Raw genomic sequence first — 144,179 nt, 5'->3', positions numbered from 1 at the left:
TCTTATGGTCCAGCTGAGCAATTGTCAGAGACTAGCAATAACTCTCTAAGGTATAGGGGAGTTTGGTAATGATGTGTATATTTTAATAGAAAAGTGAGTTCATTAAAAATAAAGCAGAAAGCTGCCTTTGTGAAAGATATTGAAGCCAGGAGAAATTGTCAATGGAGAATCCAACTCCAAAGTGTTATTCCGAGCAAGGAGCTCACTTCCCTACCCGACCTACCCCAACATTCCTCCTCCTCCTTATTATCTACCTGGGAGTGTATCCTCATCATGAGAAATTCTGCTTTACATGTGCCCACACAACACTAATTCCTTGCTGGGATTTTTATCTTCTGATGGCTTAGTGTAATTTCCAAAGCATCATAAAGGAATATATTGATGCAATACTAGCTTTGTGGTCCCACAAAAGGTTTTGGATGACTGTCATTTATTATGGAATGTGGAAGCATCTATATTGCTCTGGGGCATGAAGATGAAAAAGAGAAACTTATATTTCTTCAGTCCTGAGATGCCTCTCTAAATTATATACTGCACTGTATAAAAGAAAATTTAGTTAAGAATAAGCTTTTAAAAACCATTATAATTCAGAAGCAATCAATTCCCACCCACGGTTAGAAAAGGAAAATATATGTTCTGAGTCCTTGAAGGGAGACCTTCATCTTAGTTGATAAGGAACACTTTATACAAATAAAATTATCATGTTCCTTAAAAGATGTCAATACCACAATAATGAGCTTTCTCTCATTCCCTGGGCAATGTTTTCTCACTGTTCTGAGCACAATGCACTTGATCTGTATCTATGGTGTTACAATTCTTATTAGCAGCATCACAGATATTGCTAACTTCCTGCCATGAAGTTTTCCCCTAGCATTGCAATCCTGATCACACATACCCTGTTGGAACAAACGTAATTTAATTTTCAGGACTTCCCTCTGCTTATGCCATTAAAATGTGCAACAGAAGGAATAAACTACTTCCCATTCCCATACCTAACAAAAATCCAACAAGTAAAGTCTCATTACTAAGTACCAAGGAAAAGTCTATAGGTAGGTAGACAGGTCTGTGTATTGATAAGAAATGTATTTCTTAGGGGAGAGGCTATACAAAGCAGTTATTCAATAGTCTAGCTCAGAAATCAGGCTGCCTTGATACAGAGAGATGCTTCATTATTCACTAGTTGGGGCAAGTTATACAATTGCTCTGAGTATTTGTTTCCTTGGCTGAAAACCAGTGATAAATGAGTACTCATGTCATATTGCTGTTCTAAGAATTAAACAACTTAGTAACTTATAAAACATTGAAAACTGCTTGGCACAAAATATGCAAACAATAAATATTATCCACTTATAACTTATTTTCCATGAAATTGAAAACTGCACAGGATTTTCATATTCTTTCCACTGTTAAGTCACCAGAACATAGCGTGTCTTCCTTGTATCAAATGTTCAGTAAACACTTAAGGAACAAATGAAAAGAACAGGGACTTATATTTTCACATATGCAAAACTTTGTTCTGAATAGTTTGAGGATTCAAATATATTGTGTTTTTGATTTCTGCCTTCAGAAACTTTAAGGATTTATAGGATATTATCAACATAATCCTTTCCTATAAATCCAGACTCATTAAATGTAACTTTATTGGGGTATTTTCCAAGTGCATGTAAGAGAAAAATTAATTAACAGCTTCATAGTGACATTTATGAATAAAAACTGCATCGTGCAAAATCGCACAAAGTAATACATCTCCTAGATGTTGTCCTTGAAAGTTGGAATGTCTCATGTTTTTAAGAAGTTAGTAGGAAAAAATGGTTCTAACAAGGATAAAAATCTTCTACATGGGATGATTATTCTATCCAGACCAAGACTAAATAAGGCTCTGTCAACATACCACCAAGATCTTTTTTTAAAAAAAAAAATATTTTTTAGTTGTAGTTGGACACAATGCCTTTATTTTATTTATTTATTTATTTGCATGTGATGCTGAGGATTAAACCCAGGGCCTTGCACATGCTAGGTGAGTGCTCTACCACTGAACCACAACCCCAACGCCCCCACCAAGAACTTAAAAACAGAAAGATCAAAGAAGGATGTCAAAGAATAAGGATTTAATCATTCTCAGGGTGGAGGTAAGGGATATTTATCTGAACAAGGCCAAAAATCTTTTTAAATTTTTAATCTTTCTTTTCCCATCTTTTTTACTGGTGCATTTTAGTTATACATAATAGAATTCATTGTTACACATCCATATGCAAGACATAATGATATAATTTGGTCAGTATTATTCTCCAGTATTTCCCCTCCCCCTACCCTCCCTACCCTGGTACTTCTCTTCTATTCCAACAGATCCTCGTTTTCATGAGATTCTCCCCACCACCTTTCTTTTCCCTTTTTCTCTCTGGTGTTCACATGAGAGAAAGGATATGACCCTTGACTTTGAGTTTGGCATATTTTGCTTAACATGATGCTATCAAGTTCCATCCATTTTCCTAAAAATGGCATAATTTTATTCTTTATGGATGAAAAGACTTCATTGTGTATATGTACCACATTTTCTTTGTTCATTCATTGATGAAAATCTAGACTGGTTCCATAATTTGGCTGTTGAGAATTGTGCTGCTATAACCATGCCTATTCATGTATTACTATACTACAATGACTTTAATTCTTCAGGATAGATACCACAGAATGGTATAGGTAGCCCATATGGTAGATCTATTTCTGGTTCGTTGAGTAACCTCCATACTGATTTACATAGTGGTTGTCTTAATTTACAATCAGACCACCAGTGTAAAATAGTTCCTTTTATCTCACATTCTCCTCAGCATTTATTATTGTTTATATTTTTAATGACTGCCATTCTAACTGGAGTAAGATGCAATCTCAGTGTGGTTTTGATTTGCATTTCCCTGATTGCTAAAGATGTTGAACATTTTTTTCCTATAGTTGTTTGCCATTTCTATTTATGGATCAGTGTTGTTATTTTGAGAAGTTTCTATCTAGTTCATTTCCCCATTTATTGATTGGGATGTTTGGTTTTATGGTGGTAATTTTTTTGAGTTCTTTATGTACTCCGGATATTAATCTTCTGTCAGAGGAGTTCCTAGTAAAAATTTTCTCCCATTCTTCACACTTTTACCTTATTTATTTTGCTGTTGAGAAGCTCCTCAATCTGATATCATTCCATTTATTAATTCTTGGTATTATTTGCTGAACTTTAGGAGTCCCATAACAAGTCCTTGCCTGTAACTATATATTGAAATGTTAACCCTATGTTTTCTTCAAGAAGTTACAAACTTTCTGGTCTAAATTTTAGGACAATGATCCATTTTGAGTGACTTTTGTGAAAAGTGAGCTAGAGATTTAGTCTTCTTCTTCTATATAAAGATAATTAGTTTTCCCAACAACATTGTTAAACAGGCTGTCTTTTCCAATGCAGGTTTTTGACAGGTTTATTAAGGATCAGAGGACTACATCTGTGTGTGTTTGTCTATGTGTTTTCTATTCTGTTCCATTGGTCTATGTGTCTATGCCTATACTATATATATATAAGTTTTTCCCACTATCTTTCTGTAGTATAATTTGAAGTCAGGTGTTGTGATGCCTCCAACATTCTTTTGTTCTGTTTTTGTTTGGCTTATAATTGCTTTGGCTATTGTGAATTTTTATTCTTCCAAATGTATGTTAGGACTGTTTTTTTTTTTCTAGTTCTATGAAGAAAGTCATTGGTATTTTGATGGAGATAGCATCGAATCTCCAGATTGCTTTTGGTAATATGGCCATTTCAACAATATTGGTTTTGCCTGTTAATGAACATGGAAGGTCTTTCCATCTTCTAGTGACTTTTTGATTTCTTTTTCAGGGTTGTCTAGTATTCACTGTAAAAGTCTTTCACCTCCTAGGTTAGATATATTCCTAAGTAATTTCTTGTTTTATTTTATTTTTTGAGGAGATTGTGAATGGGAATATTTTCTTGATTTCTTTCTCTGCAGACTCATTATTGGTGTATAAGAAAGCTATTGATTTTTAGATGTTGTTTTTATATCCAGCTACTTTGCTGAATTTATTAGCTCTAGCATTGTCTGTTGGTGCTTTTTGGATTTGTAAGTATATACTCATACCATCTGCAAACAATGACAATTTGACTTCTTCCTTTCCGATTTTTATCCATTTCATTTCCTTCTCTTACCTAATTGCTCTGGCTAAAATTACTATTACTATATTGTAAAGGGGTAAAAATGGAAAACCTTGACTTGTTCTGCACTTTAGAGGATGTGCTTTTAGTTTTTCTCTGTTCACTGTTGTTGTATTTAGGTTTTTCATAAATAGCCTTTGTGATGTTGAGGTAAGTTCCTTCTATCTCTAGTCTCTTCAGTGCTGAATTTCAACAGTCTTTTTTTCTATTAAGCTGGCTATGTGATTTTTGTCCTTAATTCTGTTTATGTAATGAAGTATATTTTTGCTAAATAATCCTTACAACCCCAGAGTCAAATCAGCTTGATTGTGTATACAGTCTTCTTAATATGTTGTTTAAAATGATTTACTAATATTTTGTTAAGAACTTTTATATCCATGTGAATCATGATACTCGTCTTCAGTATCTTTCTTTGACATGTACTTATCTCGTTTTGGTATTAGGGTAGTACTGGCTTCATAGACTGAATTTGGAAATGTTCCACCCCTTTTTATTTCATAGAATAGTTTGAGACATGTTGGTATTATTTATTTTTTAAAGTTATGATCAAATTTAGCTGAGAATCCATCTGGTCCTGGGCTTTTCTTGGTGGGAAGGCATTTTATTACTGCTTCTATCTCACTGCTAGTTATCCGTTGATTTAGGTTTACTGTATTCTTTTGGTCCAATTTTGGAATGCTATATGTGTCTAGAAATATGTCCATTACTCCTAGCTTTTCAGTTTATAGGAGTATAAGTTTTCAAAGTAGACCCTGGTGACCTTCTGGATTTCTATGATGTCTGTGTTGATGTCTCCTTTTCCATGTCTGTTTTGTGGATATTCTCTCCTTTTCTTTTGGTTAGTTTGGCTAAGGGTTTATCATTCTCATCTATCTTTTCAAAGAATCAACTCTGTATTTATGGATCCTTTGTATTTTTTTCCCTTCATAGCTTTTGACTCTGATCTTAATTATTTCCCTCCTTCTATTGGCTTTGGAATTGATTTGTTCTTGCTTGTTCAGAGCAGCATTTTCTAGGTGTGTGATTAGGCTGTTTACTTGGGATCTTTCTAATGTTCTTATGTAGTCACTCATAGCTACAATTTTTCCTCTTAGAACTGCCTTAATACTGTTCTAGGTGTTCTGGTATGTTCTATCACTACTTGTGCTTAAGTCATTTGCTGGTGAATTATGAACTCTAGAAGTGTCATGTTACCTGGATTTTCCATATTTCTTATATTGCTGTGTTGTGTTTGTGCATCTGTAGGGATGGATTTCTCTTGTACTTTTAGGTTTGTGACTTCTTAGACCACAGCCTTCTCTTGGAAGAGTGTTCTTGGATAAGAGGTTATTGTGAATTTTTTCAACATGTTTTCAAATGGGTCTGGTAGTGTAGTTTACCTGCTAGTTCTTTGGTGATAGTATATTTTGATGCAGTGCAAATTGTGAAGGAGCTTGAAGATCCCACTTTTCCTATAGGTCTCACAAAAGTGGGAAACTTCTAGTGTATCTTGTAGATTTGTGTTGTGTATTGCACAATATGTGGGGTATAGACCTGTGATTTCTCTTTTTCACAAAACAACTCTGCATATTCCAAAGGGGTACAGGAGCAATCTGGATTGAGACCTGTTGTAGGTATGGTGTCCCAAGCCTTTGTGTTAATTCAGTTTTTGTAGGAGAGGATGTCCATGAGTGGGACCTGAGGACACCCCACCCCCAGACAAGGCTAAAGTTCTTGAAGGTTTGTACATCAAGGCACTCACTATGATTTCCTTGAAACTACAAAGGGTACTTAAGAAAACTGGAATGCAAGACAGCAGATACACACCCTTTCTAAACTTCATGGTTGGAATCAAGGCAAAGAACAAAATGCTACCCCAAAGAGTAAGTTTTCCATAAAGCTGCAATTTTTATTTTGAATGCATGGAACATATTAGGTATGAATTTCCTAATAAACTTTTAAAACTATTCTTTTACTTGTGTGTCAGTAAGTGGTTTTGGTTGACTCCTTGAATTATATTCCCTGTATCTCAGGGACGAAGATGAAGGCTTCATGTCAATAAAGCTTATACCTCTTAGTCAATCACCTTAGATAGTTCCAAGAATAATTTCTTTGAATATAAACTTTGTTACTCTTTCAATGTTTTATTTTTAAGTCAGTTTTATTTTATCATATATCTGAGTTTATCTCCTTTCTCTGCAAGCTATGTGATTGTTGGTTACTTTGTGGTCGATCTGTTCAAGCATGGTGTTAGATGTCCTGCTATTGTTAACCTCAAATTGATCATCACCATAAACCAGAGCTTATAAGCAGTCCTTTGAGATATGGGTTATTTCCTGATTCACTAATAGAGAAGACAATTATATAGCTCCCTAAATGCAATAGGGAATATTCCAGATGTTATTATGAAGATATTTCTGAAATTATTTTATTTATTTACAAACGTCAAATGTCAATAAATTTGCTTTGAGCATGAAAAGAAAATTTTACTCTATAGTAAAGAAAAAGACATTGTTACACAGGGGGCATAAGTTATTATTCCACATTTTTAGTCATTGGAATAGTGTATTAGAATAACTAATAACAGGTCAGATCTTCTACTATCCACAAACAATTAATGGTTGGCAGTGGTAATTTCTGGTTACCTTGGAAATACAGTTAGTTGTCTGAAATAATGTATGGAGTCATTGTGAAATATGTTGTAAGATATGGCCTTCAATATCCAAGAGGGTTAACTGCATTTTTCTTAAAATGCAATGTACTGTTTTGTATGTCAGGAGTTCTTGGTCTCAGTGTACTTCTTTTAGAAGTGCTTTTCTGTGTTAAGGATTTGGTAAGTGATTAAATACTTCAAAAATGACATTTTTTAAATATAGGTAAAGGCATTACTATAGGTGGAAGTATACAAAGGAGAAGACCAGAGTAAAGATAATATTTGGAGATTCGTATTGGGGCTAATATAACTGGAGATAATATAACTAGTCATCAGTGATTAGATTATTGCCAATAACAGACTCAATAAACTGACTTGGATTAATATGGCAAACTGTGTCTTTTTAATAGTCTTTTAGGAAGCGCTGCTTATCTGCAGATAAGATCTTCAGAGTGTGACAAAATACATGATTTATGAGTTACCATTAGAAAGTGGTTTGACTGGCAGACCTTGGAATTTCCAAATGCTTCCCAGGTACAGTCTGGAGTTATAAACCAGGAATGGCTTAATGTCTTAATTGATGAGTCTTCTAGTCAATTAACAGGGTAATGAGGTAAAACTTCTTTATGTGCAAAGAGTTTCAGAGGCACTGTATTATAAACTATAAATACCAACTAATGAGAATTATAAACATGAGCACATTGGCACACATACCCAATGGTGTGATGTTTCCTTCAAGAGAATTGTTCCATGAAGTAAAAGATTAAGAACTGTGGGTGGTCTAGAGGCCCTTAACAGGGATTCCCCATAACAGCTAGGCCACTGGACTTTGTGCTTTTGCACCCAGAGTTCAGCAGTGCCATGCAGAAAGAGAGTTCAGCCGTGAGTGATCTGTACATTGCCCCATCATGGAGGGTGTGCACTGGACAAGTCCACAGTTGAAGAGGCTCTCAGGGACATATGAAGCATAGACTAGCATATGTCTGGATGATGAGTAATCTTGGTCCACTGCAGCTGTGTGGGGAAAGGACTGGACCTAGAGGGAAAATATATGATGCCTAAAAGGACATTGTCATCCATAATCATGCTCCTCCTGGCAAAGTGTTTTCATTTGTTTGGAAAGATGTTACAAATATTTTTTTTTTTCCCTCTCCACTCCAGATTGTAGTTTTCTTAAGCACAAGAGTTTTGATTAATTCACACAGGAGTTGTCTGAGTCACATTTTATTCCAACAACCAAAATAAGGGCTGGCAGAAAGATATTGTATTATCAGAATAATGATATTCAACTAATTTTTTAAAATTCCATGTTTGAAATATCTGTGTTCTTGCCCTCACTATTTTTACCCCAATCAACGAAAGACAGATAACATGAATGTTGTGATCAAGAATTCCTTCTTCAATTCTATATTTGTTAAGATGAGTTTTTTAAACTTATGGGGAGGGAGTCCAGTGGTAGAAAACACCCAGGCCTAATCTCAACTCAGGCTTCCAGCCTTCAGAAGTGTGGAGAATTAATTTCTGTTGTTTAAGTCACCGAGCCTGCAGTCAGTATTTACTTCTTCCTTCTTTTCTTCCTCCCTTTCTTCCTCTCCTTCTCTTTCTCTATCTCTCTAGTAACACACATATACACACAGACACCCAGAGATTTTTAAAAGAATTGAATTATGTAATAGAAAATTTAGCACAGAACATAGAATCATAATATATATTTTTGGAATGATCTCATAGAAAGCACTTATATTACCCATTGAATCAGATACGTATGTATATTCCATGGCACTCTCCAGATTTTTAGTCCTTTAGGAAATTTGGTACTTTGGAAAAAAAAAAAGACTATCAATGAAAACAAAGACTAACAAAAAATTCAGATGAGCATATAAAACTATAAATCTATAAAAGAATAAAGACCTAACATTTAAAAAATCAGTTGGCTAATTGTGAAGGCTAGCAGACTTTGGATTACCTACTCAAACTGGCTCTGGAGCTTAGAGTCCACTCTCTATTGTGACTACTCCTCTGATGCTTTGCCTGTGTCTCTCAGAAAATCATGGCCTCCACCACCTTCCTCTCAGGCTTCCAGCCTCCAGAATGTGGAGAATTAATTTCTGTTGTTTAAGTCACTCATCCTGCAGTCAGTATTTACTTCTTCCCTTCCTTCCTCTTCTTTTTCTCTCTCTTCTTTCATGCCATACCTAGCCAACCAATACAAGTTTCCAACACAGTCTTCTTTGAAAACATGCACTGTGTCACTAAAACAAGAAATTCAAAATAACAGAAAGACAAAATTGAGTAAAACTAAGGATCAAGTAAGTCACAACATGCTTTATCTTCTTGTAGTCCTAACTGTCACATCACTCACGAAGTTGTCTATCCTTCTGTCAGTACACTGAAAAGCCTTCTCTGTCATAAATCAGATTTCTAGACAAACATGAAGCTGTATCAGAGCTTCTTACTCTCTTTCCATGGTCCATTTGCCTCTTCCTGTAATGATTCCAACTTTCAAATATATAATGTATACTGTGATTAACACATATGAAGGTAAATTTATCCAAATTTATTTATTTATTTCTAAGAAAATTTCATTTACTATCCTCTCACTGCTTCAAACTCCTTCAATTTCTATATGTCTTTGGGCAGGAAATCTGATAAGTTAGATATTAAGTTACTGTTTTCTGCTTTACGTATTTTAGTTCCTTCTTTATCAAGTGCTACATTCTGGGTATTTTTTTTTTTTTGTAACCTATAAGATCTAATTTCTTGTCCTTTGATGTTTCTCTTCCAATATGTTGCTTAACATATTTATTAAAAATGCTATATCAATTTGCACATCTTTTTCTGTTTGTTTGTTTAGATATTTTTTTAGTTGTAGTTGGACACAATATCTTTATTTTTATGTGGTGCTGAGGATCAAACCCAGTTCCTCACATGAGCGAGGCGGGTATTCTACCACTGAGCTACAGACCCAGCTCAATTTGCACATTTCTATTACTATACATATCATCAAGTTATTATTTAATTCTTCCTGGACATGTTTTCATTTTTTTATTCATAGACGTGTGCCAAGTGTTTTGTGGTTGTTGTTCTTTTATCTCATAATTCAAAAGTATCTGGTCAGAAAACCAGATTTTTTGTTTGTGCTGATCCTCACTATCTTTATATTTTTGTGCTGAATGATGAATTCATTTACTGCATTATATAAGAATGGTTTGAGGAATCTGGTAAATGTATGAATTTTTAGAGAAATTTAAGCATTTTCTTCTCTTAACATATTTGGAAAATATGAATTTGAAATTATTTTACATGTTATTTATTCTGTTTCTCTGGTTTTTATTTGCCTGCTTATAAAGAAAGCATTGTGAATCCAGGCTCTCAACGCACACAAACAATGATTTGGATGGGGATTTCTAGTGGAGATTGTTTACCCTCCATTATCCAGAGCCACAGTCGGAATATGGAAGTTTCTTTGATGCTTCTCTTTATGGGATTATTATTATTTTTTATTATTACTATTATCATTATTGTTATTATTTGTAGTTCCATTGTCATCTAGGGCCTGGCTTACTGCAAAGTGACAGCTTTATTCGGGATCCCAGATAGAACATCTGCTCATAGTCCTTAAACCTAGAGTGACTTTACATCATGGTTCACCTTTGTTGTTCTGGATTCCATCAGATTTATATTTGTTCTGGATTTTTAATTTTTAAATACGAAATAATATTATTTTTTGTCAGATTCAAGAATGTTACTGTAGTCTTGGTAGAATTTCCCTTCACATTCACAGCTTCTGCTATGATCTGGTTGAGTAGTATGTGGGGTAATGTTTGAGACCAGGAAAACAGTTCTTTTAGTACAAGGTTAAATCAGAGAAATGACCTGCTCACCTGTATAAGTTCTTCTAGACCCAACATAGCACACATGTTGTTTTAAGAACAGAATGCTGGGATCTTTCTGATAATATAAAATGCACTTGGCCATAAGAAAAGAAAAACAGGATGTGTTATTGTGAGGGCTTCACTACTAGAAAAACATTTTTTCTTTCAAAGAGTGAAATAACTGTTTTGTATCATGTCATCAGTTGCTAAAATAGAAAATCAATTAATTCTAAGAAAGTTTTGATTTTTTTTCCAGGACATTCAAGAAAGCTTTTGGATGTTTATTCTACCCAAGGTGAAATAGTATTATTGTGAATGTTTTTATAAATTCAAATGAAAAGCTCAATAATGTGTTTTACAGTAGCACATCAGATTCAAATACAGGTTTGGGTGATCCAAAGCATCAAGGAAAAGAGTATTGTTACATTAGGAAGCTTTTGGAGCAGAAATGCACTTGAATTGGTTGTTCTGAGGTATAATTCAAGCTGTTTCCAAAACAGCTGTACTATTCTACCAATGAAAATAAAATCTATGATTGTTTAAAATATTTAATACACACAAACACACCGCTCTTGTATACCAACTACATATCCAACAAATGTCTACAAAAACTAATGCTAAATCACATACAAGAATAGATACATGGGCTGGGTATGTGGCTCAAGCGGTAGCGCGCTCGCCTGGCATACGTTCGGCCTGGGTTCTATCCTCAGCACCACATACAAACAAAGATGTTGTGTCCACCGAAAACTAAAAAAATAAATAAATAAATAAATATTGAAATTCTCTCTCTCTCTCTTTCTAAAAAAAAAAGAATAGACACATACCAGATCATATAGATAGATCATATCTATCTGTATATTTACTTAAACATGTACATCGATATGGAAGAACACGCTTACTTTTTTGCTAACTATCAATAAATTATTATTAAGGTATATCATCTCTAAAAACTTTCAAAAGTCAGCCTCAGTGTCTATAGTGGCATTGAACTATATTTAGTAAGAGTCCTCTAAAGTCAGTTCGTATAGTATTTAAATTCTCATTCAGTAACTGAAAACATATGTTTTCAGATTTAGAAAAGTATACTTTTAAAAAAAAGCATTTATTTTTTAGTTTTAGGTGGACACAATATCTATTTTTATGTGGTGCTGAGGATCGGACACACAACTCAAAGTCAATGTGTGTTCAGCTAAGAAATGGATGAAATGCATACTTGCTCAAGTTAATTAGAGAGCCCTAACTGTGGCAAGTTATTTGTTCTGCCTCTGTCTGAAAGAACAAACCCATGATGCTCTGGCCACCTCCTAGCTGCTCAGCCAAGTTTCTCACCCTCACTCTGTCTCTTGTAGCTAGATCAGCAGCAGGGATGGCCATTATGGCGGCAAGAACAATAATGCATATGACAATATGTATGCATTCAGGTGGTTTGAACTTTACATTCTTTTGTTACTCTTATGATAAGATCATGTGTGAAACTCCTAGAAATCATTAGCCAGCAAGGAAAAAAGAAAGGAATCAAGGAAAACTGGCTGTTTATGTAAAGGAGACAAAGTTAGGGTCTGGGAGTGTAGCTAAGTGGTAGGGCTTTTATCTAGCACATGTGAGGCTCAGGTGTCCTCTCCAGCATTGGGTGGGAAGAAAAAAGGGAACAAATTAATTTGGACAAGATAAAGATTTAATATGGAAATGACTAAATTCTCTTGAAAAAAATTGGCCAGTTTCACTGTTAAGAAGTTATAGGAGCTCATAAGAAAATTGAACATAATTCAAATTATATTGAATTTCTTTACGTTGAGGTTATTCTGTTTGAAATTCCAATCCTACTCTGTATGTTTGTGTGTGTGTTTGTGTGTGTGTATGTGTGTGTGTGTGTGTGTGTGTGTGTGAGCGAGAGAGAGAGAGAGGGAGAGAATATGAGTGATGGAGAGAGACAGAGAATGCCAAAATTATTAAGAGATTCTACATGTGATGAAATTTCAGGAAAATTTGATCTTGTATTTGATACATTCACCCATAAATAATTTATCTACAATGTAAATACATGGAAGTTGTAGTACAAAGAAAAGTAAATGCTATTCTTTTTTAATTTTTAAATTTGTTTCAATGAGTTATACATGACAGTAGAAAGCATTTATACACTTTAAAAATAAAAAGGTATGACTTTGGAGGCTGAGGCAGGATGATCTCAAGTTGTAGGTCAGCCTTAGCAACTTAGTGAGCCTCTCAAAAACAGACCTTGTTTCAAAATAAAAAATAAAATAAAAAGGGATAAGCATATAGCTCAGTGGTAAAGAACCCCTAGGATCAATTCCCAATACCAAAATAATTAATAATAATACAAAAATCTTGGTCCAGTTTGGCATATTAAGCCCAATAGAAGCAGCACATATGGTAAATTTCACAGGAACAGGAGTGTCTGAATCAAAATCTGCTAAATCATGATTTGATTCATTTCTGGATGATTTCTATCCTTGCTTTCTTGCATTTTTTTTTTTTACTTGCTTGTTCTTTCATTTTGGTGACCCTTTGATTGACAGTCCTATAGGAAAACTGATTGGAAAATCTCTGTAATATATAGGATTTGGATGGTAGCTGCCAGGGAGTGCAACCAAATACACAAATAAGCCAGCATCAGAAATTGTCAGTTAAACACAGACACGCTGAGGTATTGGTCATTCCTGCCATGCCTAGACTTCCTGTAGTGCTTCTGGTTAGTCAACTGGCAGTATAAAAACTATTCCATTCCCCCACCCATTGAGATCTTCATCATGAAAAGAAATTGTTTAACTTTTGTGTTAATGAGAATTCCTTTCATGGTTATACTTCCCCGGCTTCAATGACACTGATCTCGGATCTATTCTGTGTAATTGAGTGGGAAATCACAGTCCAGCAATTTGTCAGTGGCTTTTGTGCCTTTCATGTTTGTACCATAACATTTGCTGGATTCAGATTAATAGATGGCTTTGGTCCTCTCAAAAGAAATAACAATGTCAACTTCACACTCATTTTATGATGGAAAATCTTTGCCATCATAGTTTTCACATGAAAGATATATTTGCCGCTCCTCAACTGTCAAGTCTAATAGAAAGGGGATATAAATGATGTATTTCTTTTTAGTCATCAACCCTTTAAGGTTATGACATGATGTGACATACCTATTTGTCATGATAAAGTAAGCACTTTTATTGATGTCTTGAATTTTTAATGTTTTCCAGTATTGGACATATTCTGAGTTTATTCTGAGGTGTACAAACTTTTACAGCATGCTTCATGTGAAGGCTTGTTTGGAGTTAATTACACTGTTACTAGTGATATATCAAATAGTAAAAAATTCACTCTAATTATTGTTAATATCTTGCATTAAATATTTCACTACAAAGCAATATTTATCTGAGCTTATGGTTTTTAAGTAAAAATAAGAATAAACTTTCAAAAATGACAAAAGAAATGAGATGTAATCTAATAGACACAACACAATTGGAACATTAGCTTTTTTTTCTAAAATATAGTTATTCAAATCTTTTATTTCTTTCTAAAAAACATACATAGAACATGGCACTGATTTTTTTTTTTTTTTTTTGTACCAAGGATTGAAGTCAGGGGCACTAAACCACTGAGACACATCCCAAGCCCTTTTTTGTGTTTTATTTAGAGACAGGGTCTGAGTTACTTAGTGACTCGCTAAATTGCTGAGGTTGGCTTTGAACTTGCCATCCTCCTTTCTCAGCCTCTACAGCCACTGGGATTACAGGCATGCACCACTGTGCCCGGGTCATGGCACCAATTTTTTAAATCAAATCTAGATCAAGTGAACATTAAAAATTCCCAAATTGAAATAGTTAATATTTTTGTCATGAGAGCATCAATGGTTGTCAAGAAATATTATTCTAAAAATTTCAAATCATGAGATACTTTTTTATTTTTTCTATTTTATACTTTATTTTACTTTTCCCTTCATAATACATATATACATTTTCATTAGTCACCATTGCATTACTTCTTGGTTTTCCAAATAATTCTATTGTCACAGTCCTGTCTTTTGATGAAGTTGTACCAGAAGTTTGAAAATATTTATATTTTAATTTTTCTGTGCTTTTGACCTCTAAATGAATTTGTTTTGCCAACTGTTCCAAATATGTGTTAGCGAAGCAGACATTTTCTTTTGGACATCACTTTACCAGTATTTCAAATATATCTTTACTTAAAATATATTTTAGGAAGTGTCTTGTTTTGTCTACTAGTCCTCTCACCTAGCATTGTTGCTACCATCTCCCACCAGGTCCTGCCCAACTGCTAATGCTAATAGCACGTGGAACCTATTTTTCATGAAAAACACTACAACGCATATAGTGGTGTCCTCCTTATACAATTGAATCTACATGAAGGTGTGAATAACCACTGAGCTCTAGTGAATACTTCTTATTTAACTACTATCTAAGAGCACCATTTCCCTACCAGCAGAAAGTCCTTGTCCCTTGTTCTTTCCCCTTCTGACTGACCAGCTGAGACCTGTGTTGAATGGAGTAAGTATCATTTTGATGTTCAGAGTACTAAGCCAGTGGGTATTTTGGTTGAACAGATTAGTCTGAGAATCATACATCTGCATTTTACACACATGTACACACACATATTTATATATAATTATGCATATAATAAATGTAATTTATTTACAAATGAGGTTCAACCCAAATAAATTATATTGTTGTGCATATTGAAAATATAAAACTTTGAAACCTTGCCTGGTTGGAATATGGTATCTGAGTTGTCTTCCATCCTGCAATCCCTTGTTCTTTCTTTTGTGCATTTGCTTCTATCCATAAGATTGAGGAGTCAGAGTAAACTGCCTTTTTTGAATCATGATCACTTGGATGAATTCTTGTATTGGATCTGTTTCCTTTCTACTCTCAATCTTACAATGTGTCTTGTTTGTGATAAGTTTTGTGTTGTGGCCAGCAGTGTGTCCCCGCAAACTAGCGAGTGTTCTCAGTGAATATCAACAAAGAAAGGAAAGAGCCATTCAGTAATAACAAGAACAACCAAACCAGAATAAATTAATGATTACATTTTTCAAGTCCAAAGTCTTAAGTTGCTTGAGGCATTTTATGTTAATTGCAAGTAAAAAGCATTGCATTTCTACACAAATAATAATCATAGTGTCATTGGCGTTTCTTTATCAGAAGCCAGGGATTATGAAAATTATTTACCAATAACACTTTCCTTATTCAGTATCCACCCCAACCTTTGATGAAGGGGATTATTAGCCTGTACATAAATGTGGGCTGCATGAGTTGCTCAAGGTTGGAAACTAGTAAGCATCAGAGCCAAGGTTTGCACAAGCAATGGAGGCCCCAGCATAGTATCTGAACTCTTAGATCGTATCACCCCTTCATATCACTGTATGCCCAATATCATGGTATTTTGTGATTACTAGAGATGGGCAGCAAATTGGCCATTATAAAGCTTACTAGCTGGAGACTTTCTTTAGCTTTTTAAATTGATTTTATTTTCTTCTCTACTTCAGAGGAATTTCTTACTTTTGTTCTGGTAAAATTTGTCTTATTCTCCCATGTAAATTTCACTTGTGGGTTGCACTATCTTTGAATGAAGTATTTAATTTGTGTTTTAGTTGTTCCAATGTTTATGTTTTAAAAAACAAAGATAAGATTTTAAATAAACTGTAACATTCAATTATTTTCAGATTTATTTTTTTCATATACGTAACTCAATGGGATAATAAATATGATCACTATGTATTCTACCTCTCAGGCACACAGTAACAGAATAAGGTGAGATTCATATTATAGACTGCTTCCTCCAGGGACTATCCAAGATTCAATTATTATGCAAGATAAACAAAGCATAGTTTGAAGATTTTGTCTGGGTAAATGGACATAGCTACTTTTAAATTGTGGATGTTAATCCAGGATTTATATGTTTTAATTCAGTCTCTGGCAGTAGTTCGCAACCCTGGAATCCTTATGCTCTTCTGCTATATGCAAATATCCTTTGGCAATATCAACCTTTATATTATAATTTCCATAGCAAGTGTTGCAAGCAGATGTTAGAAAACATTTTTTTTCACTTTGAATTTTCATGTTGTGTGTCTACACAGTTATACCATACTCTACATAAAAATTTTGATCCTGGAAATCAGATGTTAATTTAAACATAGAAACCTAATAAATATTTGAAATTCACAGCTCTACTTAAAGTCACCTGTCATGAATATTTTAGAACTCAAATGATGACTTCCTCATATATATAATTAAAATTGATACTGTCTCTACACAAGTCATTAAAATGACTTCTTTTTTTAAACAAAAAGTAATTTTCTCTCACAAATGTTCCTTCCATTCTTCAACATCTCCTGTTTGACAACCCATATATGTGTGTGTGCTTACATATGTATAAATTATATATTATGTACATTTTTGAGTTCTGAAAAACACAAAAGCTTGTTATCAGTAACCCAAATTCTGAGGCATTCTAGGATAATTAGAAGCAGATACAATTTCACTGATGAGAAAAGCCAACCAGTTGAAAGGATTTGAGATTTAACACAGAGAAACTATGAACTATGTGCTTGCCTTGAAAATAAATGCCCAGATTTTCTGACTTCCATAGGAACACAGGAAAATGAATAGGACTTGGGGATAAATAGAGTCCCCATAAGCATAAAGAAGAGAGCAGCCTCTGCACACTAGCTCCTCAAGCTCCTTAGTACTAGATGCTTTCATGATCTTCCATCAGAAGACAGAGAAGCCAAGAAAGTGGAGCTGTATGTCAGTTAATTTCAGGTGACTGCTGCAAACAGGTATACTGGATAGAGGACATATTCTGACCATAAATGCCACCAAGGATGAAGGATCCTATTGAAATAGCCACTTAGAGGTCTATTCTGGTTTCACTCGGTTATTTATTTTTCTGACATAATGACTAAAAGGTGTTTTGTTATACTGAACTCTTTGCAGTAATTTAGATTTAAAAGCATAGTCCTGGAGGTGAGAGCTCAGTTTTACTGCATAATGAAAGATTAAGAATTTAGTATGGGAGAGGTGGGTATAGAGAAGGAACAACTCAGAAACTAGAGAAGCAGGCAAAAGAAGCCAGCAACTGACAAGACTGAGGTGGGGCTGCACCTTGGCTGGCACAATGGTGAGGGAGCCTGGGGCTTAGGAGGTTGAAAGGGCAGTAAAGGAAAAGGTCTTCTGATATTTAAGTTTTTTTTTTTTTCCTACTGGTATATAAATTCACTCCATGTCCTGAAACATTCAGCAAAATCTTCTACTTTCTTGAGTGCTTGATTTGTCTGTGTTTATTGTTGTGTTGCTTGTTTATTTATTTTTGTCATATGAAATCAAGGAAAGGGCTCCAGTGCTCCACTTAGGATCTGGTCACATGAAGTAAGAATAAACATACTGGACACCAAGATGATCCAAAATGCAATAGAAGCCGGAGCTCAGAAAATGGGAGATCTTTGAGGCTTACTATGTCATAAAATGAAGATCAAGTCAATATTTTTGGATATGAATTGGCATGGCATCTTCTGTTTGTGTTAGCCAGAACAGGTAAAATGTGACTCTGCACAGATATAATCTACCTTTGCAGGAAATCTTTTCTTACATCCCTTGAGCAGCTACTCATGTAGAAAGAAGTTGACAAATCTCAAAGTCCTTAGGAAATCACAGGTTCAGCCCAGGGTGTTTGTGGTACAGGCTGGAGGCTGTGTGTGGAGGAATTCTTGTCACAAATTTCTACACAAAGGCCTTGCTTGAGTGGACCCTGATCTGTGACCCTCTGTTGGCTCCCTATTCATGGGCTGTGTTGAGAGGTTTTTCTGGGAGCTCTGCTTACCTTCTCATGGCACCTGGAATACCTGAGTGAAGGCCATTCCTTTTACAGTAGGTATACAGTCAACTTAATTGTTTGTTTATTTAAATACCAAATGGTTCTTTTATAACCTTATTCACATTTTTCTGTTGCTGGCTCCTATAGGATCCTACAACGGGGAAAAATGTGTATAATAACCTTAGAATATAAAGAAAATAATATATATTTATATTTTGTTTGCCTCTTCCTTTCTTTTCCCTCTGTTTCCATCCTGAGATATTCTGGAGTGAAATTGCTTCACACGTAATGAAATGGTAGAAATTTGTGCATTGATTAATAGAAAACCACCAATTAAATTATAAAATATCAGTTATAGAAGGAGATATGAGAATACATGTATCAGAGAAAACAACTTTGAAATCACCTATCCAGTATTGTACTTATGTCCAAATATACACAGTTCTCTTGAATCTCAAGAGTAAGAAAAAAAAAATAGTGTTATTACAACATGAGCAAAAGTACATGTATATTTATATAAGAACATAAAATAATGCTAAATACAAAAAAAAAATTAAAAAATCCAGTTCACATCTACTAGAATGCCTAAAATAGGAGGGGTGAGGAACCTCTGAAAAACCAATTTCTAGCTGGACTGTGAAGCAATGAGAACTCCCATTCATTACTGACCTGAGTGCAAAGTGGTACAGCTACTTTGAAAGAAAATTTGGTAGTTTCTTAGAAAACTAAATATGATCTTGTAATACAATAGGTAATGGTATTCCTAGGTATTCTTTCTAGAATTTCTTCTGATTTGAAGATATGTGTTTCCACAATAACCTGTGAGTGTTTACAGAAGCTTTAATTGTATTCTCCCCTAACTGGAAGCAACTAAGATGGATGTATAATCCAAATGTTGTCCTTTGATATGGTGAGATACCACTTAGCAACAAAACAGAATAAGCTATTTAAGTAGAAAAATGTGTGGATGAATTGTAAAATACATTACTAAGTGAAAAAAATCATTGTGGAAAAAAGTCAGTTATTATTCCATTTATATGTTATTCCTGAAAAAGCATAATAGAGAAACAGTGAACAACTCAAAAATTGTCAGGAGACCAGAGCAGGGAATGGGTTCAGTAGATGAAACATACATGAATTTTTATGGAGGAGAAATTATTCCATATCATACTATAAGGGCGATGATATATGTATATATGTAATATATATAATATATGATACTACGAATTTATCAAGACCTATTTAACTTTTGTATCTGAATATATATGTAAATTAAAAAAAAAAACATGATGATGTTTTCCAGACTGTTATGCAAAATGTGACTAAATAATTTTAACTGGATTGCAAATTCATTATACAACCTCACTAAATGGGGTGGGTATACAGGTGTCAATCTACTTAATTTTGGAAGTCAGGGGAGTCTGAAAGACTAAAGACAAAAGGAATGACCCCAAACCAACCTACTCTAGCAAGTAAAATTTTTTCCCATAAATATACACATTAAAAATTCTGAAACCTCTAATTAAACAAATAAGTAGCTTGCAGATTATAAGAGTCAGATTTCTCACTTTTAAGGTATAAAGTTTCAGACAAGTCACAGTAAGTTAGAATAATCTATATATTAATGGTTTAAAATAAAACATATCAATATAACTCAAGTTTAGCTTAAGGAAGACTGGTCGGGTATCCTGTAGGACATCCTTCTATTAGAATTTGTCTGGTATTTTTTTAATGACAAGAGAAAATGCTTATGCATTTGGGTGACACTGACCAATAAATTACCATTCCATTTTCATCACATTATAACCGATGTGTATACTGTCACTCAGTGGTTGCTGCTTTCGTCATCTTCCCTTCCCTGTGACAAAAGAATTGAGATAGATAACTTATAAGAGAAAAAGTGTACTTTGGTTCATGGTTTGCAGAGTTTCAGTCTACTGTCACTTGGCCCTGCCCCTCTGGGCCTGTGGTGAGTTGGAACATCATGGTAGAGCAAAGCTGCTCACCTTAGGGTGAAAAGGAAGAAATTTTGAAAAATGAATGAATAAAAGGTGGCAGTGGGGCTCTGATGCTGATATTTCCTTCAAGGCCATACCCCCAGTGACATGAGCTCTTCCCACTAGGCCTACCACCATCCAAAAGAAACACAACCAACATTTAGCATATGGGTCTTTGGGGGACACTTAAGACTCAAACTTTAACAGGTATGAGCTGTGACTAATGATTTCTTTTCAAAGAGTACAGACTGGAAAGGGAGGAAAATAGAGCAATTTTGTAGTGGAGGAACTTGATGAACTTCAGGAAGATGATCAACATTGAAATCAATAGTCATGAGTCAGGTTGAGAGTATATGAACTTGATATAATGTCAGGAAAATGGCATTTTACCTCATTGGTCTCTTCTTTGCCAAAATCCATAACCATTTTCTCTTATCTTGTGAAAACTATCAGACAAATTTTGATTGAGTGTTGTCCTATGGAATACCTGACTAGTTTTCATAAAAATGGTCAATATCATCAAAAACAAGGAAAAGTCTGAGAATTGCCACAGCCATGAGAAGCCTAAGGAGACAAGACATAACAATGAAATGTAATGTGGAATCCTGGATGGGAGCCTGCAACAAAATAAAATAAAATAAAAATATAAAAAATATATTAGAGGTTTAAAAAAAGGAATCTAAATAAGGCTGGACTTTAATTAATAACAATGAGTCAATATTTCTTCCTCATCTAGAGTTCATCTATTCCTCCCATGCTCCCCCTCCCTACCCCACTATGAGTCAGTCAGATAGGGCAGAGGGGTGGGAAGGGAAGGGAGGGGGCAGGGGGTTAGCAATGATGGTGGAATTTGATGGACATCATTATCCAAGCACATGTATGAAGACATGAATTGGTGTGAACATACTTTATATACAAACAGAGATATGAAAAATTGTGCTCTATATGTGTAATAAGAATTGTAATGCATTTAGCTGTCATGTATTTAAAAAATAAAATCAATTAATATGAAAAATGTTTCTTCCTCAATTGTAATAAAAAAAGTACATTACTAATGCAAGAGGTTAATCAGGCCAACTGAATGTGGGACAAATAAGAACTCTCTGGACCCCCTTTTAATTTTTCTGTAAGTCTTTAAGTATTCCAGAATAAAAGGTTTATTAAAATAAATGAAGTACATCATATTATTTGTCTTAAATATGACATTTTTACCACTTTATATCTCTGTTTTCCTACAAGCAACTGGTAATTTGACTTCAATTAAAAAACAATGCATAAAAAATCCCTAACAACAATAAAGCAAACCCATGAACAAATTGGCTTTTCATGTAAATATTCTCACAGCAGTCTTCTCTCAGACATCATTTCCTAAAGGCTCCCCACCTCTGGATTCATTTCCCTACCTCTGTATTCAATTATCATCTCAATCACTCATTTTACATTTTCACTTCATTGCTTGTGTTCTCCTGCCATGCTGAGGGGCCTTATATTCACTGGTGTCCATTGGGTGCCTAACTTGACAGCAGGCCAGTGGATACTGACTTGATTATGCAAATATTCCTTTGCAGTTCAAAGTTTTTCTTTTACATTTTTTTTTTTTTAATCTGCAAGTTTCTTCTCCAAGTGCTTGGTCATAAGGTGGCAGTAGCTGCTCCCTGTAGTGCACTCGAAAGTACATATTAAAGGGATGAGTGTTTGCACAGATTTGATAGATTTCCCTCCTGTCTGTTGGCCTTTACTTTAGAACACATGGGTAAAGTTATTTTATAATTACCTTTTTTTTTTCTTCAACCATCAAGCCAAAGCGATGAACTTCAAATTAGTGTTGTCCACTAGGGCACATCTCCTCCCTTATATGAAATGGAAATAACTTTCCTCTTTACTCCAGATGAAATAATGATTTCCAAATATAATTGTAATCTACCAAAAGTACTGAACCTTAGCATTTCTATGATTCATTGGAACCAAGCTGGCTTTCCTATTTGAGTGGCAGTGGCAGACAAGGCCAATCTTTGCAGCATGTCAATCCCTGCTCTTTGAGGGAGTTTTTTTGATGCATGATTTTCTTTATAATACTTGCAGCTTCTAGTATATTGTTCCTTATGAGTTTTCTGTCAGGATCTTAAAATATCTGTTATAGCTCCACACAAATATAAAAGTTTAAGCTCTAGATGCGTCCTGAAAATTCCTAAATATCAGAGTTCAGTTTATGTAAATAGAAAATAATTTTAAGTAATACTTATCTATCACTTTTAAATATTGTATTTACAGAGACATTTCATGACTCCAGTTAATCATGTGTTTGTTTTAGCTTGTACCAGACTAGTACAAAAAGACAATCTAAACTTTTGGAACATGTTTTCGTTACACTATTTATTACATAAAACATCTAAGGGCAAATTTCCAACATCTGACATATTATAAATTGGAGAGAAAAAAATAGGGAAGAATCGTGTTTGATTCCATGATTTAAGATGTGTTCATTAAATTTTTAGGAATAAAAAAATACTGAGAAACTCACTCTGGAGTTCAGGTCCTGGCCCAGGACCACCACTGATCATGCCTAGGACCACCCCCACCACCCATGAAGCAGCCCAGGCCCAGGTTACGCCCAGGTCTGCCCAGCTGACTGGCAGATCCATACTGAAGTTCAGGCCCAGACATGTCCAGCACACCCCCTGGGCTCACCTGGGAGCCCAGGTCTAACCCACCTCCATCTTAGGACACTGCAGCCTAGCATACTGTTTCATGCTGCACAAGTGCTCTACCACTGAGCTACAACCCTAGCCCTCATTCTAGTTTCTTGATGGCTCTTGATTACATAATCCTTTACAACAAACGTGGAAGAAATCCTTCCCCCAACTCTGACATAGCCCTCCCCACACAGTAGCCTCCATCCTGCAACAACAGACAGGGCCTAGAAGCAGCTGTGTCTTGAAACAGGCATCTCAAAGCCTTTGTAAGGCCCCTTCTTTTAGCCCAATCTATGAAAGTGGTTGCATCCATCTTGGCACATCCCCTTTAGTTGCAGTAGCATCCATTGTGGGACGCTGGCAGGGTCTGGAAGCCCAACACCAAGGTAGGATACAGATAATCTGCAGGGACACTATAAGATTATAGGGTAGAAACTGTAATACCTTATATACGCATTTCAAGAACAGAAGAAAACATATACAATATGGAAAAAAAAAAGGGAAGATAGTGCCCCCAACAAACCAAGATACTACAGTAATAGAATCCATGAAGAGTCAGTGGATGAAATGTCAGAGAAGGAGTTCAGAATGTACAAAATTAAAATGATCTGGGAATGAAAGAAAGACCTAAATGAGCACATACAGGCAAAAATTGGTCACTCCAACAAAGAGATAAGAGAGCAAATACAGGCAACAATTGATAATACCAACAAAGAGAAAAGGGAGCAAATACTGGTAGCAAAAGATTACTTCAAAAAAAAAAAAAAAAAAGCACATCACATCGAATTAGGCCCTGACTTCCTGTACAAGACTCCTAAAGTACAAGAAATAAAATCAAGAATTAAGAAATGGGATGGACTCAAACTAAAAAAGCTTCTTTTTAGCAAAAGAAAAGATCAATGAGGTGAACAGAAAGCCTACATTTTAGGAGCAAATTTTTGCCACACACATGTCAGATAAAGCATTAATTTCCAGAGTATACAATGAACTCAAAAAACTTAATAACAAAAAAACCAAAAACCCAATCAATAAATGGGCTAAGGAGCTGAACAGACACTTCTCAGAGGAAGATATACATTCAATCAATAAATATCTGCAAAAATATTCAATATCTCTAGTAATTAGAGAAATACAAATCAAAACTACTCTAAGATTTTATCTCACTGCAGTCAGAATGGCTGTTATCAAGAATACAGACAATAATAAATGTTGGAGAGGATGTGGGGAAATAGGAGCACTCATACATTGCTGGTACAAATTGGTGTAACAACTCTGGAAAGAAGTATGGAGATTCCTTAGAAAACTTGGAATGGAACCACCATTTGACCCAACTATCTCACACCTTGGTCTGTAGTCAAAGGACTTAATATCAGCATTCTATAGTAACACAACCATATCAATGTTTAGAGCAGCTCAATTCACAATAGCTAAACTGTGGAAGCAACCTAGAAGCCTTCAATAGATGAATGGATAAAGAAACTTCGGTATATATACACAATGGAATGTTATTCAACATTAAAAGAGAATAAAATTATGGCATTTGCAGGTAAATAGATGGAGTTGGAGAATGTCATGCTAAATGAAGTAAGCCAATGCCAAAAAACCAAAGGTTGAATGTTCTGATAAGTGGATACTGATCCACAATGGGGCAGAGACATTTGAAAAATGGTGAACTTTGATGAGGCAAAAGGGAGGGAGGGGTAGGGAGTGGGTATAGGGGCAGGAAAGATGGTGGAATGACATGGACTTTATTACCCTAGGTACATGTATGACTGCACATATGGTATGACACTACATTGTGAACAACCAGAGAACTGAAAAGTTGTGTTGCATTTGTGTATAATGAATCATTTTGTTGTCATATATAACTAATTAAAATAAATTAATCAATTAATAAAAAAAAAATTTAAAATGACTGGGGATGGTTCTCAGTGGTTAAGTACCCTTAGGTTCAATACCCAGTACCAAAAAAAAAAAAGAAAAAAGAAAAAAAAGAAAGAAAAAAAAGTCACCAACTTCTAGATCCTCATTGTATGCTTAGAAAGCCAATGTTCAGAAACAGCAGAAATAGCAAATAACTTTGCCATAGTTATTAAAATGTAACAATTTCTTTTAGCTCATGTTTTCATATCAGAACATTTTGGGGCTAAAGCAGGGATTCAAATGATCATACTACTGTGTTCATCTATGAGGGCTTTAGAAGACACAGAAAAATCTAACAAGTAAGTTCATTTACTTTGTAAAACTTTACATCCCTTCATAAAAGTCATAATAATTTTGGCTCAGGAGAGCACAGGCTAATTCTCTAAACCTCCCTTTTACCTCCACCACAGGAATAGAGGGAAAGAGGCCACATCATAATCTCAAAGCCCTGCCAAGATCAACAAACAATCTTATCACACTAAACATTCCCTTCCCTGCTTTACATATTTGTAAAGTAATCTTGTTAGTGTAAAAACCATGCACCACTGTGCTGCACTACAGACCAGGAAACTAAGACAAACTACTAGAGAACCTCACCTAGGACCTGGCAATCAGAATAATTTCAGGGACCCAACTGACCTCAAACTCTATTTTGTACCATGAATTCATATTACCCATTTAGTCCTGAACATATGGGACATAAGCCACTGCTTTTATTTAGGTGAAACATGTAGACTGAATTGTATTAGTTTCAAGTGTAATACTTGAAAATCTTCTCAATATGATTGTATATGTCTATGGTACTTAATGATGCTGTTTATGTAATAGCTTGAAATTTTCAGAAGATTTCACATGTACCCTCTAGCTATCTTCCTACAATGCCCCTATGGTTACTATTACTCCTATTTTGCAAATTAGAGCACATTTCCAGGCATTTAAATGAGCCAATTAACAAGTTAATTAATTAATTCATTGGAAAGCAAAGATACAGATTGCCTTCCACACTCTTGTATCATTGTACAAAAATCACATTTTATAACTGGAAAAGTCAACACAAAGGTTTAAAATTCTTTTCAATCTAGGTTAAATCACAAGCCTCAGGTTCCTGGAATATGAAACATGGACAACAGCCCTTTCTTCCCTTTCCCTTCCCCTCTCCATACTTCCTTCTTTATCTCCCTACAGGCCTTTCATTACTGACAATTTACAAATTTTCCTCTCACCATATTACAATTGGCTTTGCAATGCCTACAACATAAACTTGGTTGCAAGCCTGACTCTCCTGTCACTAGCAATTCACATACAAACTTTCCTCTCACCAGATTACAACCATACAAACTTTCCTCTCACCAGATTACAATTGGCTTTGCAAAGCCTACAACATAAACTTTGTTGCAAGCCTGACTCTGCTGTCACTAGCAATTCACATAGCAGGAATATTGTAAATCCACAGAAACTGCCATGCATTTTCACCTGCAATGGTAAGAAGCTGAGAAGCTAGCTATTGCACATCCCCAGGAGCTCTCCCTTCTGTAATCTCGTGGACCTGACTGTCTCTACCAGAAAAATAACAATCCATTATGTGCTGTCTTACACCATCTCTTGCACCATGACACGGTACTCTTAAACTTAAGTATGGGTATGTCCTAGATTCCTAGCCTACTTCTCATCTCTCCCTAGATAGAGGATGTGGAGCTGTTGTGTTAGTTGGACATGAAGCATATGCTGGCTTCCCAATTTATTTTAATTAATTTTGAGGATGAGTTATGTGTATTTCTGTTTTTAAAGTCAATATTTCAATCAGAGACCCAAGAGACTGAGAGTGACAGTTTTTCTTTGGAAGCTATGATCATTTATAGTCATATCTTAATTTTCCCCTTCATACTATTCCAATGTTTATATAAAATCAGTATAATACATTACACAGATGGCTTAAATACCATAGTAAATATGAGGTTTAATAAGATGATGTTTATAAATACTTTAGGAGCTCTCTGAAAGAAAGCAGCCATATTGACATATTTCATTATGAGAAATCTACATATATAAGCAGATACTTATATGCTGAAAATACTCTAAAATATTAGAAACTTTGAATTACTGACTTGTTCTATGATTTATAGTAATTTTAATTTCTGATTCAATAAGATTTTAAAGATCAGTTAAACATAAAAATTGGATTTGCTCTGTGGCTTATAAATTGTTTGTAATAAAGTAAAATCTAAATAAGAAAAAAAACATATTGAGATAGAGAGCGTGAGGAGTAAAAATTTGTTCCCATGATGTAGGCTCCCTATTTACCTCTTTTATTGTTTCTCTTGCTGAGAGAAAACTTTTCAGTTTAAGTAAGTCCCATTTGTTGATTTTTGTTATCAACTTTTGTGCTATGGTTGTCCTATTAAGGAATTTGGAGCCCGACCCTACAATATGTAGATCGGAGCCAACTTTTTCTTCTATCAGACGCAGAGTCTCTGATTTGATATCTAGCTCCTTGATCCACTTTGAGTTAACTTTTGTGCATGGCGAGAGGAGGGGATTCAGTTTCATTTTGTTGCATATGGATTTCCAGTTTTCCCAGCACCATTTGTTGAAGATGCTATCCTCCCTCCATTGCATGCTTTTAGCTCCTTTATCAAATATAAGATAGTTGTAGCTTTGTGGATTAGTCTCTGTGTCCTCTATTCTGTACCATTGGTACTCTTGTACATTGCTGGTGGGACTGCAAACTGGTGCGGCCAATCTGGAAAGCAGTATGGAGATTCCTAGGAAAGCTGGGAATGGAACCACCATTTGACCCAGCTATTGCCCTTCTTGGACTTTTCCCTGAAGACCTTAAAAGAGCGTACTACAGGGATACTGCTACATCGATGTTCATAGCAGCACAATTCACAATTGCTAGACTGTGGAACCAACCCAGATGCCCTTCAATAGATGAATGGATAAAAAAAATGTGGCATTTATACACCATGGAGTATTACGCAGCACTAAAAAATGACAAAATCATAGAATTTGCAGGGAAATGGATGGCACTAGAGCAGATTATGCTTAGTGAAGCTAGCCAATCCCTAAAAAACAAATACCAAATGTCTTCTTTGATATAATGAGAGCAACTAAGAACAGAGCAGGGAGGAAGAGCAGGAAGAAAAGATTAACATTAAACAGATACATGAGGTGGGATGGAAAGGGAGAGAAAAGGGAAATTGCATGGTAATGGAGGGAGACCCTCATTGTTATACAAAATTACATATAAGAGGTTGTGAGGGGAATGGGAAAATAAACAAGGAGAGAAATGAATTACAGTGGATGGGGTAGAGAGAGAAGATGGGAGGGGAGGGAGGGGGGATGGTAGAGGATAGGAAAGGTAGCAGAATACAACAGTTACTAATAGGGCATTATGTAAAAATGTGGATGTGTAACCGATGTGATTCTGCAATCTGTATTTGGGGTAAAATTGGGAGTTCATAACCAACTTGAATCTAATGTATGAAATATGATATGTCAAGAGCTTTATAATGTTTTGAACAACCAATAAAAAAAATTAAAAAAAAAGAGATAGAGAGCCTCAAAAAAATTATTACTTATACGAAAGAAAGAATTCCTTAGAAAAACAGCCAAATGTAGCTGCTATTGAGTAAAACAGAAATCGTATTAACAAGTACCCCAGGTAGCTTCATTAGGAATGAACTCCCTCAGATTATAGCATTTACATGGATTTTCCTGATGCCAAATTAAAAACAGAAATAATTAGAACTATAATAATAAAATACTAAAATTCTGAAGTTAATGTCCAACAAATGATCATTTATAGACAATGAACCCTGATAAAAAATAATTTTCATGTTTAGTATCTTCTTTCATTTAAATTCTGTAGATTGTGATTTAATTTCTTATGTTTTTCAGGAAGATAATGGCATTATCCTAATCTATTATTTTTTATTCTTTTATAATAATCATTTACCTTATGTTCATTTTATGTCTTATTCATTGACCATATATTCCAGCATTATTGAAAATAATGACAATATTAGCAGGCATTAGTGATGCTAAATTTCAAAAGTATTATCTTTACAATTTTGCCATAGAAAACAATGATTGGAAATATATCTTCCTTATTGTTAAAAGGAATTATCACTGTGTGCTATCTTTGAAAGATTTTGTATATTATTTTTTTTAAATTAGAGAGTACATTTAATTTCATTGAAAGGCTTCTGATATAATAAAATGTATCTGTTATTTTCATATGTTATAGAAATGGATTCCCAAATATATCATTAGAGTTTTTATTCTTGAATAAAATGATATTTAATAGCAGTAGATTATTTTTAATTTACCATTGAATTTAATTTTTTTTCTATTTTATTGAACTATTCTATTTTTTAGAACCATGATCCCTAATTGCAATTCATTCATCGGGGTTTAGAGTTAGGATTGTACTAGTCTAGCAAAAAAGACAATCTAAATTTCTTGAACATGTTTTAGTTACCCTATTTATTACTTGAATCATTTAAATGGCAAGATTTCAGCATTTTATTAGAATAGGAGATACTATATATAGGAGAGAGAAAAATAAGACAGATAGGGTATTTGATTTTGAGTTCAAGATGTGTTCATAAAATTTTTAGATATGAAGTGACATACTGAGATAGAGATTTTAGTAATGTAAAAGCAAAAGCCAACATCAAAATCCCAAATTACATTTTGACTCAAATAATGTCTGAAATTCCTTTTAACACTGCACAATTGAGAAGCGTATTCCTGCTATGACTCGTACTATACCTGCTTGATCCTTTAAATATACACATCACTAAATTTCCCATTATTTCTATTTTGAACAGTTATCAGAGTAGCCCTTCATACAGAAATACATAAATGAACTTATGATGAAAAGGAAAATTCCCAGCCTAACTTTGTCAAGTTCAAGTTGTTGCTATTTTCCAGGAGCAACATTTTTATTTATTTATTTATTTTAGGTCATATGTACACATGTACCTCTATTCCTCTAAAAATATATTTTCCCACTTTTACTGGATATATTTTAATTCATCTACATTGCCTAAGTTAACTTGGAGACATGCTCAACTCTTGGTGAATGTGATCCCTTGAGAGTTTGGGTCCTGCCATGCACAAATGAGCAGGCTGGACCAAATACCACAATGTCATGGAAGTATGATTGCAAAGGGGAGATTGATACATATGCAAATGATTTCAAATTAACTTCACTCCTCCTTTGGAGGAGCTAATGAAAGCAGAAGGATTGATACACTTTTGCTCTCAAAGAGTACAAGGACCACATCACTTGAGTTGTGCTAGATGAACATTGCGCACAACACAGAGGAAGTATAAGTTAGAAAGATTAGACCAGTTCCCTAATAACATTTGGTGAGCATTCAGGGCCACTTGGACATGAAGATAGAAATTATATATATTCATTTTGTTCAGTTAAAGGAGCCCAACATTCTTTATATAAGATAGTTTGTAATGGATTTCTCTTACTTACAACTGAAAAAAATCCTAGCTAAGCAGAAATTTGACTTTTACTGACTTTGTGAAAGGTAGAATATACACTTGGGAACTGACATAACTACAATCAGACACAAGGCAGTAGCAATTCTCTGAAAGGACTAAGTTGGTTAATCCATTATGTTTGGTGACTTGGATCTCCTGCCAGGGGACTGGCAAAGCTTAAGCATTGGGGATATAGTAGGAAAAGTAACCAGTTGTTGTAACGAGTTGGTTGTTTGCTATAGACTTGAAAAGCATCCTGTAAGACAGAGGCAGGATTTAAGGAAATATGAAATACCCTGACAGAGAAAGAAAACAACATTGATGGTCATATGGAATACATCTGCAGGTAGTCAGGAGTCTAAGGTAAGTTTTTTATTGTGATGGGAACTAAAATCTAGGCCTTCAGTTAAAATTACTATAATCAAATAAAGTGAGGTAAAGAGGTGGAAGAGGAGCATGGCTTTATGCCTGGAGTAATAAGTGAACACTTGCATTTTCCTCCAGGGAAATGGTCAAGTTAGAGCTGAGACCTTACCATGCTCTCCTTTATTCCAAGAGAATAAACTGAGAAGTTAATGATTCAACTGAGGGTTGGAAGAATCAATAGTGCCAGCATGTATTTTGCTCAATAGCTTAAGCCCAAATACTAAGCTTCAGATTCAATGGACCAAAATTTGACAATCTGTTTTAAACTTATTTTTTCATAAACTCCAAAGATAACAAAAACTGTTTTTAGAATACTATTTCCAGAAAAATCCTATCTATTCCTGGCTCAAATAGCTTATGCCTTGTTGGTTCCCCCAGATAATTTGTGGACCCCAGAGGTAAACAATGAGGTGTTGCCCATGAAATATGCCTCTGCTCCCTGAATTATCTGTGGGTTTCCACAATCCATCAACTATTGATTTGGTCTTTCTCTTTCACACTGCTAAATTTGTTCATGCGGTTGTTGGTCTGTTTTTATGTATTTATATTTCAAAGTGCAGGTAGCAGTTTGTGGTTCTTTTGCTGTAGGGTACATAAATGTATTTTCTTCTAGGTCTTTATATTGATTGAGAAAGCTCCCTGAGACCCTTGGCTTGTTTATGGATTTCATCACAACTTCCCCAAATAGCACAAGAAGGGTTTTTCTCTTGGGAGTCCACTTACCCTCTAGGAGTTTTATTTCTACCTGGATAGATCAATCCATTTCTTTGTCACAGGAACTTTAGGACTTTCTAAGTGCTATTGGATAGATGGCTCCCAGTTTCCTATACTATCATTCATGTGTACTGGCTGTGTTTGTTAGATTGTTTCTGGTTGGTATAGTCAGTCCTTTGTATCTGCAGCTTAAACATCCCCTAATTTATTCAATCATGGGTTAAAAGTATTGGGGAAAAATTTCATCTGTATTAAGCATGTTCAGACTTTTCTTCTTGTCATTACTCCCTAAATACTGGAGTTTAACAACTAATTGCATAGCAATTATACTGTATTAGTTAATAGAAGTAATCTAGAAGTGATTTAAAGTATATAGGAAGACATGCCTAGATTATATGTTTATACACACACACACACACACACACAGCAGGACAAGCATCCACAGATTTGGGTATCTGCAAAGGATACAAGAGCCAGTCCTCCACAGATACTGAGGGACAACTGTTACATTTCAACACATTGTAGTAGACTGGGAAAATCCTTGGGAAAAAGCATAATTGTAATACAGTCATGCCTAAGGAGAGAAGGGAATTCTCTAGGAATCACATGGACAATGGGTTTGGGTTCTGAGGTGGGACAATCATGAATCATGATGAGCCAGACAGGAGATAGTCACAAGATAATGCAGGGCCAATTGGTGTAATACGAGAGTATCTATCTTTACTATATGAATTGTGAAAAGATATTTTTCTTTATAAAAAAATAACTAACTACACTGTGGAGAATGATATTGTGAAAAGGAAAGAATTAGAGACCTACAATATAATTTATACTATTAATAATTCATAATGATTCAGGAGTGATTATAGGGCAAAATGAGAGTATTTTATATAGAAAATTTTAAAAATACACCATAAATTTTTGAATACTGAGGATTAAGTGGCTGATATCAATATGGAGCCCAGATATCTAGTTTTTTTAGCCTGCTGAAGGCTGTGAAATGAGATACAGCACCTAATTCAGTACTATTTAGGAATGGGAAAGGGAATATCCAGTATAGTGTGGCGTATGTTGAACATGAAATGGTTTGGGGATACCCAGTTGGACATGCTAAGTAGATTGGGTTTGCATGGGCTTGGATCTCAGAGGAGAGGTTTAGCCTGGGGAGAAGTGATATTGAGTCTGTAGTATTTAGATGAAAATCACATTAGGGCAGAGTGAAAAGACTACAGAGCGTGATGCACAGTAATAGTATTTCTGATGAGATTCAATTACTGCATATGGCCAAAAAATCAAAATAAAAATACTTAAGCAAAAGGTTTAATTCTTTCATGTCAAATATGTAATCAGCACAAATACATAGTGCTGGTATATCGATTAAAGTCCCCTTTCTTCTCACTACATGATTATGGCTCCAAATATGGGTTGATATATGACTCTATAAAGGAAAACAGGCACTTAAATCCCAATGTATTGCTATCTATAATGAGGGCGGCAAATATTTACCTTATGTTATGTTGATTCTGTCTTGACATATGCAGAGAAAGTATTTGGGGATTTAAAGGCTCAGGGAAAATGGAAGAGCTCCTATTGGATGACTAGGAAATTTTCACAGCAAAGAAAATAAACAATAAAAACCTTTAGTGAGTAATTACTCAGGGACATCTAGTCTCTCAAATATTTTCTTAAATGAATTGGTTTGATCTTGACCATAGGTACATGTACTAAGATCATCCTCATTCTAGAAGAGAATGGTCCAAAATTCAAGCAGCACTGAAATCTTGTACCAACTAAAATTCAGTCTTCAGAGCAAGAGCAGAACCTCTCAATATCTCACAAAAGTGACAAAATAGAAGGAGAAAAGCAGGCTTGGCCAGTTGTTACCAGATAAATGTGTTCTTTTCACATTTATGAATATATATGAAAAAAACAATCCGTAAATATGACTATTAACTGCTTATTACTCCATCTATGGACAAAGTACTGCAGAATCTAGGAGATTTCTTTTTAATGTAATGCCATTAAAACTTGTCATGTATGGGCACTTGGTAATAGGACAATCTGAAGGCAAGGGACAAAACTCTATATCTTTAAATTGTTGGTAAATGTCAACATAGATCTGTCTCTTCCTATTTCCTTTATATATATATATATATATATATATATATATATATATATTCATTTTACTGAGGAACTTCAAATCCCTGAAACCTGAAACCAAAAGTAGAAAGTAGAGATTCATGAAACAATGGCTAGGCACTGCATAGTGGGAGGTAAATTTGTTAGAAATGATGAAAGGAGAAAGAGGAGGCCTCCCATAGAAAGGCTTGTAGGTCTTTGTGAACTGCATCAATATAAAGTGTCAAAGAAAGAGACAGTAAAGATAGGAGAAATTGTCCCCACAGAGTTCCAATAAATGAAAGGCTATTAACCTGAAAAACAGATTCAGGATGAGCACATCAGACTTCCTGCAGACCTGTGTCTGGCCAGAGGAGTGTAACTTTTACATATGAACAATACAACATTTTTTTCTGTTGGAAATCAAATGGTGTGGATAGATTCTTTCTAGGGATGTAATGAAAGAGTATCCCAGTGGGAGCAGGGATGAAAACATGGTACAAGTAAAGAAAAGAACTTTATTCTAAAGACTCATGTCTTTATAACTCAGGTTGTAAAAACATCTTTGAACATACATTTTAGAGACACGAGAATGGAATTGTAAGAAGTTGCCATTCTCAATAAAATGCAAGATGACTTTCATTCTGTGAAATGAAAGCATGTTATAAGATGATATATTCCTGGTGAAACATGATTTCAGAAGTGCTAGGGTTATAAATTCACATTGGGACTGTCAATCAGCTTTTCCTCATTGTGACAAACATCCAAGATAAATAACTTAAAAGGAGGGAAAAAAGTTCATTTTGGTTTATGTTTTCAGAGGCTTGGTTCATTATTATTTAGTCATTTTGCTTTGCCTCTTGGAGGGGCAGAATATCATAGTGGGGAGTGCACTGTGGAGCAAAGCTGCATCTCATGGGAGAGAGACAGAGAGGGAGGGAGAGAAAGAGAGAGAGGGAAAGAGAAAGAGGAAGGAGCCAGGGTCCCCAAATCTCTGTCAAGGGCATGTCCCTGATGACCTATCTTCCCTACTAGGCCTCATCTCCTAAACGTTCTTCTTACCAGTAGTAACACAGACTATGAGTCAATCAATTGACACATGAAATTTTGGGGGGCATTTATGATCCCAACCACAATAGCCTGAGATGAAATGTCCATATCATCCTTGGAGAAATCCAACCTGGGATATGGAGGGCACATAGGACAATCAGCTATAAATAATGAGAGAGGATGAGAATATTGGGTAAAGGAAGGTGGTTAAACATAAGAATAAAAGTATTGCAAAAGACAGAGGAGGATGTTAACCTTTAAATAAAGGGGAGACTGTAAGAGAAAGAATTGGAGGAGTGAGTAAGACTGGATTGATTTCATAAATTGCAAAGTGATTTTATAGCACTAGGTTCACTTTAAAGAAGAAATCTGCCTATTTGGATTAGGAAGAAAAACCTGAAGATATAAATGAGAAAATCATGCTGAATTCAGAAGGGAACAAAGGACATCTATCAACTCCTTCTTCACCAAATAACATGTACACTAAAACAAAAACTTATACTAAAAGTGAAGATATTAAATGGAGATGCATATCCATATAATTATGATGCTTTTATGTAAGAAATTAAATAAAAATCCATTAATGTGCCAATATGCAGAATGTTTAAAATGTGTCATATATATGTGTGTTTGTGTGTGTATTTAAAAATGTTTTAAAATATCATAACTTACTTACAAAGAAAGGCCAGTATAGAAATAGGATATACCACATTTTATATTGCTTGAAAGATGTACTTGAAAATGTCTTCTTCATTTGCATCAGCAATGATCATTCAGACTCCACAAGTGAATAAGTTGAGAGTTGGACAAAAATTTGATATTAAAATTGTATTTAAAATTTGGCTTGCCAGGATAAAAAAATGTAAGTCTTTACTTTTATTTTTATCATATTACAATAAACATAGCTTATATTTATTCTTGAATCATACTTTATCATATGAAAATTATAAAAAGTTCTATGTATTTCTTTTCATGTACTACTAGATTATTTTGTGTTTTATTTCTTTTTATCCCAATTGATAGTATGTATATTTTCATTAATAATTAATTGATTACTTTTAAAATTAATTAAGGTAAGTTTGGGGTAGAAAATTAAAATGTTACAAAAGTCTATCCAGACAAGAGCAAAGTTACCTCTTTCTCATCTTCATATGTTTTTATTTTTTTAATTTTTGGAAATTATTAATTTCTTATTTAAACTCCACAGTAGAATACTTATAGGCACTATTTTAAAAGCAATTTATTATAAAAGTAAAGTGTTTTAAAAAATAAGAGTTTTTGTTTTCTTGAGCAAAAGAATATTATGCTGATAAAATTTTCAATATTTAATATAGTTTTTAACTTTAAATACTTTAAGAATGTTCCATGAAGTTGTTGTTGTTTCTTAATTTTCATGTAATTAATTTGTATAGTCTTGTTATTTACTAGCACAGTTACAAGTGTGAGATTGGTATATGAGTTCAATGAAAGTCTTCAAAATTTTCTGTTTACTCATATCTATATTAAATATAGTTATCTGCCTTTGGAGAGACTAATAAATTATTTAAATTGAACAGAAGCGTGGTGGCTTCTTCTTCCCCTCCTGGATGTACAGCAGGTGGCCCTACTGTCTTGGCATTACATGGAGTCAGAACCACACCTGGCCAATGAGATGTGAATGCTAATGGTATGAACTACTTCCAAGCTGATGGGTGAAAAGCTCTTGTCAAAATTTCCAACCTTTCTTCAGCTGGCATGATTATGGAAAAAGCCTCCCGATGAGGCTGAAAGGAAGTAAGATTCAATTTTCCTCCAGGGAGCAAAATTGCCCTGGAGAGTGATGCAGACTCTGTAGATTTAGCATGTACAATTTTTTCTTTTCTTTTTCTTTTCTTTCTTTCTTTCTTTTTTTTTTGTGTGTGTGTTGATGCCCTGAATTTTTGGTGCTCTTGGTTACTATAGAGAATTACTCCTACAGTTTCCCTTTTCAAACGGGAACTGATGTGTTGAATGTTGTGTTTGTGCAGACAGCCTTTTCATATTTAAACTAATATGTGCATATAATTCTCCCACACACTGTTCTATATCTTGCTTATTCATTTGCATAAATATCTTTGAGATTGTTTTGTGAGTTAACTTCTTCATTTTTCCTATGACTATATTTTGTCTGGATATACTGTAGTTTAACAAGGCTACTTAATGGATTTCTGGTATTTTTGAGTTTCACAGTAAAAAACAACTATATATAATTTTTAAATATGTCTTCTTAATTTGTTTGTATTTGTAGATAAATACTTAGAGGTAGAGTTAATGATGCGAGAGTGACTAAAAGATATGTGTGTTTGAAGCTGACTCTAATTTTTTTTTCCTGATATCCGTGTTCCAATTGATATATGCATTAGTTCATTTCATGCTGCTAGGAACACAAAACCACAGACTGGGTAAGTTTTAAAGAAAGTAGGTTTATTCTGCTTGTGATTTTGGAGATGAGAGTTTGAAGAACAACATCCAGGGGTTGCATTCTCACTGGCAGAATTCCAAGATGATTTAGGACATCATCTGGGAAGAGAAATGGCACACACATGTGTATCTGTGTTAATTAGGTTTTTGTCACTGTAGACAAAATACCCTACACAAACAACTAGAGGAGAAAAGGTTTCGTTGGCTCCCAGTTTCAAAGGTCCCAGTCTGTGGTATTCTGCTTCTATTGCTATGGGCCTGAGGCAAGGCAGAACACCCTGGCTAAAGGGCTTGGGAGAGGAAAGCTTCCCAGCTTATGGTAGCTGGGAATCCTGAAAGAGAGAGAAAAGGGGTATGGACAAGACATACCCTTCCAGGGCACACCCTCGTTGGCCTATTTCTGCCATTATTGGGTACAACGTTCATTCTGTGAATTGGGTTAAATTTTTTACTCATATTTTTCAAACCTTCCTGTTTTGTATGCTTCTTTGTCATTTAGTGAGGTATATGTGTTACAGTCTTTAACACTGAAATTGTGTACTTTCTTTGAACTATTTTTCTTTAGTTGTTTTCAAATTATTTTTTGTGAATTTTGGTAGAGTACCCATAGCATAAAACAAACCATTCAACCACTTCTAAGTGATTTACATACATTCACATTGTTTGGCAACTATTGCCATCATTTATTTGTTTGTTTGTTTTTTGTCCTGAGATATTGATTCCTTTTACTAATTAAAGATTAATTCCCCATACCTCTAGCTCTAAGCCCTAATAATCAACCTGTGTTTATCAATTTGAGCACTCTAAGTATCCTATATAAGTGAAAATGCATGTCCTTTTGAGATTGGCTTATTTCACTTAGTATAATATCTGTAAGTTTAAGCCAAGTTATAATATGTGTCAGATTTTTTTTCTTTTTTAAGGCTGACTACTCTTCTATTTACTTTTATTTTTTATTTAATTTATTTTTTTAAATACATGACAGCAGAATGCATTACAATTCTTATTACACGTATAGAGCACAATTTTTCATATATCTGTTTGTATATGAAGTAGGTTGACACCCAATTTGTGTCTTCATACATGTACTTTGGATAATGATGTCCATCACATTCCATCATTCTTGCTGATCCCCTGCCTCTTCCTTTTCCCTCCCTCCCCTCTTCCCTATCTAAGGCTGACTACTCTTCTATTGTATGTATATTTTAGGTTTTACTTATCCATTCATCCATTGACTAGTATTTGGGTCACTTCTATGTTTTAGCTGTTATAAATAATGCTACTATAAACATAAGTATACAAATATCTCTTTGAGAAAATGCTTTCAATTATTTTAGGCATATACCTAGAAGTGGAATTGCTGGACTGCATTTTTTAACTTTTTAAGAAATTACCATATTGCCCTCTGTCATGGCTATGCCATTTTATACCTCTACTAGTTATATACACGGGTCTAATTCCTCCACGTCCTTACCAACACTTACTATTTTCTGTTTATTTGTGTGACCATTGTGATAATAGCTATTCTAATGGCTGTGAAGAGGCTTCTTACTGTGGCTTTGATTTCCATTTTCCTAATGATTAGGGATGCTGCACACTTTTCACGCGTTTGAATGTTTTCTTTGGTAAGATATTTATTCAAGTCCTATCCACATTTAGGAAAGGGGTTGGTCAGGATTTTTGTTGAGGTTTAGGAATTCTCTCCATAAATGTTAATATCTTTTTAGTTATGTATTTTGCACATATTTCCTTTCATTCCATGTTATTTAAATTTTTTTTAAATCTAAAGCATATTTTCTGTGTTGAGTGTGTATTTTATTTTATTTGTGGTTAAGACAATTCATGTAAACCTTCATATAAATAAATCAAATGATTGTATGTTTGACCAGGTTAAACTGGTATCATTTTTCTTAGAGAAGTAAAAATTTAACAATTTGTGTTGTCAGGTTTTCATATAACAAATACAGTCTATCTTGTATATAATCTTGTAATTATAATAAAAATATTAAATACCCCATTAACTTTTATAGTCTCTGTATTTATTTCCTCATTGCCCATTGGTTTTCCTCAAATAGTTTAACATTAATTTTTAAATACATGACTATTTTTTAAAGCACCTACAGTGTCATTTGGAAAATCAGTGTTTTTCCATGTATTTGATGCCAGACTCTCATTTTCCCTTTAGTTAGAATATAAAGTGATAGAACTTATTCACTGAGTTTATATTAATAGATGATAAAAACGTAATGTAAGGCTCAATTATTTTTAACTTGACAAGTTCTTCAGCAGAAAAGAATATATAAGAAATTATAGTTCATAATAAAATCCATTGAGGAATTCATTAGAGTACTTTCCATTTTCTTCATGATATATACAATTTGGTACCATGATAATGTGGGAGAGCTAAGAATATTTAGCAAGTAAAAATGAATAAATGGGAAGATAATATTATTTATGATAGAATAAAATGCATCTTGTTATAAAAATTATTAACTACTTCAAGGTAGTTTTATAAAACTTAATTTGGAAACTTTATGCTTTGTGTCTGACATAGCATGCATTCATCTCCCTTTCCCATAAATGAACATTTCTCTTCATTTAAGATACTATTTTGCTAATTTGCTTAGCAGTTTCAAAGCAGAAATCTAAGAGTTTAATCAAATCAATGGGAGAAAAACAAAACTTCACTGACCCTGCCAAGAGCAAGAGTGGCCTGTTGAGTGGTGGAGGGACTGTATTTCTCCACATGGTGGCCATTTCACCCACTGGTGGAAATGTCTATGGTTCTACTCTCAGAGTGAAGGATTTCTTATTTTTAGAAATGCACTAATAAAATAAATTCACCTAAGCTCTGGAGCAGAGTTTAACTTCTGGTAGTACAAAATTAGAAATCTTTTTGACCCACTTCCCAGTGAATCTGAAAAAAAAAATTGAAAAAATTTAAAAGATCTAGAAATGGTCATTAAAGCAGAGAACAAATTAAAAAGGAAAAAAAAAAACCCTTTTCAAGGAAATTTATTAAAATATAAGAATCTCTGGTGTTTGAACGAAGACCCACTGCCCCGCCCTTATCAACTAATGAATTAGAAAATTCACTACAAATGCTGCATCAAAAAGCACAGGATTCCCTCTGCCACATGACAGTTTGAGGCCTTTCTTCCCTGGAGCAGAATTTCAGAGTTTCTCATCCTGCTCTAGGCTGCTGATTACTGAGGCTAACTCTTGGATGACTGCAGTTGACAGGTGAGGACTCACCTGTGGTGCCTAACACAGACAAATAGAATGAAGGCTTTACCTTGGCAGCAGTCTGAGGAAAATTCTGCTGTCCTGATAATCATTGTCCTGGTTCAAGAAGTGGTGATTCTTTGCCAGGAAAAGTAAGCTGAGAGCTGACTGCCAAGTGCTGACTCCTTGAGGTAGTCATTGACCCCACCCCTGATTCTGGAGCAGAGTTTAGTTAGGAAGGGAAGCCATTCATAAGGTAGATAGCTCCAAACCTATCCATAAAGAATGTGATTTCATTTGTAACAGAGAATTCTATTGTGCAAATGTTGTGAGAAACAGGGAAGTTGTAGTAAGAGGCAATTGAGAGAAAATGCAGACATCAAAGGAAAATACAGCATAGACTATAGGTTGGTTACTTTGCATGAAAGAACTGGGAAGCAAAGATTAAGACAACTGGGAGGATCCCTGCCAGGGTCAGAAAAAGAAAAAAAAAATCAAAGGAGCTAGAAATCCATTTCTTCTAAAGAGCTAAAATTAGATTGGATTTGTCAGTTGAGAAATTTAGACCCCCAAAGCATTGCTGAAAATACTAGAGTCATTGGCCTACAATTAATGGCATTTAACAGCTGCTTGTGGTCAGAGAAAGAATAGTAGGGAGGCTCATCATTGCTATTGTGATCACAAGAGGACTGTAGGAATACTCCAACCTGTATCTCTCTGAGCAGAGTATAGGTGGCTTAGCCCTGAGCAGGGGAAGCTAGACTTCTTCCAAAGAATCTAGCCAGGCACTAAAGAAATGAACAAAAAAACAGTAATAAGTCCTGAGGATGGGGCGTTTCACTACCTGAAGTTGCTACTGTTTATTACCCAAAATATTCAGCTTCCAACAAAAACCACAAGGTGTGCAAAACAACAAATACTATAAGGCATGTAAGAAAAATAAATTACACGGCTTGCGAATTTATATGCCCCACATTTATATTCATTATATTATGTTATATATTTTCCAGTTATATGTGTAACATTGAACATAAAAAGTAGCATTTATGGAATATTCAGACCCTTTCAGGCAATATTAAATTTTGAGCAATTTTCTTTTACTTTCACTTGAAGCAGGCTAATGAACTATGAAATTACTACCAAACAAGTGTCCAGATAAGTAAGACAAATATGAAAAATATGGCCAAAATACAGACATTTATATTTACTTCACTGAAATTGATACCTTTATTAGATGGCTGACATTTCCTTCCTCTTAGAGAAATATTTCAAAAGATGTTTATGGAACAATCTATTAAAATAACTATATCTTCAAAGATTAATTCCAAATAAATATAACAGAAAATATACTGGGAAATACCATAAACTTCTTAGGGTCACGCCAGCAGTAATATAAAGCAGTCACTGTATAGGTAAAATTTCATGACATTTTAGAAAGGTAAATTGCACCTGCCTTAATTTTTTAATTGAAGGGAATTTTGGTTGTTATTTTCTTATTTTTGTTACAGGGCTGGGGTCTTCCAGGAAACTAACACTGTGAAGGTTCTCCTTTAAACAAAAATTCTTGTGGATAAAGTCAGTAAAATTTCAGACATGTTGCTGAGACTTAGAGGCAGGAGTCTATTAGAAGGAATAGGGATGAGGAAACGAACACTGTCTCAAGGGAGAGCGTGGGTCCTCTCAGAGAAGAGAGGGGTGGTGTGTCTTTCCTGCTCTTCAGTTGTATTGGTGTTCATCTCTTGACATTTAAATAGATGACTTCAGACTTTCAAGTCCCTCCTTCCATGACCACTCTATGTTACTTTGACCCATATTACTGCCATGGCCAGACTCTATGTTACTTTGGCCCATATGGACTGGTTCTATGGTTCAGGGGAATTCTTATGTCCCTGAGTTCTGGGATCTGGTCTGTGTAAGGGTCACAAAGAGTCATCCTTACCTGCTCCCTGCCTCTTCAGAGCAACTTGTGTTCTTCTTATCATTGGCATTTCAGCATTTGGGGCCTACATTTTTCCTGCAGATAATAGGTAGCTTGCTGAGGAATGTAACATATCCTGTCCACTTATGCCAGGCAGGGCTGCAGGTAAATTGCGTCTCGGGGAAGAAAGCATGTGGGCGTCAGCACAGTGGACCCATTTTGTAGAATTATTCCCTTGACCTCATGTACCTGCCAATCACATCTGTCTGTCCCCTATCATTATGTAGTGGCAGTTTTGTAATAACAAATAAACGGTCAAGGTAAAGATAAGCAAAGAAGAAAGGTAAGCAACACAAGCTGAATATTTGGAAAAACTAATGCTAAATTTCTTTATATACTTTCTTTTATATAGCATTTTTTTTTAAACTGGACCTATTCAATGTTCTGCTTTACAATAACATCTTTGTTTATTTGTGAATTTCAGGATACATCAACAAATGTTATCAGAGATGTTATTTTTAAAAATTAAATACTATATCACAAAGCAGCAGCATTATTTATTTTCCAGTCTTGATCAGTGAACATTCAAGGTTTTCTAAATATTTGCTATTGTAAAATATTTAAACTGAGGACTTCCGTATGTAAAAGTTGCACATGTATTTAAGTATTTATTTGGCCTATAATTCTTAGGGGCATAATTGAATGATCAGTGGCAAATAATATTTAAACACTTTTAACACAAAATGATCTCTCTCCATTAATGAAGGTTTTGTGAATTTGTATTTTTTTCAACAACTTGTCCAGATTTTTTAAGCCTTTAATAACACTGTATGTTTTCATTTGTTTCTGGTTTGCTTTTTTCAGCTAAAATAGCAATTTTTTTATTATAATTTGTATTTTTAAATTTCCCATAGAATTTAAATATGTTGCATATTCTGCTTGTTCAATTAAGAAACTTCTTTTTTTGTGACTTATCAGTTAATTTTTTTACGTATTATTCTATGGGTGTATGTGCTAATTTTTTTTTACTATTCATAAGCTCTCTATATGAAGAATGAATATACTTTTCTATGCAAAATTCCATATTTTTATACTCAATAATTCAATATTTTTCTAGTTTTACCTTTTGTTATTAAAATTCTTCTATCCCCAGATTTAAATAAATATTTAAGTATACATATTATATATAATTATACCTTTGGATTTTTTATGTTTTGTTTTGTTTTTAGTACTGGGGTTTAACCCAGGGATATTTTACCACTGAGGCAAATTTCCAGCCTTTTTTACAAGGTAGGGCCTCACTAAGTTGCTGAGGCGATTGTAGCTAAGGTTGCCCTTGAACTTATTATTCTCCTGCCTCAGTCGCCTGAGTTGCTGTGATTAGAGGAATGTACCACCATGCCCAGCCTAGTTTTTTCAAATTGTAATAAAATAAGCATAGCAGAATTTTCCATCTTATCCATTTTAAAGTATACAGTTGAATAGTGCTATGTTGATGCATATTGGTATGCAAAAATTATATATCCATCTTCACAACTCTTTTCATCCTGTAAAACTGAAATTCTATACCCATTAAACACTGACTCCCAATTTTCCATTGCAGCAGACTCTGGAAACCATCATTCCACTTTCTGTCCCTAAAATTTTGGCTACTCTAGGAAACTCATGTAAGTGGAGTCATTCAATATTTATCTGTTTGCTATTGGCTTAGTTCACCTAGCACATTTCTCTGAAAATTCATCCATGGTGTAGAATATATTAAAATATATATGTTTTAAGACTGAATAAAATTTCTTTATATGTATATACCCAGTATAGCATGTTTTACTTATTTATCTGTCTGGAGCCTCTTAAATTGTTTCCATATTAGAGCCGTTATGAATAATGCTGATCTGAATGTAGGTGTATTAAAAAATATTTGTTTGAGATTCCCCTTGCAGTTCTTTTGAACACAGTATAGTTGATGGATCATCTGGTAATGTTTTTGAGGTAAAGTGACATTGTTTTCTCCATTGGCTATGCCATTTAATATATCTACCAACAGAGCACAGGGTTCTGATTACTTCGCAACCTCTCCAATGTGTGTTATTTTCTGTTTTTTTTTTTTTTTTTTTTTTTTTTTTGTAGCCATCATAATAGGTGTGAGGTGGTATGTTTTCCTGATTTTTATTTTAATTTCCCTAGTGATTAGTGATCTTGAGTATCTCTTCCTGTCCTTATTAGTGTTTGTATATCTTTGTTAGAGAAATGCGTATTTAAGATCTTTGCCAAGTTTTGAATTGTCTTGACTGGTCTTTAAATGGTTTTGTTTTATTGAATTTTAAGCATTTTCTATATGTCCTGGAAAACTGTGGTTTGGATCTGGAATGCCCCCCTCCCTCAAAGCTCATGTGTTGAAATCATGTTCAAAGTTCAGAAGAAGGGGATTTTAGGCAATGATTGGCTCACAAGGGCTCTGATCTCATCACATTGATAGATGAATGGCATTCTGAGGGATGGATGTAGGTGGTGAATTAGGTCCCTGAGGGCATGCTCTGGAAGGGTTTAACTTCTCCCTTGCTCCTTCCCCCCTTACTCTCTCTCTACTTCTAAGTTGCCATGAGCTGAGAAGTTTTCCTCTGCCATACCCTTCTGCCATCATGTTCTGCTTCTTATCAGTCCCAAAGGAATAAAACTGTAAAACCATGGACTGAATCCTCTGAAACAAAATCATCTGAGCCAAAACAGCTCTTTCTTCCTTTAAGTTGTTCTTGTCAGGTATTTTGGTTGCAGCAATGAAAAGCTGCCCAACAGGTATATTAATACTTTATCAGATAGATGATTTGCAAATATTTTCTCCTATTCAATAAGCTAAGTATTTTTGTCTATTAATAATCTTTTAATGCATAAAAGTTTTTCATTTTCATGAAGTCCAAATTGTCTGTTTTTCTTTTGTTGCCTATACATATAGTGTAATATCCAATAAATCACCGCCCATTGCAGTACAGGGAATCTCCCCACTATGTTTTCTCTTAAGAATTTTATAGTTTCAACTCTTTGATCTAGTTTGAGATAATTTTGTTGGAGTTAGTTAATTGTCCAACTTCATTATTTTATATGTGGATATCAGGTTTTCTGCTCCATTTGTTGAAGATATTGACCTTTGTTTCATAAAATGGTTTCAATATATCTGTTGAAAATTATTTTCTCATATACTTTGTAAAGCTTTATCTCTGGGGTCTAGTGTATTTCATTGGTCTACATGTGTACCAGTACTACAGTTTCCATTATTGTAGATTTTAGATCAGGAAATGTAAAGCATCCTTCAACTTTGTTTTCTTTTTCTTTTTTTTTAGCATTGTTTTGGCTGTTCAATTATCTCTGAAATCAGATTTCACATCACTTTAAGGATGGCTTTTTCTAAATTTTCAACAAACATTATTGGGATTTCTGTAGAAATTGTATTGAATCTATATATTACTTTTGGAAGCATTGTCTTTCCAGCAGTAATCAATCTTTCAAATCATAGGCATGAAATTTGTTTTCATTTACTCATATCTTCTTTGATTTCTTTTAACAATACTGTGTAGTTTTCATTGTGCAAGTGTACTTTCTTGATTAACTTAATTCTCAGTGTTTTATTCTTTGCAATGCTACGTGATTCTTCATTTTTTTTCAAATTTCTCATTGCTAATGCACAGACATGACAGCTAAATTTTACACATGACTTTTTATTCTGCTGAATTCATTTATCATTTATTATTTTGCTACAGTATAGACATAAGTAAATGTGAAATCTTTGGAATTCACTATATGTAATAATTATGTCATCTACAAACAGAGATAATATTAAAACTAACTTTTTAAATCTATTAAATTTGTGCCCTGACTTATTGTTGATCTTGGAAAATATCACATGGTAACTTGAGAAAAATGTGAATTTTGTTGTTCCTGGTTTTAAATTAAAAACATTCAATTAAGAAGTAAAAAAAAAAAAAAACATTTTGTGAGGATTTTAGGTAAAAATCTATTCTACAAAATTTTCCAGTTTCAACAGTAACATTTTTTTAAAAATTGACTTCCATGTGCTTGTAAAACTTATATTTGTCTATTTATTCTGAAGTCTTAAAAGTAAGTATATAAGTCTTTGATCCTATATATATATATAGGCATACTGGTGTATATCATTTTTCTCTCCATATTTCTTCTTTGCCGATTATAATACTATAGTTTTCATATGCTTTATATTTTTCATTTTAGACAAAAACACATTGGAAGTCTTAGAAAATATGCAGAACACATCTATGAGGATAACAATAAAACTCTGATGAAAGGGAAAAAAATCTAAATAAATGGAGGGACATTCCATGTCCATGAAGGCAGATTTAATAGTGTCAATCTACCTATTTTTCCAGAATTGACTTCTAGAGCCAGTGCAATTCCAAACAAAGTCCCAGTAAGTGGTTTGTGTATACTGACAAGCTTATTCTATAGTTTATATGGAAATGCAAAAGATCCATATTTGCCAACAAACCATTAACAGAGAAAAAAAAAATCAGAGGGCTGATAATACTAGGCACAAAAGTCTCTAAAGCCATAGAAGTCTAGACAGTGTAATATGTGGAAGGATGGAAGAAAGAGAATGAAAATAGACAAATGATCAATGCGAAAGAATAGAGAAGCCAGAAGTTCAAATAGATAAATAATCAGGATTGCACAGAAATAGAATCATACAATTACAGCCAATGGATATTTGGCCAAGGAGCAATAGCAATTCAGTGTGTACAGAAAATCTTTTGCAAAAAAATTGTGCTGCAACAATTGGACATCCACATTCAAAAAAGAAAAATATATCTAAACACAGACGATATTCCTTCAACAAAAATGAACTCATATTTGATTATAGAACTAAAAGCAAAATGCAGATCATAAAACTCATAGAGGATAACAGAGCAGAATGTCTAGATGATGCTTTTTGCTCACGCTGTATTTGACATAATTAATATTAGTAACACTGTCCACAAAAGAAAACATGAGTAAGTGGGACCCTATTATAAATCAAAACTGCTTTTCAAAAATGCTCCCTGAGATTTGCCACACATTGGGAGAAAATCCTTATTAAATACACATCTGAAAAGTATTAATGACAATTTTTACAAAAATAAACTAGGGAAATAAGCCTGGCCTTTTGCATTTTTGTAACAGCAAAAGAAAGAACAAATGGCAATAACTGATCATCTAATTTTCTTCAACTTTAACCTCTGGTCCCACTTTATAGATCTGTATTTGAACATTTTGTGTCCATTTATTCTAAAAGTGGTTGATATTACTTATACCACCTGAGCATGCTGGTCCCTCTCCACTCTTGGTTCCTAGATCTTTCGAAGAGGATAAATAACCTGTATTAAATTTGGGAACAAAACAAACTAACTAAAAAAAAAAAAAAAATGAATTCCTGCAGAATTTTCTGGACAGGGTTTTCTTGTCCTACTTCTACTGTGGTAGTAGGAGCAAATGTGACTCCATTTTGTTTTATGACTTCATCCTGTAAAACAACCATGCCAAGTAGAAGGGTCATGACTGGGGCAAAATGTTCTTTTCCTTTTGCTATAGAAACCTTTAAGAACACGGAACTACCTAATGGGGCATTGTTTCTGTAACTAGGGTAACGGGGCTCTGTTTCTGTAACTAGGGTAACAGGGCTCTGTTTCTGTAACTGGGGTGACTGGGCTAACTTTGATTGGTTAGGCTTCCCTCCGCTTGACTGCACTGTCCAGCTTCTGTAACCTGGCTTGCTTGCATTGGCTAGACACCCCCCCGCCCGCAACATCCCTTTTGTGGTTTTCAGGCTTATAAGGAGAGCCCTTGCAATAGTTCGGGGCTGATCAGGGGAACAGCTTTATGTTCTGGTCAGCCGCCACCGGTGCGCTTCAATAAAGGCTTGATTCGATTATACGTTTGTGGTCTGGAAGTCAGTTTATGAAACCCTGGGACAAAGCTTTAACTATAACACTACTATCTGAACCTCCCCACCCCCATTCATGGCTCTATCCCTCCCCAACACACACATCATGCTATTTATTAGAAGCAGCTCCATAGCTGATAGGTACACTTCTCTGAAAACTGTTATTAAAAAAAAGAAATGTGCTTTCTTTAGCTCTTTTCTAACTTGGGGAGAAAAGTGAGTACCCAGTCATTTTTATCTTCACTATTTTATCTTCATTAGATAGACTTTGACTAATACTTAAGATTAAGATATTTCTCTGATCAGGTCATGTGGCCAGTTCAAAGAAATGGCTTTTTAGTAATATTATAATGCCAAATATTCTCTATATAAGTGGAAGTTACTCTGTACAACTGCAGAGCCACTGAATTATCAATTTGTATATATATTATGGGCTTTGTTAAAGAAGTTTACTATTACCTGTTATACATAGATATAAATTTTTCCACATTACTCAGATCTTCTTTATATTTCCTTGAAGAAATATGTTATATTAAGATCTTTCATCACATCTTTTCCTTTCAACAATTCTGAAAAACATGCAATACCATTATGTTTTCCATTATTTCCTTTGTTTTCACTTTGAAACTTAAGCACCAACAACATGAAACAACCCTCTGGTCTATTTTTGTTGTTGTTTTGCCTCATTCAAATTACATTATTATAACTGTACTTCCTTATCTTCTTATAATGTGTAAGATACAGCTTTCATTATTGTATGTTTGAGAAATGAATGGCAAAGCTTTGTTTTAGATGAGAACTTCATAAATATTCTAGTTGAATTTTTATATTTTAATATTTTGTGTATTTTAAAAGGAATAATTTTTATGACTCATCTAATTCACTAATTATTTTTTAATTCCATTGTATTAAGCATTAATAATTGTTATATTTATTCACATTTTTCCCCAGAGTTGGAAAAAATACAGAAAATATTGTTTGAAGATTCTGGTGGTTGTATTCAATCATTTTAATGGTTTTCATTATTCTTATTGCATTATCATGTAGATTCTCTCTGATGAAAGAAAAGGCATTTCAATTTTATTCTCTTTTCCTCAACCCCAATTAAAATTTTAATTTTAAGCTTTACATGCATGTAATGTGCAATCAATGAGTCTCAAACAATTTTTAAAAAGTGAAAAACAGCAGTCTCTGGATAGTTTCTTCCATATTCTATTCTACAAACAAATATACTCAATCCTTTTGGCTTTTTAAAAAATAATTATTATTATTCCCATATTTTTAAACAGTATGATTAAACTGGTGCCAGTTTTTCCCTTAGGTTTTGACATTTTCTATTGTCCACCATATGGAAGAAGATGATTTGTTTCTTCTCTTCTCCATGACTGAAAGGAGTGACACAGAGAGGGAAGCATGGAGACAGGAAAAATATAATAAAGGATAGTTATTTCATGTTCTCCCAAAATCTTCACCACTATGAAATACTAATCACAGAAGAGCTAAATTTTAGAGAATGAGGTTTTTTTATTTTCCCCAGGGTCATTTATCATTTCTGAGAATTGGGTTGCTTATCATTTTAAATAACTTATCCCTTTCCCCATTGCTGGTGTCTCTAGATATTCTCCAGATCTTTTCCTTCTCCTCCCTTTGACAGCATTTCTTCCAGCGATTTCTTGAAGACCAGCTCCAATCATGACAAGACTTTCTTCAGACCTATACAAATGTGCTTTCTCATTTTGGTTGAATATGACTTTTACTAGCCTCCTATAATTAAAATTTTTTTGGAATTTTTATTCCTGAAAATATTTTTGTTTTTTTTTTCTAATCATCTTGTGATAGTTTACTTGAATATCTCTACTAGATTCTAATAATAATATCACATGGTAAAACATAACTTATCTAAAGTAGCAAACAGAACTGTTCCTTCTCAATCTTCAGATGAGTGGATTCTCTTATCTATGTTTATCATCAGGTACTTTCTACAATCTAGTCCTTTACATATGAAAATATTTTGTATATGTAGATTTAGTTTATATTTTTTATGAGTATATGCTAATGTTGACATATTGTCTAATTCAAAATAAACATAATATCCAAAATGAAAACAATAATGAGAAGTTTTATTTTTCATTGATTTCTTTGTTTTATATTAAAAATTTTTGTTAGAACATTATATTTATACATAATGTTAGGGATCATTTTGACATAATTCTCTATATATGTGGATTATAATTTGCTCCAATTTAGTCCCTAGTCCTTCCCCTTTCCCTTCTTTGTTCTCTCCCCCATTCCTCTTCTCTGCTCCATGGTCTTTTATTTATTCAAAGATTTTTTTTTTTCAAATTAGTACATTATAGAGACACATAAAGGTAAAATTCATTGTGGTATATTTATAAATATATACATATGATAGTGTGATCTTTGTTTTACTTTTCTTTGCCAATCTCTTTTATCTCTGGTTAAATATTAGAATTGGTTTTGCATACCTGTTTCTACATTCAATCGTATACAATATGTTGCTTTCACTGAGTACAAAAGAAAACTTGACTTAACTCAGATACTTAGCAAAGAAGAATAATATTTTATGTTTTTTAAAAAAATATTTGTAATACACTTTTTGAATATAAAAAACTCAACAAGTAGTAGAATTTTAATGGTTAGGAGCATTGCAGATTTTAAATGAATATCAAGTTTTTTTTTTTTTTTTTAAATTATCAGGTACAGTACAATCCATTCATTGGTTTAACTTAATTTTGAATAGAATATTTTACTTAGGTATTAGTTGGTGGTATGTGTTAGTGATTTGGATAATGTTGGTTTATTTATTTATACATCTTTTTGAAGTTTTGACCATTTCAAAATACAATATAAAAATATTGTATTCATTATTAGTATAGTTATCAATCTTATTAGAACATTCTTTTTTAAGTTTTGGGAAGCTAGCTGTTAAATTTATAGTGACCTATTCAAATTTTCAAAAATTATGATGTATTTTCCTTGTTAGGAAGAATTTTATCATTAGCAAAACTATACACACATCAACATGCCCATGTGTGTCTATCATTTATCTATCATTTTTCTATCTATACTTGAAGTTGTTTTCCTACAGGTGACAGGCTCGATTCTTTTATTTTCAAGAAAATTACCCCTAAATCTCCATGTCTAAATAAACTAAATCTGGCTGCCATTTGATGTTTCAATTTAAAATTATAATACATGAAAATCTGCTGGTTTAATTTACAACTCAATCTGCCAGTGCTTTTCATTGAGAAAAAAAAAAAATTGGGTTGTAGAAGTGTTTTACCTTTCATTCTGTTTTGTCCTACCACGTATTAAAAAATACAGGTACTCAGGTTGTTTTCAATCATTTTAATATCAGATATTAAGAAGTAATAATTCTTACTGATTCATTAAAATTAAAGACATTCTAAAGTGAAATTGGCATCATTTTTTTCTTTTTATAAAATGCCAAATAACTACTGCTAAGAAAATAATGACTATTTGAAGAGTTTATTGTTATCATTATGATTTGTGCCAAAGAGTTCAAATCACACATCATCATTTCAGTAACACCAGAGAAAGTGTAAACTCATGGAAAATAGCAAACAATATCTTTAGTATTGATACAGAAATAATTTTGAACCTCTGAAATCTCCAAAAGGGTCATGGTGCCCTCAGGCATCTGAGGGAACATTTTAAGAACTTTTAATATTGATCTCAAATCTTAAGATGAGAACATTCATAATGGATCATAGAAGTCATTTTTATGATTATCATGTTTTATGTAGAAGTATATATTTTACAAATCAAAACTGGAACAAAGTTTTTTTTTTCTTATTTCCATGTGCCTTAAGAATAATATTTATTCATCACAGATAGCTTCAGTCCAAATTTTCAAGTTTGTGGTCTTCTACACTTTTCCATATTTTTCTGGCTATTTTAATGAAAATCTATAGAAGTAGAATTGAAAGTAATAATCAGATGTCATTTTGAGCCAGAAATAATTGAGTTCTGAGGGATAACATTGGTTCTGTACTTCAGCAAATAGGAACATGGGGAAGCAAACTTGAAGCTCTTGGAGTCAAGTCTCAATTCTACTCAGTAGTCTTGAGTACATTTTGACTTACACATTTCTTCACAATCCTTTAGTCATGTATCCAATGTTGAACAGGAACATGTCCATGTTTGCAGAAGCAATACTGACATTTTATTATATCATATGTATTCCATAGCAGTTCTGTACCATAGTACAATAGGAGAGGGGCTGCAGGGATCAAGACAAAGGCAAATTTAGATATATGGGTAGTTTGAAGTTTGCATCAGTTGAGAAACTTGTAACTTAGTGTATTTCTCGTCTATTTTCTGGCCTTTTTCTCACACTTGAAATAATCCAAAACCTCAGTAAATACATTTTAATATGTAAACTATAATAAGCAGAAATGGGCTTTAAAAAGCTTAATGATACTTAAACTAATTATTTAGAAGTGCAAATTTCCACATTTATCCGAGATCATCAAGCCTCCAGGAATGACTGATTGGGCCACTCTGGGTGCAATGCCATTTAAATGCAATAACTTGAAAATATTCAATGAAATATGGCCTCTTTCCTTTGCAATCTATAATTAAAATGTCAATTTTATCTCAGCAATCTATGTAAATTTACATTTAGAATGAGCAAATTAAGTTTTTATTATAGCCTAAAGTATTTATTGTTCCTTTTTATGTTTGGGCATTTTTAAGGGAAAGAGAAAGAGTGTTAAATGGAAAAGCATTTGAAAAATAACCCTTGTAAGTGATAATAATGTAGCAAGTTCAGCTTTATCACATGACCCATAGGTGGTTATTCAAGTCCACTGCAATATCAGATGCAAGACAGCTTGTTTAAACAAGGGAAAGCCAATTGCACTATGAAGGAATATACTTACTCTACAATCATAATTTACATGCTATAAAGCCACCATCTCAGAAAATACGTTAGTATGCACTACAGATGACTAGTCAGAAGATAAAAATCAGCATAGGTTTTCAAAGTAACTCTATCTTCCTATTTAAGGATACTTTTCTAGTCACAGCAGCTGGGAAAACTCATTAAGTTACTGGAAATGAGCCTAGCTTTGCCTTTATTATCAGTACTGTGATAAAGCTTCCTGGACTGCATAAGAGAACTGTTAAAGAGAGAGTTTTGTAGTCTTCATTTTTTATATAGTTACATATTTTTGCAATAACAAATGTAGTTGTAAAACACAAGATGTTTTTCATTCCCAAACTGGTTGGGGGTGGGTCTTAGAAAGGGAGAATTCTATGTTTGATGCAATTTGAATATTGTAGGAGGATGCTTTACATAGGTTTTCCCTTCTATAGGCCTAGTTTCCAAACAGTGTTGCTGCCAAGTATCTTTTGCCCAGTAGGATTGAGTAGAAATGGAAGAGTGCAGATGGAGTGAGAGCAGGACTGCTAATCAAAGGTGAACCATTTTCCCCCATAATGCAAGAGTAAATTTATGGTGAGAGCATGGCTTTGGAAAGAAAACATTGATATGTACAAAGTGTTTCCAATTATTATTTGCATTTGACAAATAAAGAAATTGAACTGAAGGGTATAATAAAATGCTTACACAAAAGTACTTAAAAAAGAAGGAAGATGTTGTTAAGGTTTATATATTAGGGGTCCCACAAAAGCTCATGTGTGAGACAATGCAAGAAAGTTCAGAGGTGAAATGATTGGGTTATGAGACTCTTAAGCTAATCAGTGCATTAATCCACTGATAGAAGTTTACTGGGAGATAATTGTAGGCAGGTAAGGTATGACTGGGGAAGGTAAGTCATTGGGAGCAAGTTTTTGGGGTATATATTTTGTCTTTGTTGAGTGGAACTCTTCCTCTATTTCCCACTGTACTGTGCTGAGCTGCTTTCCTTGGACCCAGAGCAGTGGAGCTGGCCATCCATGGACTGAGACCTCTGAAACCATGAGCACCAAATTAAATTTTCCTACTCTAAAATTGTTCTTGTTGGGTTGTGACAGTGGCAGAAAAATATGACTAAAATAGATGGGTTCAAATCCATATCCATCTTATTCTGAAGTGCATGTACTCCCTGACCCATGGGAGTAGCCAGCAGTCCTCTGAGTTCTAACTCTAGTAATGTCAACAGAAATGCTGTTCATTTATCTTTACTCAGTGGAAATAAGTACTGCTTCAAATCTGGCAGAGTAGTATCAGAGGTACTGATCAGACAGCAATTCTTCTATCTCCTGTTTAATGGAACCAGGCAATATTTTGATTCACCTACTGAATCACAATCACCTTCTTGGGCTGAGAAGGAAGCTGAAATTCCATTTCCACTGGATAAAGCAAATATTGCTCTCACTCTTCCATCAGGACATTCTCAGCAGAGCCCAATGTCAACTTGAATCTCCACCCGCACCTAGAAGCTAGACTAACAAAGTCTTACAAGGCAAGGCATGTCACCACTAGGATAGCTACTCCAGTGTGATGAAGCTTAATGGGAGCTGAACCTACACATCCATGTAGCAGCAATGAGAGTAAACCCTGCAGCAACAAGGAGGAATGAGTCATCCCGCCATGACTCCCCTTCTTGGCATTATTGAGGTCTATCGGGAGATTCACATCCTGCCTCTCATCTGTGAAGAAGCTATATGAGTCTGTGTACCATTTTGCTTAGGTAATTTGGGCAGGACCATCAAAATGCTGCATATACACAATTATCTGGTGTCTCTCTCGCTCTCTCTCTCTCTCTCTCTCTCTCTCTCTCTTTCATCCTAACAGTGAAACTGTATTAAAAATAAAGATTAAAAAATATTCATATCTTAATTAACATCCAAAATGAAAAAATAAAATAAAAAGTGTCTTGATATACAAGAAGTGGGTGAACCATGATTTTAATTAGAAAAAAAAAATTCAGTACCAAGAAGGATCAGATGTTGGATTATTCTGTGAAGAATTTTAAAGCTTCCATCATTAAAAATGCCTTCATAAGCAACAATGAATTCTCTTAAAACAAGTGAAAAAATGTAAAATTTAATAAAAATTGCAAAAGATGTAGAGATGGAAACAGTGTATAATACAAGGGTGCTAATTATAAAATGGAGTAGCTTTTAAATTGATGAAGGTCTGAAATTTTTCAGGAACAATAGAATATTCCTAAAAGAGAACCCTTTAGACAGAACTGACCTTTTAATAGAAAGAATGGCTGTCTGAAGGCAATGGAATGATATTTTAAAGAGCTGAAAGAAAATGACTGCTACCTAGAATTCCATACCAAGTGAAAATATATCTCAAGAATAAAGGTTTAAAAGAGGACATTTTTTAAAAAAAGCAAAAATGAATGAAATTCATTACCTATAAAATTTATACTCAAGAATACTAAAAGGAAAATTTGAAGAAAGGAATATTTTGGATAATGTGGTGATGAATTTTATGTTCCAAATTGACTAGGAAATAGTGTGTCCAGATATTTAGCCATACATTCTGTATAGGTCAGTAATGGTGTTTTGGATGAGATAAACTTTTATTTTAATTAGTATACTGGATAAAGCAGCAGAGGGCCCTTCCTGATGTAGGTGGGAGACACTAAGCCACAGATCCAGAAATTCAGAGAATGTCAACTGGGAAAAATGTAAAAACTAAAAAACCAACTCCCCAAACAAAACCACAAGTGTATATATATATATATATATATATATATATATATATATATATATATATATATAATATTGAAACTTCTTCCATAATTCAAGAAAAGGGAAAAATATTGAAAGAAGTCAGGGGAAAAGAACATCTTATCTTTAGAGGAGTAATCTGATTTCAACAAAAATTCAAGAAATTAGGGAGTGGAGTGAAATTTTTAAAACAATGAATGTAAAAACAAACAAAAAATCAGCCTAGAATTCTTTGCCTTAAAAAAATTGCTTAAAAGTGAAGGGGAAAATTTTCTGAATCTAGCAAAAATGCTTAGATTTGTGGCCAGCCACCTACTATTATGGTTTGAATGTGAGGTATCCTTCAAACCCTCATGTGTGAGACAATGCAAGAAGTTCTAGAGAACAAATGATTGGGTTATGAGAGTCTAAACCCAATCAGTGAATTAATCCCTTCATGGGAATTAACTGAGTGGTAACTGAAGGAGAGTAGGGTGTGGCTGGAGGAGGTAGGTCATTGGGGTGTGGCTTTTGGGTATATATTTTGTATCTAGTGAGAGGAATCTCTCTCTCTGCTTTCTGATCATCATGGGAACTGCTTACTTCTACAACACTTCCATGATGTTCAGCTTCACCTCAAATGAGCCTGTGTCTATAGACTGAGAACTTGGAAACAGTGGGCACCCACACAAACTCTTCCTTCCTAAAATTGTTCCTGTTGAGTCTTTAAGTCACAGCAGTGAAAAAGTTGACTAAAACACCCCACCTTTCAAGGTATATTAAAAGAATTTACTCAGACAGGAGGAACATAAAAGAGGTCAGAAACTCAGATCTACATAAAAAATGATGAACATCAGACAGTGGCTAAATTAATGTCAGGTTATTTTTCTTATTAATTGATGACAGACCAATGTTTCATGATAAAGCTAATAATTTATTTGACTGTGTGAATGTTTTTATTTATGTTTAAAATTAATGTTATCAATGACACATGTGGAAGAAGGGATATATTAGGAAGTTAATTATAATAAGGTACTGACAGTAAAGTGCTACAGTATTATTTGTAAATAGCCTTGGGTAAGTTGTAAATGTACATTTCAAAGCCTGGGTCAATCACTAAAAAGGACAACAAATATAAATCCAGAACAAATAAAGTAAATAGAATTCCAGCTATATCAATAATTACTTTAAACATGAATAGTCCAAATTTATCAACTATGAGATAGAGATTGTCAGAGTGGATAAAAAAAAAAGATCTAATTGTATATTATCTGCAACAAATTTACTTAAAGCATAAAGATACTTCTAGATTAAGAGTGAATGTAGAAATGATGTAGCATGGTGACATTTATTAAAGGGAAATGGGAATACATGTATTAAATTTAGCTAGAGAATATTTCACAGCAAGAAGGTATTAGGTGTTGTAGAGGTGCATTATACAGCAATAATTGGGTAAACATTCTTTATAATCCTTAATGCATGTAGGCATAACAATAGAATATCAAAATATATTACACAGAAATTGATAGAAATGTAAGGAGAAATAGATGAGTCCACTATCATAGTTGTAAATTTTAGCACACATTTATCAAAAATTGACAGAACCAACAGGTGGAAAATAAGTTAAGGATATAGTTGAACTAAAGAGCATCATCTAGCAACTTAACATGATGGACATCTATAAACTATTTCACCCAACATTACCAGATTACATGTTCTTCTCAAGCTCATATAAAAAAATTCACCAACATAGAGTATATTTCAAATTATAAGACAGAGCTCAACAAACTTAAGAGAGCAGAAATCATAAAACACAAAACATTCCACAATAGTGGAATTAACCTAAAAATTAATAAGAAAAATATAGTTAGAAAATGGATATTGAGTAATACACAGGCTCTTGCACATGCTAGCGAAGCACTGTACCTCTAAGCTACACCCCCAGGCCCTCAAAACACCTTTAAAACTAAAATTTTAAAATAGATTTTTTCCAAAGCATAAACCACATCAAATATCCAAGAAAAGGCTTAACCTGAAAGTAGAATGTTTCTTCACGTAAAGTTACTAAAAGGTCCTTGAGAAAACTATAGACCTTTGCAAACTAAAAGAATATATCATTCTTACTGCTTGGAAAACTCAGTTCTTTGAATATGTCAGAATTTCAATTTTCAATGAATTGACAATAAAGATCTCAATTTGACCTGCTGATTTTTACACTGCTGTATTCATGGAAAGGTTAAATCCTACAATTGTGAAGATAAACTAGAAAAGGCAAATACAAGGCAAATATATTTACTATACTAAATTTCAAGAATTAGTAGAAGACCATATTAAATAATTCAACGTCAGATTACTGCATCATCAATTAACCTAAAGTAAAAGATGATACATGTATAGGAATTTTGATTAATGACAAGTTTCCATTTCAAAGCAGTAGATACAAGATGATCTTTTGAAGAAATAGTGTATTTTTTATTAAAAATCCATAGAGAACAAATAATAAAGTATGAACTCGATGATATACTATGTCATATTAATTCCAAGTAGATTATAGATCAAAATCCACAATAGAATAACAATTGTTCTAGAAGATATTGTAAGAGAAGATATTTATGATTTTGAACTACTAAATGAGTTTTATAAGAAGAGACAAAAATTAAGTTTTTGTAAAGGAAATTATCAATATATGAAATTGTATTAGAAATAGGGCCTAGTCATCAAGAGAAACCATTAGCAGAAGGAGAAAGGAATTCACTGTTTGGGAAACATAATAGTACTAATATTATGCTTATAATAAGACAAGGAGAGTTTGTAGTTTATTTTACTAATAATGACTAAAAATTTTATAAAGACAGGAAGCCCAAGTTATAATTGACCAAAAGCTTAAATAAGCAGGGACTTTAAAAAGAAAATCCTTTCTAAGGAAGAGGATAGAGGGAGGTCGAATAATAGGCACTAGAGAAATACTACGCACTAGCATGCTATAGCCAAGTGGGGGGCACAGTTTTCAATAACTTCTTGCATATTTTATGAATACTTAAAGAGGATCTTAAGTTGGGTGTGGTGGCACACACTTGTAATCCCAGGGTTTCAGGAAACTGAGACAGGAGAACCATCATTTCAAGGCTAGCCTCAGTAATTAAGCAAGATCCTATGGCAACTTGGTGAAACTCTGTCTCAAAATTAAAAAATAAAATAAAATTAAAAAAAAAATAAGCCTGGGGATGTGGCTCAGTGGCGAACTGCCCCTAGGTTCAATTCCCAGTACTACAAACAAACAAAGCAATAAAAATAAAATAAAGGAGCTCAAATATCCCAAACATCAAGTAAACATAAAGAGATAGAAATGTTAATTACCTTGAATTGGTCAATACACATTTATACATGTATTGAAATATTGTACTGTATCTCATAGTTTACAATTATTAAATATTTATAAAAAATTGAAAGAAATCTTTATGGCAATGGAAATATTAAATACCCTAGTTTGATCATCATATATACTTACAAGACATTATCGCACTGTATCCCATAAACATGCAAAATTAAAAATAATTGATAAAAGAAAATTTCTTACAAAAAATCACAAATAATAAACATATAAAGATGAATCAGAAATGAAAATCAAACCCCATAGAGATAAGCCATAGTAAAAGCAACAGCATGGCTAAAATGCAAAATAGACCATCTCGAGTCCTGGACCCAGTGCAGCACAACTTGATCTCTCTATGTCACTGATGGGAATATAAATTGGTCTAATTACTTTGGAAGAACTGGAAGTATCTGTTTAGTTGACTAATGCATACCCAATAAGTTAGCAATTCACATGCAAAGCATAGTCAATAGAATTGCATGAGCATGTAGCAAAGATAGGGGCATAAATGCTCACAGAAGCATCATAATAGCCCCAACCTGGAATTACTGAAAAATATTTCCCACATGGAATGCCATGTAGTTTTTGTAGTAATGATATGAATGTATATCATATAATTATAAAAATGAGAGGTATATCCAAGGATACAAATATTACAAATGTAATATCACATAAAAAAGCAAATTAAAATGATAATAATCTATTTTTCATTTATATAAAATGTAAAACCGGTATATCTGAGACTTTGTTTTTTAAACTCAGGACAGTGGTTGCCTTTGTGGCAGAGGATTGGTGCTGCTTTTGGAGGGGACCACAGTGGGAAGGGAGACAGAGACACTTGCCTTTTCTGTTGCCTTTGATGATGTTTCTGCAGACTGATTTGATTACATTACATTGGGCTGAAGTTTTCTTCATTCACTTTATATGGGTTGTTATAAAGAAGTTGGAATGTAAGTAGAATAGAGTACTTTGTATTAATTATGCTTAATTAAACTTAAAGTTGACATAAAACTAGGTCTTTTTTTAGGCATACAGAGTGAAGAAATGGAAGACTTCTTTTTAAACCTAATGACTTGAAGAAAACGAGATTGAGTGACTTGCGGGAAAGGAAACTTTTAAGATGTGGTCAGGTCTTCTTAATCACTCATGTGTACAAACCAACTATAATTAACAGAATGGAGGAAAGTGTTTTTAGTTTTCCATAGATTCAGGTCTTTTCAATAATTATTATGTGTTTTCCTATATGTTTAATAATTTATAGAATGCTTTAAGGTAAAAAGGTAAGTTGAAATTATTAAGACTGCCAAAAAGTGTCACCAAATATTTGTAATGGCTTTAACTAAAAACAAGCAAAATAAAACAAAAAAATACTAATTTTTAATAAAAAAATTTAACTCAAATTTAAAAATGTATAGTAGTTAAGAATTTAAAACATTATTTAGTGTGCTGACATTTCACTCCTCTTTTTAAGTATTATATTCAATTTTATTGCTATCTAAATAGGCTCATTTTATGTACCTATTGTTGTATTAAAGTTTAAAAAAATATGCCTTTTTTAGGATTACAATGTTATCTGCTTTTTAAAGTTCTTAATTCATTTTTTAATTAATTCTAATCAGTTATACATGACAGTACAAAGCTCTTCATTCATTGTGTACAAATGGAGAAGAAATTTTTGCTTCTCTGGTTGTACATGAAGTACAGTCACACCATTCGTGCAATCATACATGTACCTAGGGTAATGATGTCTGTCTCATTCCACCATCTTACCTACCCCTTTGCCCCCTCCCCCCTCCCCTTTGCCCTATCCAACATTCTTCCACTCATCCCATGCCACCCCCCATTATGGATTAACATCCACTTATCAGAGAAAACTTTGGGCCCCTGGTATTTTGGGATGGGTTTATTTTGTTTAACATGATATTTTCCAACTCCATCCATTTACCTGAAAATGCCATAATTTTATTCTCTTTTAATGCTGAGTTATAATCCATTGTGTATGTGTACCACAGTTTCTTTATCCATCTTTTGAAGGGCATCTAGGTTGGTTCCACAGTTTAGTAATTGTGAATCATGCTACTATAAACATTGAAGTGGAAACTGTAGTATGCTTTAAGTCTTTGGGTATAGACTGAGGAGAGGGGTAGCTGGGTCAAATGGTGGTGCCATTCCAAGTTTTCTAGGGAATGAATCTCCATACTGCTTTCAGGATTGGTTGCACCAATTTGCAGTCCCACCAGCAATGTATCTGTGCCTCTTCCCCCACGTCCTTGCCAACACTTACTGTTGCCTGTATTCTTGACAACTGTCCTTCTGACTGGAGTGAGATGAAATCTTTCAGTAGTTTCAATTTGCATTACTCTAATTACTAGAGATGTTGAATATTTTTTTCATATATTTGTTGATCAAATGTATATCTTCTGAGAAGTGTCTGTTCAGCTCCTTAGCCCATTTATTGATTGTTTTTTTTTTTTTTTGTGTGTGTGTGTGTGTGTTTTGAATTCTTTATATATTCTGGAGATTAATGCTCGATCTGATGTGCTAATCTCCACAATTCATTCTTATTTGGAGTAAGAGTTGTTGTGGATCATGCCTAAGTCTAGGTATCTTTTAAAGAAAAGCACAGCAGGAACAGTAGTTGTCACTTTGTCACTGACTTCCACACAGAGTTAACCTTGCCTCCTCCCACACAAGTGGAGCTATGGCTGTCAAGTCCTGAGGACTGGAGGACTTTGCTTTGGTCTTGGTTTTCTGTCTTCCCTGTTGTCTCTGTTAGCAATTAATTCTATGAACTGGATCTTATGCTGCTGCGAAACTGATAATTTGTAGATGAGGGTTTTGAAAAGTTGGGAGGCCTTTCATGAGTGTGGTAATAAAGTGACCAAAAGTAAAGGGATTAAAATTTGAGCAAGCATCTGTTATCAAACTAATATGTCTGCAGGGGGCAGAAGGACTGCCCTACTTAACGGCTGTGTGGACACGCCAGGCAGAGAACCTGCAGCTTTACATTTTATAAATAAAGCAGTAAAGAATTTGATCATTAAAGTTTTGATCAGGATTATGGAACTACCTTTTGATGTAGTTGCTTTTTAAAAGGAGCAAATAGGTCTGTTTTCTTCTCTGACAATTTATCTCCTATCTAGTATAGTGCTACATATAGATCAGAGATTTTAAAATTCTCCTAGATTTCAGTGGCTAATAGCATTTACTTGGGGGAATTGCTGCAATTTTGGAGGCAGTGTTGATGTACTCAACTGTTTACAATTTAATATTTTTCTGTTCAGAATTATAGGTAAACATGGAGGGGAGAAATAAGAAAGAGTTGATCTGTGCTTTATGTAACCCTATAATTTTTAAAAATGGTTTCATATATTTTTTAAAATAAAAAAACAGAAAGCAGGTATTCACAATGAAATAATATCAAGGCTTTAATTGTATCAGAAAGAATATGCCTTGTAGCCATAAAGATTTGAATCTCTGTTATTCAATTCTGCCACTTTCTACTTGTCAATTTTGGACAAATTATATAATATCTGTCTCTCTATCTCAGATAGAAAATGATAGATAGATAGATAGATAGATAGATAGATAGAGACATAATAGGTAAATCGTGATTATGGTATACTCTATTTACATATTTATATAGTTAGGTTAACTAGATATTATAGACATGCCTTAAAGTTATTATATCAGTAAAACTTAGATTATTATCCAGTTGAATATAAATGAAGTTGAGATAAGGTAGCTTAATCCTTTAGATTTTTATTTTTTCACACAGTTATAGAAGTCCTGATCTTGCTAGTCTAAGAAGAAGTTTGTAGCTCAGGCACACTCTCATTTACCCAGGGACTTCTATATTTCTTATCAAATATATAACAGGTCATTTTAATCTTCATGATCACACAATGATTATTCCATCTCTAGGGGAAAAAGCAATATGGAAAAAGCCAATAATTATTCAATAGCCTTATTAAACCTTTTTTATCAAAGTGACATTGGTGATTCTAAAACACTAGTTTTTATTATATTAGTAGGATATAAAAGCTTCTGTCTTTTTGTTGTTAACTAGGATATATCTCTGCATCTCAAATTGAAATATTGTTTAATAAGGAAAAAGAAAACAATATTTAGTCTTGAACCACTAGTTTTGTATAGAACACTTCACCATTGTGACTAACCACTGCCCACACCATTCCTCTTCTCATTAGTCAGTATAATTCCAAAGAAAACAGTTCTCAAGTCTCACCTGGAGATTGCACAGAGCTTGAAATGCACCATCTCTAGATGATATGAAAGCCCTTTCTTTGCATCATGATGAAAGTCAAACCATTAAAAATATTCATAATCATTATTATTTATTATTATTATTATACTATTATTATTATTTGACCAATGCGGTAAGATTGAACTTCCCCATTCAAAATTCATGTGACCCAATGATATGAGAGGAGATGTCACACATACTGCTTCTCTTCTGGGTTCAAGGTTTAAAAGCCAGCACATGCTACACCATGAACTTCTTAACTCTAAAACAAAAAGGGCCTTTCACCTTGTTGACTGTTCTATCTTGGAAGATGCCATGGAACAGGTTTCCTGATGGTTGTGCTGTGTGTACAATGATAAAAAAAAAAAAAAAAAAAAAGTTGTGTTGTTTTTAACCACAGACTTTGGGGACTTGTTTGATACCTGATTAATTTAGAAGTTGGCTCTTGATGATGTGTGTTTCTGTAATAGAATTCTAAAATGTGAGGCACTGGCTTAATGATCAGTTGGCAGGTGATAAGGAAAATTATATTAGAGGCTGGCATAATGTGGATCCTTTCTTGCAGTGGGAATCATTTATTAAAACTCTTGCCTGAAATATCTTGGTAGGGAGATATGTACCCAATTTATTTGTAACTTTAAAGTGAGAGGTTGAACAAACAGAACATACCTGGTGTGAGGTGATTACCATGCATTACAATTGAAAAGAATTTATAACAAACAAATTCAGAAAAGAGAGCTGATTTTAGAAAGGACTAGAAAGAAATAGAGCAAGTTCAACTTTCAGAAGTAAAGTTCCATATGCCAGTTATATCATCAACCTCTTATTTGTAAAAAACAAAACCAAGAACAGTGTTGAGTGGTGAAAACAATCTTTTTTAAAAATATAAAGTCTCTTTAGGCCAAGATAAAGTCATTCCATTCAATCCTAGTCTTTGTTCTTACCAATACAAGCAAACAAGAAAACAAACAAAAAAATCTGGACATAATACAAACCACCTCAGAAAAACTTGGAAAAATGGAAAGAGGAAACTGGGCTGCCTACATGTCTTGGGAATTAAAATAAGACATGGTAGTGAGTCCCTGTGTTTCCCTATGGCCTCCTGTAAATCCTACATGGGATGCTGCAAACACCTCCATATTTTAACACCCAACAGACTTCCAAGAAAATTTTCCAAGCCCGCTTCACTAGGGAAAGAATAGGGAAAATGGTGAACAAAAATTAAAAAAAAAAATTTGACAATATGTGATCAACACACAACAACCCCTAATAGAAATAGAAGATCCCCCTCTGAAGGCTTCCTGAGGCCAAGTAGAGAGCTGAGTTTTTACCCTAGGCAGGGGTGCTCTGATTTTCACAGTGCTGTCTGGAGAATGTGCTGATTTTTTCCAGCAGAAAGGTCAACATCAACTGAAATATTAAGGAAGAAATATACAAGTATATAATTGTTATTAGAAGCTTCTCAGCATTTGAAGGAACTACTAAACAGAAAATCAACAAGTATACAAAGCACTAAAGCAACACACTCAATCAATGTGATCTAAGACATAGAAAACAGTTCACAAAGCCACGAGTACATATTTTTTTTAAAGTCTATGGAGCATTTACCAATTAGATCATTTCCTAGCTCCCCATCACCTTCAAAAAATTAAAATAATTGAAATTACACAAAATATTTTCTGTGACCCTAAATCAATCAATCTAGAAATCAATAATAATAATAATGAATATAAGCAGATAAATTCAACCAACATATTTAAATAATCCATGGTTCAATAAGACAATCTCAAAGAAATTTTTAAAATACATAGAAACTTAACAAAAATGAAAATACTTTAAATAAAAATATGAGAAACAGTCAAAGCAGTCTTGAGAATGATCTGTGTGGTACTCAGTACTTAAATTAGAAAAATAAAAGTCTTTTTTTTTTTTTTTTGGTACCAGGGACTGAACTCAGGGGCACTCGACCACTGAGTCACATCCCCAGCCCTATTTTCCATTTTATTTAGACACAGGTTCTCGCTGAGTTGCTTAGCGCCTCACATTTGCTAAGGTTGGCTTTAAACTCATGATTCTCCTGTCTTAGCCTTCTGGGCTAACTGGGATTACAGGTGTGTGCCACCACATCTGGAAGTTGGAAGTATTAATTAATAAATTCTTAATAAACTTAAGTTACTGATTGAGGAAAGAGGAGAGACATTATAAATAAGTAAATATAAAAGAAAAGCAAAATAAATTAATGTAAAACAGAAGGGAGGAAATAAAGCAGAATCAACAAGATTGAAAAAGAAAACTAATTGAAAAAATACATACTTTAATCCATAAAATAGGAAAAAAAATATGGTAAAACTGAATATGCTGGGTGCTGTGGCAAAAGCCTGTAATCCCAGTGGCTGGAGAGGATAAGACAGGAAGATCACAAGTTCAAAGCCAGTCTCAGCTATGGCGGAGACGCTAAGCAACTCAGTGAGACCCTCCCTCGAAATAAAATACAAAATAGGTCTGAAGATGTGGCTCCGTGGTCAAGTGCCCCTGAGTTCAATCCCCTGTACCCCCCAAAATAAAAAAAGACAAATATAAAGATAGTGGAAAATAAATCACTATTATCATAAATTAAATATGAAACACTGCTACCAATTCTGTCATTAAAAAAATAAGAAATAAAAGGAAGGGGAATACTTTAAATACCTTTTGGTCACAAATTCAACAACTTGGTAGAAACAGATCAAATCTTTAAACCACAGAGACACCAAAACTAAGCCAAGATGAAATTGACAATCTGAATGGTCTTATTATAGGCTAAAGAAGAAAGAATACATGAACATATCTATTTACAGAGAAAAAATTTTTGACAAAATTTAAAATTCAACCCCGTTTTTAAAAAAAAACACTCAATAAACCATGAAAACAGGAATTTAGCATAACTTAGAACGTCTATAAATACTATAGATACTAAGATTTAGCAATTAAAATTTGAATGTTTTTATCCCAAAGATTGTGAATAAGAAATAGATGCTCTTACCATTATTTTTCATCATAGTGCTAGCATTCTAGTCAGCCTGTGAAACATGAAAAAGAAAAATATGCATATTGGAAAGAAGAAATAAAATTGTCTTCATTTATACAAGACATGATTGTCTACAGAATCAAATTCTAAGATTGCTAATAAAATTCCTAGAATTATGTCAGGCATGGTGGCAAATCCCAGCTCTTTGGAAGGCTGAGGTAGGAGGATCAAAAGTTCAAAGTCAACTTCAGCAAAAGCAAGGCACTAAGCAACTCCGTGAGACATTTTCTCTAAATAAAATACAAAATAAGGCTGGTGATGTAGCTCAGTGGTCAAGTGCCAGTTTGTTTAATCCCTGGCACACACACAAAAAAAAAATTCCTAGAACTAACAAGAGAATTTGGTAAATTTCTAAGACACAAACTTAACTCATGTAAATCAATCACTGTTGTGTAAATAAATAGCAAGCATGTGGCAACCGAAATAAAAGACAATGCTATTTGTAATTTCTTAAAAATTAAATACATAATTATAAATCTAATATGTCATTTACACTATCTATATACTAAGAACTGTAAATAACCAATGATACAACCCAGAAAAGACATAAAGAAAGATTGGATATTCTATTCTTATGCAAAAAAGTCAATATAACAAAGATAGCTTTTTTATCACTTTGTTCAGTAAATTTAATGCCATCACTATAAAAATCCAAGCAAAGTTTTTTATAGGTATACCTATCCTGAAATTGACATGAGAAGACACACAATCTAAGTAGCTAAAGCCACCTTTATAAACAAGAATGACTCAGGATAAAACACTCTATTATATACTCAGAGATGACATATAGCTGAAGTTATCAATGCATTTTTGCATTATTTATGTAGAAATAAACACATCGATGAATAGAACAAGATAGAGAACCTAGATAGACCCATGAAAATGTGCCAGACTGAGATTTTTTTCTTAAGACTTTTAATCATTTACTTAATTTTCTTTTCTCTCTTTTTAATTAATTAATTAATTTTAATTAGGTATATATGACAGCAGAATGCATTTTAATTCATTGTATACAATTCAGCACAACTTTTCATTTCTATGGTCACACCATATGTACAGTCATACATGTACCTAGGGTAATGACGTCCATCTTACTCCACCATCTTTCCTGCCCCCATGCACCCTTCCTTCCTTCTCTCCCCTTTACCCAAAGTTCCTCCATTTTTCTCATGCTTCCTTCCTCCCTGTTATGGATCAGCATCCACCTATCAGAGAGAACATTCAGCCTTGGGGTTTTGGGGATTGGCTTACTTCACTTAGGATGATATTCTTCAACTCCATCCATTTACCTGCAAATGCCGTAATTTTATTCTCTTTTAATGCTGAGTAATATTCCATTGTGTATTTATACCACAGTTTCTTTATCCATCTATTGAAAGGCATCTAGATTGCTTCCACAGTTTAGATATTGTGAATTGAGCTGCTATGAACATTGATGTGGCTGCATTACTATAGTATGCTGATTTTAAGTCCTTTGGGTATGGACCAAGGATTAGGGTAGCTGGGTCTAATAATTGTGGTTCCATTTCACATTTTTCAAGGAATCTCCATACTGCTTTCCAGATTGGTTGCACCAATTTGCTGTCCCACCAGCAATTCATGAGTGTGCCTTTCCCCCCACATCCTCTCCAACATTCATTGCTGACTTTTGAGGTACAAAAACACTCTTATTGGGAAAGGATAGCCCCTTCAACAAAAAGTGCTGGAGCTACTGGATATCCACAGGCAAAACATTGAACATCATGAAATCACACCACAAATAAAAATTAGCTTAAAATTTAGTTACCTCAAAATGGACTATGTGAAATAAAAATTAAATGTGAAAATAAAAAGCTAAAACTTTTAGAAGAAATTGGAGAAAAATCTTAGGATCTAGTTTCAGGTAAAAACTTTCTAACCTTGAGAGCAAAGGATAATCTATAAGAAGAAAAATTGATTGACTGGACTTCACACACACACACAAAAATTTGTTCTGCAAAAACATACGTGAAGAGAATAAAGACAAGCTACAGACTTGGAGAAAGTATTTGAAAATCAGAAATGACAAAGAAATAATATAGAGAGAAATAAAGAACACTCAAGTTTTTTTGAATTTATGATCTTTAAAAATTTTTTTTTGCATTACAATTCTTAATACACAATTATATCATAATTTATCATATCTCTGATTATATATAAGGTATATTGACACCAAATTCACATATTCATACATGTATTTTGTAGAGTGATGAGGGTCTCCTTTCACCATCCATGCTATTCGCCTTCTTCCTCCCTTTCCCTCTAACCCCTATTCCCTATCTAGAGGTAATCTTCCTCCCTTGTTTCAATAATAATGATTTAATTATGAAATGGGCAAAAGACATTTAACCAAAGAGGGCATTTGGATGGCAAATAATTCTATGGAAATATGTTTGTAACCATTAGTCATCAGAGAAGTGCAAATTCAGACGGTATTTACTTATATACCTATCAACATGATCAATAATGACAACAACACATGGTGGTTAGAATATGGAGAAGCTAGATTACTTGTGCATTGCTTGTAGAATAATACATAGTACAGTTGCTTTAGAAAAGATTTTGGCAGCCTTTTGCAAAACTAAATTTATCCTTGTCCCACTAACAATTCTACAGTGGAACATTTATCTCAGAAAAAAAAAAAGAAAAAAATCGTTTTCATGTAAGGAAAAACATGTAGGATTGTCCCTGGCAGCTTTATTTTTAAGAGCCATAGCTGGAAACAAAACAGCCCTTCATGGGATGAATAACTGAGGCACATACATGACACAGAATACTGCTCAGCAATAAGAAAGAATGGAATACTGATACACACAGAACAAAGGGTTATTTTGAATAATAGGAGGCAAAAATAACGAGTTTGTGCACTGTATTATTTCACTTACATTTTGCGTTGTTAAAATGAAAAACATACAATTGGAAAACCATTTAGTGACAAGTTTAGGAAAATAGAAAGGGATGTCTTTCAGTATAAAATCATAGCATGAGAAGTGTTTGAAGTGAAACTTCTTTTTCTTGATTACATTGATGGTTCATGAATCTATACCTGTAGTAATGAAATGCACACACAAACACACGTGCATACACACACAAGTAGTACTGAAGAAGATGAGTGGATTATGTCATGCTAATTTCTGATTGTGATATTTTACTATGGTAATGCAAGAGTTTACTCTCAGGGAAAATTGAGTAAAGAGTATGTGGAATCCCTGTTTATTATTTCTGGTAACTGCTTTTGAATCCACAATTATCGCCACAAATTATTTTTAGAATATTTCATGCCAAAATTAAATTTTGGGTTTGACTAACATCTATTGCTAGTCCCCAGAGGAAAAAAAATGAACAATCTAAAACAGAAAATTATACTACAGTTTTCATTAGCAACAGTTAACTTGGCCAATCGGCCTACTGCCTAGTTCATGAATAAAACATCAAAGCAAAATAATAAGAATCAGAAACTACTAAAGAATACAAAAACGTTCTGACTACACTGAGTTTTTAGTGACATGTTATACCAATAATGTATAGGTTTTAGTCACATAAAAACACAGTACTGTTCAAGTTATTTGATATGTCCATAAACAGTACATAGAATATATTTAAATCTTGAATAACAATCAATTGAAAGTATGGAGATAGGACTCTCTGATGATGAAGATTAATAGAGGAAATGTTCTTTGCATTTGATAGATTAGGTAAGTCTACTTTATAAAAATCTCACTCATAAGAACTTTAGAAGTTTGAAATTAAGTGAAATCTAAGAAAAAGACGGTGCAATCATGATCCTTTAGTGTTACCAAATGGTCAAGGATAAAAGGCTGCTTTTTATTTTTTTAATTTGAAAGTAAATTTAAAATATAAGCTGCAAATATCTTTATAATGGGAATGGTCATAAAAAAGTCATTCTGTAGGCAGAGTGTTTTCAAGTCATATGGAGACCCTTTCATTTGTTTGAGTAGCTAAGATCAGCAGGCCAAGGCTCATAACAAGTACTTATTAGTCCATGCATTTCTTTTTAGGGAAGGTACTGGGATTGAACTCAGAGGCAGTAAACCTGTGAGCCACATTCCTAGACCTATTTTGTATTTTATTTAGAAACAAGGTCTCACTGAATTTCTTAGTGCCTTTTGCTGAGGCTGGCTTTGAACTCGCAATTCTCCTGCCTCAGCCTCCAGAGCCACTGGGATTACAGGTGTGTGCCACTGCGCCCTGCTCATGCATTTCTTTTGTATGTATTATACTACTGCATCTGCAGCAACATTTCTTGAGGAAGTTCTGGATATAAATGTAGTCCCAGTTCTCAAAGACTCCAGCTAGTAGTATGACCAATTAGTATTAACTAAACAAGTCATGTTTAGTTAAAAGGGAACATAGAAATTTATCTAGTCAGAAATTAACTTGTTCACCTTTCTTTTACTCAAATCTTTCTGATGTTATAAGCTGAGATGGCAGGATCATTTTAAGAGATACATAGAAAATTGTGTAATGAACTGATTACTTACCAGTTTTCTGAACATTTGCCCCATACATATGCAAATAACAACCAATAAAAAAAATTGACATAGTGTAATTATTAACACTCTTTTGTTCAGTATTTGTGAGATTTGGTCCACTATTTATAACAAATTTAGCCTCAAAAATAGTATTTGTTCATTCAAAGTCATTATTTTTGCTCTTAAAAATTAGTATCACATTTTTTTATATAAAGAGGAATTTATACCATAAATTTACACAAAGATTTTAATATGAACAGTATTTGCCATTAATAAGACAAGGTCTATAAGGCTCACTCTTTACTTATTAACTATAGGAGACTTAATGAGCTTGAGTTAATAGAGGTAAGTTTGGAAATACCATTATGTACAAATTGTTATGCCCAGCACTTTATTTTTTTGTGACAGTGATGTTGACAGACACACTTTAAAGATGAATGAACTTATTGTGTATTTGATAGATATATACTTATTGGCACATAGTGAATAGTTGTCAGTAAAAAAACTCAAAAGATTGCTGCCTTCAACATTGTTTACAGTATACAACTGGAGTTCAGACCTCTCTGGAGGGGAATCAGATAAATTATATGTTTGCTATTCTTTCATCTCTATACATCTCCCTTAAACTGAATGAAAATTCTGTGGTAGACACTGCTTTAACAACTTTTCAGAACTCAGTACTTAAAAATGTTCAGAAACTTGTGATATCACACAAAAAATAATCTGGTGAAATGCAGCTTTAAACCAAGACTTGCTGAAACCCTCTTGAAACCTAAGGCATGAGAATGTTAAAGAACACTGATTGCCAACTGAGGAATGAAAAAATTGACATTTCCTGATCAATTTCTAGTCTGTACAGGCCTATTATGTGTTAGATTTAGGGATAAAATTGGGTAATAAGCAAGAATTGTTTAAGAACAAAAGTTTCAATAGTAGCATCAGGCTTCTGCAACAACAGAACAAAGACTACTTGACCATAATATTTTGTTACAATTTTTTTTTTTTTGCTGGGGAAGAAAAACATAAGTGAAAATAAAGATATACAATACTTAACAAAAATTAAAAAGGAAAAAATCATTATCATCTTTTCATAAATCTGAAACAATTCTTAAATATTATATATTTCTTTCTTCTTGCATGGTAATTAGCTACTTAACATTTCTCGAATTCTATTTTTTTTAATGCATTTCTTACTTTCTCAGTAAGCAAATATTTGTTGAATATGTACTCTAAGTATTCTGATACCCATCACTCAGAACTTATTTTGGTTTTTATCAGGTGGAGATTTGAATGTCTCATGGTTTATAACCCAATTGATATTGATATTAGCTTTCACTGAAATTATTCTTTTACCAGTTATAAGCAATAAAACAGCTGTGGACTCTCTAAGTGGAAGACATTGGAAAATCTCTCTCTCTCTCTCTCTCTCTCTCTCTCTCTCTCTCTATCTATATATATATATATATGTGTGTGTGTGTGTGTGTGTGTGTGTGAGAGAGAGAGAGAGAGAGAGAGAGTGTGTGTGTGTTTATTTATTTATTTCCAATCCATATCCTCAGGGAAAAAAAAAAACAAATATAAACTCCTTTTTAATTGGACTACACTGTGCCCAGAACCAGTGATTGATGCTCAATGGAGGTCGTGAGCCACTCTCTGCTAGAGTGAGATTCATTTCTTCTCATGCCTTTCAGTTTCTTTCTTTCTTTCTTTCTTTTTTGGCTGAAAATTGAATTTGACTTGCTTTCAGAAAGAATACCATAAAATTTTTAATAAATACTATCTTTATGGTAAGATCCTACAGCAGATTAGAGATGACCCTTATTTTAGAATCTGAGAAGCCTGATTTGGAAGGTAGGCATTTTAATATGTTAGAATTGTGGACTGTTTCTTATCTATATCTCAAGTTAAGTCACTCAACACCTAATGACTGCCTTCAGGTGGCTTGCAATGTAATAGGCTTCAGAGAATGAAACATCACCAAGTAGTCACTGTCCTGAAGGAGTTCAGATTTCAATATGAGAGGTTAGATTTTTCAAGCAATAACAGTACTGGGCATTGTAAACACTAGTAATACCTAGTTGTGTATAGATTCAGCAAAGACCAAAATGGACACATAACCCTCCAATGAGAAAATCTTTCAAAGAATTAAACTCATCAACTAAATTATGCAAATAAAAATGAAGTGGACTCTTGGGAGAGAAAACAGTGTGAGCCATGTTGAGGCATCTTTACACACATTCGTTTGGTTGGAATATAGTGTTATGCATGTGTAGGAGAAGGTGAAGAAGAAAGTGGGGTATGAAGTGGGGAGGGAAGAAATGTAAGAATGAGATAGATGGTGGAGGAGAACTTTGCTGCCAGATTAAAAAGGGCGGGGGAAGCTTTGTTCTATAAGGCTTTGGGAGCCAAAGAAGATATGAGTACAGTTAGTTGTACATGAAGGCTGTCTTGAGCCAGAAAAATAGGCATCCTGAGAATGACTGCAGCAATGAAACCATCCACATGTTTAGGGATATGAAGATGAGCTCAATTTATTTTGCAAAGGAGATAACATAATCATCCCTGTTATATATGTGTATTTGTGGTGTTGATCATCATTTTTGAGAGAAAGAAACAATGAGAATGACAGAGGACAAGAATTACATTCTGACTACCAAAAAGAGCAGCCCACAGGCCTGATAGAATACATACAGAGCAACTGTCAAAAGACAACACGGGGTCACCTGAGGTTCCTTAAAAATAATTGGGAATGGCAAAAATCAATACACTTTGTGATTTCCCATAGCAGCACTCAGATACCAAGCTTTAGGAAGGGAAGCAAATTTTCAAAGGATCCAAAGCTGCCTTGAATTGTCACAGTTCAGTCCACATAATCTTCGTCCTGTAAGAAAAGTTATTTCTGTTTGTAGGTCTGAAGGATTTTCTGTTTGCTTTAGATGGTTGATCACTAACCCATAATATTGATCATTGAATTGCTTTTTCGGAGAATAGATGGTTCTATTTTGATTTTTTGATTTAATTATTCCTTTAATTTAGGGATTAAATCTTTATTACATTTTAAAAAAACATTATTGTTAATTAATTGGCTTTTCACTTCAAAATTTAAACTTACATTTTATTGTTTTATCCTTGGTTTAAAATATTGGGTTTTTTTTCTTTTGTTTTATTTCTCTTACTCAGTAGGATTAATTCAAGTCACAAGAATAATTCAATTTTCAGCTTTGCCTATTCTGTTGCTTAACATTTCTAAGTTATTTCTAACTCTTGGTTAGCCATGGTCCTTAAGTTATTTTCTTTTATGAGATCCCTTTTGATCTCCCTTTTAATTTTCTTATGTGTTTTATCTTTGTTTGTATTTAATTCATGCATTTTTTCAGTCCTTCCAAATTAAAAAAGGACTTATTGAGAATTTTCTCCTTTTACTTTCAATACATGTTTTAAAGAATGGATTCTTGGATGGTTGTATGCCTGCTAAGCGGCTTTCCTTTGGCTGTAAAATATGTGCATAATTAGGATGCTGTTTCTTTTCATCTTGTTCATATTAATGTTGGCAGTTTCTTTTAGATATTTTATGTACATTAACATGTTCTCTTCTCATTTTGCTGAGGCCTATTCTTCTCTCAACCTCAGCTTGACTGTGAGGAACGATCTTCCATGGCCTGTTTTCTATCAAGAATAGATAAAAAGGTGAGCATTTACCTGTAGTTACCTTCAACTTTGTTAGCTAAGTAGGATGTGGGAAACTCTCTGATGACTTAGGCAAATTTTCTGCTTCAGTGTGACTCCAACTTCTTATGCTGTATCTTGTCATGGATTCTGGGTCATTTAATTAACACAATAGGAAGAGATCTTGGCTGTCTCTTGTTGAGACGGCCTGAGTATTTCTAAGGTTTTACTGTGAATTCTTTGTTAATTTTTCTCTGATCTCCACACCTTTCCCACAGTTTGCATTTCTTTCTCTTAAAGTATGTTAATGAGGATTCTCAAATATTAACTTCTCTAATATTGTCCCCAAACCAGTAAGTGGATAAGTGGGAACATGCCCTACCCGAAATGTTAGCTCAGAATTGTCAATTTTGGACTAGAGCTATGTATTAATTAATTAGCTTTCTGTTGTTGTGCAAAAATACCTGAGAAAATCAACTTAAAAGGAAGAAAGAGTTATTTAGACTCACAGTTTCTTAGATTTCAGTCTATGGCCCATTGGCCCTATTGCTTTTGGGCTTGTGATGAAGTGGAAGATCATGAAGGGAACACACAGAAGAGGTGGTCTGTTCATCCCAATGGCAGCCAGAAAGCAAAAGGAAAGAGAAAGAAAGGGGCATGGTTCCAATATTTCCTTCAAGGAAAAACCCCCAATGACCTTATATTCTTTCAGTAGGCCCTACTTTCCAAAGCTGATGCTTTCAATAACACCATCAACTGGGGACAAAGCCTCTAAAACTGAATTTTTGTAGGACATTTGTGGTTCAACCCCTAATAGGATGTCTTAGACTAGAGTTCCAAAGAATGTTAGAAATATCTGGTACTGTTGGTTTTGCCTGTGAATCATGAGTCCTGACTACTGTGAGTACCACTAGGGAATTCTCAAATAGGTTAAGGAAACTCCTGCTGAAAAGGGTTTTCATTGTGCACATTTGTGGATAACTTTCTCTTTTTGAAGTATTTATTTTAGGTTAATTTATGCCCCCCACCAAAAAAAGTGTCTTGAAATCCTGACCTCTTGTACATGTAATAATGTCCTTATTTGGAAATAGGTCTTTGATTATTTAAATAGGTTAGAATTAGGTCATACCGTATTACAGTGAACCCTAAATTCAGTGTCTGACATCTTTATATGCAGAGAGATTTGGAGAAACAGGAAGGAGACAGCTAAGCAAAGGTGGTGGCAGAGACTGGATGATACTGCCATAAACCAAGGATTTCTCAAAGCCATAAGAAGCTGACAGAAGAAAAAAAGGAAGAGTTATTCCCTTAAAGTATTCAGAGGGAGCATGGGCCTTCTGGTACTTTGATTTTGAATTTCTAGGCTCCACAACTGTTAGAGAATGCATTTCTCTGTGGTTTTAAGCCATTCAATTTATGGTAATTGGTTAAAGCATCATAGGAAATTACTGCAGGGTCCCAGGGGTTTGCTATGAATGGGAAGCACTATACTTCGTAGTTAAAAGCTTGGTACTGCTAATACCTGTTTTGAGTTCGATTCTGCCAGTTTTCAAGAAGTAGATACATTCATCCCTAAGAATCCATGGAGGATTTGTTCTAAGATCTCCACATTTATTGGATGCTTGAGTGTTTTACATAAAATGACATTGCATTGTCATAGAATATATTGACATTCTACCATATACTTTTAATCATCTCTGTAATACTTAAAATACCAAATATTATAAATTATATGTGAATAGATTTACTGTATTTGTTGGGAAAATTTCAGTGCAAATAAAAATTTTTATTCTGAATATTTTTTAACTTGCAGTGGGAATCCACAGATAAGGGACCCATAGATGCAGTGGGCCATCTATATTGGAATAATTGATAGGACCTCTTAAGGCTGTTTCTGTAAAGTGGGATAGCCAAGTACAGGTCATGAGAGCACTGAAAGGACATTTTTAAAGTGATGGGAATTGTGCTGTTCCTCCCCAAGTCAGTACTGGATAAAAGCCTTTATCTTTATGATGGGAATAGCTGTACTTCTCCCAACAAGCATTATGAAAATTAAATAAGATAAATGCAAAAAAAAAAAAGTTGGCAGCACATATTATTTTTGTCTCTCTAAATTTCAGTTTTAACATCTCTAAAATTATAATTATAGCACTTTCCTTCACTCGTTAAACAGGCATTTTATGAGCATTTATGATGTGCCACACATTATACTTGGCACCAGGGATGCAATGGTGGATTCCAGGGATACAGCCTCTCCTTCCATGAAACTTGCACTCTGTGAGGGGGACAGGCAATTAAAGCCTACAAGAAAAAGCACAAATATTTTAATTACAACTTGCAACATATAATTCCCTCCAATAAAAAGAGATACTCTAAAAGACAATGAGGGGACCTACTTTGGAAAACAAAATTTTCTGCTAACATGACCTTTAAGAAAATAAATGAAGCATTTTAAAGAAAGGACTAAAAGAATGACCATGTGAAAAAGGTTCAGACAGGAGGAATCCTGTGATGAAAAGTGTGAAATGGGAAATAATATGCATCTGAAAGTGAGTCTCATAAAAGAAACTAGCAGGTAAGGAGAAATGAAATGAGGTTGTGGTTTTCACTAAGAATCAAATAACAGGACTTTCTAAACCACAACACCAAATTGGATTTTATCATAATTATATCCCTTGAAGAATTTAAGTTGAAGCACCATGGTCCAACTTATTAATTAAAATAATTGTTCCTGCTCTATTTTCTATGTGGAGGATAGATTTGAGGAGTATACAAAGGGACATTGAGTTCAGGAAGAAGGCACTTGGTGGTGTATTTGGGAAAGGGGACAGCAGATGGATGGAAATCACTTTTAAGATAAAATATTCTTAATATTTGAAATGACCAGACTTGAAGGACTTCCTGAGAGGTGCAAAAAAGAGAGCTATGAAGGATTATTTCTCTATTTCAGGTTTAAATAGCTGAGTAGATGGGACTTATATTCCCTGAGAAATGAAATAAATAAATACTGAGATTAGAATGGACTCAGAAAGCGGGTGAATTATTGTTTGCACATGCTATTTTGAATGCTGATGGACATCCAAGAGGACATGGTAAATTGAAATTGGATATGCACAATCAGAGCAATCAGAACATCAATATGAAATACTAAATAAGCCACAAAATTGGCCAAGATTACCTGTGGGGAATATAAAAGAGGAAAGAAGATGAAGCCACTGGATTGGGCAATAGACAGTGGCAACATTTTACAGTAAGATGAAGTAGCCAAAAGAGGGTATCAAACAGAATCCAGAGAGCTTGGAAGGAAACTAGGAAAACATCTCTCCAGAGAAACCAATGGAAATGGCTATTGTGGAAAAGATCCTATGTCAACTCTATTGAAGCTGAAGAGAAGTTCAGCATCTGCATAGAGTAAACTGTAATGTAGACCTGCCTACAGAGAAGTTGGTAGAGATTGAAAAAAGCAGTTTCATTAAAATGAGGGGAAATAAGCCCATTGTGGTGCTTTGAAAAATTAATTAATTAGGAAGTTCAGAGGTTACCTAGGGTGACTCTTTTAAGAAGGTTTATGGTAAAAGTTAACAAAACATTTGAAATAAATATAAGGGAATGAGAGATCAAGGTCAGAATATTATTTAATGAGAAGGATACTATAATTTATATAAAAGTTTCTGGAATTTATTAAATAGGAGAGTAGCAGAGAACATGGCGATAAAGGAGAGGAATATTTTTTTATTGGTTGCTCAAAACATTACAATTATCTTGACATATCATATTTCATACATTTGATTAAAGTGGGTTATGAATTCTTATTTTTATTTAGCTTTTTCATCACTATGACCAAAGTATCTAAGAAGAACAACTTAGAGGAGGAAAAGTTTATCTGGAGTTCATGGTTTTAGAGATCCTAGTTCATAGTCAATAGACTCCATAGCTCTTGGCCTGAGGTGAGGCAGAGCATCATGGAGAAAGGGAAATGAGAAGCAGCTCAGGACTTGGTGGGACCAGGAAGCAAAGAGAGAGAGAGAGATTGAGCTCCACTCACCAAAGACAAAATTGTAAAACCCAAAGGCACACCCCCAGAGACCTACTTCCACCAACTATTCCCTATCTGCCTACAGTTAACACATAGATAATTCATATCAGTGGATTAATCCACTGGTTAAATTATAACTCTCATAGATACTTCACCTCCAAATATTCTCACACATGAGCTTTTGGATGATGTTCCAGTCAGCTTATTCGCTGCTGTGATCAAAAGATCTGCTAAAAACAATTAGGAGAGGAAAATTTTATTTGGGGGCTCAGGTTTTCAAAGGTCTCATTCTGCAGAGAACTGACTCCATTTCTCTGGGTCTATGGTGAAGCAGAACATCATGGCAGAGGAGTGTGGCAGAGGAATACAGCTCAGTAAAGAGCACAAGGAAGGAGGGAGGGAGGAAGGGAGGGAGAGGAGGGATTACTGCACTCACAGGGACAAAATATGTATCTCAAAGATATACCCCTAATGATATGCCTTCTCCAGCCACACCCTGTCTTCAGTTACCATCCAGTTAATCTTTATCAGGGGATTAATGCACTTATTAGGTTGGGGCTTTTATAACCCAATCATTTCACCTTTACGTTTTCTTGCATTGTCTCATGAGCTTTTTCTTGCATGAGCTTTTGGGAAATACCTAATATATAAAACATAATGAGCCAAACATCTCATATTTAAACAACAACAAAGAGTTTAACAGAAAAAAAGGAAGTTTGAGAAAAGGTAATAGAGGAAAACACAGAACCCATAGAGAAATAGATTTTGAGGGGAGGAATGGTATTTATCTCCATTTTAATATATAGAAGATATGGATGCTGCTGATGCCAGGGGCCTTAACCATTTTGAAGGAGGAAAAAAAAGATACTTTCTGCTCAATGCCTTTATTTTCTATTGCAATATAGTTATTAGCAGTGAATGGGGAAAGTTAATGACTTAATGCAACTGCCAAGTATTTTGTTTGTGATTCTGTTGGGTAGTGAATTCAGCTGTGCTTCTCTGGGATATTCCCTTGGTTTTACCTAAAATCATTGTGCAGATAATTTGGGATGCATGGGGTAAATAACCTCAGTTACGTGACTGTTGGTGCGCATGCTGGCTGGAACACAGGCTTCCAGCAGACTAGCCCTGGCTTCTTCACATGGCAAATGCATTCAAAAAACAACAAAGAAGACAACAAGCTCCAGTGAGCTAGTACTTTTCAAGTCCCTTATCACATCATGATTATTCATGTCCCAGTGATAAAAACAATATAAATAATATTGTCGAGCTCAAAATAAGTTGAAAATTACACAAAAGCAAGAATATGTGAGATGATTCATTGGAAACTATTATTGTAATGACTTATAGTAGATGAATTTGGTGTAAGTCTTAATGGAGGGCTGACTTAGACAATAAGAAGAAAAATATATTGCCTAGAGGAAGCAATAAGAAAAACGGAGAATACTGACTCAAATTTTGAGGGATATGATTTCTATAAAAGAAGAAAAAATGTAAAACATATACAAATACATGCAGATATATGTATATGTTTGTGTGTGTGTGTGTGTGTGTGTGTGTGTGTTTGTACATATATATACAGATTAAGAGAGAGAGAAACAGAGACAGAAGGAAGTGATATGCCTGGGACTAATCAAATATGTAAATTCAAGGAAGTAGTGGGATGTTCACTGAAACTTTCATGGCAAAAGGGGTTTGCTTATTACAATAAATGCAAATTTTAAAAATATGTGACACCTCATAGAGAAAGTGTCTGGCAAATTTTGATTGTCATTAATATGTTTGGAAAGGGTAGTATTCAAACCAAAGTCAGTCTAGATATCATAAAGCCATACAATGCTCCAAATCAATAATTAATGCAATAACCTTTGGATGAAGCTTCACCTGCAAAATTAATTCAATATGCGTTAAATATGAATCCTGACATTAAAAAGAATTGAAGTTGGAAGATCATTAATAACAGCTAAAATAAATGACAGTGTCTTTAGGAAGATAGTACTTAATGAAGTGTCACAAAGGCCAACAATACCTCAAATATTAATTAACTTTTTAATTAATTATATGATGGAAGGGATAGGCTTCAAACAAATGCAATGTTCTGTTGATAGGTAGTGAGGGATGGTGAAACATTAGTAAAGATGGAAAGTAGAAACTGATCTGAAGGAAATGAAAACATTCATTTGGTAAATTTTACAAAGAAATCGTTGCTTTTATAGTTGACATAATTTGGACAGAATATAACCCAATATGTTGGGATTTAAAAAACTGGTGCAATTATTTTTAGATATACTTACATATCAAATTAAAAGAAAAAATGCATGTCATTAAATATGTTATCAAATGACAAAATGAAGTAGAGGGCCCAAATGTAATTTAAACATCAGATAATGCTTATATTTATATTTACATGTAAGCCTTTTATTTCAAGCTGTAAGAACACAAGTTAGCAAAGATCTATTATATAGTCTTTATAATATATGTTGAGCATGAAGGAAGCTAAAGCCTGCATTGGGCTGTGGTTCCATAGTGATCATGTATATATAATATCTCTGGCCCAACATTATTTAACAGAGGGATAAAATAAAAAGATTCTATGGCTATATATATCAGATGTGTGTGTGTCCTTGACTACTGGTAAACAAAGGAAATACTATATTTTCCCTATATTTCCAATGATCAATTCCATCCATGATTTCCAATCATGTCCACTGCGACCAGCCTGGTTCAGGTCATTATTTTGTGTCTGAATTACTGCAACCACCATTTAGTTAATACCCTAACTTCCAACATTACCTTGCAATGTATGTTCTATGCAGAAGCTGGAAAATTGAAAATGCTTTGTAGCATGGCAGCTTTCTGTGCAGTACTCTCCTGTCACTCCAGATCTCATTCAGAGTAATAGCTACATAGACCTGATGTGTTATAGCCTGAGTTTTTTCTGACACGCTCCCTTACACCCACCCCATTCTTCCTCACAAAGATGGAGCATGCTTCCGACTCAGGGCTTTCCTTGCTGGCTCTGACTCTCCCTGGAGCATTTTCCCTAAGAGCCATGTGTGGTTCCTCATGTCTTTGATAAAATGTTACACTGAGTGACACTTTTCAATGCATGACAATTAATATATTACTCAAAACTTCTCATTTCCATTCATTACCGACAATTAAATTTAATTCTCAGCAGACAAACTGTTTTATTTTATTATTCCTTCATGTGTATCTTCCCAGCGAAAATCCAAATTTTATGAAGGCAGGGCTTTCTCCCAGTTTTACCTTCTCTGTATTCCTAGTGCTTAAAAGGAAGTCTGGCATACATTGATCCTTAATAAATATTTTCAGTTAATAGACAAATGTAGAAGAGAGAGGGTAAAATTGGTGGAGTGATGTTCTCAAGTAACAAAAGAACTGGATCTGTTTCATTAGTGGAATATTCATTTTTAGGCAAGAAGAAAGGAATGAAAGAAAAAGGAGGCAAAAAATATGAGGCCACTCTATTTCATCCATCAGAAGGCTGCGATTTTAGTACTTAACTGTTTCCAAATGAAAATACAAGAAAGGGGAGCTATATATTGGCCCCCCAAAGATCTCAATATTTGGCATATGTACCAGGTGCATTAAGGAATAACATAGAATGTAAAGTAGTAAAAATTGAGCATGGAATTTTTTTTAATTGTTAATTATTAGTTGTTCAAAACATTACATAGCTCTTGACATATCATATTTCATACATTTGATTCAAGTGGGTTATGAACTCCAATTTTTACCCTGTATACAGATTGCAGAATCACATCAGTTACACATCCACATTTTTTTTTCTGAATACTTGGCCTTTATTAGATATATGATTTAAAAACACTTTCTTCCATGTTTTGTTACCTTTTCATTAGCTCAATAGTGTCCATTAATGCATAAAACCCTTCAATTTTAGTAACATCTATTTCATCTATTTTTTCTTTGGTTACCTATACTTTTGGTGTTATAACTAAGAAATTAACTTCTAGTTCAAGGTCTTGATGTTATATATAATTTATTCTAACAGTTTTAGATTTTATATTCATTTCTGCAATTAATTTGAGTTAATCATTGCATATGGTACAAAGTAAGGGTTCAACTTCATTCTTTTGCTTTTGGATATCCAGTATACATAGTACCATTTATTGAAAGGAACATTATTTTGCCATTGAACGATCTTGCCCCCCTTGTTGAGCATCAATTGAACATCATTGTGAGGACTTATTCTTTGACTCGCAATTTTATTCTATTGATCTATATATTCATTTAAATGTCAATACTGCCTTGTTTTGATTTCTGTGGTTTTGTAGTAACTTTTGAAATTGAGAAGTCTGACTCTTCCAATTTTGTTTTTCTTTTTTTTCAAAATTGCTTTGATTATTCAGCATCCCTTGAAATTTGAAAAATCGGCTTTCCATTTCAGCCAAAAATTGATAGGTGGGATTTTGATATAGATTGCATTGAATTTGTAGATCACCTTGGGAGAATTGCAATCTTATAACATTAAATCTTCTTATCCATGAAAACAAAATGTCTTCATGAATTAAGATCTTAATTTGTTTCAGGCATATTTTGTGCTTTTTCAGTGTATAAGTCTTATACCCCCCCTTGATTAAATTTATTCCTAGTATTTCATTCTTATTAATGTTATTACCAATCAAAATCATTTTGTTAATTTCCATTTGGGAGAGGATTCAAGATGGCAGATTAGAAGAAGCCTGCATTCCTAGTCACTCTATGGATCAAGATTCAAGCAGTGGGATTATTGTTTCTCAATGAGGTGAGTGAAAGAGAGATTTCACTAAAATTTCATATTGGATAGCAGAGTGTCTTAGAAACTCAGAAATTTGGGTACATTAAACAAAGAAGAAAGACTACATTAGAGTCAAGGCACTTGTGGCAGCTTTACATATGGAAAAAATGAGATTAAAAAAGCAGCTTGAACTTAGATGATCCAGAGGCTGCAGGGTGCACTGGTGCTTGAAAAATACTCTCTGACTTTCAACTGGTGGTGGAGATCTGAGGTGGGAGCCATCTTGCAGGAGTCATAGCTGCAGTTGCTGCTGAGCCTGGAGATCAAAGCAAACCCTGTCACACTGTCCAGGAAAGCCCCTACCATATGGCCTAGGGTGTACCTAGCAGAAGGTGAATGAAACAGGCACAGAGAAGAGTATACCTAGGGGAACTCAAGTTGGAAAAGTAAAGGGGTGACCAATTTGCTTCTTCTTTGAGTGTGTTGATTCACATGACCAACTGAAGTTGGTAGGGAATCTGAACATGGTGGTATGAATACACTCAGAGACGAAGCTTAGGATGGGCGTGTTCTTGGCAGTACAGTGACACATCCACATTTTTACATACTGCCATACTAGTGTCTGTTGTATTCTGCTGCCTTTCCTATCCTCTACTATCCCTCCTCCCCTGCCCTCCCCTCCCATCTTCTCTCTCTACCCCATCTACTGTAATTCATTTCTCTCCCTAGTTTTTTTCCCTTCCCCTCACTTCCTCTTATATGTAATTTTGTATAACAATGAGGGTCTCCTTCCATTTCCATGCAATTTCCCTTCTCTCTCCCTTTCCCTCCCACCTCTTGTCCCTGTTTAATGTTAATCTTCTTCTCATGCTCTTCCTCCCTGCTCTGTTCTTAGTTGCTCTCCTTATATCAAAGAAGACATTTGGTATTTGATTTTTAGGGATTGGCTAGCTTCACTTAGCATAATCTGCTCTAATGCCATCCATTTCCCTGCAAATGCCATGATTTTGTCATTTTTTTAGTGCTGAGTAATACTCCATTGTGTATAAATGCCACATTTTTTTTATCCATTTATCCATTGAAGGGCATCTAGGTTGGTTCCACAGTCTAGCTATTGTGAATTGTGCTGCTATGAACATCGATATAGCAGTATCTCTTTTAAGTCTTTAGGGAATAGTCCGAGAAGAGGAATAGCTGGGTCAAATGGTGGTTTCATTCCCAGCTTTCCAACGAATCTCCATACTGCTTTCCAGATTGGCCGCACCAATTTTCAGTCCCACCAGCAATGTACAAGTGTATCCGTTTCCCCACATCCTCGCCAGCACTTGTTGTTGTTTGACTTCATAATGGCTGCCAATCTTACTGGAGTGAGATGGTATCTTAGGGTGGTTTTGATTTGTATTTCTCTGACTGCTAGAGATGGAGAGCATTTTTTCATGTACTTGTTGATTGTTTGTATGTCCTCCTCTGAGAAGTGTCTGTTCAGGTCCTTGTCCCATTTATTGATTGGGTTATTTGTTTTCTTATTGTTTATTTTTTTGAGTTCTTTGTATACTCTGGATATTAGAGCTCTATCTGAAGTGTGAGGAGTAAAAATTTGTTCCCAGGATGTAGGCTCCGTATTTACCTCTCATATTGTTTCTCTTGCTGAGAAAAAAACTTTTTAGTTTGAGTAAGTCCCATTTGTTAATTCTTGTTTTTAACTCTTGTGCTATATGGGTGTCCTATTAAGGAATTTGGAGCCCGACCCCACAATATGTAGATTGGAGCCAACTTTTTCTTCTATCAGATGCAGAGTTTCTGTTTTGATATCAAGCTCCTTGATCCATTTTGAATTAACTTTTGTGCATGGCAAAAGAAAGGGATTCAGATTCATTTTGTTGCATATGGATTTCCAGTTTTCCCAGCACCATTTGTTGAAGATGCTATCCTTCCTCCATTGCATGCTTTTAGCCCCTTTATCGAATATAAGATAGTTGTAATTTTGTGGATTGGTCTCTGTGTCCTCTATTCTGTACCATTGGTCCACCCGCCTATTTTGGTACCAGTACCATGCTGTTTTTGTTACTATTGCTCTGTAGTACAGTTTGAAATCTGGTATCGCTATACCTCCTGATTCACACTTCATTGCTTAGAGTTGTTTTTGCTATTCTGGGTCTTTTATTTTTCCATATGAATTTCATGATTGCTTTATCTATTTCTACAAGAAATGCGTTGGGATTTTGATTGGCATTGCATTAAACCTATAGAGAACTTTTGGTAATATCGCCATTTTGATGATGTTAGTTCTGCCTATCCATGAACAGGGTATATTTTTCCATCTCCTAATATCTTCTATTTCTCTCTTTAGGGTTCTGTAGTTTTCATTGTATAAATCTTTCACCTCTTTTGTTAGGTTGATTCCCAAGTACTTTATTTTTTTTGAGGATATTGTGAATGGGGTGGTTGTCCTCATTTCCATTTCAGAAGGTTTGTTGCTGATATACAGGAATTCCTTTGATTTATGCATGTTGATTTTATATCCTGCCACTTTGCTGAATTCATTTATTAGCTCTAGTAGTTTCTTTGTAGACCCTTTTGGTTCTGCTAGGTATAGAATCATGTCAACTGCAAATAGTGATAATTTAAGTTCTTCTTTTCCTATCTTTATGCCTTTAATTTCTTTTGTCTGTCTAATTGTTCTGGCCAGTATTTCAAGAACTATATTGAATAGAAGTGGTGAGAGAGGGCATCCCTGTCTTGTTCCAGATTTTAGAGGGAATGCCTTCAATTTTTCTCCATTCAGAATGATGCTAGCCTGAGGCATAGCATAGATATCTTTTACAATGTTGTGGTAAGTTTCTGTTATCCCTAGTTTTTCTAGTGTTTTGAACATAAATGGATGCTGTTCTTTGTCAAATGCTTTTTCTGCGTCTATTGAGATGATAATATGGTTCTTATCTTTAAGTCTATTGATGTGGTGAATAACATTTATTGATTTCCGTATATTGAACCAGCCTTGCATCCCAGGGATGAATCCTACTTGATCATGATGCACAATTTTTTGGATATGTTTGTATCAGATTTGCCAGAATTTTATTGAGGATTTTTGCATCTAGGTTGTTTAGAGATATTGGTCTGTAGTTTTCTTTCTTTGAAGTGTCTTTGTCTGGTTTCAGAATCAGGGTGAATCGTAGAATGAATTTCGAAGAGCTCCCTCTTTTTCTATTTCCTGAAATTACTTGAAAAGTATTGGTATTAATTCTTCTTTAAAGGTTTTGTAAAACTCTGCTGTATACTCATCTGGTCCTGGGCTTTTCTTGGTTGGTAATCTTTTGATGGCTTCTTCTATTTCTTCCTTTGTTATAGGTCTGTTTAAATTGTGTGTATCCTCTTGACTCAATCTGGGCAAATCATATGACTTAAGAAATTTATCAATATATTCACTATATTCTATTTTATTGGAATATAGGGTTTCAAAATAATTTCTAATTATCTTCTGTATTTCTATAGTGTTTGTTGTTATATTGCCTTTTTCATCCCGTATGTTAGTAATTTTGAGTTCTCTCTCTTCTTCTCTTCGTTAGCATGGCTAAGGGTCTGTCAATCTTATTCATTTTTTCGAAGAACCAACTTTCAGTTTTGTCAATTTTTTCAATAGTTTCTTTTGTTTCAATTTCATTGATTTCCACTCTGATTTTAATTATTTCTTGCCTTCTGCTACATTTGCTGTTGTTTTGCTCTTCCTTTTCTAGGGTTTTGAGATGAAGTGTGAGCTCATTTATTTGTTGGTGTTTTCTTTTTTTTAGGAATGAACTCCTGGCAATGAATTTCCCTCTTAAATCTGCTTTCATTGTGTCCCATAGATTCCAATATGTTGTGTCTGTATTTTCATTTATCTCTAAGAATTTTTTGATTTCCTGCTTTATGTCTTCTGTAACCCATTGATCATTCAGTAACATATTGTTCATTTTCCAGGTGATGCAGGACTTTTCCCTCCTTCTTTTATCATTGATTTCCAGTTTCATTCCATTATGATCGGATAAGATGCATGGTATTATCTCCACACCTTTATATTTACTAAGGGTTGGCCTATGGCATAATACATGGTCTATCTTTGAGAAGGATCCATGTGTCGCTGAGAAAAACATATATCCACTTGATGATGGTTGATTATTCTATATATGTCAGTTAAGTCTAGGTTATTGATTGTGTTATTGAGTTCTATAGTTTTTTTATTCAACTTTTGTTTGGAGGATCTGTCCAATGGTGAGAGAGGTGTGTTGAAGTCACCCATAATTATTGTGTTTTGGTCTATTTGATTCTTGAACTTGAGGAGAGTTTGTTTTATGAACATTGCATCACCATTATTTGGTGCATACGTATGGATAATTGTTATGTCTAGTTGGTGAATGGTTCTTTTTAACAGTATATAGTTTCCTTCTTCATCCCTTTTGATTAACTTAGGTTTGAAGTTGATTTTATTTGATATGAGTATGGCCACTCCTGCTTGCTTCTGAGGACCATGTGAATGGTATGATTTTTCCCAACCTTTCACCTTCAGCCTGTGTATGTCTTTTTCTATCATATGAGTCTCCTGAAGGCAGCATATTGTTGTATCTGTTTTTTTAATCCAAGTTACTAGCCTATGTAGCTTAATTGGTGAGTTTAAGCCATTAACATTTAGGGTTACTATTGATATATGGTTTGTACTTCCAGTCATGTTTGTTTGTTTGTTTGTTTGTTTGTTTATTTATTTAATTTGGCTTGTTTTTCCTCTTTGATTATTTTTCCCCCCTTTACTGAGTTACCTCCCACTGTTGGTTTTGGGTGCTGTTTTACATTTCCTCTTCTTGTAGTGTTTTGTTCAAAATGCTTTGCTGTGCTGGTTTTCTGGCTGCAAATTCTTTTAACTTTTGTTTATCATGAAATATTTTAAATTCATTGTCAAACCTGAAGCTTAATTTTGCTGGATACAATATTCTTGGTTGGAATCCCTTATTTTTCAGCATTTGAAATACGTTGTTCCCAGATCTTCTCGCTTTCAACTTCTGTGATGAAAAATCAGCCGTTAACCTAATTGGTTTACCCCTGAATGTAATCTGCCTCCTTTCTCTTGTAGCTTTTAATATTCTCTCCTTGTTCTGTATGTTGGATATCTTCATAATAATGTGTCTTGGAGTTGCTCTATTACGGTTTTGTGTTTGGGGTCCTGTAGGCTTCCAGGATTTGGCAATCCATTCCATCTTTCATGTCTGGAAAGTTTTCTAAAATTATTTCTTTCAACAGATTGCTCATTCCTTTGGTTTGGACCTCTATACCTTCCTCTATCCCAATGACTCTTAAGTTTTTTTTTTTTTTTATGACGTCCCATATCTCTTGGATGTTTTGCTTGTGGTTTCTTACCAGCCTTTCTGTGTTGACTATACTCTTTTTGAGTTGATATACTTTGTCTTCATTATCTGATGTTCTGAATTCTATTTGATCTTGTCTTCTTGTAGTATTCTCATTTGAGTTTTTGATTTGTTTTCTGGTTTCCTGCATTTCTAGATTACCGTTTGATTTTTTTTTACATCTCTATCTTCTGGTAGAGTTGATTTTTTGCTTCTTGAATCTACTTATGTAATTCATTTCAAAGTAATCTTTCATTGTTTGGAATTGCTGTCTAATGACTTCTTTAAGATTCCATTCCATTTGAGTCAGGTATGCCTTGAGTTCTTTATCTGTCAATTTTTCTGATGCCTCTAGGTTCCCCTGTAAATTTAAGTTGTCCTGCATTGTTTGTAATCCTTTTTTCCCTTGTTTTTTCATGGTGTTCACGTTACTTTCCCACTCTGTTTCATTGCTGTGTTTCTGTTTTCTCCTATAAATTTGTTTTGGTTTTGTATATCTCTGTGGTCTCTCCTTTGTTTTGGGAGACTATGTCTAGAGATGTTGGGCTTTATTGTAATTTAAAGCTGATTCATTCATTTCATAAAAGGCTTACGGATTCTGTAGGCATATAGTGATCTGTTGTTTGGTCTTAGACTTTATGTTTAGGTTGGGTGCTATGATGGTATGAAGGTTAATATGTCTTGGCTACTTTGGAAGATTGTTCTACTGAAGGGGGATATTAACAGGTGAATGGATCAGGGTATTTGGTAGTAGCTAGGGATTTAGGAGCCCTATAGACAGCCTTGGAACATTCACCTATTTGCATTTAGAAAATTACACGTAAGGAAACTCGTATTGCTTGGGATGAAAGTTAGGGGGAAGGGGAAGGAAGAAGTCCTTAAAGAGAAAGAGGGAGAGAAAAATAGATAGAATAAATGAGAATGGAAAGAACAAATAAAAATTGAAAAGGGAAAAGAAAAAAAATGATAAATGGAGTCTTAGAGTTCTATTTTCTTCTCTTCCAGTAGGTGGAGCTGTGCCCTCCGAGTGGAGCTTCTGCCCTCTATATGCTGGAAGCAATCTCTGTACAGCGGCTCTTCTTCCCCTAGTGGGCAGCTCTCCAATCCTGTTAGCCCCTCCCCCTTTCTCCTGCCAGCCAACCAGGCCCCGCTCATCGGAGGCTTTCTCCATAGATCTAGTTATACTTGCAGCCCCCTGAGTGTCCTGTTCTCCTGAACGACTGAGCAGTCTCTCTGTTTGCCTTTCACCCAGACCCTAAGGTTGTGGAGCAGGTGATCTGGGAACCCTCAGCTTATTTTGCCTTGTCTCCTCAGTGGCCATGACCCCAGGAGCTGGCAGCTAAGGCCTTGGCTGTTGCTGCTGGTGGTAGGGGGAGTTGGAGGTCAGGAGTCCCCTCTGCTTCCCTCGGCCCCTACAGTCATGCCCACGGAGCTCTGGGGAGAGATTTTTGAGGTTTCCCAGCTGTATGTATCTGGTGGGGATGGGAGTCACACACCTGTTGCAGCCGATTTCACTGGGAAGGGATCCGTTCGCCCAACTCTGGTGATGTCAGGTCTCTGCTATGGCAGGCCCCAGACTCCTTGCTGGAGTGTCCAATGGGAGGGATGGGTCTCGCCTGTCTCTGGTCTGTCCCAGTCTTGGTCTCAGTTCTCAGTCCGCTGTTTCATGAAGGCTTGGTTAGCAACCTCTTCAAAGGGTCTCTACGCTGCACACGGTCTCCGGCAGTGCTACAGCGCCTCCATCTGTGGCTGGTCACCAGACAGCTGCAACCCGTACCTCCGTGCACAGGGTGGCCAAGATTCACCTGTACCAGGGCAAGCTGTCACCTCCAATAATCCCAAACTCCTCGCCTAGGTCTCACTTCAGCGGAATTTTGCTGGAAGACTCTCAGCAGGCAGAATCCAAACGTTCTGATGTGTCTCTCTGTCCATATGGCTGAGGAGGTAATGAAAGCGCTGCCTCCCCGCCTGCCGCCATGTTGATTCCCCCGAGCATGGAATTTTTAAGATTCCTGTTATGCCCAAGAGATTCAGTTTTTGGCTTAATGTATAGATATATGACAATGGCATTTTGAAGAAGCTTATATTAGACAAAGTTTCATTGTTTTAGCTTAGGTATGAAATATCAGCTCTAAAACACATGGTAGAATGATCTCAACAGACAGTAATTACAATTTTGCCTTAAAGTAATGGTTGTTTTTTAGTGGCCTGAATGTAAGCACTGTGTTCAAGCAAACATATCCATGAAATGAGCTCCAGGGTAAGTAAAGTGACACTCAACTTTAGAAGCCTCTGCAAAAACATAGATCAGGAGAGTCTTAGATAATGCATGCAGTGTGGATGCCTTCCAGAGCATTGCCTGTATTTGTAAACAGTGCTATGATGAGTTCTTGGACCCTTGTGTACTGTGACCTCTGGTGTTGGGGCCAGGTCAAAAGTTCTGCCCAAGACTGGGATTACACATGAAGGAAGTGCAGAATTCAGAGTACTTAAACTTTCTATGCAGGTTGTTGTCTTCCTTGACGAAGGGTATTTTCTTAAGCCAGCCTCATACATACATATCAGGGGAAAAAAGTAATATTACATATCTCCTCCCAGATTTATTAAGGTCCTATTCACAAATTGAAATTGTTTACATTTATCATGTTCAATGTGATGTTGTCTTATATGGTTATATTATAAAATGATTAAATCAAACTGATGAAAATATCCATTGCCTCACATATACTCAATTTTTTCTCCCTATTGTGATATATATGAGGTGAAATTGCTTGTTTCTCATTTGATTAGAATCAATATCCTAAAACTCACTTGACCACTTTAGAAACTTTTCCAATGGAGCAAGTCTTATAATTTTGTAAGGTTTGTCTTCTACCCTGACTGGCTTAATAAAGTACCTGGATGCTAATTACTTTATTATTAAATTGATAGAATAATGTCAAGGAAGAAGTTAGAATGGAGAAGCATTGGTTTAAGGCATTTAAAATAGAGTCAGGACACCATTGTTCAATCAGATCCTAGGTCCACAGATGAACCTTTGAACTGAGCTAACCTTTGGACTGGGCCTAATCTCAGTTTCCAGAAACATTATTTGCTAATCTCTGCTGATCTTCTCGTGTAAGCAACCCCTCTCCCAACTAGGCTGAGAAGGGGCTCAATTCCTTTCTTAATGACTTTGTCAACACAAATCATGATTCCCTACTGGCAAGTGATGTAATTTCTGATCCCTCATGTGGTTTAAAACTATTAATACCACTTAATTTTGTAAATTCTTGGGGCACAGTTTCAAGATTGCTTGAGTCTGTGTTTTTCTATTTTTAAATCCTAATTAAACCCAAATACATATAATTTCCTTTGTCCTTAACTATATTGATTTTATCCTAAGTGGACAATATTTTTTTAATTTAAAATGTTATATTTCATACATACAAAAACAATTATATAGCATACATGTAAGTAATAAAGCATCAAATAAAACAGACCCTCATAAATTCACTATCCTGCTCAAGAGCTAAACACAAATGGTGTCATCAATGTTATTTGTGTGCCACTCAGATCCTTTTTGTGTGCCATTCAGATCTTGTCTCCTGCTTTGTACTCCAGCCCAACTAAATACTATCCTGCATTTTATATTTATCATTCTTTATATTTAAATTGAGTCTTCATTCTTTTTTCAGTTTGTGTTTTTTAGATAAACATGACAGTTAAGTGTATTTTGATATATTATACATACATGGAGTATAATTTATTCTAATTAGAATCCCATTCTTTTTTTTTGAGAGAGAGAGAGAGAGAGAGACAGAGAGACAGAGAGACAGAGAGAATTTTTTAACTTTTTTTTTAGTTTTTGGTGCACACAACATCTTTGCTTTATTTTTATGTGGTATTGAGGATCCAATCTAGCGCCCCGCGCATGCCAGGCGAGTGCATTACCACTTGAGCCACATCCCCAGCCCTAATTAGAATCCCATTCTTGTGGTTGTACATATAAAAACCCTGAAAGAATGACCAAGGACCCTCCACAATTTTCATGCAGAACTATAAATGTGTTTGTTGTCCCAGCAAAATAATTACAAGCTGCTTATGAATTCCCTTTCTGTCTGGTGAAAATTTATAAGGATGCCAAGTGTGTGTGTAGGTGAGGGAGTATTAATTTTTTTCAGAAAATATATCCAGAAACATAGGTTCTATGATCATTAGTGATTCACAGATCATCTATGATTCACAGTCTCTGAGACACAGCTAGGATTTTCAGTGTCTAATCAGGTGAATGAGGCTATGATAGAAATTAAAGGTGAGACTAATTTTAGGTACTTCCCCATTCGGGTAAATTTGCTTTTGGTTAATTATTTTGATGGGGCAGATAGCTCTCCTTAATGTAATGACCTTCACTCAGTGGGTCAGAAAGCTAATATGGGGGAATTTGAGACTAAGAAAATAAACACAATATGGATCTATGATCCTCCTGGGATTCAGGATTAGAAAGTATCAGGCCAAGGCCCAATTCTAAGTAAATTATCATTGTTGTGTTGTGGGTCTCTGGAAGCCATAAGGTCAGATGAATCTGAGTTTAATGGGTTGATGCTCATTTTCATTTCATGTGTTTTCATCATTTTATCACTGCCCCAAATCTATGGTTGCTAGATAAAATACAGGAAGCCTAGTTAAATTGAAATTTCAGAAAAGTAATTTGTTCATCAGCTTGCTGTTATTGAAGCAAATACCTGATATAAAGAAACTTATAAAGTGGAAAAGTTTATTTTGGCTCTAAAATTTTTAAGATTTAATCCACAGTCAGGGTACCTACTGCTTTTGGGCCTGTTGCAAGGCAGCACGTCATGGTGGGGAGAAGATGGTGGAGCAATTTATTCCATTCATGGCTAGAACATGAAAGAAAAAGCAGAAAAGATGTAAGTTCTACAATTCCCATCAGGCATGCCCTCACTGAACAAAAACCTCTCACTAGGTCCCTCTTCTTAAAGAATACACCATCTTTCAATAAAGCCACATTGGAGAAAAAGCCTTCAAAACATGGGCCTTTGGGGAACATTGCAGATCCAAACTATAGCAATCACAACATGTTTTCAGTAAACTATTGCTCAGAACACACTTACATTAAAAAGTTATTTGATGTTTATCTGAAAATCCGATATCACTGGGCATTTCATTCCCCCCAAACTTCTACAACTGCAACCCTGTGCAGATCTGGGCTCCTTTCAAAGGCTCTTCTCCTGTGTCTTCTGATTATCTTATATCATTTCATAGAATCAGTGCCATCTGCCCCTTTGGACCCCTGATTAAGACATTTACATGAACAGGAAAAAAAAATTAAAGAAATTATCATGAATCAATCAAGAATGGGTCAAAATCCTATACAATTATCTTGCTTTGGAGAAATTAGAATGCTTTATTTACCTCAAACTAAGGAATTACGAGATGGGAAACAACTTATTAAAGATGGCCAGGCCTCCAGGTAAACTCAATTTTCCTGGCATCTGTCCGCAGTAAGTCACCCTGCTGCCTCAGTTCTCACACATTCCTCAATGTCAGTCAATATCTTCTTTCTCAGAAGTTGTATGTGAAGATAACAAGTAAAGATTTTCCATTGGAATTTATACTTAATGTGGACACAGCTTCAAGGTAGACACAATTCTGTCTTAAATACACAGCTCAGGAGAGTGCTGTCATTGTAGTCTTCATGTAAAATTTAGGTCACATTTCTCATATAGTTTTAATGTGAAGATCCAGAGTAAAATATACTTGGTTTAACTTAGTAATATCATTTAGTGTTTTAATTTCTAAAAACTATTTTATTTCCTTGCTGTGACATTGTGTTGTAAATTGAAGGAGAAAACTTGGCTTTAGAATAAGAGGGTAATAGGCTCTAATCAATAGTCCAGGGATCATCATTACACTGCAAGTTTCAAGTTATCCATAAAATGGAATATTGCAAACATATATAATTGTTGAATAATTCAATAAACAACCCTTGGATGATTATTTGTAGAATGACCAATACTTGTTATAGGTGGTATTAATCTTATTATTATTACTAACAGGACTCATTTTTCCTATGCAAGTCATAAATAAGTTGCAAAGTAAATGAGTGATAAAAGAGATCACAATAGTACCATCAGTTCAGAAATCCTATGTTGATTTTCTAGGCTAGTGGCATTCTGATATGAGGAGCAGAGAATACTGACTCTGGGATCCTGCTTTTTCCTAGGGAATAAAGCAGGGCCAAGTATGTCCAGGTTTTCCTTCCAAGCCTGCAAGTGAGGCAGGGATCTGCCAAGTAAAGAATGGAGAAGAAAGAATGGCATGGGTGGTACCATAGACTTTCACCTAGATTACTTCTTCCCCTTCCTCAATTGCTCACTCTTGAAATCCAATATGTTTGACTAAGGGCTGATCTTATGCCCCTTGGAGTTATCCAGTGATGAGCCCTGTTGAAATTCAGAGAGGAAAGAGAGAGAATAGGGTATCAATCACCCAGGGTTTCTCCCGACTGGTAATCTTGGACTATTTGAGTCTCCTCATTAAGGTCACTTTTCTTCTTAATGAAGTGATTACTTACACAAGCCTATGTTAGAAAATTTCTCCAGGGAAACTGAACCAATACAGTTGTTTGTGTGTATATACACAGAGAAATAAAATTTTATATATGATAGATATTTATAATATAATGTAAAATGTACACAGTATTTATATAATTAAATATTCTGCTATGTAAATAATAATTTATTTGATGTATGATTAAAAATTAAATTGATATGTGATATATTAGCATATACTATTTATGACATATATGCGTCATTTTATTATATATTATGTAATATGTCATACAATGAGTAATATTATTAAACATTTAATTATATATTATTAATAATAATACTTATAATAATAATTATATGTAGCAATATACATATATAATATCTTCTTTAGAATATATGATTATAAATGAAATATTCTATTCTATTTTATGTATAAAAAACACATAATGTGTGTATATATATGATATCAGTATGTATATTATGCACTAAAAGAATGAGAAATAGAGAAAGAAAAAATGATTGATTCTAAGGAACTGGAAAGTACATTGAGGCCCCCAGGTCTGAAATCTATAGGGCAGGTTTGAAGACCCAAGGAGGAATTGATGCTGCCATCTCAACTCTGAAGGCCTTCTGAAGATAAAATTCCCTCTTTCTTGAGGGACCTCCATCTTTATTCTTCATTCCTTTAACTGATTGGAAGAGGCCCCTCCACATTATAGATGGCAATATATCTTACCTAAAAGTCAGTGATTAAATTGTGACTTTCATCCAAACAACACTTTCACAGTGACATCTAAATTAGTATTTGACCAAAAACTGGAATGGGATCCTTGTGAACACAGGAAATTAACCACAGCAGCCACTCTCCCACTGGATTCCCTAACCCTTCATCCTGTCCTTTGTTTGGACCTACACATGATAATTGCTTGGCCACTCCTAGTTACAGGTTTATGCATGATCACTTGTGGTTCAATTGTGCTCCAGCATTTGTAAGGGGTCTCAGTATAGTCAACCCTCCTCAAATGACTGTATTTTCATGTACCATGTTTTTTTTAATTTGAGTTTCTGACAAATAAATATAACGATTGGCATTAGGCTGTATCTGAGCATACAGACACTTGAAATTCTGAGATTGGATTGGTCATATATAAAAATATATAATAAAAAGAATATATTGTATTGTCATATATAACAGGTGGGATAACCTTGAAGGAAGATGGGGAATATGTACTGTGTGTCATGTGATGGCTTAAGTTATTCTATCAGTGTGTTAACATGAGATGAAGTGCAGGTATAGGTCAAGATGATAGTGACTTGAATGGCCGATACTCTATCTGAGGAAAGAACAGAAAGTATACACAGGAAAAGAGAAAAATAAAAAACTTTCACATAACCAATTATCTCCAGAGTAGATTTGAAAATGTCACAGGAAAGTGTAGCTGAGGAATAAACCCTGGAATTGTAAGGAATCTTTTTTATTTTTCCTTTTCTTAAAATAGCTTATTCCAAAGTATAAAAAAATCAATTTCAAACAGATTTCAAATACATATGAATAAAAGAACAATTGTACTAAAATGGTCACAGTGTATCATTAGAGATGAGGTGGAAAAAATTGCCAAACTAATCTTCTGGAACAAATCATTTAGAAACAGAGCAAGTTTGGATGCTTTTCATCTTTAATTATGCTCAGACTCTGCTTTAGAGAAGATGTCTGAACTTTGATGGGTTTTAGAAGACCACCCACATCTGTTAGTTTGCCCTCTTAACGTTTATGTACAACCAGGCAAATACACCAGTGTTCTCAGAGAGACTGAATTTAGACCATGATGAGGAGAACAGGATAATGCTGAGCTCCTATTTTGTGGATTATAAACCTATTTTGTGTGCAAATGTGTGTCAGTCAGTTTTTCATTCTTGTGACCAAAATACCTAACAATAACCATTTAGAAGAAATAAAGTTTATTTTGGCTCACAATTTCACAAGTTCAGCCCATGGTCACCTAGTTCCATTGCTGGGCCTGAGAACATCATGGTAGAAGAGGGTGGCAAGAGAAAGCCACTCAGTTCACAGCATCCAGGAAGGATGGAAAGAGGGGTGGAGGAAGTGGGGAAGAGAGAGGGAAAACATAAGCACAAAGCACTAGAAATGAGATAAAAATCTCAAAGGCGTGCCCCACCAGTGAACTAACTTCCTACAGTTATGACCCACCTCTCTATAATTACCATATAGTAATCCATTGAAATTATTAACCTAACAAATGAATTCGTCCACTGATCCGGTTATAGCTCTCATAAATTAATCATTTCACTTTTGAACACTCCTATTTGTCTAACATGAGCTTTTGGGGCACACCTGATATCCAAACTATAACAAGTAGAATCCTATTGTATACTCTATTTCAGTCACCTAGAAAATAGCATACTTCAAATGAAAGGGACTTTGAGGGAGAAGCATACATTGTTTTTTTTTCCATTTTGTTCTCACAATCCATCCCCCCAAGAACAACATAAAGGTGAACATGAGTCATGATATAATGAAAGGGGAAAGCTGTTGTATTCTTAATATGTAATTTAATGCTTTGTTAGGATCCAAGAAAATAATTTAGCTGATGAGACTGAGATTCAAAATGCATTACAAAAACAAATCATAAATCACAGAAGAGCAGAGAGGAAAATTGATTAATCAATCTACTGCTGAAAATACCAAATAAACTCCTTTAAAAAAGCATCTCTAAAGTTCCAGTGATAAAAGTTTGGTTTCATGCACTACATCTACCCACTAATTTTAAGTAAGAAGAGGAACAACTACCTTCTACTAAGACACTTGAGGAGATAATGGGAGCAAAATATAAATACCTTTCAAAAATCTTCCATAAGTTTTCTGATCAAACTAACTGCTATTAAAGGAGATCGGGAAAAAGGTTAAGCCTACTAATGCCAGGGTTTAAGCATTTGGCTACAGATCTGTCAATGTAACTGACAAGAATATACTGGGCATGGCTCAGCCTTTGCTCCAGGTATAAAATTCATTGTGTATTTGATGTTCCTGTAATTTTAGGGGAAGAAAAGGAGATGATCCCTTTCCTGCCCATCATTGTCAAAAGAGACACTATCATAACAAGAGAAATTAATAAGAGAAAATCATAACATATATTTATTATAATTTTACCTGACACAGGTGTCTTCAGATTGAAGACCTGAGAACCTATGGTAAACTATCCATTTCTATCCTTATATTTTTGAAGCATAAACAGCTGCGCAAAAAATATAATGTAACAAAACAGTAGGATATAATAGTAATAGACTGATGGTGGTAGCCCAGCAAGACCTCTCTATTCAGATTCTCCTTTGCCTCTCTGTGGGGCATTGATTTGTCTGAGTTTTAGGGCCAAACTCTGTCTGGATACAAGGACTTATGACCTATAATAAAATAAGGTAAGTAAGAGAATTTATGACAAATTCATATACAGGAAGTATTTAGAGTAATATGTTTAGGTTTTATGACTAACTTTGGGAAAAAGAGGCTCTAGTTTCTACGACTCACCTTAGAGCAGAGGGATTCTAGTTTTGGTGATTTGCCAGGTGGGAGAATGAGGTACAAGAATGCAGGAGGAGGTCAGAGAGGAACTTTATTTCTGAGGCAATACTCCTCCACAATTAGGCATTGTTCCTGAGCCCCAATATCAGTATTAATTTACTCTATGAGAAATACCACCTGAATGACTTTAAATCTCTTGGTATAAATCTTCTTTTCATTTTATGGTATCATTGGCAAAAGAAAAAGGGTAATACTTTAAGAACACATAGCATGAAGTGGAAGACTGAAGTGATTTGGCTTTGACATTTGACTGTCTACTCTCAGGATTTAGGAGCTTGTAATTTTAAAACCCAAGATGGTGGTGTATTATTCTTGGCCCATTTGCTTGCAGTTTTTTTCTAGAATGCTGGCATCCAGCAACGAACAACACAAGTCAGAACAATAGTAATATTGATACAAATAACTCAATAACATAATCTATTTTCTAAAAAATCCTGCTGCATTAACAATGTCATAAATTAAGTTCCCACACTATAGAGTTGTTGCTAGCACTCTACAGTGGTTATTGACTAATGGCCTCGTACCAGGCACCATGTTTAATGATGGAGGATGGATTCCCAGGATACGTTTCATAAATCCATTCTGTGAAACCTGTCACATGTTGTTAGAATAATGCTGCATTTAATCACGTAAACCTGACTCCAAAAAGTAAGAGCTGCAGCCTTCACTCTTAAGACAAAAGTGAACAGAGACAGAGACAGAAGGTTTCTCTGGAATGTGCCAAGATGAATGGTATTAAATAACACTTGTGAAGAAAAAAGAAAAGAATATGCTTGGATCAGGGAGGGAGTGGAGAAAATGCAGGAAGAATGAGTGCTTCGATTATAAATGGTATCTATTGCAGCTTTGCTAACAATTCTTTTGTCTGGGGAAGCAAAGTTGCCAACTAGGTTGTTAGTAACAATGATTTCCATTACTTTGTCATGTGTCCCTCCTGGAGGAGAGTCTCTGCACAATTCATTACATAGTGTGGGTTTGTTCATTCTCCTTATAGAGTTTCTGTCAGATTTACTGTCATTTAGCTTGCCAGCTTTGTATCATGTTATTAAAGCATAGAATAAATGAGAATGATTTCCTTCCAGACTCCTAACTCAAGGTCTTACAACATTTGTTTAGGTTACAGTATGTAATCAGTGAAATATCCTCCCCTAAAGCATAGGAAGGACTTTAATTTTAATCCATTTGTCAGGTGTCATGCATTTTTAAAATACTATATTTAGTGCAAAAAGCCCTCTGGCTCTTCTCAACCAGCATATGACAGTGGAAGGAAGCAAATGTAATGTTAGAAAACCCTGTGGGATCACCAGAAATGTCTAGAAGATTCCTAACTGTGGAAGGAAACAATTTAGGGTTTGCCATCATTTTAATGTCATTACAGGGCAGTGCAGCTGTTGAGATCCATTTAAGAGGAACGTCTGATGAGAGTGAAATGTCATGCTTCTGTGTCTCTTCCCTTGTCGCATGCCAGAGAACATCACCCTAAAGAGGAACATCACCCTGAATAGAGTAACTGGGGATTCGGGTAATTGAGACTTGCTGAAAGTCAAGGGCAGCTCTCGTCGCAGACACTTTGATTGCATCCCTGTTGCTGGTGCCTGGTTCCTGATTCTTCATCATTTCTTGCCCACACTAGAATCATTTCCTCCTCCTTTTTTTTTTGTTTTTGTTTTACTTCAAAATCAGTGTTCCTAGTTTTCCCTCCTGTAGTTGCAAGGATGTGCATCTTACAGACAAAACCAGTACATCTCCTTGCTCTTTATTTTAGAAGATACAAGTAGTTGAAATATTGATATTTTATTTGACTCTTAAAATGACCTTGAAAAAAAATAGGTGAGCTGTTATTGTTGCCCACATGAAAAATGTATGCTTTGGAAGATCTATGTATATACTGTTTGCTTCTAGACACAGAGCTCATAAATGACATATGTTGTTGAAGATGTATTTTTTAAAGATTCTAGGTGTAAGATAATAAATATAGGAATAGATTTAGATTTGCAGGTGGGATAGTACAAACTGTGTTAGAAAAGTAAATATTTATCAATAAAGGGCAGTGTTTTCAGAAGCCACATTCTGTTCTTCATATTCATTTATTTTTTAAAGATGGGCTGCTTACGCAGCCTCTTTTAAAAATAAATCGAAATTTGGGCTGGGGATGTGGCTCAAGCGGTAGAGCTCTCGCCTGGCAAGAGTGCGGCCCGGGTTCCATCCTCAGCATCACATACAAACAAAGATGTTGTGTCTGCCAAAAACTAAAAAATAAATATTTAAAAAAAAATTCTCTCTCTCTCTCTCTCTCTCTCTCTCTCTCTCTCTCTCTCTCTCTCTCTCTCTTTTAAAAAAAATCTGAATTCTTTGAGACCAGTTATGTTTCAAATTACTGAAAGGTTGTTTCTCATGCCTCACACATAGCCATGATAGGGAGTAACCCCTTTTCAGTAATTTTTCCATCTCCTGATTATCAGTGATTAAAAGGAAAACAATCTATGTTCAGAACCTGTCATAAATATATTGTCTGGGAATATAACCAGGTAACAAGCTCAGTGCTTTTCCTGTCAGCTTGTCCTGACCCCAGATGTCCTCAAGAACATAGTAAGCCTGACATAGGACATAGGGCCAATGTAATGGCTCATGTATTGCTGTAGAACCCTAGTGGTAAATGTTCTGGCTTTTTTAGTAGCCATCTGGTGTGGAAGGATCCTCTTTAAATTCTCCTTGGTATACTGTGACATTTTGTCTTTGCCTTCCAAACAGTGAGCCACTACCTAAATTAACTAAACTTCATGACTAGGTTTTAAAAAAATCTCTCCTTACTTTTCTCCTGAAAACTTTCAAAGGCAGATAAGTGGCATTTCATGGAGCAGGCCCCAAGGCATGATGACTCTTGATCCAAGAATGATGAAAAAGAATAAATCATTCTTGGCTGGTCTTTTCTGCCTATAAAGGACCTCATAACTTTTACTCAATATAATATTGATCAGGGATAGACACTTAAAATCATTGAATGTCTCTCAGATCATTACTAAATTGGTGAATACCCTTAAGAAATATTATATATATATATAAATATTATATATTATATATATATAGAGAGAGAGATACACACTTTTATATATATATATATATATATATATATATATATATGCTATTCAAATAGAAACCACATACCAGACAAAATAGCTGCTTTCATGTAATTTACCATGTACTGAGAAGCAGAGAAATCAAGCAGATAAATAAGAAAAAAATATAGTAAATCCTATGGTATACATTATCCTGGTAAAGGGAAATAGGTGAGGAGATCAAATTTCATGAATAAAGGAACACTTATGTAATAGGCTTAAAGAAATGAGAGAAGTATTTCTGCTATAAGGAATATAAGTGTGAGTTCAAATCCTTGAGATTAGAGCATAATTAGTGTTCTGGAGAATAAGCAAGTAGGCAATTTGACTGTGATTGAATTCACAGAAGTTTTGGAGAGATAGAACATGAGGTCATATAACCATTGATAGTCTTGGGCTATTTCCCTGAAAATGCTGCAAAGCCATTGAAGAGCTGTGGTTTATGAACCAATTGATACAAACCATTTCATAAGGATTGCTATTGCACTTTTTTGAAAATAGATTGAGCACTTGGATAGAACTAGACCAAAACAGAGGTGTTGTGGGAATAGATTAGAGTCCTGTAGGATCTTGCCAATCTTGTCAGGAGCACTTTCTGGTTTGAAGAACATTTACCCATCTAATTTGTAAAACTAAAAACAACTGACCAGACAAACAAACAACAAAGCAAAACAAAAACAAAAAGAAAGAAAACAAAATGCTACAAATTATAAATGTTGCAGAGCTTATAAGACTAAAGTTATTAAAATTTTATATTTCATGTCAAAAAAAAATTTCCCTAACAGAAGCTACATCTAGGTAAGCCTCCATTACTCTATATTGGCTGCTCTCCTCTCCTATGCATAGCTTCTTGCTTCTTCACATATTCTACTTTCACTCAGCTTTCAAAATCCCACCAAAGACCTGTTTTGACTACCATTTACAGATTGTAGCTTATAGAATTCACATAGCTCTCAAGAAGTTGCTAATCTTTGTCCACCATCATTTCAATGGTAGATGAAATGTATTCATTGAGACAGCTCCAGAAAAACGTGCCTGAGGCTTGCTATTTGTTGTCCCCTCCAGGGCGAAGCCAAGCACTTCACAGAAGCTCTACCTATTCTTCCCTTGTGAGGAAGAAGGTCTACCAGTTGGCCCAGAATTGAGGTACTTTTATCCCTTCTATCTAACTTTACAGAAGTCTATGCTTTATAGTGTTTTGCCACATCTTTTAACAGGAAAGAAACAATCACCTTTTCTTTTCCTAGTTTCCTCTCACAGTCTGGTACTGAGGAGTAACAATGTATTATCAGATATCCACATGACTCTAGGTGCTTTTTAGCTTGTGGTATTCATATCTAAGTGTGTTCCTCCACCATGGTGAATGCAATAGGATATAGCCCAAAGACCCACAAAGGATATAGCATAAATATCTCACAAATAGCCATAGGATACAGCATAAATGTCCCCAAAAGGCCCATGTGTGGAAGCCTTGGTCCCCAGACTGTGATTATTTGGGGAGGTTATAGAACCTTAAGCATAAATAAGTTAGGTCATAGGTGTGTGTCCTTGAAAGGGATATTGGGACCTTGGACCTTTCTTTCTCTCTGCTCTCTGGCCAAAAAGAGAGACAAAATCCCTGCACCATGTGCTCTATGATGAGCTTTGATGACATGGAACCAAAGCAACAGAGCCAATGGCCATCAGCTGAAATTTCTGAACTGTGAGGCAAAATAACCCTTTTCTCCTTTAAAGTTTATTAATCTCTGATATTTGTCACAGCAGTGGAAATCTGACTAACATAAGGTTTGAATAGTTTTTTTTTTTGGTAAAAAAAAATTACCCCAAACATTCATTAATTACCTCTAAGTTGTTGTGTGTCAAGAATCAGGAGTGGCTAAAGGGTCCTATGGTTATGAATCTTCCATAAGCAAAGGTCACATAAGGACTTGACTAAAGGTGGATTCATTCATAAAAATTCCTAATTTCATGCAACACTAACAATGTATTATATGACTAAAGTTATTAAAATTTTATATTTCATGGCAGCTACTCATAAGTGGTTTGACTGAGGACTCTGTTACTCACCCCTTTTGCCTGAGCCTTCCTCAGTATCTTGCTCATGGTCCTCTACATAGGGCAGAATACAGGTCTCTTGTTTTATGAAAATAAGCTAGTACCAGAAGGAGGAGGAGGAAGAGATGAGTGAAAGTGGAGAGCAAGAAGACAGAAGGAATGAGAGAAAGAAAAAAAGATTTTGTGGAAACAGGACAAATGTCAGAATACTTATGATTTCAGAAATGACATCATTCTTTTCATATTCTATTCAAAAAAGCAATTCTACTCAAGGTGCAACTCCTACTCAAAGAGAAAGGACTTATATCAGAGGCAAATACCAGCACATGGGTCACTGGAAGCTGTTTTAGAAGCTATCACACAGGTTAAATCATAAAAGACATTACATTTTCCAGAACTCCAGGAGAACATATGTAGCTATATGGAAATGGCTGTGAAGCAAGGCACCCAGACATCCTAAAAAGCACTAACGTTAATTAGCAGGCACATGAATGAACTACCTCAGATGAGAATCCTCCAGCTCCAGAAAAATGTTCTGTTGACAACTAGTGGCCCAGGAAACATCTTCATTACAGCTTCAGAGATGAGACAGAATGTCCGAGCTGAACTAGCCCCCAATTCCGGGCCCACCAAAACTGAGTGGAGAGCCAACAAATGCATACCTTTACAACTCTGCCTCAAGAGTTAACCCTTTCTGGGAGGGTCATTCATTGCTTTCATGAAAAATTGAAAGAATTATGTGAACTTATCACCATGAGAAGCAACAGTAAGGCTTGAGAATTATTTGCCTTCATCTTAATTGAGTTCTTTGAAGATAAATGCTAAACAGTTTATAATCTCACGAAAAGTCAAATCCTTTCTAGAAAATATCTACCTCTTTTGGTGAAAGTTAAGCCATTTGTTTTCTGCAGCTGATTGGCTGAAATACTACAGCTTGTCAGGAAGTTTACTCAGTTTTAAATTGAATATGGCAGAAACAGCCTTAAGAAATGAGAAAAACGTAGACCTAGACCAATCCTTCATTGAAGAGCTCATGTGCTAAGCAAGTCACCTGATACCCTGGAAAGAATTAATAACAATATTGAAATTCAAAGGCTTCTCCAAGTTTTGGGTTCCCACTGGAGATAATGGTAAAGGTGACTTGGGGTCTAGAATTGTTCAGGAGTACCCTTCCTGTTTGCTTTCATCCCCCGGGGATTCATTTATACTACAATTTGGGATCTCTGACTTGCTCATACCCTCACTCTAAGTGTAGGCATACAATCACCATTCTGCTTAAACCTGCCAAACCTTGAGACCCCTCCCGGACAGCCCCCGCCGATGGTCACACAGGCACAGAGAATGAAGTCCTGTCTGGTCCCTCTAGCCTGCTTTGCTGATTTTGATTTACAGACCAAATTATAGCCTTTGCTCATTCCATTTACAGAACATAAATATTTCTTAACCTCAAAGTATTAGCAGATAAGATTTTTTTTTCTTCAATGTCCCATTTATTTTGCCACCTACCATCAAAGATTTCTCTAAAGCATGTACATCAGGAAAAAACAGAAGTTACTAATATTGACCTTTTGATTTGAATGGCCATCATTGTCTAAACTGGGGAAATAAGTCCCTCATTTTTATTCGACTCAAGTTAGAGTTCAACTTTCAATTCCTAGTCTGGCAATCCATAGCCATAAAATTTCTGAATATCTTTAGGGAAGTCAAGTGGTATGAAAATACTTCAGTAGCTGGCTCTCTAGTGTCTGATTTAACTTGTACTTAAATTTAGCTTCTTAAGTATCTTCTTAAGGGAAAGTAGTTCAGCAGGAGCCAAATAAAATTGAAGTGCCTATTCTCATCGAGTTGTTAGATCATCTAGACTCCATTTTACCCCCAATTCCTTCTTTTCTTTTCTCGTGAAATTTAAGTCTTTTTTTTCAAATCTGGATCTCAAAGGAAATCAGAAAAGACTTGGACATGTGCACATAGGCTTTATCCCTAAGTGCATAGCAATCTGCTGGGGAGATGAAAATATCATCATAGCTAACATTTATTTAGTAACAGGATGGGCTTTGTTTTAAATATTTTGCTTATGTAACTTATTTAATCATCACAACAATCTTAGAAAGCAGACACAATTATCTTCTTATACAGCTGTGGAAACTGCAGTCAACAAAAATAAGAACCTGCCTTAAACCTTTTTCTCTTGTTATAACAAAATATTTGAAATTTATACTTTATAAGGAAAAGAGGCTTATTTTCCCCACAGTTCTGGAGATTCAGAGCATGGTGCCAGAATCTGCCGTTTTGGTGAAAATCTGATGCTGAATAGCATCAAAACAGCAGGAGCAATGGTATGGAAAAGGAATGTTGGGGAAGTTCCAGATTCACTCATTAACAAACCATTCTTGTGAGAAGTAATCCAGTCCCACAAGATCTGATGCACTTCCTGCTTTAGCACATGGAACTTTGTGGAGATACACTATATCCAAACGATAGTAAACTTAAGGAAGATAAGAAGATTGGTAGAAAACTGAACATTTTTGTCATTAGGGTAAACCTCACCCCCACCCCCCCAGTAATTGAGGCTTTTACAGCATCTACTGGTCCTGACAGTGAGATTTCAGAGAAAGGATATGGCTAGTGCGTATTTGCCAATATCAGGACCGATCATATCCACTAAAACTTCCTTTCCTTAAACCTCCCCAGTACCTGATGGAGAACAGGGCTCTGCTCTTATCGGAATTATCTCCATTTCCTATGCCATTGCTAAGGTTGTTCATAGCCTGGAAGATCTTCATCTGTTCATGTCACAGACCCACCTGTAGATTGCAGGTGGCATACTTTCTCCCCTGCATGAATCTTTTCAAATCTAGTCACAGGTGAGCATATTTTTCTCCCCTTGCAGCAAACCTTAACATAACTCAAATCAATTTCCCTTGAAGCAATGGTTATTTTGACATAAGACAGGACTGTGTAAAAGGCATTAAAATCAGGGTGACAATATTTAAGTTTAATCATCTATTTAATAGGACACTTTCTTAGGGTCATGGGAACTGTCAGTGACATTAAAAACAGTTTAACTGTTTAAAGGCCATTAATCTGGTAGGAGATGTACACACTATTTCAGGGAGAACCTAAATTGTTTTAGAGTTGCTTTACTAAGACACACTTAGCCAGTATTGTTTATGAGACTACAATTAAACAAAAATAAGGAACCATGCAAAAATAACAACAACAACAACAACAACAACAAAGGACAGGAATTACTCTAAAATTTGCAGAAAGAAAAACCACCCATATTCAGAATATATTAATTTCAAACAAACATTTGCAAAACATCCCTTCTTTGTATCAGTATCACACAAATTTAGTTCTGAAGGAAAGCTGATATACTATGAAATACTCCAGTTCTATGTTGAGTCTCATTTTTAATATTTCTCTTCATGCACATCTTGGGAAAAGCTTCTATTCCTTTCCTTTCTCAAGGCAAAAGAACTATATGGCAGGTAGGATGAACATAATCTTCAGCTCTCTGTCCAGCCTCAAGCTTACAGATGTCTCAATTCTTGAGCATTTGAGGCACACAGATGGAATATTTGAGATTTTGCTCCCCTAACTAATAGGGAAACATCTGAGTAAATTAAAACTTCAGGTCAAGAAGGGGAAGGGGAAAAATAAGAAAGAAATTGATACAGGTCTACCAATGTCACAACTAAAGAGTGTATGCTGCATTTCCATGGAAAGTTTCATGGAATGATTGAGACCTGGCTTCAAGATGAATTGCTGCTTGATGTGTCTTTGCAGAGATTTCACACAACTCTCAGTTTAATTTCCATTCTAGCTTTCAGGTGAGCACAGGAGTAGGTGGGAATGAGGTACATCTGAAAGGATCAGGCAGCCCAGAATGAGCAGTCAATGGTTATATAAGACTTTGTGGCACATGACTAAGCATTTTTAGGTGCTTGTGTTTGAGAAAGAAGTTTGATCATCCGTAGTATCCTGGAAATTAGACAAAATTCTATGCCAAGGGAAGGTCTGGACGAGTTCTTCTCTTTCTCTAAGAATATATTTATAACCACTCTGAAGAAATGCAATTTCAAAATATAAGTGAAATTCAATCTTAGAAAAAAAAATTGTATTTTTCATATCCAATCTCTCAACAGACTTCAAACCTACTATGTGCAGAAGTACTTGCAGAAAAACATGTATAGGACTGCTAATTTCACCACCCTGAATTAACTAACCACTATTGACATGTCAATATCTTTTCTAATTCTCTTTCCTAAGGCACATAATTTATATGTTAATAATAAAAATGGCAGTTCAGATTCCTTATCATCTCCAATAAGCCTCTAAGGGAGGTAGCAATATGTGCCTACAGGAATGGATGTTTAGCAACACACTTTTACACATCTACAGTGTGTGTTCTTAGAAGAAAGAAGAATAAGATGAGTTGAGTTAGTTGAATTTTCTACTGCAGATTCAAGGGGGAATGGGAAGAATCTTGAAATAACAGTAAAATATTCTTCCAATAAGGATCTTAACAGGAATAGGAAATGTTCATTTTCTGGGAATTTTCAAGAAATTTTTGGGAAGTTCTTATTTCATTCACAATTGTAACTGGGTTTGCATGTTGTGTCACTGAAACTCCTCCAAGCCTCAGAAAATCATCTACAAATTTCCTTTTTGTGTAATAACTTAGATTGTACTTTTGGAGTTTTTTTCCAGGTCATGGTCCATTAAAGGTCAGAGAGAGAGAGAGAGATGTTTGTTCCAGGATTCAGACAATAGTAAACAAAACACAGCAAAACAAGACAAAACTTTCCCACTGAGCAAAAAGCTTGTTCTTTTTTCCCCCCTTTGGCTGAATGGACCCCACTTAGTTTTTTTTTTTTTTTTTAATTCACTCCCCAAGCATGATATCCTATCTAGGTGTGATTAAGGCTAAAGATTTTTCAATCAATTCAATAAGTGTTAGTTCGGACATAGACAGTGCATCCAAATCTGGCCAATCAGAACAGAGGAGAGTTTGCTGGAAGCTTAAAAAAAAAAAAAATCTTTGGTCATGGCTGAGAGTTACAGAGTCCACCTTGTTCTCCTGGATATCAAAATGGAAAACTGACTCCCTAATTCTGTATCCATTTTCCAGCAGTGAAAGAGACAAGACCTCTGCCTCATCAGACAGCTCACAGGAGAGAAGGAAGTGCCAAATACCTGATTCTACGCTGACTTCCCAGAGTCATGTACAGTCCAACCTGGAGCTATTCGGACCAGTGGCCAGGTTTGCTGTATGAATCTTTAATGTACCCTGGGAGTTTCATGCCAGGATTGCATTTAGTACTTTTGGTCAGCACTTCTATTCCTTGTATCTCTGCTTGATAGAGATGACCTGGAACACTCTGGTTTCAGTGTCTTTAAGAGTTAAACTGTTTATAAACATTTATAGTATACTTCCCTGTTTAATTGACTATTCTAATTTTGTTGCTAATTTTAATAAATGCATTGCCTAGAAAAAATGGTTTTAAAACTTGTTGGAAAATAGTTCTTTGTGCCAATCTTAACTATTAATTCCTTCCTCATATTTGGTTATATTCTTTTTCTCATTCAGTGTTTTCTTCATATTTCTGATTAAATTTATTTGATGTTTATCTCCTTTGTTATTTTTAAAGACTAGCATCTGGTTTTAATTTTAAATTTCAAATTATTTTGTAAAACAAATTTTCCTTCCCCCCCCACCCCGTATTTCTCCTATTTGTCTTTAGTATTTTATTTCAATGGCTTCTTTCTTTGAAAATTTACTTCATTTATTATTTTTTTCCATGATAAAAACACACAAGATTGTGATCTTTTTCAATGGCTTACTTTTGGCAAGATTTCACTGGCATTACTTTATTTTTTAATTTTTTTTCAACTAATTAATTAATTTATTCTTTTTATTTATTTTTTAAAAAAATTAATAACAGCAGAATGCATTACAATTCTTACTACATGTATACAGCACAATTTTTCATATCTCTGTATATAAAATATGTTGACACCAATTCGTGTCTTCATAATGTACTTTGGATAAAAAGAAAACAATCTTTCTTAAGCTGATGGGCAAAGAGAAAGTAAATGTATCTAGTTTCTTAGGCTGATGGGCAAAGAGAAAGTAAATTTCTCTAGTTATAAATGAAAACTTCTGTACATGAAAATATTACACCAAATGAAAGGATAAGAAAGTAGGACTCTATTATCGGATTGGGAAAAAATGCAGGGGCAGGGGAATGTGTCTTCTTACAAAGATCCTAGGACAAGACACTGTTGGTGAATCAAAAATGGGCAAAACAAAGCAATGAACACTTGAGACAATTGGCATTACTTTATAATATTCTTTTATTTAATCTTGAAAGAAGGACTGTAAACCTATAAATGTGAAAGTCTGCTAGTACCAATATATTGTGATTTCAGCCACTTTTAATGTCACATTCACCTTCCCTTGCAAGTTACATTCCCTGTCCCCATAGTTGCAATGTGGTGACACTTGGTCTTTGAATAAATGGAAAAATAGATGATTCTAGTAGAGAGAATAAATTGGTCAAGTAACATTGGACAACGTGGTTGTGGTGCTTTTTCAGCTTTCCAATGAGTATAGATGTTGCCTCTCTGGTATGTAGAGATAAAAATTGGTAAAAATGTTACATTTTATTTTCCTCATTCTCTAAATTGGTGTATGATGCTCTTCTAGGTACTTGACCTTGCTTTAATTAGGGTGCATCAATTTTGTAATTGTATAGGCTGTGAGTGAAATAACTCGTAACAGCATTCTAAAAACATGTGCAGACTTTTCATTGTGACGCGTTAATGAGGTTCCCCTCACCACATCTTCCCATCTTTTCCATTCCTCAGTGCAGTCAGTGCTTTGGACCTGTAATTAGAACCTTACTTGCAGTTTAACTGTACAAGCTTATTAGGGTGGTTATTGTCAAAAATAGAAAGAAATAAAGGGGAAATGAAGGAAGGAAGGGAGGAAACAAGTATTGTTGGATATGTGGGAAAGTAAACTGGTACAACCACTGTAGGAAAAAAAGCTTGATTGTTCCTCAAGAATTTAAACAGAGAGCTGCCATATACTACAGCAATCCCAATTCTAGGTCTACACCCTGAGTAATTAAAGCAATAGCCATAGCAGCATTGTTGACAATAATCTAAAAGGAGAAAGAAAACAATTGTGGAAGAGTAGCTTCATGGATAAATAATATCCGCCATATACATACAATGAAAAAATTTTAATTAAAAAAAATGAATTTCTGATACAATTATAGTGATGATGAACCTTGAGGATACTTACCAAGTGAATAACCCAGTCATAAAAAATATTATATGATTGTATGTATATGAGGTTTCTAGAGTAATGAAATTCACTGAGAGAGAAAGCAGAATGGAAGTTACTGATGGCTGGAGGAAAGGTATAATCAGTACTTATTTTTTCATAAGTATAGAGTTTCTGTTAGGGAAGGTGAAAAATTATAGAAATAAATGATGCTTATGATTGTACTATATTGTGAGTGTGTTTAATATCAGAGAATTATATATTTCAAAGTGTTAAAGTGGTAAATTTTGTGATGTATATTTTACTACAGTAAAAAATGATAATAAAAGTTGGTTTGGGTTCCACTTAATCCTCAGCCTTCTAAAGTACTCATGGGTAAGTCATAAAATATGAGTGCTTAAAAACATGAATGTAGTCAAAATGTCTCACTTCTAAGCATATTTCAGTGCATTGAGATTGAGATTCCTACTTTTAAATTCTTTCTGCAGGAAATTCTACTAATCTCATATATAAAACTGCAAGTTATGTATAGCTGTTTTGTGATTCTTGTTTCTGACTTAATGAGATGTACTTTACTTTTATTGGTGCATTATCATTATACATGGTAGTGGGATTCATTGTGATATATTCAATTCAACATGAACAAAATAGAACAATATGATTAGGTCAGTTTCACTCTCCAGTGCCTGCTCCCCCACACCCTCTCTACCACTACTCTACTCATTTTTCTTCTACTTTCATGAGATATTTACCTCCACCTCCCACCTCATTTTTCTTTTCTTTTTTTTTTTTTTGGTTCCACATATGAGATAAAATGCATGACCCTGGACTTTCTGCATTGGGCTTATTTTGCTTAACATATGCTCTCAAATTCCATCTATTTTCCTATAAACAATATAATTCCATCCTTCTTTAAGGTTGAATAAAGTCCCACCGTGTATACATGCCACATTTTTTTATCCATTCATCCATTGATAGAAACATATGCTGGTTCCGTAATTTGTGCTACTATTTTTTTTTTTTACTTAGAATTGCTTTGACTACTCTGGGCCTTTTTTCTTCCATAAGAATTTTAAGACTGTTTTTGTTATATTTAATTCTGTAAATAATGTCATTGGTCCTTTGATAGGGATTTCACCGAATCCATAGATCACTTTTTGTAATGCAGCAATTTTACCAACATTTATTTTTCCTATCCATGACCAGAGGAAGCATTTCCATCTTCTACTGTCTTCTTCAATTTCTTTCTTTAATGTTGTATGATTTTTGTTGTTGAGGGCTTTCACCTCCGTGGTTAGATTCATCCCTAATTTTTTTTCCAATTGGCTGCGTGTTTTTAAAGGTATTATTCCTTTAACCCAATCTTTCAGGATATTTATTTGATACCTATTTTATGCTAGATCATTATAGGAGTGCTGGTGATTTGGCAGCAAATACACCAGACAAAAATATCTGGTTTTATAAAGTTGATATTCTGAAGTGGGTAGCCTGGGGAATAACTTTGTAAAAATAAATAAAGCATAGGATATTGAAAAGATTAGCATATACTATGAAGAAGAGTAATATATGAGCACATTCATACTACAGTACCATATAGTTGTCACTAGTGTGGGGTGAAGGTACAATGGGTAGAGGGCATCTGGACAGGAAAGCAGTGAGAGGGCAAACCATGAAGCCAGCAGAAAGGCAGAGATGCAGAAGGAGGAAGACATCGATAAATTTCTTAAGTCATATGATTTGCCCAGACTGAGTCAGGAGGATACTCACAACTTAAACAGACCTATATCAATGGATGAAATAGAAGAAACAATCAAAAGACTACCAACCAAGAAAAGCCCAGGACCAGATGGGTATACAGCGGAGTTTTACAAAACCTTTAAAGAAGAATTAATACCAATACTTTTCAAGTTATTTCAGGAAATAGAAAAAGAGGGAGCTCTGCCAAATTCATTCTATGAGGCCAACATCACCCTGATTCTGAAACCAGAGAAAGACACCTCAATGAAAGAAAACTACAGACCAATATCTCTGATGAACTTAGATGCAAAAATCCTCAATAAAATTCTGGCGAATCGGATACAAAGGCACATCAAAAAAATTGTGCACCATGATCAAGTAGGATTCATACCTGGGATGCAAAGCTGGTTCAATATACGGAAATCAATAAATGTTATTCACCACATCAATAGACTTAAAGATAAGAACCATATGATCATCTCGATAGATGCAGAAAAAGCATTCGACAAAGTACAGCATCGCTTTATGTTCAAAACATTAGAAAAACTAGGGATAACAGGAACTTACCTCGACATAGTAAAAGCTATCTATGCTAAGCCTCAGGCTAGCATCATTCTGAATGGAGAAAAATTGAAGGCATTCCCTCTAAAATCTGGAACAAGACAGGGATGCCCTCTATCACCACTTCTATTCAATTTAGTTCTCGAAACACTGGCCAGAGCAATTAGACAGACTTAACATGTTTTTTTTTTCCTCTTTGATTATTTTTTCCCTTTACTGTACTACCTCCCACTGTTGGTTTTCATTGTTATTTTCCATTTCCTCTTCCTGTAATGTTTTGCCAAGGATGTTTTGAAGAGATGGTTTTCTAGCTGCAAATTCTTTTAACTTTTGTTTATCATGGAAGGTTTTAATTTCATCTTCCATCCTGAAGCTTAATTTCGCTGGATACACAATTCTTGGTTGGAACCCATTTTCTTTCAGCGTTTGAAATATGTTGTTCCAGGATCTTCTAGCTTTCAGAGCCTGTGTTGAAAGATCAGCTGTTATCCTGATTGGTTTACCCCTAAATGTAATCTGCTTCCTTTCTCTTGAAGCTTTTAAAATTCTCACCTTATTCTGTATGTTGGGCATCTTCATTATAATGTGTCTAGGTGTGGACCTCTTATGATTTTGCACATTCGGTGTCCTGTAGGCTTCTAGGATTTGGGATTCTGTCTCATTCTTCAAGTCTGGGAAGTTTTCTGGTATTATTTCATTGAACAGATTGCTCATTCCTTTGGTTTGGACCTCTATACCTTCCTGTATCCCAATGACTCTTAAATTTGGTCTCTTTATGTTATCCCATATTTCTTGGATGTTCTGCTCATGGTTTCTTAACAGTCTCGCTGAGCTGTCTATGTTCTTTTCAAGTTGAAATACTTTGTCTTCATTGTCTGATGTTCTATCTTCTAAGTGTTCTACTCTGCTGGTAGTATTATCATTTGAGTTTTCAATTTGGTTTATTGCTTCCTGCATTTCTAGGATTTCTGTTTGTTTGTTTTTTATAACCTCTGTCTCCCTGTATAGTTGATTTTTGCTTCTTGGATTTGTTTTTGTAATTCATTGTCGAAGTGATCTTTCATTGTCTCATTTTGTTGTGTAATGTCTTCCTTGAGACTCCTGATCATCTGAAGCATGTATATCCTGAATTCTTTATCTGACATTCCATCTGCTGCAGATATTACCTCTTCTAAAGTTGAGTTGACCTGCATTGCTTGTGGTCCTTTCTTTCATTGTCTTTTCATACTGCCCGAGTTTCTTTCTGCTTGGTGAAACTGTTGTGTTATTGAATTTTCCCCCTATATATTTATATTGCTCTTGTATAGTTGCAAAGTCTCCCTTTTGTGGAGAAAGACAATGTTAACAGTTCTCAGTATCAATAGTACACCATCTAAGCACACGTTTTCCTTATTACTACATTTATAGCTAGACTCTATGACTACAAATGTTGGATACGATTATCATTTACAAATATAGTCATTAGTTTCATGAAAGGCATACCATTTCTGGTAGATTGAAGAAAACTGGGTTTCAGGTGTAGGATGTTATGTTTATGGGGAAAGGAGTGAGGGTATGGGGTTAATCTAACTTAGTAACTTTGGAGAGCTCTAACCAATAGATGGGTAATTTATGGAAGAATGTATAGATTCAAATTCCTATCTGTATTTATAAGATTACCCTACTTATGAATAGTAAAATTTAGGGGGTTGCAAGTGGGATAGAGGGAGTACGATGGAGGAAAACAGATAACAAGGAAAGGGAGAGAAAAAAGAGAGTGGGAAAAAGAAAATATGAGAAAAAAGAAAAGGAATAAAAAGGGGGAAGGGAGGTGGGGCATATGCAATTCCTCTATAGTATATTATTCTGATGATTCAGTTGTTAAAGACCTTTTTCATGTACAATTTTTCGTTTCACATATGTTGAGGTTGTGAAGACTAGAGGGGGAAGGGTAGAGGAGACTGGGTGAATGGCTGAAAAGCAAGAGAGAAGAGAGAAAAAGAAAGAAAAAATGAAAAAAAAATGTCTCTCAGAACTCTGTTTTCATTTCTTGCAGTTGGTGGCATTGTCTATTCCTAGCTTGAGTCTCTGGGTACAGGATGGTGGTGGTAGTCAGTGTGAGAGGACTTGAGCTTCCACCTGTGGCATCTCTACTCTTATTCTCTGAGATGTAAACCAGGTGCCTGATCCGCTGCAGAAATGCAGAACTGCACTGGTAGCCACGCCAGTCAACCGGTTGGTGGGTTTTAAGGGTTGGTGGGATTTTCCAAGATGAGTTCCATCAGTTTTTCTCAAAAGGTGTTTGATGAGGTGGGGGTGTTGAGGAAACCTTATGTTTGTCAAGAGCTCGGTCACGTGACCGCACAGGCGGGCGGCAGGGCCCCTCCTCCAGTTAGAGTGGTCTGTCTACATCACCGGTGGGAGGCTGGGCTCCTCCAACTGGGGTGGTCTGTCTAGTGCTCAGGTGAGTCGCTGGGCCTGTTCTCCAGGTCGCAGGTCTGCCAACCGTGCAGGCGCGGGCGGCAGCTGGGCCCTTCCTCCAATTGGGGTGATCTGTCTACCATGCCGGCAGGCCGCTGGGCCTGTTCCCATTCCTAGTTTTTTGAGAAATTTCCTAATAGCTTTTCAGAATTCTTGTACTAATTTTCAATTCCACCAACAATGTATGAGTGTAACTTTTTCTCCACATACTCATCAGTACTTATTATTTTTACTTTTGATAATTGCCTTTATGACTGAAGTGAGATAAAATATTTAGTTTTGATTTGTGTTTCCATGATTGCTAGAGATGTTGAACATTTTTTCATAAGTTTGTGCTTCTTCTCTTGAGAAATATCTGTTTAGTTCTTTTTCAATTTATAAATTGGGTTATTTGGTGTGTGTGTGTGTGTGTGTGTGTGTGTGTGAAGATTTTTGAGTTCTTTATATATTCTTGATATTTATCCTTTATCCGAGGAGGGGCTGGCAGATTTTCTTCTATTCTGTAAGCTCTCTCTTCAGGCTCTTAATTATCTCCTTTGCTGTGCAGAAGTCTTTTAATTTGATGCCATCTCCCTTATTAATACTTGGTTTTATTTATTGATCTTTAGAGGTCTTGTTAAGGAAGTTGGTGCCTGCACCAATGTGATGGAGTATTGTCCCTATGTTTTCTTTTAGCAGTTGCAAAGTTTCCCAAGTCTTTGTTCAACTTTGACTTTTGTGCAGAGTAGAAGAGAGGAATTATATTTCATTCTTCTACATACAAATATCCAGTTTTCCCAGCACGATTGTTAAAAAGACTATTCTTTTCTCCAACATGTATTTTTAGCACCTTTGTCAAGTATCAGATGACTGTCAATATGTGGATTCTTTTATTCTATTCCATTAGTCTTTATGTCTACTTTGATGCCAATACCATGCTGATTTTTTTAAGTATAGGTTTGTAGTATAATTTGAGATCAGGTATTGAGATGCCTCCTTCTTTACTTTTCTTGCTCAGGATGGCTTTGCCTATTCTGGATCTCCTATTCTTCTAAGTAGATTTAAGGACAGCTTTTTTTCCAATTCCATAAAATGAGTCATGTGTATTTTAACAAGGATTTCATTGAATCTATACAGTGCTCAGGTAAAATACCCATTTTAACAATATTAGCTCTGCCTAACATGGGAGGTCATTGCATTTTCTTTCTTTCTTTTTTATTTATATATGACAGTAGAATGCATTACAATTATTATTAAACATATAGAGCACAATTTTTCATATCTCTGATTGTATACACAGTATATTCACACCAATTTGTGTCTTCATACCTGCACTTTGGATAATAATGATCATCACATTCCACCATCATTAATAACCCCATGCCCCCTCCCTTTCCTTCCAACCCCTCTTCCCTATCTAGAGTTTGTCTATTCCTCCCATGCTCCCTCTTCCTATCCCACTATGAATCAGCCTCCTTATATTAAAGAAAACATTCAGCATATTTGGGGGGAGATTAGCTAATTTCAGCTGGTGTTATCTTCTTTAACTCCATTCATTTACTTGCAAATGCCATGATTTTATTCTCTTTTATTGCTGAGTAATACTCCATTATGTAAATATGCCACATTTTTAAAAATTCATTTATCTATTGAAGGGCATCTAGGTTGGTTCCACAGTTTAGCTATTGTGAGTTGTGCTGCTATAAACATTGATGTGTCTGTATCCCTGTAGTATGCTGTTTTTAAGTCCTTTGGGTATAGACCAAGGAGAGGGATAGCTGGGTCAAATGGTGGTTCCATTCCCAATTTTCCAAGAAATCTCCATAATGCTTTCCATATTGGCTGCACTAATTTGTAGTCCCACCAGCAGCGTATGAGCGTTCCTTTTCCCCTACATCCTCGCCAATACTTATTGTTGTTTGTGTGCATAATAGCTGCCATTCTGACTGGAGTGAGATGAAATGTTAGAGTGGTTTTGATTTGCATTTCTCTAATTGCTAGTGATGATGAACATTTTTTTCATGTACTTGTTGACTGAATGTACATCATCTTCTGAGAAGTGTCTTTTCAGGTCCTCAGCGCATTTATTGATTGGGTTATTTGGGTTTTTTTGGTGTTTAGTTTTTTGAGTTCTTTATATACCCTACAGATTAGTGCTCAATGGTCTTCTTTGATTTCTTTTTTGTATGTGTGTGTTCTATACTTTTTATTGCAGAAATCTTTTATTTCCTTGTTTGGATTAATTCCCACATATTATATTTTTTCAAGGTTACTATGAGTGGAATAGTAGTTTTCCTTCTCATCAGACTCTCCATTAGAGTTAGAAAAGCTACTGATTTATGAATGTTGATCTCGAATCCTGCTACTTTGCTGAATTCATTGACCAGCTCTAGATGTCTTTTGATGCAATTATTTGGGTTTCCTAGATATAGAGCCATGTCATCAGCAAATACAGATAATTTAATTTCTTCTTTTCCTATTTGTATCCTTTGAATTTTCTTCTCTTGCCTGATTTCTTTACACCTCTAAGGTTTTTTGTTTTGTTTTGTTTTGTTTTTGTGGTACCAGGGATTGAACCCATGGGTGCTTAACCACTGAGCCACATCCCCAACCCTTCTTATATTTTATCTTGAGACAGGGTCTTGCTAAGTTGCTTAAGGCCTTGCTAAGTTGCTGATGCTGACTTTGAACTTGTGATTGTCCTGCCTAAGCCTCTCAAGTTGCTAGGATTACAGATGCCACCATGTATGGTTACACCATTAAGTTTTGAGATTTTTTTTTTATACAACAGATATCTAAATCAAAAATCTTACCCTAGAAATGGAATCATGCCATAAAAATATTTTAATGATGTGGTATTGTCTTTGGAGCCTGATTGTGAGCAGAGGCTAAAATGAATCTCTGAAAAATTTGAACAACTAGTTATATGAAATTTACCAATGTAAAATCTCTGACTCTATCTTAAACAACTTGATTAGAAAATGCTACACAAGGAATTTCTATGTAAATTGAAATTGCTGTTGAATGATGCTTCCTTTTGTTGAAAATTATTCTTTAAAAATTCTAATAGACTCACATATGGAACATTTCAGCAGAAAGTGTATACTTGACCTGATTCTTACTTGCTGAATAACAAGTAGTAAGCAGCTTCAAGAAACTGAATGAAAAGAAAATTAATTCACAAATGTGTTTGTGGCATCTAGATGGTTCTCCTGATCTCTTCTAACAGGAGCAGCTCTTGCATGGGTAGAAATTCAAGTAGAGCATGTCACATGATTTTTTAACACGATTTGTTCTTTCAAAGCAATATATTAGCTCACTTGGGAAAAGAATCACTCATATCATTTTATATTTCAAAGGCAAGTGGAATTTGGAGCTAGGATGATGATATACTTAGTATGAAGGTTCTGATTACTCCAGCAACACTTTTTCTGTGCTTTCTTCTCCCTATTTGAATTAACAAAATAGGAAAATATTGGGAAATCTTGATTCATGTTTTGTGTACATGTTTCTACTTGCTTAATATGCCTTATCTACCTGGCAAACTCCTTCTGTTATTATTCTTTTAGCCTTAGTTTCAATAAGAATCTTTGCTCTGTGAAATTTTCTTTCCATTAGCTCTCCTGAGTCTTTTATACTAAGTAAGAATTTTTGTTGATGGTACCTCCATAGAATTTTATATATCAACATTTCTTTGGGTTAAAATAGTGGCAATTGAAATTTGAAGTTGTTTTTATATTATCTACACTTTGGTATACATGTGTGCATGAACATGTGTTTTTCTGTCATTACAATTACCTTAACCAAATATACTGTTCCTATTATCCTTGCTGTAGAAATAGGAAAACATCAGAAAGGCTCTCCAACCAATGATGGTAGAGTCTATTTTCTTTTTTGCCACAGAGTGTGTTCTATGGTTTGAACATGGTTTGTCCTCTGCAACTGATGTTGATATTTGATTGTCCTTGTGGTGATGTTGGAAGGTGGGACCTTGAAAAAGTGAGTAAAGATTAATTATTAAGAGATATTAATGCCTTTCACACAGAAATGAGTTTGCAGCAGAGTGAGTTCTTATAAAGCAAATCTGCCCCTCACGTTCTCTCTTCCACATGTCCCACTTGTTTTTTTGTTTTAATTCCCCATCTGAAGTCTAGCAGGTGTCAAAATCAAAAGGTTTGAGCTACATCTGTGTCTTTGTTAGCTTTTATCAATGCTCATGAACTTCCCAGCTTCTAAAACTGAGCAAAAATCCTCTCAATTCTATATAATTCACCCAATCTCAGGTATTGTGTTATAGTGGCAGAAAGCAATCTAAGACAGCATTCCACATCCTTGATCATTCTGTCTGTTTTTCCTCTCTGCAACCAAATATAGTGAAGTCAAACTTAGTTGACTTTTTTGAAGTTCTAAAGTATCTTTATCTGTAACATTTCACGGTCATGAGCAAGATAACATTTCAAGGTCTACTCCAATGGAAAGCCTTCCCACCAACCAACCGTAATGCGTATCATTAACATTATGTACTAATCATGTAGCACAACACTAGTCAAGGTACAATAGAATTCCAGAGTCACACTAATGATGTTAACATGTTGTGATTTGAGAAATGCATAATTCTACCATCTTTCTGTATTGTATTTTTTGAAATTTGACTTTCTCTCAGAAGAGCAATGTGGGACTTTCTAGGTGTGACCTCCTGGTGGTATAAAGTAACAAACCAATCTGAAATTGGTTTGTGAATATCACTTGAGGAAATTCTTCTATTTATCACTCCTATGCTAGCAAACTAGTAGTCAGTTTTGTGGTTGTAAACCCAACCCAAACAGGATCTGACTATCTACCCAATTTACTCTCCACATCCAGTCCCAAATCCATCACCATAACAAGTTATATTTTAAATTAGAGTCACCATTATCAAGAAAGAGAGCAGATGCACTTCAACAAACATTAATGGCATTCCTGATGCAGAGATATTTGTCCTCCTGGCTTAATGTGATTCTATTTTAAGTCATTGGTTTTCAGTGCTACTAAATTCCACCTAATCCTCACTTGAAGATCATCATTTGGTTTAGTGTACTTTTGAGGTCCTGCTAGGGAGGACTTTGCTTAGAGCAACGTGTTTTCTATCACTTTTATCATCAGTAAGTTAGCACATATGAAGACAGCACAGGGTATAAAAAGTACATATGAAGATGGAAAAGAATCTTTAAAAATCTGTCTTTGTCTAACTGAATCTTGGTCCACTGTTTCCTTTTTTCACACACATAAATATTTTATTGGGAGTAATAATTGAAACTACACAAACACACTCCCTCATATGTTCAAACACACACACACACACACACACACACACACACACACACAAAACATACACAGGAATGCCATGAAGTTGGTGGGCAAAGTTTTGGAAACTGTTTCCTAATATATTTCCTTTGCAAAGTGCTTTTCCCTTAGGAATCCTCTGAAAATTCCTGAAGTGAACAAAGTGGTTCATCTTGATTTAATCTAATTTAGTTTCCAAAATTTATTTGAGCACTGATGAGGGACAAGATTATAGAATCTGTCTGCATACCTATCAAATTACCAAGAAAAAAAAGAAGTACTGAAGTCACCAGAAATATCACTGAACAGAAGCGTCATCTAGGACTAAAGAAGGTAAAGAAGGTGCGTTTGCCTGCAAAGAAGGCTTGAAGTGTCCATCTACTTCACCTCTCTGAGAGCTCACATTGAGGTCCAACTGATTCATAGCAATTATCTGAATATTTCCTCTTTAAGCTCCTTGAGGATCATCAATTGATATTTATTTCTCAGTGCTTTATAGACCCTTAGGATTTGTCTGTAAAATGCAAGCCCCCCTCAGAGAAGTAATAGGCACTCACAAGAGGACTACCAAAGTATTGTCACATGGTTGAGGAATTGTGCAGCATTCAGATCAGAGAACATGGAGAACAAAGTGTTTCTGGGGGCCTCTCCTCTGCAAGGTTGGTCTGTGTGGAGCAGCATAAGAGCCAGAAAGACCTAAGAAGGCAAGTTAGGAGGTTAGTAGCCCCAACTAAAGGGGCAGAGGCACTGCAGATTCAGCTACTGTTTGATATTGCTGAAGTCCAGCACTGCCTATAGTTTCCTCCAACAGAGAGGGGTTGAGCCTCACAGTGTCCCTTCTTATTGATTGTGTCATCCTGCTCTTTGGTGTGTGTTTGTGTGTACATATGTTTGTGTGTGTATATATACACACACACATGTGTGCACACATACTATATATAAATATACAATAATATATATACAATATATATAAATATATAATAATATACATATTATTGGAAAGATTATTGATCATTTTAAATATTATAAATTTTCCCCAGGAAAAGAAAGAAATTTGTGCAAATAAATTGAATTTTATTTCTTATAATATAATTTAAATTTATATATTTCAGAAATTTTGAATCTATATATTTCAGAAATAGGACTGGCCATTATAACTTAATAGAAAAAAAACTTTTAAAATCATATTTAATCTTTTTTGGAATCCTTTATTAAATAGAAATACTGATTAGATTTATAGGATTCTGAAAACTTTCTCTTAATATTTCTTACTTTGTCTGTAATTAAAATTTAGTTAAGGCTAAATGTTTTTTCTCAAGGAATGATGTTGCAGAACCGATGTCTTCTCAAAATACAACCATTTCAAAGATATATAGTAGATTTATTTTAAAAGTAAAACATTCTACTTGGTATTTTCCTCTGTATTGGCAAACATGTAGATCGTTTGAAAGTATATGGTTAATGCTAAAGACTACATTCATGAATGCCTATACCAAGTTTGGAAGTTTAACAGATGTTCTTAATACTCCTGTTTAGAAAATGAATTGAATCAAAATTTGTTGAAAAACTATACTAAAATTACTATAGTGTGCCATTATGGAAGGCCAAATTTCATCAGAGAATGTTAACCTTTCTTGGTGATTTGTGAAAGATTGTGTGTTAAAATTTATCATAATATATTATTGATAAAGTCTTCTGCTCCACACATGAAAATACCACAAAAATAGCAAAACCCACACAGTAGATTCTTTATTTTATTTCAGAAATTCAGCCAACATGTTTTCCATGTGGTTGAAAGTAAGCAACATGAGTATGAGCTGGGAATATAAGGGAGGATAGGAGACACATAACTTATAAGATGATTTTTATAAAATCCTAATATAAAATCTATTTATTAAGTGTAGATAAGGTTTATGTCTCATAAGATGAAACTTTATTTAAATACTTTGTGTGGGTAGAAGCAATATTACAAAACTCATGGATTTTCTCATTTATTATAATATGGCCGTATTAAGCTAAAAACATGAAAATTATTCTTTATGAGTTCCATTAATTTGCTATGAAAATATATCAAAACTACCTATATATTTGTAGGTAAATAAGTCATAGTATTTTTTAGCTCTTAATTTTTTTAAACTCAAATTTTAAATTATTATTGTTAACAGTACAAGTTTATCTGAGTTGCAAATATTTTATTTCCATGATTTTTCCCTTGTATTACTATGTTTTTCTTTTGTATTCTCCCATTCAGTCTTGGGTGTCACAGTCAGATACACAGAAAACACATAGATGCCTTTTTCTTATACCTGTAGAAATTTTTAGCAGCATCTGCCAAATTGATGTATTAGTTTTTCTATTTATTATATCCTGGGTTTTATGCTATAGGTTTTTTCCACCATATACCATGCTACTAAGAAAATGGCTTAGAAGTGGTGTCCACCAAAACTTCATGTACAAAACAATGCAAGAAGGCTCAGAGAAGAAATGATTGGGTTAAGAGAGTCTTAACCTAATCAGTGAGTTAATCCCTTGATAGGGATTAGCTAAGTGGTAAAAGAAGTGTTAGGGCATTGCTGTAGGACACAGGAATTGGGGTGTGGTTTTGGGTTATATATTTGTATCTTGCAAGTGGAGACTTCTCTCTCTCTCTCTGCTTTCTGGTCACCATGTAAACTGCTTCCCTTTACCACTCACTCTCTCTCACCACAAAGTTCAGCTTCACCTTGAGCCTCAAGGAATGGAGTCTGCTGCCTGTGGATTGAGACCTTTGAAACTCCTAAATAAACCTTTCCTCCTCTACATTTTTCTGGCTGAGTGTTTTAGTCAGAGCAGGAGAAATGCTGAGGAAAACACCTATGATACCATGAGTTTCTAGTAAGCAAGAATCGTATGATAAAACAAAAACAATGTACAAATATTTGCCAAATAAATAAGTTAATGAGAAAGTTAGAACATTACTCTCATAGCAACTTGATTTCTATATGTTGTCAAACACATCATATGATTTAGTATTATTCGTTTAGCTTCCTCACTATACCCATTATTAATTCAAATTGTAGATATTTTTTAATCACCACAAATATCTGAAAATTGGAAATAGGTAATTTATTAGACTTCTATCCCCCCCCTTATTTTATTTACTATTTTATTAATATTCCATCAAATTGAAGTGCTGTGTAATTGAGCATATGGAAATGTGGCATAGAAAGAATAGAAAGTATTTGCATTCCATTTTTACAACCAAAATTAGTTCAATTGTTATTTTAATGACTACATAGATGCTATGTGTACTCACTTGCTATGGTTTGGATTGTATCCCCCATGTTTTCATGGGCTGGAAACTCAGTCCCCAGTGTGATGGTGCAAGTAGTGGAACCAATAAGAGATGGGGGTTTAGTGGGTGATTACATCATTGGGACAGTGCCCTTGGAAGAGATTAATTCCTACAAGATAGGATCATTGTAATAAAATAATCAAGACTGGCTTCTCAATCTCTCTGGCTTATTGTCTTACCATATGACTGCTCTCTTCCTCTCACACATATTCCTGCCATTGTGAAGTAGCCAGAAGGTCCTCAACAAAAGCTGATCCAAGGGGTCACCTGAACTTAAACTTTCAGCCTCCACATTTGTGAGCTAAATCAAGCTCTTTTTTTATATAGCATCCAGCCTTTGTATCTTGCTATAGCAACAGAAAACAGACCAATATAATACCTATTTCTTAGTTTGTGTTCAAAATCCTAAACATGGTAAAAATAAGACTATTTTTACCTTGTCCACCTTAAGTAATTTTAAAAAATATTCTAACAAGACCTGCAGAGTTATAGACATTAAAATTTTGTGCTAGGTGTGGTGGCATATGCCTGTAAACCCAGCAACTTGGAAAACTGAGGCAGAAGAGTCATGAATTCAAGGCTAACCTCAGCAATATAGCAAGGTCCTAAGCAACTTAGCAAGACCCTGTCTCAAAATAAAAATTTAAAAGGGTAGGCTGGAGTTGTGACCCAGTGGTTAAGTAGCCCTGTGTTCAATCTCTGTTACAAAAAATAAAATTAAAAACCTCTTTCAAACATTGTTAACCCCTTTATGTCTAGGTCTAGAGTAATTTATTTTGCAGGATAATGATTTCATATTATCCCAAATCATAATATTATACATGTTTTCGTGATATGAATCTAGTTTTAGAGCAAATGGTCTTTGTTTTGTCCTATCTAAAAGGCAGAGGGATACTTATTCCAAAGAAATGACTCACCATGAAAAGTAACAAGCTAGCAGGCAAGATTGTGGAGTTAAGTCCACATTTCCATTAGGTGATCAAGCCTGCTTTTTCTTTGTTCACAAATCCTGTGTGACAGGCTCAAACTATTGGCAAGTTGCCCTACTTCAGCCAAAATAATAGGAGAAGGATAGATCATTAATACAAAGAGAGCACAACACTGAAAATGTCCCAATGCTGTCCCAGTAAGTAAAGCTTTCAAATTGGTGCTGTTATGCCCTTGATTTGCCCACCTGCGACTAGGTGCATGCACTACCTTTCTCCCAGAACATTAGTAGAAAACAGACTCTGCAGAGCACAGGTCACAGTGCTGCTCTGGTGGAGCTGCCATGATTAGTATTCTAGAGGTTTCTGCTGAGTGCAGCAGACAGCGCTGCACCTCAGCCGTTCAGTCTGGACCAGGAAGAAGGCTGTTTACATTTAGTTTGGGAAATTGATGCTTGGACGAAAGGAAGGCATGATGGGATTGGAGAGATAAATAATGAAAAATACCATTTAATGTTATGGTTGTGAACGTGGGCATTTAGACAACAATTTTGATGTTTCTGTTAGTGTGTCAACAGGAGCAGTGCATCCAGAAGAGTAGAACCAAACACATTCCCAATACAGGGTATTTTCTACCTCTTCCAGAATACATCCAAAGTCCGAGTTGCCTCAGGTTTTACTCTCAGAAAGTCTGGTAACATAAAAAGCATGTGCAATTTGTAATTTTAAGATTGTATAGAAATATTTTCCTTATATTTTATATCAACATTTAGGAATTTCTGATAATGTCTGAAGTGTTTTTTTCATTATGATATAAAATTTTAGTCAATAAAGTATGAAGTACTTTATTTTATATATTCATTAATGCATTCACAAATGTGTATTTTACACTTAATTTGTGCTGTGCTTTATTGTTACTGTAGGCTGGGAACACAACTACCAAAAACAATACCATACCTCTGATCTTTCAAAACCTATCAAAAAGACTAATGATTCCAGGTAAAATGAGTTTGAAAAGGAGTAGGGCATATGATGAAGCTGGCAATAATTCCACATTCTGAGAAGCTGGCAGGTTGTGTCAATCAGGCTAGACAAGATACATGTCTTACTACAATAACAAAGAACTCCTACTTCCCAGTGGATTGACATACTAGGATGTTATTGTTCAATGTCTCTGCTTGGACATCCGAGATCAGCAGGAGGTTCTGTCACTAATCACTTAAAGACACTGGGTGGGAACAGAGAAAAATATGCATGGTCTCAGAGCAGTGAAAACCTTCAGCAGCTTGGTGAAAGCATGTGCTCATTCACAGTCCTCTGGTTTGAAATGGTCCCACAGTCAGATGCAATCCCAAAGGGACTAGACATTCAGTCTCCAGTGAGGGATGGAAACAGAGTTAGACAGCATGGGTCTCAGTAATGGCCACTGTAGAAACCCTACTCCACATGCTTACAGATGAATCTCCCTCTAATTCATGATGTTTTATTTCCCCAGTTTAGACATTATTCAAAATCTCCTACAAATGGAAAATGTGTTTCCAGAGCCAAGATGGCACTTATTTGTTATCACTTAAATCATTTTAATTTAAAAGATTTCTTTTTTCCTGCACCATATGCCCAGGGCTTAGCCTTCAGTAAATATTTATTGAAGGAATTAATGATTGGCACATTATTTGTGCTTGATAACAATGAAACTCACATTTGTGTGTATCATGAATATTCCTCAACACTTTGACAAAGGCATATACCAAATAAGCTTGAAATACGTGGCAATGTATAACTCCTCTTAGACATATATAACAAACAGCATAAGATAACATTTAATTTAACAATAGGAGTTATGTTTTATGATATAGTAGCTTAAGGAATCATTTCATTAGTCAAGTAGTTTTTTTTTACACCTAGGTCCTCTATTAATTTTGGCCAAAATTTTAATCTTTCTGATCCTTAAATTTCTATAATTTGATAATGATGACAGTACTCTATATCTTATTGTGTTGTTTCTTAAATTAAATTATATAGCCAATACTTATTTAACAATAAAAAGAAAGTTATTATTATTATTATTTTGTTATTGTTTTATAGTGTTATAAATCAGAATGTAACTCAAATCCTTCTTTCCAGGAGACAAAATTTTTATGACTTTTAAGGACAGCTATTCATACAGAACATTTTTTTCTATGCTCCCATCAATGTATTAAGAACTCAAAAGGTATTTATATTTTCAAATTTATATAACAAAATCTTAAATCCTAATAAGGAAAAATAAGGTTAAAATTAGAGTAAATAAAATTTATAAAAGGATACAGAAAGTCTAATAATAAATGCGAAATCAAGAAAAAAAATCATTGGTACCATAGGACAAGCACAGCTTAAATCTCTTAATATATTAATCTTACAGTTCAATTATAAAAATTGCTATATCAATACTACTCAAAATAGACAAGTAATAAAACAGATGGAAATAAAAATCTTTTGGGCAGATGTAAAAATATACTAAACCTTGTTAATAAAGTACTGCACACTTAGAATTACAGTGAGACTTTGTGTCTTCCATATTGGCTTAAATCTTCACATAAATAAATACATAAATAGCCACAACCTATATATATTTATACATAAAAAACACAACCTATATTACTGGGAAATTTGTGAAATAATTCACTGGAGTTCTTCTGATGATAGAGATTTCACTCATATGTGAAATCTGAGAAAGCTGATTTCATACTAGTAAAAAATAGAATAACGGTTAGCAGAGACAGGGCAGGGTACGGGGATTGGTTAATGAGTGGGTACGTTCTCAAGTCAGGGTGAATAAGCTCTAGTGGTATGTTACTCAGAAAGGTGATGATAGTTAACAGTGATATAGTTATATATAATGGTGATATACTATAAGGGTGATTATAGTTAAATGAACTACAATGCATAATTAAAAACAACTTGAAGAGAGTCTTTTGAATATTCTCATCATAAAGAAATGATAAATGTTTGAGATGGTAGATAAGCTAAGTAACATGAGTTGATTCAAAGACTATATATACTTGTACCAAAACATCACATTGTATGTACACATAAAGATGTACAATTATTATGTTAATAAACACAGATTTGTGCCAGGGTTAGAACAATTAATTGCAAAAGACTATATTATATTGACCAGCTTAATCATTTCCATTCTGGAAACTACAGAATTGGAATTGTTTCTTAGGGGAAAATATTGTATAATGGGAACAAGCAGGTTATTGAACACTATGGGAAAATATATTATTTAAAACACCAGTAACTGTTATCTGGTGTAAGTATGGAGATCGTAGGCAGATGTCAAGATGTAATTTATTGCAAAGCTAGTTGAAAAAAAGAATAAACAAATTTGATCATATAATATGACTACAGTTCTTCAAATCACATAATAATAGAGTTTGGATTAATAGGAATTACCCCTAATGTGTTTGGGTGCAGAAAAATTAGGAGAGATTTTGTGAATGTTCTTAATATCGTATCATCTTCCTATAATAAATGTATAACTAAAAACCTATAAGGTAGGGTCAACTGATGATTTTCTTTAATATAATGCCTTATATTGCTGGTCAAGGTGGTGCATGCTATGATCCCAGCTACTTGGAAGGCTGAGGTAGGAAGGCTGAGGTTGCAAATTGTAGGTTAGCATGGGAAATTTAGTAAGACCCTGTATGAAAACAAACAAGTAAATAAAAAGGGCTGGCGTTATAGCTTAGTGATAGAATGCCTCTGAATTTAGTACTAGGGCTGGAGGGGCAGCCTTATGTTATTATCATAGATTTTTGTTGTAGTTTATTTGTTTTTGTTATAAGGAATTAAACCCAGAGTCTCACATATGGTAAGCAAGTGTTCTACCACTGAACGACATTTTTAGCCCTTCTTTCTTACTAATTTTTGAAAGGTAAATTTTCAGAGTAAGTGTTGCTTTGGATTTTTTGTAAGTAACTACTCCTTAGAAAACAGTCATTACCTGTGTGAGGGGTAAAATTTTGCTCCCACAATGTAGGTTCTCTGTTCATCTCACAGATTGTTTCTTCTGCTGAGAAGAAACTCTTTAGTTTGATTCCATCCCATTTATTGATTCTTGGTTTTAATTCTTGTGCTATAGGAGTCTAATTAAGGAAGTTGGAGCCTAATCCCACATGATGAAGTTTTTAGGGCCTACTTTTTTTTCTATTAGACACAGAGTTTCTGGTTTAATACCTAGGTCCTTCTTCCACTTTGAGTTGAGTTTTGTGCATGGTGAGAGATAGGGGTTTAATTTCATTTTGTTGCATATGGATTTCCAGTTTTCCCAGCATCATTTGTTGAAGATGCTATCTTTTGTCCAGTGCATGTTTTTGGCACCTTTGTCTAATATAAGATTATTGTAATTTTGTGGGTTAGTCTCTGTGTCCTCTATTGTGTACCATTGGCCTACCAGTCTGTTTTGGTGCCAATACTCTGTAGTATATTTTAACGTCTGGTACAGTGATGCCACCTGCTTCACTATTCTTGTTAAGAATTGCGTTAGCTATTCTGGGTCTCTTATTTTCCCAGATGAATTTCATGATTGCTTTTTCTATTTCTATGAAGAATGCCGTTGGAATTTTGATTGGAATTGCATTAAGTCTGTATAGTGCTTTTGGAAGTATGGTCATTTTGATAATATTAATTCTGCCTATCCAAGAGCAAGGTAGATCTTTCCATCTTCTAAGTTCTTTTTGATTTCTTTCTCTAGGGTTCTGTAGTTTTATTTATTTTTATTGGTTATTCAAAACATTACAAAACTCTTGACATATCATATTTCATACATTCGATTCTGTAGTTTTATTGTATAGATCTTTCACCTCTTTTGTTAAGTTGATTCCCAAGTATCTTTTTTTTTAGGTTATTGGAATGGGATAATTTTCCTCATTTCCTTCTCAGAGTATTTGTCATTGATGTACAGAAATTCCTTTGATTTATGGGTGTTGATTTTATATCCTGCTACTTTGCTGAATTCATTTACTAGTTCTAGAAGTTTTATGGTGGAATTTTTGGGGTCTTCTATGAATAGAGTCATATCAACAGCAAATACTGCTAATTTGAGTTCTTGTTTTCCTATACATATCCCTTTAATTTCTTTTGTCTAATTGCTCTGGCCAGTGTTTCAAGAACTATGTTGAATAGAAATGGTGAAAGAGGGCATCCCTGTCTTATTCCAGTTTTTAGTGGGAATGCCTTTAAATTTTTTCCATTTATAATGATGTTGGCCTGATGCTTAGCATAGATAGCCTTTATGGTGTTGAGATATGTTTCTGTTATCCCTATTTTTTTCTAGTGTTTTGAACATAAAGGGGTGCTGTATTTTGTCAATTTTTTTTTCTGTGTCTATTGAGATGATCATATGATTCTTATCTCTAAGTGTATTGATGTGATGAATTACATTTATTGATTTCCATATGTTGAACCAAACTTGCTTCCATGGGATGAATCCCACTTGATCATGGTGCACAATCTTTCTGACATGTTTTTGTATTCAATTTGCCAGAAATTTATTGATAATTTTTTCATCTGTGTTCATTAGAGATACTGGTCTAAAGTTTTCTTTCTTTGATGTGTTTTTGCCTGGTTTGGGGATCAGGGTGATATTATCCTCATAGAATGAGTTTGGAAGTGCTGTCTCTTTTTCTATTTTCTGAAATAAATTGAAGAGTATTGGTATTAGTTCTTCTTTAAAGGTCTGGTAGAACTCGGCTGTGTATTCATCGGGTCCTGGGCTTTTCTTGGTTGGTAAGCTTCTGAGGGCGTCTTTTATTTCATCACTCGATATTGGTCTGTTTAAATTGTATATATCTTCCTGATTCAATCTGGGCAAATCATATGACTTAAGAAATTTGTCAATGCCTTCAGTGTCTTATATTTTATTGGAGTATAAGGTTTCAAAATAATTTCTAATTATCCTCTGTATTTCTGTAGTGTCTGTTGTGATATTACCTTTTTCATCACATATGCTGGTAATTTGAGTTCCCTCTCGCCTTTTCTTTGTTAGCGTAGCTAAGGGTCTGTCAATTTTATTTATTTTTTCAAAGAGCCAGATTTTTGTTTTGTCAATTTTTTCAATTGTTTTTTTTTGTTTTGATTTTATTGATTTTAGCTCTAATTTTAATGATTTCTTGCCTTCTACTGCTTTTGCTGCTGATTTGTTCTTCTGTTTTCTGGGGCTTTGAGATGTAGTGTGAGGTCATTTATTTGTTGACTTTTTCTTCTTTTAAGGAATGAACTCCATGCAGTAAATTTTTCTCTTAGTACTGCTTTCACAGTGTCCCAGAGATTTCAATATGTCTATGTTCTCATTTACCTCTAATAATTTTTTTAATCCCCTCCATGATGTCTTCTGTAACCCATTGTACATTCAGTAGCATATTGTTTAGTCTCCAGGTGATGGAGAAATTTTTATTTTGTATTTTGTCATTGATTTCCAATTGCATTCCATTATGATATGACAAAATGCATGGTAGTATCTCTACTTTTTTGTATTTGCTAAGAGTTGTTTTGTGGCATAGTGTATGGTCTATTTTAGAGAAGGATCCATGTACTGCTGAAAAGAAAATGTGTCCATTTGATGCAGGTTGAAATATTCTATGTATGTCACTTCAGTCTAGGTTATTGATTGTATTATTGAGTTCTATAGTTTCTTTATTCAACTTTTGTTTGGAAGATCTATCCATTGGTGAGAGAGGTGTATATAAAAAACTCAAAAAGCTAAGCAACAAAAAACCAAATAACCCAATCAATAAACGAACCGATGACCTGAACAGACACTTCTCAGAAGAGGAGATACAATCAATCAACAAATATATGAAAAAATGCTCATCATCTCTAGCAATTAGAGAAGTGTAAATCAAAACTACTCTAAGCTATCATCTCACTCCAGTCAGAATGGCAGCTAGTATGAAGACAAAAAATAAGTGTTGGCGAGGATGTGGGGGAAAAGTTACAGTCATTCACTGCTGGTGGGACTGCAAATTGGTGCAGCCAACCTAGATGCCCTTCAGTGGCATATATACACAATGGAATTTTATTTAGAAATAAAAAAGAATAAAATCATAGCATTTGCAGGTAAATGGATGGTGTTGGAGAAGATAATGCTAAGTGAAGTTAGCCAATCCCCCAAAACCAAATGTTTTCTCTGATATAAGGAAGCTGACTCATAGTGGGGTAGGGAGGGGGAGCATCCAAGAAATAGATGAATTCTACATAGGGCAGAGGGGTGGGAGGGAAGGGGAGGGGCCAGGGGATTAGCAAGGATGGTGGAATGTGATGGTTATCCTTATCTAAAGTATGTATATGAAGACATGAATTGGGTGTCAAAATACTTTATATACAGAAATATGAAAAAAATGTGTTATATATGTATAATAAGAATTGTAATGCATTCTGCTGTCATTTATTTTTTAAATCAATAAAAAAATAAAATAATCATTACTCTATATCCTGTATTTGTTCCAGACTTATTCCTACCAGAGATTTTCAGATATCAAAATCCATAGCTGCTCAAATCCCTTATAAAAAATTATGTAGTATTTGCCCAGAACCTAACCACAATGACCCATATACTTTAAAACATCTGTAGATTTCTTTCTTATCTAATACAATGTATGTGCCATAAATAGTTGTCACACTGAATTGTCCAGAGAATAATGACAAGTGGAAAAGTCTGGATATGTTCAGTAAGGGTAAAATTGTTTGTTCAAATATTTTCAATTGGTTGAACCCACAAATTAGAATACAGAGGGTTGACTATAAGTTAATAATGATAAATAGTTATAATGCAAATAGTTGAGATCCTTATTTTTAGACTGCTATGAGACCCATCATCTAATTAGTTACCCCAAGAATGCTTGAACATTGCCCAAAATTTGAATTGTCAACCTTCACACCTGGCCTTATAGCAGCTTTTACATTTTTTCCTAGAAATCTTGATTCCATCATAATCTTCCCTGCTAGTGGAGAGGCAGAGGACATGACTACTCAATGGGGACAGGGTCAAGGACTCAGGGGACAGAGTCCCCTGGTCTAGTCATGCCTTTATTATTACTGATCTCCTACCTGCCCTATTCTTAAGGTCTCTGTTATCTACCAGCTGTTTTTTTTGTTGTTGTTGTTGTTGTTTTGTTTTTTAAGCAATGACAAAGCTGTCATTTTGTATCTCATGAATTCTCCTCCAGAGAATACCTTTCAACCCCACAGGCGCTACCTTTGCTGTTGTTCTGAACACTACTCTTCAAATTTGATTTTTTTTCTCAGTATAAATTTGCCTCTATAGCACTGAACTTAGCCCATGTGCTGCTCATTGCTCTAGGCCCAGTTCCTTGGCCACAATGAAGAACATTCTATATCCCCACTCACCCTCACTGGGTCAGTCAGGGTTCATTTTCCCCCAGATCTTAATTTTGGTTGAGGTCATCATGATACCAAAAACTCCTTGTACTGATAACTTATTTCAAGTAATGGTGGTTTTTCAAAATCTTGTTCCCAACTTCTAATATTAGGGTTAGAATGATTTCAAATAAAAATATTGGAGGACAATTTAAGTTGGTTTGACCAATGCAGGAGTCATTCCCTCCTAAAACAAAGAGACCTAGCTGCAGCAGTTTCAGAGCCAGAGTACACTGCCACTCAAAACTAAAAAGAGAGAGACTGGGGATGAAGATTTCATAGAAGAAAGCTGAAAGCAAGGGCAGGAGAAACAATTTCAATAATCAAGCACCTAAAAGAGGTAGGGAAGAAGCTGAGGAACACAGAGAGGATTGGGGATATAACTGCATTCTGGAAAGAGGAGGAGGTCTGGGCTGAGTCATTCTCATTAGAAGGGAATATGAACGAAGAGCTTAATGGAGCCATGACTTCTTTAAGGAAGAGAACCTGGCTAATTTGATCACCCCAGAAACCTGAATAGATATTGGAATAAGCCAGATATATGGGAAACATGCCCTTACAGGGACCTTGCTGAGTTGACCCAGCAGAGGTTGAAAATGAGATTTTTTTTTTTTTTAATGGCAGGAGGTTGTGATCCTTGATGGTGCCTGACCAAGCTTGACTTGCCTACTGTGGCTGCTGTGGCTGTCATGCAGGTAAATGGTCCTGGGCAAAGGTGAATCAAGTAACATGCAGTATTGAGGGTTATGTGGAGTAAAAGGTACTCTTACTACAATTATCATATGTCCACAGTACCCCACTGGTAGGATCTCACTGGAATATGTCTTTGCATACCAGTAAAATTTAAACATCTTCATGCCCCTTTTGATCCAACATTACCACAGATATATTTTTTTCAAGTAAACAAAAAGGCATACACGAGGATGTTCATTGCATTGCTGTTTATAATGGTAACAATTTGTAAACAGTACAAATGTCTTATAGTAAGCAAAGACTGGTTTAATAAATAATATGACCATCATTCTATGAAATGCTATGCATCCAGTTAACATGATTAGACACAAATAAATGTTCCATAATGGAAAAATGCCAAAATCTGAATATTGATTGAATGAATATAACAAGATGGGCATCAATGCTCAGATCCTTGACAGAACTGAAGAATGTGTTTATATATCCACTTAAAGTACTTCTGGAAATAACACAAGAAACAGGAAAGAGTTATTGCCCTTGGAAAGAAGAATCTAGGTTCCATTTGTAGCTTGTAAATAAATAATTAAATCTCCTGCAAAATACACACACACACACACAAAAACACACACACACATGATTATAGCCCCTTTTCCTTTCAACATTCTCAGAGGTTTTACCTTACTTTTCAGTTTTTATCTTTAATTTTTGCATAATGATCATAGGCACTACTAACATCTCACTCTATCCAATATCAGTTTGCTTGAATGCAATACATAGTGCACATGCTTTTAAAATCTAGGCAATTGATATAAACTTTTATGGTTAAAAAACAATGGGAAACTTTTGAAAAGTTTAATGTAGGTAATATGTCTAATTTGCACTTTAAATATATCTTTGTTGCTAGTGTAGGTATCAAATTAGATGCTTCATTATGACCATGGCAGGTAACCAGGTAAGACCACCTGGCTCAGTGTCACCAGTGGTGATAGAGAACAGATTTTCTGGTAGTATTTAGGTGGTACAATCCACTGGCCTGGAGAAGTGAGTGAACACATTGGGGTCATTATGGGAAATATCAGGGGTGACACGTAAGTTTGCTGCTGGCCATGTAGCATTGCTGATGTTTCCATTCACTTAACCCTGGAAACATGGAGGTGGAAAGTCACATTTTCAGCTTTGGATAACTAAGCAGTCTATACTGATGAAATATTGAAGAGATGATGATCTGAATTTTGAATAGTCTTTATTATTTTTTTGAATAGTCTTTATTATGTTTTTAAACATACTATTCCTTATCACTTGTAAATTATACATTTGTGAATTTAACTATTCACTAAAATTTGTGTGTAATCCCTAAATCTATACATGTGGTGCTTTCATGGTCAGTTTGGACATGCACAGAGCAGCCAAAAATATATCTTGATGTACATGCTCCCAGCTGGGGTCGAACAAGAAAGCATTCTTCCTTCTTATTTCAGGTCCCACACCCTGCCCAAAGTGCCTTTTTCCTGGTTTATTTAGTGCCACATTTTCTCATTTTTGTGCTTTTTGTTAGTGATTTTGCAATTCAAGACACTTCTCAAATGCAGTTTTCGGATGTGCTTATGGAGAAAATATAAATGTGAGATAAGTATCATGGAAGTATGAGTTATAGTACCTTCAGCTGTTGAGCTCACTGTTAGTGAATCAATATATATTAAATAAGGTATGTGGAAACAGAAACACACATAAAAGAAGGTTTTGTAAACCAGTTGATGAAAATGTGGCTGAAGGCTCATGGGCACTTGTGTATTTCTGGTGGGAGCAATGGTTTAGTATTCACTAGTTCAGGGTTTGTGACAACTTTATAGAACATGACCACTGCAAAAAATGAAATCAAATACATAGGCATATGTGCCAGAGAATCCGTGCATAGAGATGAGTTTGCACTGGGGAGCTTGTATACTGAACAGAATAGTGACACCCATGTTGATTGTAATGTTCATTGTAAAGAATTTCAGAATTTGAAGACCTGGCTGAGAATGTATAGGCTAACTAGGCATGCCAGGTGATGTATATATGTGGAGATAGAACACTTTCTTAATGCCTAACTTAATTTTTTTGTACATAAGCATTCATAATAAATGCTTCTTGAATTAATTTTCAATTAGTTAAATTTTAAGGAATATTATCATACCTGTTGTTGGTCAGCCTCCAGATAAATGAGCATACTATTAGTGTCATGAGATGTCCCAATTTTTTCAAAGAATGCTATAAAAATAGCATTTCCAATTCAAAGTAAAAACTCACTCTTTTTTCCACAAATTTTATTCAAGTGAATATTGCAAAATACTTTGTCAGCAGATTAAAAAAAAAAAGCAAGGACCCAAATGATAATATTATAGAAATGCATGACCATCTCTTTAACAACTAAATGTCCCTTTCAATCAAAAGTCTGGAATACTAGTAAAACAAGTACATTTGATTTGTAAAAAAATAGTTCTGTAATATTGTACATACTTTAAAAAACATTAAAATTTATACAATTAATATATACTAAAATTAATACATTAACACTCTTTCCTTTGGAAACCACATTAGTATATTTTGTGTGAAAACATTTTGGATATTTTTAGTATATTTTGTTTTTGATGGTTCTATACAAATTTTGCATAAATTGAAACATTGTTCCACTATCCCAATGGATCATTTAGAACTTACATGAAAATTTTAAAAATAGGCAACAGTAAAGAAGAATAAGGCTATACTATGTTTTTTGAGGGTGTCATTTGACTATGTAAGTATGTGATTTTATGTATTCAATAAACTGGAAATCAAAACTAACTTGCAAGCTATACTGGTCTTTGGTGAGAGAAAGAAACACTGCTGTAGAGGCTCAAGTAATCTAGATGCTGCTGAGAACCTCCCTGTGGTTTTGTCCAACATTTCCACATTTATAATTCCCTAATTGGTAACTGACAGAACCTTTTATACTACCTTTCTGTATGTACATTATTACACAAAATACATTTCACTAAGTTTCCCAAATAAATTTTGTGCAATGAAATAAAATGGTCTTGATGGCCTTCATTCTCCTGTTTTTATTTTTTCTTAAAAGACTTTTTTTTTTAACATATACTCAAGTGGCTCAAAACTGTGAGTATTTCCATGATATCATTCTATGTACAATTTAAACATAATTTATGTGAAACTTGACATAAATTACCATGAAATTGCAAGTAATTGATATAGGCAAATAAACTATGTGAAAGAAAAATGACAGGAGCCTAGAGTACACCATATTCAGTAACTGTTGTTATTCTGTTCATTAAACGTGAAAAAATCTGTGTGTTAATGAATGGAATCAATTGTGATTTGCCTTAAATTATAAAACAATACCAAATGTGAGGCTCTTACCTCAAGTTCATTCAAGAAAAAAGATCCTCCTGGATGATCAGAGGTCCCAGTGAGATAGATGGGAGGAAGTATCAACATAATCAAGCAAGCCCTTGGGAAGTGGGAATAAGAGGTCTTTGTGCCATGTGCTTTTTGAGGCAGGTGTGCAAATGGTGGCCTCTCATCTCACTATTCTCATTTTCCTGCAGCACCGAGTAATTTCTTGACTGCTTCTTTTTCCTGGATCCACACTCACTGGAACTAATAACTCTTTCTTCACTTTGGTTGCACACAAAAAACCTTTCAATGCCAGGAATTACACAAAGACAATTCATAGGTATTTGTACTTTTCCATTTAATGATTAAGAGAGGAAAAAAATCTAAACATTAAAAACGATATATTATATGTAAATTCCAATGAAAATATATTTAAAACTAGGAATATCATTGGCCTTGAAACTATGATCAAATTACATATATTGTTTTTATTACATGTGTATTGCTTCTAGAATATAATGCTCATTCATGAAGACTAATGACTCAAAAGCACTCCAAAGAAAATTCTTGCATTTTTTTATCTCCATTATTAGATAGTAAAACAAATAGTGATTATTAGCCACTGTACATCATAATAAAATTTTCAGATAAATATATAATAAATAGATAACATCTTAGTTACAATTCACATTTTCTTACGGTTTTCCCAGAATCACAGTCCATAGGTAATCCTTTTAAAGTAATAAGCAATGTCAAATTCTACTTCATAGCTTCAGGAAAGGAAGAAGAATTTACAAGTTTTATAACCTGTATTGTATATTAAAAATTGTATTGCAAAATCATTATGCATCAAATACAATCACTGGAATTATTTCCTTTTGGAACTGTTGTTTCAATTTAAGATTTATTCAAAATATTTTCTACACATATTATCTTTGGTTGATACTTCATGTTATTTCAGTGACTTTTTTTTCTATGAGTTTTATGTTTCTTCTTTGTAAGTTTAATCACTCTTGATCTATGATAGGTTCTAGTATCTGATATGATCTTTATTCCTTCATTACTATTCTTTTTATTTCAGAATATATTAAACAGTCTTACTCATTTAGAGTTTTAATGAATTTCAGAATCATTTTGTCAGGTTTCATAAAGTATCTCATTAGGCTTTTAATTAGAAATGTGTTAAATCTATAATTTTACTTGGAAAGAGTTGTCATATCTTCATGTATTCTTTCAAGTTACAATTAGACAATTATAGATTTTCATGCCCATAGAACCTATAAGAGTTTACTACTCATGCCTAAATCTTCCAATAAAGTATATATTTGTAATATGCTTTAGAGCATGATTTGTTGTTATTTTTTCTTATTGATATTTAATGACATATTTTTCAGATGACAAAAAAATAATGGGAGTTCAGAGAAGGGACAGCTGTCAGAGGGGGTGGAATTTAAGATCTGTGTGAATTTGAATAAAAATAAATGAAAGCTTACTTCATAGATGTGGGTTTTTAAAATAAATACCTAGCATGAGAAGTTTTGAAAATATCAGTATGGTTAAATTTTAAAGTTCTAATTCATTACGTTAGAGAGTTTGAAATACATTTTAAAAATTTGAGCCAATATCTACACAATTCTGTGTGTAGTACTGAGCACTTCCAGTGTACCCTGGAAGTATTTCACATTGAGTAGTGCTCAGTGTCCACCATGGAACTGGACTTTGTCCCCGACTCCATTTTCGGCACTGGCATTTGAGGTGTGTCAACTGTTAGTGTGCCTTCCTGTCTCTTTATGTAAAGCGCATGTCACAGGGATGTTACCATTGAGAGTCATTTTGAGCACCCTCCAATCAGCTCACATTATTGTTCCTGCTCAAAGTGGCCCACTAAAAGCTTTCAACTCTAATCACTTCCATGCTTACAATGAATCATTTATAAAAGTGTATGCTTTCTATGAGATTTTGATATTCTTCGTTATTATGACAAATAGTTTTCTTTCTGTAGCATATTATCATATTTTGAAATTTGTATGATGACATAAGAATCTGTGTTTTTTGTATATTCAGGATATTTTTTAATTTGGAATTTTCAAATAACTTCTATCAACGTAATACTACATCTTCATAATTTAAAAAAATCCCCCCATTTATAAATTTTGTGTGTAGGTTTAGGCTTTCTAATATCTTACTATATACATAGCACATCTCCTAAGTAATCTTCAATTCCATATTTCTGCATCTCTGGGAGTATTTTTATATTCATTTCTATTTTATGACATTTTTATTGTGTTCATCATGTCTTATCTATTTAATATGTTTACAAAGATGTAGTTCATACTTTTCTTTATAAATTTTACTGTTATTTAATTTACATGTTATTACAAAACATAATTGATTAATGCATATTAGTGGTAACTGTTGTAATTAGTTGTTAATTTTGTTAAATTTATCATCATAAATACTTAGTAAAACAACTTTTAAATTTTTTATGTTGGTTTCTTCAGTGTCTCATTTTCATTTGCAAAGAATTACATATATTTTCTAATAAACATTGACAAATGCTTAGTAATTATATCTAAATAAGAATGTTGAAATCTTCTACATTCTATTGATTTCCTCTACCTAATATATAACATACTGATATTAGTAAGTTGTTACCTACTAATGTTTTATACCTTCAATTACTTTGACATATTTTCTTTTAATTTATATTTTCTATATTCCAATGCTATACTTGGCATTATATAATAGGTACTATAGAGTATTTCTAATGAGTTGCCAAATAAATCATCTGACTGATTTTCCTTCAATTTTATCATTTTATAAAATTACACAAAGTAACTTTCTCACAATTAATATGGGAGAATATTTCCAGGTTGATGATATGGTTGTTCATGTTGTTGTGAAACACACATTTTGAAAGAGAGAAAACCTTAGGTAACCTAAAACCTGTAATTCCTAAACTCTACTGGGTCCTGCTATGTCCAAAGTGCCCACTGGATGACAGTACCATTATGAGGATAGCAATATATTCATTTGTTAATCTGGCAAGCTTTGCCCACCTGCTCTTTCTTTTAGTAGCCTCACTTTCTCCAAAACTCCTACAAAAAAAATGTGCCTTTGCCACTCTGTTCAAGGTGCTTTTTCATCTTTAAGATTTTGTTCATAAGTCTGATACAATGGTGAATGGCTGAAATCCCAGTTGCTTCGGAGGCTGAGGCAGGAGGATCTCAAGTTTGAGGCCAGACTTGGCCACTCACTGAGACCCTGTCTCAAAACATTAAAAACAAAAATTAGAAGGTCTGGGATATAGCTCAGTAGTATAGCACCCTTGAGTTCAATCCCTATTACTGAAAAAAAAAAAATAGATTTTGTTCACTAGTCTCATAAGTTGTTCCATTTTTTAACAACTAATTTAGATATTTGTCAGTAGCTTAGGCTATTCAATTATAGCTCCTGCTTTTAGCTAAGATAATCAAGAAACTTGTCTAGAATTGTGGGCATGAGTCACGGGTGAGTGTATTTTTATTCTTATCAGTTAAATATGAAGCTCATAAAAACTATGCATAGCCATTTTTCCAGACCAAGAAGAATGTCCATATTAGAGAATAAATATTACTGACAGTAAGAGTCAGGTTAAGTGGTCAGGGCAAGAGAGTCTTGTAGCCATTTCAATCTGTGTCACTTGTCCTGGCAGCCCAGCTATAGCCTTGCTCCTCTTGAGTTACAGAGGTCTTCAGACCCATCACTTATTTTTCCTTGGTCATTTTTAAATTTATTTTTTTCTGTAAGCAAACAGATTTCTAAACATCTTCCAGTTTCAGTTTTCTCATATTAATTCTTCTTTTGTCAATCCACAGCAAAATACACTCATTATCTAAATTCCTACATCCTCTCTACCAAGTGTGGGTTGGATTTGGTCACTGTGCTAGTCATCTCTCTTTATCTTTAACAAATACCTGAGATACGGTGACTTCTAAGGAGGAAAGTTTTATTTGGGCTAATGGTTTCAGGCCTTGGTTGCTTGGCTCTGTTTGTAACAGGCCTGTGTCAAGGCCAGACATTGTGGTGAAGGAACGTGGTCAAGAAGGTCCATTTACCTCATGGTAGATGAGAAGCAAAAAGATAGCAAAGGAGAAGATTGGTGTTCCTATATTGCCTTCAGGCCACCTTCCAGTGACCCTACTTTCTTCTAAAAGGTCCAAGGTTCTAAAGGTTCCACCACCTCTGAATAGCACCAGAGGCTGGAAAGGAAACCTTCAACATATGAAACTTTGTGGGCGGGGGGGACACTATATATCTAAACTACAGCAGTCACTCACTTGAAAATCATGCATCATAGAAAGGGACAAATAGGAACTTTACAGTGGAGAAACCTAACAAGCATGGTTGTAACTATGTACCAAGGTTTAACATCATCCATTATGGCATGTGAGTATCAGGGACCCTTTGAATGGTCCAATGCAAAGGAAATTCAATGTTATTGCATGCTTTCTAAGAACTCCAAACCCTAGCCTGATCATGGGGAAAAAAAGCCAGACACACTCAGATTCAGGACATTACAGGATACCCAAGTTATCCTCAAGAATATTAAGGTTATAAACATAAAAATAAGGAAAGACTGAAAATCTCTCACACACCAGAAGAGACTAAATCTAGTTAAATGCACTTTAGTACACCGGATGCCTCCTAGAAGAGAGAAAGAACAGAAATAAATAGAAAATTTGTAAAACCAAAGTAATGTGCAGAGTTTAATTAATAGTATTGTGGCAATGTTAATTTTTTAGTTTTGACAAATACACCATGCTAACATTAGAATATATATATATATATATATATATATATATATATATATATATATAGAAAGTAATGAGAAGATTAGATGAGGGATATAAAGAAATCTATAACATTTTATTTGACATTTGCAACATTTTATCAGTCTAAAGTTATTCCAAATTTTTAGAAAAAAATACTTAAATTAAGAATATGAGGGAATTTTATGAAAACTTTATAGTGTGTATTTATTTCTTCTGATCATGGGATTTAGTTATGAAGTTTGGTTAGCAAAAGTGTGTATTGCAATGATTCAGATTTTTTAAAAAATCTAGTTGCAATAGATTACAAAAATTCTAATAGAAAAAAAAATAATCCAAATCTATGCATTAAGGTCCTGTTGTTGTAACTGCATGGGATGTCAGAATTCTGAGGCTTAGCACAAGGAAACTATTTCATATACACCCCAGAGATGTGAAAGAAAATGACAAAGAAAGAAAACTGGGCACATTTCCATCTCATTTATTGGTTCAGCACAAATTTATTGAGAACTTCTGTATGTAAACGGTGTTCCAGGAGCTGAGCAGATGGGTAAGAGAGACAAAACCCCCTCACCCTTCCGGAGCTTTTTCTCCAATGGGAGAGAACGTAAGCAAGCAAACTAAGAGACACAAGATGTAGAGTCAGCAGAACAATGATAAAGTGTGTGATGTGCCCAGCCTGCTATCTGTCTTAACTTTTCATGGGAATATCTCTCTTGTGAACATTAAGG

This window comes from Marmota monax, unplaced genomic scaffold, assembly GCF_021218885.2.
Source record: "Marmota monax isolate L192 unplaced genomic scaffold, Marmota_monax_Labrador192_F-V1.1 WCK01_AAM20220418_F8-fsc00272, whole genome shotgun sequence".
Classification (NCBI taxonomy): Eukaryota; Metazoa; Chordata; class Mammalia; order Rodentia; family Sciuridae; genus Marmota; species Marmota monax.
The sequence above is the reverse complement of the archived record's forward strand: the minus strand, read 5'-3'. Positions refer to the sequence as shown.